The 134,047-nt window shown below is 45.4% G+C and overlaps 11 protein-coding genes and 3 non-coding genes across 23 annotated transcripts in view; 9 read left to right on the top strand and 5 right to left on the bottom strand.

The window, feature by feature from the left end:
- Nucleotides 1–29,629: 29,629 nt before the first annotated feature.
- On the bottom strand, nt 29,630–38,478 carry armc1 (armadillo repeat containing 1). Of its 3 annotated transcripts, XM_062479654.1 has the most exons (9): nt 38,077–38,295; nt 37,253–37,464; nt 36,461–36,552; nt 34,144–34,336; nt 33,569–33,685; nt 33,237–33,311; nt 31,097–32,129; nt 30,553–31,056; nt 29,630–30,297 (listed from the first exon to the last, which is right to left on the bottom strand). In XM_062479654.1, the coding sequence occupies exons 2-7, from the start codon at nt 37,412–37,414 to the stop codon at nt 31,938–31,940; spliced, it is 831 nt and encodes a 276-aa protein (XP_062335638.1). In that variant the 5' UTR covers nt 37,415–37,464; nt 38,077–38,295; the 3' UTR covers nt 29,630–30,297; nt 30,553–31,056; nt 31,097–31,937. The 3 variants fall into 3 exon arrangements, with proteins under 3 accessions (XP_062335638.1, XP_062335637.1, XP_062335636.1); XM_062479653.1 differs by lacking the exon at nt 38,077–38,295 and adding an exon at nt 38,309–38,478 and having other exon boundaries at nt 30,553–32,129; XM_062479652.1 differs by having other exon boundaries at nt 30,553–32,129.
- A 157-nt stretch (nt 38,479–38,635) lies between these two features.
- mtfr1 (mitochondrial fission regulator 1) lies at nt 38,636–44,067 on the top strand. The gene is made up of 8 exons (XM_062479920.1): nt 38,636–38,830; nt 39,379–39,487; nt 39,611–39,709; nt 40,959–41,092; nt 41,503–41,741; nt 41,914–42,163; nt 42,288–42,459; nt 42,585–44,067. The coding sequence occupies exons 2-8, from the start codon at nt 39,452–39,454 to the stop codon at nt 42,630–42,632; spliced, it is 978 nt and encodes a 325-aa protein (XP_062335904.1). The 5' UTR covers nt 38,636–38,830; nt 39,379–39,451; the 3' UTR covers nt 42,633–44,067.
- A 217-nt stretch (nt 44,068–44,284) lies between these two features.
- On the bottom strand, nt 44,285–60,194 carry pde7a (phosphodiesterase 7A). Of its 4 annotated transcripts, none has more exons than XM_062479297.1 (12): nt 59,124–60,194; nt 50,938–50,998; nt 49,790–49,876; nt 48,489–48,646; nt 48,247–48,310; nt 47,747–47,943; nt 47,226–47,357; nt 46,996–47,087; nt 46,716–46,860; nt 46,531–46,627; nt 46,355–46,435; nt 44,285–46,246 (listed from the first exon to the last, which is right to left on the bottom strand). In XM_062479297.1, the coding sequence occupies exons 1-12, from the start codon at nt 59,259–59,261 to the stop codon at nt 45,969–45,971; spliced, it is 1,530 nt and encodes a 509-aa protein (XP_062335281.1). In that variant the 5' UTR covers nt 59,262–60,194; the 3' UTR covers nt 44,285–45,968. The 4 variants fall into 4 exon arrangements, with proteins under 4 accessions (XP_062335281.1, XP_062335280.1, XP_062335283.1 ...); XM_062479296.1 differs by having other exon boundaries at nt 49,790–49,879; nt 59,124–60,193; XM_062479299.1 differs by lacking the exon at nt 59,124–60,194 and adding an exon at nt 55,675–55,968.
- dnajc5b (DnaJ (Hsp40) homolog, subfamily C, member 5 beta) lies at nt 54,477–67,809 on the top strand. Its single transcript, XM_062479300.1, has 8 exons — nt 54,477–54,527; nt 59,656–59,787; nt 62,923–63,088; nt 63,191–63,241; nt 63,642–63,764; nt 65,675–65,888; nt 66,456–66,630; nt 67,496–67,809. Exons 5-8 carry the CDS (start codon nt 63,658–63,660, stop codon nt 67,579–67,581), a joined length of 582 nt encoding a protein of 193 aa, XP_062335284.1. The 5' UTR covers nt 54,477–54,527; nt 59,656–59,787; nt 62,923–63,088; nt 63,191–63,241; nt 63,642–63,657; the 3' UTR covers nt 67,582–67,809.
- A 125-nt stretch (nt 67,810–67,934) lies between these two features.
- Nucleotides 67,935–68,022, bottom strand: trnay-gua (transfer RNA tyrosine (anticodon GUA)). The gene is given in 2 exon segments: nt 67,935–67,970; nt 67,986–68,022. It is a non-coding gene; the product is annotated as a tRNA-Tyr (tRNA).
- Nucleotides 68,023–68,227: 205 nt separating this feature from the next.
- trnaa-agc (transfer RNA alanine (anticodon AGC)) lies at nt 68,228–68,300 on the top strand. The gene has a single exon. It is a non-coding gene; the product is annotated as a tRNA-Ala (tRNA).
- A 283-nt stretch (nt 68,301–68,583) lies between these two features.
- trnaa-agc (transfer RNA alanine (anticodon AGC)) lies at nt 68,584–68,656 on the top strand. Its single transcript has one exon. It is a non-coding gene; the product is annotated as a tRNA-Ala (tRNA).
- An 885-nt stretch (nt 68,657–69,541) lies between these two features.
- trim55b (tripartite motif containing 55b) lies at nt 69,542–74,251 on the top strand. Of its 2 annotated transcripts, none has more exons than XM_062479845.1 (7): nt 69,542–69,991; nt 70,287–70,456; nt 71,764–71,947; nt 72,168–72,263; nt 72,898–73,151; nt 73,991–74,013; nt 74,121–74,251. In XM_062479845.1, the coding sequence occupies exons 1-7, from the start codon at nt 69,872–69,874 to the stop codon at nt 74,240–74,242; spliced, it is 969 nt and encodes a 322-aa protein (XP_062335829.1). In that variant the 5' UTR covers nt 69,542–69,871; the 3' UTR covers nt 74,243–74,251. The 2 variants fall into 2 exon arrangements, with proteins under 2 accessions (XP_062335829.1, XP_062335828.1); XM_062479844.1 differs by having other exon boundaries at nt 69,543–69,991; nt 71,761–71,947.
- A 2,878-nt stretch (nt 74,252–77,129) lies between these two features.
- Nucleotides 77,130–78,733, bottom strand: crhb (corticotropin releasing hormone b). Its single transcript, XM_062479846.1, has 2 exons — nt 78,576–78,733; nt 77,130–78,098 (listed from the first exon to the last, which is right to left on the bottom strand). Exon 2 carries the CDS (start codon nt 78,076–78,078, stop codon nt 77,578–77,580), a length of 501 nt encoding a protein of 166 aa, XP_062335830.1. The 5' UTR covers nt 78,079–78,098; nt 78,576–78,733; the 3' UTR covers nt 77,130–77,577.
- Nucleotides 78,734–95,397: 16,664 nt separating this feature from the next.
- On the top strand, nt 95,398–96,843 carry rrs1 (ribosome biogenesis regulator 1 homolog). Its single transcript, XM_062480077.1, has one exon. The coding sequence runs from the start codon at nt 95,448–95,450 to the stop codon at nt 96,522–96,524; it is 1,077 nt and encodes a 358-aa protein (XP_062336061.1). The 5' UTR covers nt 95,398–95,447; the 3' UTR covers nt 96,525–96,843.
- A 2,267-nt stretch (nt 96,844–99,110) lies between these two features.
- On the top strand, nt 99,111–101,901 carry LOC134035370 (uncharacterized). Its single transcript, XM_062480365.1, has 5 exons — nt 99,111–99,177; nt 99,685–99,713; nt 99,972–100,273; nt 100,439–100,463; nt 101,228–101,901. The coding sequence occupies exons 1-5, from the start codon at nt 99,111–99,113 to the stop codon at nt 101,513–101,515; spliced, it is 711 nt and encodes a 236-aa protein (XP_062336349.1). The 3' UTR covers nt 101,516–101,901.
- Nucleotides 101,902–104,902: 3,001 nt separating this feature from the next.
- On the bottom strand, nt 104,903–116,982 carry mybl1 (v-myb avian myeloblastosis viral oncogene homolog-like 1). 3 transcript variants are annotated; one of them, XM_062480144.1, is made up of 16 exons: nt 116,483–116,982; nt 113,801–113,900; nt 113,227–113,298; nt 113,006–113,098; nt 112,046–112,266; nt 111,717–111,915; nt 111,495–111,569; nt 110,814–110,924; nt 110,119–110,349; nt 109,555–109,938; nt 109,204–109,340; nt 108,698–108,812; nt 108,489–108,605; nt 108,196–108,300; nt 107,910–108,089; nt 104,903–107,635 (listed from the first exon to the last, which is right to left on the bottom strand). In XM_062480144.1, exons 1-16 carry the CDS (start codon nt 116,503–116,505, stop codon nt 107,504–107,506), a joined length of 2,295 nt encoding a protein of 764 aa, XP_062336128.1. In that variant the 5' UTR covers nt 116,506–116,982; the 3' UTR covers nt 104,903–107,503. The 3 variants fall into 3 exon arrangements, with proteins under 3 accessions (XP_062336128.1, XP_062336129.1, XP_062336130.1); XM_062480145.1 differs by having other exon boundaries at nt 109,555–109,920; XM_062480146.1 differs by lacking the exon at nt 110,814–110,924.
- Nucleotides 116,983–117,965: 983 nt separating this feature from the next.
- Nucleotides 117,966–128,519, top strand: sgk3 (serum/glucocorticoid regulated kinase family member 3). Of its 2 annotated transcripts, none has more exons than XM_062479658.1 (17): nt 117,966–118,165; nt 121,463–121,697; nt 121,867–121,950; nt 122,174–122,246; nt 122,335–122,410; nt 122,716–122,791; nt 122,899–122,948; nt 123,071–123,128; nt 123,718–123,801; nt 123,908–124,039; nt 124,904–125,016; nt 125,525–125,561; nt 126,062–126,148; nt 126,429–126,524; nt 126,887–127,042; nt 127,239–127,328; nt 127,515–128,519. In XM_062479658.1, exons 2-17 carry the CDS (start codon nt 121,620–121,622, stop codon nt 127,683–127,685), a joined length of 1,461 nt encoding a protein of 486 aa, XP_062335642.1. In that variant the 5' UTR covers nt 117,966–118,165; nt 121,463–121,619; the 3' UTR covers nt 127,686–128,519. The 2 variants fall into 2 exon arrangements, with proteins under 2 accessions (XP_062335642.1, XP_062335644.1); XM_062479660.1 differs by having other exon boundaries at nt 117,967–118,165; nt 121,619–121,697.
- Nucleotides 128,520–128,722: 203 nt separating this feature from the next.
- Nucleotides 128,723–134,047, top strand: part of mcmdc2 (minichromosome maintenance domain containing 2) — a 5,922-nt gene continuing 597 nt past the window's right edge. Inside the window, exons 1-13 of the mRNA XM_062479913.1 lie at nt 128,723–128,863; nt 129,062–129,192; nt 129,287–129,346; nt 129,441–129,636; nt 129,840–129,962; nt 130,313–130,414; nt 131,132–131,260; nt 131,693–131,930; nt 132,065–132,270; nt 132,640–132,809; nt 132,903–133,082; nt 133,181–133,323; nt 133,919–134,028. Coding sequence (XP_062335897.1) covers nt 128,767–128,863; nt 129,062–129,192; nt 129,287–129,346; nt 129,441–129,636; nt 129,840–129,962; nt 130,313–130,414; nt 131,132–131,260; nt 131,693–131,930; nt 132,065–132,270; nt 132,640–132,809; nt 132,903–133,082; nt 133,181–133,323; nt 133,919–134,028 — 1,885 coding nt within the window. The 5' untranslated portion in view covers nt 128,723–128,766. The remainder of the gene's footprint in view (nt 128,864–129,061; nt 129,193–129,286; nt 129,347–129,440; nt 129,637–129,839; nt 129,963–130,312; nt 130,415–131,131; nt 131,261–131,692; nt 131,931–132,064; nt 132,271–132,639; nt 132,810–132,902; nt 133,083–133,180; nt 133,324–133,918; nt 134,029–134,047) is intronic.

Below are 134,047 nucleotides of genomic sequence, written 5' to 3'. Positions count from 1 at the left end.
GCATGGGCACACAATGAATTATTTAAACAGAGATGCTAATGTTTTAGAACTCACAAAGTCCTACGTGGGAATGAAACATTCACCTTATCAGATGTGACAAGGGGAAGTTTAGATAACTTCACAGGACACACAGAACGATTATGCACACTACATTTGTTTAGCCAGCAGTGTTTAGCATGAGACTATGATGCATATTTCATGTTGTGATTTAACTCCGGTGCGAGATGTCGAAAACAGGACCTGAATCGGACATGAATTATACAGGCGCATTCCTGGCTTCCCTCTGGAGTGTCGCTAACACAGCTCAGGACTGCACTGAAGCTTTACATCTGAATTTCAAAGAAACGGATTCACGCATTTAACAATACATTGTTAAATGCGTGAATCCGTATTTAAACAAGTCATCACATGACATCTCATAGAGGACACCCAGTAGACTATGTGAAGTTAACATCACATAGTGTGGTCCTGAACGTTGCAGACCAGCGGTACTTGCAGCCCACACTCCTCGACTCTCTCTTTCTCCTGTCAAACGGTTCCCACTTCACTTCCTCTGTTTAGCAGCTAACATGAAAGGGGTTTCAAAACCAGAGAGAGTGTCTGTGTGTGTGTGTGTGTGGGGGGGGGCATCACAACAGGTACCCATAATGCATCTCTCTTGAAGGCAGAGTGACAGCAGGTAAATTACTTGTCAGTAAGGTCTGCATTTCAATTCTTGCATATTTAGAATGAGCTTTGATGAAACGTCCCTCTTCCCCCCCCCCTCTCTCTCTCTCTCTCTCTCTCTCTCTCGCTCCACTCTGAACAGACCGATTCACTGCTAACTGTTTTTGATTAAAACGTCAATAAGGCTGTTGGCTCCTTTCATTTCTGGAGCCCCAAGCTGTCTGTCTCCCCTCCGGAGCGAGGTCCGGCCCGCGACACACACGCCCGTTTATCTACTCTGAGGAGCATGTCATGTAATAAGTCCTCGTCTCCAGAGAGCGTTTAGACTGATAGGGGGATGCTGATTAGGACAAAAGGCCTTTGAATCCCATTTTGGCTTCCGCTGTGGCAGGTGACTACTGAGGTAAACACGTCTCTCTAGGGGATGGGAGCAAGAGAAAGAGAGAGGGAGGATAGTGAGAGAAGAGAGAGACAGAGAGAGAGAGAGAGAGAGAGAGAGAGAGAGAGAGAGAGAGAGAGAGAGAGAGAGAGAGAGAGAGAAAGAGAGAAAACATTTTCATCATCCTGACAGCTGCTGCCCGGGTTGGGTTTTTATTTGGAAAGAGGAGAGGGATATCCAGAGGTGCTGTTCACTGCTATCATAACCTGTAGTTGAGCTACCTCCACCATGCCACTAGTGGTGCTGGAGATTCACTGTTTCCACATTCTACTTCACCCCAGGGTGAGACCCTCACAAAATAAACAACCAGAGATGTCTACCAGAATCAGAAGAGGCTAGTGAAGACTGTCTTTTCCACGTAAAACATTTATGAACATATTATAAAGTATTTTACGTGACGTTGAACCGTCAGTTCGACAGCTCTTAACAGAGTTACAAAATATGAGACAAACTGTTTTGTTTGTCAGTTTGAAGAGAAGCAGGAAGGACGAAGCAGGATGGTCAGAAAGAGCGGCAGCTGTACCCACAGATGCTCTTGGAAAAACACCCTTACTCACTTGTTTCCCTCCACTTGTTTGTTTCTTGCTAATTTAGCCCTTCAGCGTTCAGGGAAGAAAATGCCGCTTTGTTTTCATACTAACAAGGCAATTAGCAATCATTACACATTTTATTCCTGTTGCCTACAGGCGGCGATTGGTGTTTACTTAACCCACTGACAGGCTCATCTGTGTTTGTGTGGTCTGTGTGTATATATGGTATGCTGATGCTGCTGCAAATGCCTAATCCGGGAGATTTACATGATTGCAATTAAAACCATCATTTGCGAAAACATTGATTTTGACACTCACTGTTGCTTCTGTGTACAGTACGGTGTCCTCTCCTCCTCCGGAGGGGGGCGTCGGGCAGGCGGGCAGGCAGGCCAGAGAGGGAGCTGGTGGTGAGGGAAAGATATAGGAGGAGACAGGAGGCATTAACACCAAAAGAGCTGTAAACGTTGCTCAGGGCTCCCCAAGGACGGCCTCTCACAATGTGATCACCGGTAACACACCGCCAGGGCAGACCAGCACTAGGGGGAGGGGGGGGGGGAAGGGAAGTTGGGGGGGAGAGAAAGGGAGTGGGCAGGGATAGGAGGGAGTCGTGGAGGGAGAAGGAAAGTGAGGGAGGGTAGGAGGGAGTCGGGGGGGCATGGAGAGGGGGGCGTCCCACACTGGAGAAGAGCTAAGAACACTACCCCCAAATAAGCAAATCAGAGTAACACAAGGGGAGATAATGATTTGAAGCCACGCTAGAGATGACACAATTGCCAGATTGCCAGTTCAGTGCAATAAACCTTGGACACAAAAATACATACCAGCTTACAACAGTCAACTACGCACTAAGACCCAGACAAAGGAAGCTGCCTCTCCTCTCTCGTCTTTCCTTTCCTTTCTATTCCCCCTCCTCTCCCTCCTCTCCCTCCCTCCCTCCCTCTCTCCCTCTCTCCCTCTCTCCCTCTCTCCCTCTCTCCCTCCCTCCCTCCCTCCCCCCTCCCTCCCTCCCTCCCTCCCTCCCTCCCCCCTCCCTCCCCCCTCCTCTCCCTCCCTCCCTCCCTCCCTCCTTCCTTCCCTCCCTCCCTCCCTCCCTCCCTCCCTCCTCTCCCTCCCTCCCTCCCTCCCTCCCTCCCTCCTCTCCCTCCTCTCCCTCCTCTCCCTCCCCTGCTCCTCTCCTCTCCTGGCTCTATGGGCCCTGTGCCCTCATTTCATATGCGGGTTCATCTGGCAAGGAACGGCCTGGCCCTCAGAGCAGAGTGGCCCAGCACAGTCCCCGGGGCAGGGCCCTCTGTTCGGGGGCCCCTGGGGGCTGACCCCCCCTGCCCCCTTACCTGCCTCGGCTCGTCTGAGCAGCCATGGTCGCCATATGTGGAGCTGTGGGAAAGCAGATGCTGTTTTTCCATTTGTGAAATCAAATTGTTGGAAAACAGTCAGTTTGATGTTTTTTTTTTTTTTTTTACGGCCAGCATCTCGACTGCCAGGAAGCGTCAAAAAGTGGAGTCTGGTGAAGAGGCAGAATGAAGGGAACGTGTTTGTGAGGAATTGTGGATGGCATTCTTGACCCTGTGTGAACTCCTGAAAGGATGTGAACGAGTCGGTTTGGATGATGGGGCTGGTTGTTTACACTGACAGGAAAGAACGGTACATTTCCTGCACACACACACATACACACACAGACACACACTGTCCTGCCACGTTCCTGTCTGTAGCTGAGCAGTTCCTTTGTCAGTCATCTGTTGATTCTGACAGACAATACGGGGGTGAGGATGTGTGTCAGAAAGATGAAAGCCAGAATGGGGTGACACTCTCTCCCCCCGCCTCTCCCTCCCTCCCCCCACCCCTTCCTCCCTCCCCCCGCCACATCCCTCCATCCCTCCCTCCCCCCGCCTGTCCCTCCCCCCATCCCTCCTCCCTCCCTCCCTCCCCCCGCCCCATCCCTCCTCCCTCCCCCCGCCTGTCCCTCCCCCCATCCCTCCTCCCTCCCTCCCTCCCCCCGCCCCATCCCTCCATCCTTCTCTGTCCCACCACTTCTCAGCAGGAGGAGTGAGGGCAGGCATGGCGTGCCTGACACCTGTCACTCACACACAGCCAGGCAGTGGACAGTTCCAGGTCCACATGTAGCCTTGCACCCACACACACACTGTACACACACTCACCCACACACACACTGTACACACACACACTGTACACACACTCACCCATACACACACTGTACACACACTCACCCACACACACACTGTACACACACACACTGTACACACACACACTGTACACACACTCACCCATACACACACTGTACACACACTCACCCACACACACACTGTACACACACACACTGTACACACACACACACACTGTACACACACACACTGTACACACACTGTACACACACACACTGTACACTCACACACCCATACACACACTGTACACACACTCACCCATACACACACTGTACACACACTCACCCATACACACACTGTACACACACTGTACACACACTCACCCATACACACACTGTACACACACTCACCCATACATACACTGTACACACACACACACTGTACACACACACACTGTACACACACACACTGTACACACACTGTACGCACACACACTGTACACACACACACTGTACACACACTCACCCATACACACACTGTACACACACACTCACCCATACACACACTGTACACACACACACTGTACACTCACACACCCATACACACACTGTACACACACACACTGTACACACACACACTGTACACTCACACACCCATACACACACTGTACACACACTCACACACACACACGCACACACACACACACACACACTGTACTGTAGACTCACACATGCAAGCACAGGCATGCAAGAAAACATGCGGCACACATGCACACCCACATTGCACGCCAGCACACGCACACACAATATGCATGGTAACAATACTTTTTTATACGCTCATGAATCTTTGACAAATGAGTGACACCAGTCTAGAGTACTGTCAGTTGTACCATGTCTGGTGTAGTGGGATTATGATGTGCTTTAGAGTGACGCAAACATTAAACCAATCTTAAAGTGAAGTTGATGGTTCGTCCAAAGCATACAATTAAGCATCAGAGCTGCAAGGCGACCTCAGGGACTGACTTCCTCCTGGCGACAAATTTCATTAACAAACCTGATGTATGCAGCATCTCACATTGCCACAGTTCAAATGGCCCACATAAATTTCAGCCCATGGGGGGGGTTGTGGTCACATTACAACTAATCTAGCTTCCTTCCTACATCCTAATGGAGAAGCTCCTCTGTTCAGATGAGGGGGATAAAGGAAAATATGATGCTTTATTTCTAATCAGCATAAATTACCAGCATCCATCAGGGGAGTCTCAAATTAAAATCCTACTTTGACAAAGCATTGCGAACAGTGCGAGTTTAGCCCGTAAATCACTGTGATTTAACCCAATCATAGAGGATCCCCAAAGCCACCCTTACACACCAGTCAAGATCTCATCTGATCACCTCGCCTCTGTTTAATATTCTCAGACGTTGGAGAAAAGAAATCTACATTTTCTTCCCATAAAGTCTCGCAGGGAACATGCACTTCTGTAGTGTGCTTGTGGGGATTTGAAAGTATCTCTCTAACAATTTCAGTATGCCACCATTACAAGAAATGTCATTAAATGCATATTTAACAGGACCAACTTCATTATACCAGTTCTTCAACATTTTCATATTTCTTACTGAAAAGGTGAAAACATGACTGGTTGGGCGTCCACAACAATAGTCCCATGTCAACTACTCGTAGAATCTCCCTCACAGAGTGGTTGAATACTACATGACAGCTATGAGGGGAGAATGTCAAGTTCAGGCTATTGTGACACGTGTCTAGTCTATTTGTGAGAGCAAACTCATTCAAGGCTAACATGCCTAACACATGTAATTTACATAATTAATTAAACTGATGTTTCACGCCTTCGTCAACCAGGACTGAGGGCCGAGACGGTGCTGAACTTTATGTCAGCTTCTGTATTCACTGTTGAGGTTCGCTAAGCAAGAGGTCAGTGTCACTATTTGCATGAGTTCTGCCATGAAAAACAAGCGGAGCTGGTTCATGCAGGGGACGCGAGACCTAGCGCGCCACTAGCAATCGTCGGCACGCGTCAAGGCACACCTTCCTAATAGGGCGGGGTATATAGCAGGGATCCCGGCACTTGCATTGCTAGTGCGACACAGACGCTCTCGGTCTCCTGCGGCCTCCGCCTCCCCGGCCTCCTCCCTTTGTCTGGTTCTTCTTTTTCTTCTTCCTCAGGGGGAATGCGTTCGCTGCTCTCTGCCCGGATGTCGGCGTCTCAGGAGACGGCGTCTCCTGAGACCGCCGTCTCCTCAGACCGCCGTCTCCTGAGACCGCGTCTCCTGAGACCGCCGTCTCCTCAGACCGCCGTCTCCTCAGACCGCCGTCTCCTGAGACCGCGTCTCCTGAGACCGCGTCTCCTGAGACCGCCGTCTCCTCAGACCGCCGTCTCCTGAGACCGCGTCTCCTGAGACCGCGTCTCCTGAGACCGCCGTCTCCTCAGACCGCCGTCTCCTGAGACGCCGTCTCCTGAGACGCCGTCTCCTGAGACCGCCGTCTCCTGAGACCGCCGTCTCCTGAGACCGCGTCTCCTGAGACCGCCGTCTCCAATGCGTCTCCAATGCGAGCACAACCATATGCCAAATCAAATATTACCATAATGTATTGTATCGTGTGGAATAAAGTATCAAGTAACAACATTACTGAGACCTCCTGCCTGAACCCTTCCAAGTCCAACAGGTTATCAGTGAGTGTCTCTTCCTGGCCTTAAACATGATGTGAAAACTAATCCTGGCTAGAATCAATATCTGTGCAATTTAAGCACAAATAATAAAGTCCCAAACACAGCACGGTCCTCAGTCTATCCATGCCAAATCCAAAAGCCAGTTTAGTGCTTCGGAGTCTGCGAAGAATCCTAATTAGTGTAATTGATCTAATTATTAGCTGAAGTGCACATATTTAACATTTTTAAAAATGTTTAAAAGTGGATGATTAAGAGTACTCTAGGACACCTCGATAAAACACAGAGGTAGGGAGACTACAATGGAATTTGTCCAATTAATCAAATAAGTGTTGCAATTAACTAAGTGAGTGCTTCAAGGGTGGAACAGAGGGCTGGAGGAGGCAAGAGAAAGGACAAAGGATTTCCTCTGGAAGTACTTGTGGCCACTCATTAGATTAGAACTAGAAGAATCCACTTCTGGTCAAGAGAGGTTGGGAGTGTTGAAAGAATGATGTCCACACTCAAAGGCTTTTAAATCCAGATATACTATGCGCCATAAAAGTGATTCAAACTAGCCTAATCGAATGCTGAAGATGAACTATTCTCTATAAAACGAGGTGATTGTTGGATTAAAGGCCATAGGTATATAATTCATGTCACAGCAGACCTGTTATGGAGTTCAGAGCGGTCCCAAACAGTGCACAGACACGGGAGATGTAGTGAGCTTTGATGTATTTTGTAGAAGATGGCTGGGAGCTGAGGAGCGATGGTGAATGGCGTGGGCAGGCTGGATTGGCGGGAAGATTGGCAGGCAAACAGACGAGGAATGATCCTGAGCGCAGGGAAAAACAGAACAGACTTGGAAGCGAAACACGAAGAATGAATGTGGAGCGTTTGCGGAGGCCTGAAGCATGACACTACCTGCTGAAACAACGACCTGACGAGGAGTGGAGTGAGAACCAGAGAGGATATACTGCTGAGGTGATCAGTTGATTGAAGGCAGGTGTGCAGGATCCTGGTGAGTGAACGGCAGGACACAAACACACACACACACACAGACAGAGAGAGAGAGACCAACAGGGTGCCCAGAGGGAGAGGGAAACCCACAGAAACACAAGTGGCATGGCCGTGACCGTGACAAGACATTTACATTTACATTTAGTCATTTAGCAGACGCTCTTATCCAGAGCGACTTACAGTAAGTACAGGGACATTCCCCCCGAGGCAAGTAGGGTGAAGTGCCTTGCCCAAGGACACAACATCATTTGGCACAGCCGGGAATCGAACTGGCAACCTTCAGATTACTAGCCCGCTTCCCTAACCGCTCAGTCACCTGACTCCCGATACAGATGTGCGATACAGACGAGCCTTTACTTTGCAAAGATATGAAAATAAACCCTCAGATGACAATTCAAGACCTTGTTTATATTTGTTGTTTAAACTTGTAAACAAAAACTAACTGAAGTGCTCATTGAGTATCACGACTCTCTACCCAGCGGCATCCTTGTTTTCATGTCCAACCTTGTGGCGAGCAGTTCAAAGACGAGAGAGACTTCCCAATCAGGGAGAGGATTGGAAGCCGTTCCCTCTGCCTGAGATGAGTTTCATTGAACAGATGGCATTTCAATTTTGAACTTTTGCACTGGGTGCAAAAAAAAAAAAAAAGCTTGGAGAGTCAGTGTGTTTTCCTCACAGTGCAGACAGGAGCTGAGCTTCAGACGAAGGGGATGTGTGACATCGCTTTTCCTCGCCATTTCTGTCTCCACGCTCGGTTCGCAGGCAGCCAGACTTAGACACGCAGCATGGGAGGCTGGGACCCTACCGGCTCCCTCCGTCGACACTTCCGAACGAAAGGTTACGGTGATACGACTATGGTTCCTTTAAAGTTCACGTGACGCGTTCTTTCTGCTTCGTGTCTCTCTGCTGCGTATCTACTTCCGCGCGTGAAAATAGATAGAACCGTGTCGAGCCTTGCCCTAGTCAAGTCACCGAGCGCTCTGAAGGTCCCCTGCCCGTCCCACAGCATGCGTGTCCTCGCTGGCACCGCCCGCTCCCCTTGCCCCATATTAGCAACATCATGTTCTCAATTTCCCCCCCAATAACACTGTGAGGTCTGGCAGCCAGCTCACCCAGGCTACCACGAGCTGGGAGGACAACTGGAGAAGGATCACAGTTCAGGCCCAGTCAGACGGAAAAAATGGAAATCAGTCTGCGGACGGTCCGCTGTGTGTCCCCCCTCTGTTTCAGCAAGCTGCCACAGTTTGACTGACAAACTGACTTTTTTTTTTGAGGCAGGCGCGTGGCCATTCCAGTCAGAGTTTATTGAAGGTGATTTTGATCTCCTCCATGAGGCCGCAGCAGTGACGCCGCCATCTGTCACCTTGATTGCATGGCGGCCTCTCCAGGGGGAGCGCTATGGCTCCTGATCGTTTACAGATTGCACTGCTTTCGCCTCCATAAGGACCACATGCACAGAGCCAGATGGTGAGCATACACGCTTATTATGAGTCTTTATCTCTGTGCAGGAAGGAGTGGAACCATTAGGCCTCCCTCAGGATCTCCACTCCTCTCTGCATCCATGCTGTTCCTCCACAAATACAGTTCTCTTCTTCAGCTGTCACTGGCCTCGCTGTACACACACACACACACGCACACACTGCTCGTCAAAGAAACAAACACTGATCCACTAAGGGAGCAGCATGGTGGATGTGTAAACACACACACACACGCACACATTTGCTCACACCTGGTTCTGATCTTGAATGATGGTAAAATATGGCGGGTGAAAAACTGGGTGGGGATGGGTGTTGGGGATGGGCGTTGTCATGGAAACGCCTGGTGATGGCACAGAGGGTTGTCATGGGGATGTCAGCGATCAGATCAGTCTTCCTGCACGTGCCCCTGTCATTTCAAATACAGACCGGGCCGTGATATTGTGATATCCATTTATATCAAATTGAATGAACCACAATTATAAGGTCAATTATACAAGGTTCTTTACCTACATGACTCTTAAATAACTATGAAAAAAAACAGTAAAATAGCCATGGCAGAAATTGTGCACCAGAGACTGTGTGCTACACTGTCAAGTGTATACACACATCCACTCATGCGTGAATCTGCATCAAACAGATTCAGCCTGGTATGAAACATTGGCAGGAGGCTGTTGTCCCTGTCCCAGACATATGCACTGGATGACCAGGAGGGTGAAAGTATGTTCAGCATGAAAAACAGCATGCTGTCCACAGCCTCAGTGTGTTCGCTGTGTTTTTTCTACCGCGCCAAAGTTCATCTGCAACGCTGTCCGTTAGAGAGCAAAACGGGAATTTTCACGAGGAATAAATCCACTCCTTAAAAAACGAAGAGACACAAACATTATAATTCAAGCGTTTAGGGTGTAATGAGCATTTAGTAAGCTCTTCATAAGGGGTAATATCCAAGATGATCGCAGATTAACAAAGAGCAACTCGGAGCACGATTTCATGCAAGAGGCTTAACTGCCTGAAGCATGGCTTCATTTCTTTTAATTACATCTAATCTAATGTTTGGATTCACTCGGCAGAGATGCACTACTCAAGCGCACGGTCGAACCAATGAATGAACCGACACTCTCCTGCATAAACAAACAGCTATGACTCCTCAAATGCAACATTGAAAATTAACGTTTTAAATATTGACTTCGGTGCTTAGAAAGCCTGTCTCTTGGCAATTGCCCTATGCTGACATTTGTGCTGGAACGAGCTGGACGAAACAAGTCATGAGTTCCCTGTGCATGTCATTGTCCTCTGCTGTCCCCTATTCTCTGTCCTGGGGCCGCTGTGGCAATGTGCTGCATTTTTAGGACAACAGCCGGATGGCTCTCTGCGAGCTCAAGGCCCTCATCAGGCTTCAGCATGGGGTACAAACAGGCATACTGTACGCCAGCCTGTGGTCACAATCCGGCTCAGGGCATGATGGAAACACGTTGTGGTCACACCAGGGCAGGGCTACGGTCAACCATGCCTGGACAACCAGTGCTACTATATGTCTGTGGTCATTTGAAGTCACAAGTATATGTATTTTTTGATTGTTTCTATGTTAAGATACGTTTATCTAAGCGAGATGATTCCATGAGCCACTGGACATTCGAGATGTTTTGATCATTTTCGTATTGATGCACGACACTATAACACACGTCTGTGTTCTACACCAATACAAAAAGGATCTAATCTAAACTGCTTAAATTCATGTGATATCATAGAAAGATTTACCTTTGAGTCGGCAAATAACAACTCCATAATTTACATTGCTGGGGCACATTCTGACTGTCTCACTAACTGAATGACCACAGACTGCTGAAATGTCTGTACACTCAACCTGAATATAATCAGTCATGAAAGAAGGTCAATGAGGCCTTCGGGGTGTGTACTGTACTGAGCGGCACCTGAGCCAGGCCCAAGTGCAGAACAGTGGGGTATCATGGACTGAAGTATGAGTGGCCAACCCTAGCGGCCCTGTCACAGACTGAAGGTGTCACCCAGGAAACAGCAGTTAAATTAACCTCACTGGGCTCCCAGCAAACACAGCCTCCAGCCTGCCAGCCCGGCCATCTCTGTTTTGGACACGACTGAAGAAATTCTGGCCTGCTTCAGTTACAGTATGTTCTGGTGGAGCTGTGTTCACATCACAAAAAGCTCCATTAAACATTTTCCATTAGATTTGAAGCACATTGTCCATTAGAATTATTGTGTCGGCTCTAAAGTACTTTCTTGAGAATGAACAATTCTGCAGTTTTCAACCTACGGTGGTTTTTGAAGTCTTACAGTCTTGCAGGACCTGGTGAAAAAACGCCACGTAGACCAAAGCAATTGGACTCAGAGAAAACTAATCATTGTGACAATGTTTGCTTTTGTTTATATTCCCCGTGATCCATTGAGCATGTGTGATTGAGAGGATTTGGTGACCAAACCTTCACCTAATTGAAGAGGGTCTGTGCTGGCCATGCAGAGGCCCACTGGAGAGACACCATGAGGGCTTGCAGAGCACAGCAGAGCCGAGTTACTTAGGGGGAAAGCTTCCCCCTGTTTGCTGTGGAATTAGCTTGTAGAGCACATACACAAAGACACACTCGCAGCAACACACACACACTCACTCACAGCCTTTTTCACCCTCATGCATCAATCTGTTCCCAAGCTGTTGCCACATTTTGGTGCATTTCCCAGGCTAATTCTCTGGCACGAGGTGAGCGCGAGGTCTGTCCAAGGCTCCACAAAGTGTTCATGTAGAGAAACAGGCGACCATCTTCTCTTTGTCTCTGGTTTCTGACAAGAAATGTGATCATGCAATACCTTTCTAAAGTTAAGGAGCTGAATGAAATGAAATTAGTTCTATTAATTAATCACTTTAGTTCTATCTGTGGTAGAGAATTGTTTTCTGTAGTAGTGCTACCACTCAGATACTTAGTTAAATCCTTATTCAATTCTTCTTCATGGTAAGTGTAATTTTCCTACACAGCTTAGACTCAAAAATAAACAATAAACACTTGCTCACAAACTGAGCAAGTGAAGAGCGCATGTTCTGTAGGTGAGGTATCAATGCACCCTCACTTGGATTTGATGTAAGGAGACAACAGCAAAAAAATGAATTCAAACCTCATTACAATATTTGAATTCTAAATCTTTTCTGGCACTCTACATCCACTGCAGATTTTTCCTCTCTTTTTCGCTGTCATAAATTACAGGTCTGGTGCACTGTGCAAATATTACCAAGCAGTGAGACAGCTGTGCCCCATTAAAATGTGTTATGGTTGCTGATTTCCTACAGCACATGGTCATCGGGCCAAATCTACCGCCAGTAATTAGCGGAGATGAAATGTTTAATTGTGCTTTAATTTTGATAAAATTTATCTGTCACCCATCCTATAATCAGGCATTATGCTCACAAATCACTGTCAGCACTTTGAGGCTGGGAGACATTCACCATGCTGACAGACAGGCACACATGTCACAGGCCTGCCCTGGCTGGCTACAAGGCTGTGGCTCTGGAGGAGGGGGACAGGGCAGGGCATGAGAGGAGGAAACAGGGCAAGAGGTGGGAGGGCAGGGCATGAGGGGGGAGGGTGGGCAGGGCATGAGGGGGGAGGGTGGGCAGGGCATGAGGGGGGAGGGTGGGCAGGGCATGAGGGGGGAGGGTGGGCAGGGCATGAGGGGGGAGGGTGGGCAGGGCATGAGGGGGGAGGGTGGGCAGGGCATGAGGGGGGAGGGTGGGCAGGGCACGGCCAGTGCAGGGGAAGGCAAGGGAGGGCAGAGCATGGCTATAAAAGGGCAACACAGAGCACAGTTTCATACGTGTACAACAAGGTGTCAGGTGTTGGATGTAGATTTTCTTTTACACATCAGATACGGGATATTACACATTACGCACATAATATATTGAGATACAAGTTAGCTGGATACATGATTTACTCTCTAATGGAAGTGTGTTTTGAGCAAATCAAAACGGCGGCTGCATCCAGACTGTGTTTAGTTATGTGCATCTGTGATCTGACAGAAGGATGCGGGAGATGTTGACAAATCATGTGTTGGATTTTTTGAAGGAGGGAAGGACAGGAAGAATCCGTCCACCAACAGATGGAGGACAGGAGCGAAGGAGGAGTGGGAGAAGGTCAAGAGGAGAGAGACAAAGCCAGACAGAGTGTGTGTGATATCTCAGAGCGCTGAAACACACAGGCCTGCCAAAGCCTGGAGCAGCCAGGCAGAGAGGAGACGCTGGTTCTTAGAAGAGATATCACGCTCCAGGGGGGCATTAGGACCCAGGGGAGGAGAGGAGATGAGTGGAAAGGCGGAAGAAACGAGCACTCGATATAAAGCCGTCTATCCACTATAAGGCTATTTTTTTACTGCTACTGTGACTACTGTCTGGCTATAAAGTATAGAGAATGAGTAAAAACAGACAGTCGTAGTGACTATTTGAAAGCTTGGTAATGCAAGTCTATTGCAGAATGAATGTTATGTATTTCGACCAAATAAATATTCTGTTAAATGAACTATGCTGTGCTTGTTTGCAATTGATATTTCATCATCCAACTAAGTGGCAGAAATGTACCCAGGTCTAATACCAGACATAATCTCTTCTGTTCAAGTTCTGTTTACATTTTTCCCTTTCATTCATTGAACAGACGCTTTTAGTTAGTAAAGCAAATAATCAAGGTCTATATTAGTACAGAAATTCAGTGGTTATTGCCAGGGAACTGTATCTGTATATTTACCAGATGCTGTGCAACATTAAAACCTTCTCAGCAACAATATTACATAACTCTGACGATAGGACGATGTACCAATAACATCTCATCTCAAGTGCAACATCCTTGTAGGCACAGTCTGTGTTTATGTGACAGTGCTATAACAGGATCTCACGTATGTAGACCTACATGCACATCAATTTACAAACATGAAGGTCAGTTTTTCAGGCACCAAAGGAAGAACACACGATAGAGAAGATTGTCTGTTCGAAATCTGTTTATCCTTTAAAAAAAATAGAGTTGAAAGCTTTGAAGAACAAGCTAGAGATAATCTCCGTTAGGCTCCACCAAAATAATATGTGCTCTCCAAAACAATAAGTGTTTGGGAGAACAGCCGACATTTTGCATATTTATGACTCATGTTATCCCCAGGAGTAACTGCCCTATCCCCCGGGGCACGATGGGTGATTATTGTCATCTTAGTGCTGCCAGTTTTTCAGAAACATGCACAGCATAAAACACATCATTACAAAGGACCGCGACATGATTTCAAATGTGGGGCAGGGCTCCAAAAAAACAGGCCTCTTTAATCACAACGGCCAACTGTCACCCTCAGCAAACTGCCCGTCCGCATGTAAGGCGCGTTGGCCAGTTACGGCGGAGGGATATCGCTTATCAAACTTTTAAGTGAATCCGCGGTGGTAGGACACCCTGCTTTACATGTGGCACCCATAATAATTAAGGCAGAATTAACACAGACGGCTTTTACGGCCCTTCTGGCAGGAGGCGAGCGGTGCCAGAGAGACACAGGCCGCATGTATGAGCAGCAGCCTGGTCTCCAGACGCGCACCCGTCTCCAACACTTCTCACCACAACAACTGTTCTGGAGCCGCAGACCACTTTCAGCTGAGCTGTCACATCGGAGCACGTCCGCCCTGTAGAACAAGGGATAAATGGACCCGAAAAGGATAGGCTCATTTACTAATCCGCCACTGGAGACAATGAGTGCAACAACGATTTTTCCAAGGTTTAGGTTTGCTAAAATACATTTCATTCTTTTTAATCACTGCTATGACAAGATTATGAATGTTTTCAACGCTGCCGTACCTGATTCCAAATATCGAGTGGATGTAGAGAAGAGAACTGGATATTCCTGAAACATTTTCAACGAGGTGCCTTAATTTTGTTTTGAAAACACACGAAAACAAAATTGGCATCCAGACAACAATCCCCAGTGAGTTGCTATTGATCTGATGAACCGCAGCACACAGAACAGCGTGTTGTCTATTCTCCAGATCACAGAGAACACGGCGTTATCAATTTCAGGTGTTTGGGGTGACTGAGCATGGACAGGCAGGCCTGTCAAACCCTTTGTGTGTCCCACACTGAGACTTCATCACTGGCCGCCACTACAAGGGAGGACACATCAATAAAATAGACTGAGTCACCCTCCGGCCTTGATTTCCGTTCCTTTTGTTTTGTCCTTTGATTAAAGGACCGCACTTGTGATTTGCATTTTAAAATGTAATGATCAAAAACAATTATCCTCCCCCTTCTGTATGTTTCTCACAATAATTGAATCAGATTACAGGCCTTGGTGCGCACTGGCTTCTCCTGGCCTTGTCGCTCTGACAATATTTGAAGTTTCCTGCCGTAACTTCATTAAGCGTATTTTGTCCAGAATTAGTGGAGCGTGCTGAAAATTGCTAATGACAGATGTTTCTCCACACTGTCACACTCCTTGTATCATTTGATTTGGAAAGCAACATACGGTGTTCTGCTCCATCAGTATGTCGCAGACTGTCTGCAAACAGCTGGTCATAACTCAGTTCAGTGAAAACCATTACTTTCCAATGAAGTGCTGGACACGATCCAAATTGGGTTTTGGCATGGCCTCAGCTGCACCCATGATGCACTGCTGCCCGATGCTGCAGGTAAAGGAAGGGCGGACAGGAGGGAGGGTGGACAGGATGGGGAGGGGGGGGGGAGGGAGGGAGGGAGAGAGAGAAAAATTGGAGGAGCAGCCGAGGGAGGGGTGGGTGGTCCTAGACACCTCTTCTTCTGCATGATAAAGCTCTCCGCTGTAGAAATGAAATCTAGGTTAAAGAGGAAGCTGTCTGACGACATCTAGGCGCGAGAGGCACAGGACCGGTCAATGCCTGTAGAAGCTGAATGATCTAGCTACCCGGGCACAAGGGCAAACACGAGGTGCCTACATGATAAAGGTTCTATGAAGAAGACAAAGACACTTGGAAAGCTAAAAGTATGAAAGTTGGAGACTTATAACAACGACAGTGTATGTAGGAAGGGCAAGACATCCAAAAGTCGTCATACCTTATTTACTCCAATCAGCAGTTTCTCAACAGCTTCAGCTGAAGTGTCAGATGAACCTGAAGCATGCCAGATCCAGTCATGAATGACTCTTAGAGAGAGGTGGGGTGCAGCAGGGGTAGAGCGCTGGTCATGACTAAGTGGCCCAGCAGCATGTGTGACAGCACATTCAAATCCTCTGCTGACGACACATGCAACAGAGGTGTCAACCACACCTTCACCAGTCCAAAGATAGGCCAGTCGAACATGTATTCACGTTTTTGTCTCACCCCCACATTTCCTGGTCCTGAGTTTTGTCACACTTGGCTCACGGTGACTGAGTTGAAAGCTCAACCACAGCAGGCTACACAGAATCCTGACACGCCATGCTATTTCTGTCATTGGAGAATTACAACTAAAAATGTCCCCCACATCACAGTTCACGATCGGCCATTTTGTTTTCTAATGCATCGTTCTACTGGGATGGTAAATTGACAGCAACAGTGTCTACTAAATGTCAGTTTATGTTTCAGTCAGATGCTTAAAAAAAAAAAAAGGTTAAAAGGGTTCAGAAACACCAGTGCTTAAGGGACCTTTATAATTAACTATGAATCATATACAGCTTTAATTCAGTATTCCCTGGGTGTTTGGGAATAGATTGTTCACCCCACAGTAATTTGTAATCATATTTTTTCCTAGTTGGATAGCACTGTAGGTTACAAAGCTGACAGAACAGAAGTGAATTGTATTAACGAAGGGCTGGCCTCGCTAAATGTGTCAACTCAGTTGTATGAATGTGTTTTCTTTTTTGTATTTTTTAGTTTTTGGTTGTCATTTTAGCCAGAGAGGCCTGTCCTTTCATTCATCATTTTAATATGCATTATACCACTCAGAGTTTGACAGCTCACACTCTGCCTACAAACACGGCCTACATACCCAAGGCTTAGTGTAGGCTGGATGCGGATGGCAGATTTTATGGAGCGATCCATCCTTTCTGTAGGCTCCTTGGGATCTAAAGCTCCCATAAGAATGGAAAGAACAGAAAAGTAATTATGGCCGGTAAATAATCTTCTCTTTTTAGTTGATCCAACACTCCACCATTCTTTTGGACCATATTTATGGTAGATAAATATTTAATTATGGCGTGATATATTTAGGTGTTATCTAGTTATCTCAGGCCCCACTGTCATGTGACCATAAACGGTCACATCTTAGTCATCGCCTTCTGTGGTGACTAAACATAGCACAGCATCAGAGCACAACACTCCTGATTAGGGTCAGGCTGCTCTGCTGTCCTGTGTCGACTCACAGTCCTTATTATCTACTACATTAGCCTGAAGTTTGTGATTCTGTAGACTTCTTTACTGTAAATTTGTGAGCCATGAAGAAGTGGAAAACATGGATGGTTGTGTTTTCCTGGATGGTTAAGCATCTAGCACAGTACTCATGGAGAACATCTCATTATGGCTATAGTAATGGACAATTGTTTATCCAGAACAATGTATAGAGTCATGAAAACTGTCTCGGAATAAAAAAATAATGATATATACTATTGTAAATAAATGCCAGTTTGAAGAGGTGCATTTTTAGGATGCAGATCTGTCAAAGAAGTGCAATCTTCACATAAACGTGATTATGATGTCTTCGCCGTCTGAAATGATGATGTCTTCGCTGTCTTAGTATGTTACGCAGGTCTTAGTTTGTTCGACTAGGCTGCACCCTGACCCAAAACTGCCAATTGGGTTAATTAGATTTGATGAGGTTAGTTGGCACAAATTTCCAGTTAACTACATTAAAGCGCAGGGAGATGCCCAGGACCTGTGATATATCAGCTCAATCAACACTAATGACTCTTTAACTGGGTTTCATATTTAACACTGAGCATAACTGAGAGACACTTTATTGAAATCCTGCACACACACACTCACAGGCACACAGACACACATATACAGACACACACACACATACAAACGTACGAGACAATCAGGAATCAGGAATTTCTTTAATTTTTTATTCTGTGTCTCAGTCTTAGTTTTTCTCTGTAACACTCTCCCCCTTTCTTTCTCTCTCTCGCTCCCTCTCTCTCCCTCTCTCTCCCTCTCTCTCCCTGTCCCTCTCTCTCCCTCTCTCTCTCTCCCTCTCTCCCTCTCTCTCTCTCTCCCTCCCTCTCTCCCTCTCTCTCTCCCTCTCTCTCTCTCTGTCCCTTGACCTTCACACACTCCCTGTCTCTTTCTGCACATGTGCAGTGAAGCTCCAAACAGAGAGAGATCCCATCTCCATGCAGAGCAGCAGCATCTCCCCTCACTACGGCACGCAGGGAGGATCTCCTCCAGTTCCGCCACAAGGATCCTCCACAAAAACAAAAGTCACATTTATCTCTGTAATTGCCCGCTGCACTTAAGTGGATAATGCGGTTATTACTGCATTTTCTACATTTTTCACACTGCTTCCTCATGTACACACACACACATGCACACACAATCTCACAACTCCCTTCCTGCTGTTTTTTCAGAAACTGTTGAGCTGATAAGTTCAATGCAGAGGCACGTTTGCTCTCTGGAAAGGTAATCTAGAAGCCAGTTGAGCCATGACAAATAGGGACAGCTGGCCTAATTGAATCATTTGAGCTAAGACAGCTAAACTTGGTTATCCCCCCACTGCAACCCACACTGATATTAGTGCGGGAATCATTAGCCATGAAATCATGTCTGCTTTCTCTGACTGCATCCTTTATGACATGACAGCCAAGCCCGGTCTGTCTCCCACACTCTCACACCAAAAACAGCCCTCTGTCACAAACAGGCTGAGCGGGAACTCAGGCTGGCTGATTGCTCCTCACAGAGATGGACCTTTTAGGGTGTTCAAGCTGCATTAAACGGATGTGTTTTTTTGCGGCAACACGGTTGAATCCCTTTTGCCGAAACATCTTTAATAGCGTCATGTAGAAACAACAAAGTAATGTGTTTTCGTCACATTACTTTGTTGTTTATTGACATTTATTTTTCACTTTTGTTTATGGTAGAAGAGGATGGGAAATTGGGATTTTGCTGCTCATTGGTGTAATGCATCGAATTGACGAACAGTCCCAGTTGGGCAACAGACATTTTCTATTGTCTAGCCAAGACGTGATAGTCAATGGTCTGTTTTGACAAAAGCCAAGCTCTGTTTTAGGGGCTCGCCTGTCACACTTCAGAGGATGTAATGAGACACAATTACACTCATTCCTGAAGACCATTTGCCAGTAATGCAATCAGGTGCACATGATAGGGTCCTCCATAGCGTGTGTGTGTGTGTGTGGGGGGGGGCTCTCCTCGGAGGGGAGCAGGAGGGGGGGCCACATGTTCAGAGACCCCTCCTGTCTCCCAGCCTGTTTTCCCTGGTTCCTCGCCGCAGGATGCTCCGCTGTGCCAGACTGTGGCACGGCCAGCCAGAGAGCACATGACAGACCCACACAGCAGACACGGAGACGGACTAACTGTGCCAGGGAGATACACTGTTATTCCTGGTGTCCTGGTATTATCTGTTTGTTTGTTTCTTTGAGCGAAAGACAATGATGTTCCATTGTGCGTTTTACTTTATTTGCTTCCCGATGTGTCACGGACACCTAAAACGACCAAAGTACAAGAGAACAGTTGTTAAAATTCTGTTGTTTTGTTGTCTATGGGGACAGCCTCTTTCACTACATAGAGAGTTCTGCTCTTAATGGAGGAGAGGAGTGTGTGGGATGGGATGGGGGCGGGGTGGGGGGTAGCAAGGGAAGGGAAGTCTGGGGGGGTAAAGGACACAGAGTCTGGGTGCTGGGAGGATGGATAGTCCTGGCCCCTGGTGTAATAATCTACATCCATCCCCTGGTGGGGATGGCTGGTTTAATGGAGCTCAGTCTGGGGATACTGTGCAACGTTCGGGCCCATTTCCTTTTCGCTCACATTGTGCCGGGGCGCTGTGACCCCAATGAGACGCCTGCTTTCCCCGCGTGGCAGTGAGCGATGCTCCCCTACCAGTCCCCAGGCAGGGGTGCGAGGAGACCCCTTCTTAGCAAACGGGTCAGGCTGGAAAAACACTCCACTGACATGAGACACATACAGTCGCACACACTCACACACACACACTCACATCTCACAGACTCTTAGCCAGTCATGCCCCCTTACGCCCTCAGGGCTCCAGCCCACTTTCAAGGAAAATTTGACACGAGCAATTATTTGGGGGTCGGGAATGACAGGTCTATTCCAGGTTCCAACAGGAGCGTGGAGGAGAGGCGTGATGACAGTCGTCTGGAACGATGGAATTACTACCCAGGCTAAGCGCGCTGGCCTGACTAGGTCTCTCTCTCTCTACATCTCTATCTCCCTCCCTCTCTCTCTCTCCCCCTCAGGGCTTTGTAGAGGAGCGCATAGCCTTCACATGGATGTTTACACATCTTTAATGGCCCTCCGTCTATCCTCACGTCTTTGCTTCAGAAACGGGGAATGTGAGTGTAAGGCGGAAGAATAGACAGGTTCTGGCCAAGCGTGGCGCCGAGGGGAGTCGCTGTAGCCTCGGATCACGAAGGAGAGGATGGAGTCTGGAGGATGGACGCCGAGACAACGGGACAGTTCATGCCGCGAAGATGAGAGACGGCCATTTTCAGCTCGAGTTGAATTCACCCCGTTATCTGAGTTACGCAAGATTGTAAGCATTGTTGGTTTCATAGACTTTTGAAAAGAAGATTCACTGTTGTTAGAACAGGGACCATTCGAGTGCTAATTCTTTTTCTTGATTCGGTTTTATCATCTGAATGTAAAAACTGCTCAGAAATCAAAGAAGATTTTGTGTGATTAGATTATTGTTGTGAGTCTAAATTAACTTGAGTCTACATTAACCAAAATATCTCAATCAAAACATCATTTGGGGCACTTGCAGCAGCACTTTCAAACAATAAGAAATCTTTCACTTCTGAAAGGAAGAAAAGAACTGGAAGAAGAAAAAAAAAAGGGCCAGAAGGAAAGGCTGGTGAGAGGCAGACACGTTAGACAACACTGGTAATGAAGCATTGGCAGAAAGTGATAATTATTTTAATTAATGATAATGGTTTTAATGATTCAACATTTTGGCTAATTGATTATGATTGATTGCACATTACCAAACAAGGAAAGTGAATCAGGGAGGTAATCAGGGAGATGACAGCACAGGTCAACACTACAGCGTGACGGAACATACACTACACATGCTAATCAGGACCCAGGGAGATGGAGAGGGAGAAAAAGGAGGAAGGGGAGGAAGAGAAGAAGGAGAGACAGAAAGATGGAAAGCCAAGAGATGGTGGAGGAAGGATTTGAGATAACAACCGGGAGACAAAAAAGAGAGATGGAAAAGGATGGAAACTGATTGACAGAGAAAGATATGGAGAATAGGAAAGAAAGGAAGAAAGAACAAGATGGAGGTATGAGGAGAACGAGGGAGGGAAAGAGTAAAATATTGGTTTAGTGTATAGCAAGTTTGGGACAGGAGGATAGGAAAATGGAGCGGAGAGGAAGAGATAGGCAGACAACGTCCTGGGAAACAGAGAGAGACTACAGTTTGTAACTACCGATGTTCTTCACTGAATGTTGAATTTAGTGAAGTGCAAATCATGCCCCTCAAAATTACAGAACTGTGCACCAGGGTGGAGACTGAATGAGGATCACAACAGAAACACAGTTTTAACAATCATCCCAGAGAGGTATCCGTGACAACACGTCTCTACCCTGCCTCTCCATGTTTGTTTGTGTCAAGGAGGGAGGCGAGCACCAAGCCAGCCCCCCTGGTGCCACCTCACCCCCTGACCCAGACCGTAATGGCTTACATGTTTGGGGGATGGGGAAGGGGGGAGGGGGGTGGTTGTATGGGTGAGTGAATCGGTCCTACCCTCCTTTTCATCTCCCATCTCTCTCTTCCTCTCTCTCTCTCTCTCTCTCTCTCTCTCTCTCTCTCTCTCTCTCTCTCTCTCTCTCTCTCTCTCTCGTTGGTTCTCTCTACAAAAGAGGACACTTGTCAGGAGGATTTTACCTCCAAGAACCCCCCCTTCCTCCCTCCACTTCCCCCATCCTCTCTCACTCCCCCACCCACCCACCCCCTCACATCAGAAGCCATTCTCCAACCCACCACCCATAGAAGCCCCTCACATGCAAATCCGGCCCTTTTATTTCACTTTGAGAGATTGTGAGTGGAATAGTGGAGTGTGCCCCTGCCCTCTGGCACCTAACTCCCCCGCCACCCTCACCCACCTCCCCTCCCTCCCCCAGCTCTTACCCTCTGGATGGGGCCACTCCTCTGAGTCGATTGACTGGGTTAGGATTTAATTAATGAAATGTATGATAATGTGATTTCTTTAATAGAATGACATAGTCTAATGGTGTTGTGTGATTATGATTAATATAGTACGTTAACACAGAGAGGACCTCGGCCAAGGGCTAAACGAGGCCCTCTCCTCACTGTGTTCCAACCCTGGATGTGTTTTTGGGCAGTCCTGGATCCACCCGCAGGTCTGGTGACTCAGTCCCTCTATGCTGCGGACTAAAGAATACAGGCACAAAGGTATATTCTCCTCTTTTGTTTCTCTAAAACATCAGAAGATATCAAACTAGTTGTGAACTCCTACAGTCCTACAGTACATGTTCTGCTGTATATCATCATGCTAGAGCTCTCAAGCCTACTTCTGCTCTCTGCGAAACAACTTTGCGTGTCCTAAAGCCCTGATGAACTGATGAATTAAGCCCTGTGATGCATTTCTTCAACAAATGAGATGGGATGTATGTCTCAAACGTCATATCCTGTGATCTGGATGTAATGAATGTTTAACTCTCTGAACACCCTCGTCCCGTGTCTGCCCCCAGTGGGTGATTGCCAGCAGGTCAAAGGTGCCTTAGTCCTCTTTGAAGCACTCAAGCATGATTTCACATTCTCTTTTCGTGAGGGTAATGATGCGAATCTTTCAATAGCTACTGTAAGTGACAATAACATTCACAGGCTATTTGATGACCCTTGCATAGAGACTTTGATGAGATGAGACCTAAAAATGTGCTTTTAATGTTGCGGGGGGGGACTTTTTTTTATTATTATAAAAAAAGAAAAGAAAATTGGTGGGCAAATCAGGATTGATGTTCATTTGGATGGATTGCATTTCAGCAACTTCCCCGACCAACACTGTCCATCATGTCCAACTGTTTGAAGGTCGGCAGAAGGACGCAGAAAGCTGTCGTCTGAAGAAGCAGGAGGTTTCCGAGAGGAGAGTTCCTCGAGAACAGTTTGTCACTATGATACCTGGTAAATGTGATAATTAATACTTTAATTTAACTAAACCCACTCTCCGAGCTCTGTAATTAGAACTGATGTACCTACTTAGCACACCAAGCATCACAGGTGGGACCAAATTAATCTGCAAATAGAGCTAAATTGCCTCCGCTTAGCGTTTTTCGTCAACGTCACTCAGTTTGGGGGGAAATATCTGTAATTAATTCTGATATAACAAAGTCATAAATTTGAGGTTAAATACTGCCTTGCCAACAGATGCAGTGACAGAGAGAGACCTCATCTGACGATCCCAGATGGGACCCAAAACTGCAGTCTCTTGGCAGAGACTTACAAAACTGTGGTTTACTATTTTAAGAGACGGATATCTTACATTTAACATGTCTTGTATCTATCTTTTCACAGGCTTCATTCAAATCAGTTTGTCCTTTTTTACAGGGCACACATAATGTATTGCAATGGATTAATGTGTGAGGTAAAAAGTGAACTAGATCTAACAGTACATTACTCATCTATAGACTTTAATCTATATGTCGTAAGACTTTTAGGCAAACCATTGTTTCAGCAGTTTACTGACAGGTCATGTGAGACTGATAAATGAAACATTTAAGTATGGAACTCTCACAGTCGTCATGCCGATGTGCGTTTGATGTTTTTCAGCATGGGGTGTTCTTGCATATCATGAAATAATTTTGTTTTGTTTGGCGTACACAACACTGTTACGGTTTACCCCCCAAATTTAGATTATTCGTAATCACCATCAAATCAAGAAATAATCGCACATTTATGAATATTTAACATGGTCATGGCAAATAAGGGGAGTAATTAGGAGTTTCCGGAAAAATTTGCAATTGTTATTTTATGTTAATGAGAAATCTTCCGATTTTCTTATGAATAATTTATGAATTAACAAGAAGTTTAACTGGGGAAAAAATTAAGTCTTGAATGGTATGTCCAGACACACATTCACAAACACATACAATGAAATGTTGCAGGTTTCAGTGGCAACAAACCAACTCATTCGTACACACTGAACTTCCAGTCCTTGAACATGCCTCTCTTGTCATTTCCAACTAAATTACACCAAATAAAAGAGAAGCGTAAACATCTTGCAAAGGCCTGGGCCTGCAAGTGGCTGTGAGTTGTGGTTGTTGAGTCGGGTTCAGTCCTTGAGCAGAGAGAATGTGCGGAGCGATGCAGGAGGGAGGCTGTGAGAGGTGGCAGCTTTGGGGCAAGGCGAGGTCAGACAGGAGACCCAGTGGGGTGTGGGGGGGGTGGGGCACGGGAGGAGAGCTTCAGTCACACAGGGATGATGGGAGGGGAGGGGAGGAGAGGGGAGGGGGGGAGAAAGGGGACGGTTGTAGATTGGGGAGGGAAGACCGGCAGGCGGTTTGGTGAGGGGTGATTGTGAGGGTGGAGTGGATGGGAGGTGGAGAGGGGAGGGGGGGGGGGGGTCAGTGAGTCAGAAAACAAGAGCAAAACAAATCTGTGATCTGGAACTTCCCAAGCAGCCACTCAGGGGGGATTAATGAGGAGTAGGAGGCTGTGAAATTACGTGGCCTTTGAGTGGGGAGAATGGCCCTAGCAGAGCATGGCCCTGAAATGAGGTGAGACAAACTTCACCTGATCCACAATTAACGGCGTCACGCAGCCCGGGGGGTGGAGGGGCTGAGCTGGATGTGTGGGGGGGAGGGGGGGTCACAGCAGGCAATAGGGTGGGGAAAAAATCACAATTCACAGTGTGGCAAATCATCACCCTCCAAACAGGGGCAACCATCAGAAACTGAGACTCGATCAAGGGAGGAGAACGAGAATTTACACATCCGTTTTATTACAGTGATGGAAAGACAGGAAAGGGAACGGGGAGGGGCAGAGATGAAGACAACTGAAAAGTGAGAGCGAGGAAGAAAAAAGACAAAAAAGTAAAGATGGAATAAGACAAGTTGGACAGCAAAGACAGACACAGAAATGTGTGAAGGAAAAGAGGAGAGACAGAGATGGTGGGGGGGGGGGGGGGGCAGGGGGGGGGGGTGGGGGGGGGCGGGTGGGGGGTGGGGGGGGGCGGGTGGGGGGTAAGAGAGGCAGACATCATGGGAGGGGGGAGGGGTGGTGAGCGTCTATTCCGCGGACATGGGAGGACTGAGGAGCCACAACAGGAGCACACATGATTAAATGGTGTTAGGGACCAGGAACACTTGTTTGCCAGGACGATCTTTGTGTGCCTTTGTTGTCTGGCGGCCGCCTTTATCTTTGTGTAATTCTCCGTCTGATGAAATGTGTTTGAAGAGATGAATTGGGATCGGAGGAGCCGTCCTGACGTGATTATGAGGGATTCATCTGCAGCCATCTGCCACCGTTATGAAATGGGTGGGGGGTGGGTAGCAGAGACAGAGACAGAGACAGAGAGAGAGAGAGAGAGAGAGAGAGAGAGAGAGAGAGAGAGAGAGAGAGAGAGAGAGAGAGAGCAGAGTACAGACCTTCTGTTCAGCAGCTCTGCCATCACACAGGCCCCTGGCTCACGCTTCAACATTCGAGCCTCCTTCAGTGTGGAGTCTGGAGGTTAGCGTGGTGATCACTTGGAACATGACCAGTTGGAGCACGTACCAACTGGAATTCATTTAGAAACCTGTGAAAAAGTAAGTAAAGACAGAGGCTATAGTATTTTCTATTGAATTGTATCTGTCTGTATCTACATTTCTCTCTCTCTCTGAATGTATATATACCTACATGGATATATCTATACTGTACAGTTCATACACACACACACATATACATGTTTATATGGGAACTATGTGAAACTTTCATGATCTCAACAGATTAGTACTGTAAATACAACATTTTCACACTGGAATCCAAGGTGTGATGAGTGCGTCTCTGGGCATTTAAAAGATATGATATCAAAAGCCAGATTGTCCATAAGTCTCTGTCAAGAGTCACAACGCCCATGTTTGAAAACTCTACTCCAGGTACCACTGCTACCCTCTATGGTGGATGGGAAATCTAAACGCCACTTTCACACACCAGTTGGAGGAGAGACCACACCAGATGGGTCCTATGCTCAGCTCACCACCACGTCCACTAGCTGTTCTGCGGAAGGCGGAGGGCTCAGCCAACAGCCAGGAGTTGTGTAACAGGCCTCCATGTCACATGTTAAAATAACTAGCTTTCTTTCTCTTCGTCTTCGTGTTTAAAAATGGAAGACTAAAAAAGGCAACAATCCGGGCGCAGGAAATACGCTTGAAGTACATGAAAAGATTTGGGCTTGCAAACATAAATCAAATGGATATGACTGTGAGGTGATTTTGGTTCGCAGAAGGTAGCGCAGTGAAGACGTCCACTTGGGATCTTTGAAGCAGGTATCTTCCTCAGGTTTCCTGTATTCTAACAAACTGCCGGTCGCACCTCACACCCCCCAACCCCCCACCTCAATACCCCTAACCCCCCCCCCCCCCCCCCCCCCATTACGACTCTGCCATCACTTCACATTACAGGTCAACGTTATGGAGCTTAATTATGTGCCGGCTGCTTGGGGCTCCTAATAACCTGTCATTGAGGGGAATTTGAATGTCACACCATATTGTTGAGCCCTAATGGTGGCCGGCAGATCCACTGATGAGCCATTTTGGGACAATTACAGAAAATATTCAAATCACAGGTGGGGCATAGAGTGACCCACCCCACACATGCAAAGACATCTACACGCGTGTGTGGCCCCACATCAACCCACATGCAGAAAGAGAGACACTGACACACATTGGCCTGCACATGCCTTATTTACAGTACCACGAAATGCTGTCACACGCGCAAACTCTCTTAACCTTTCCTAAATGCGCACACACACACACAAAGACACATCCATAAAATTTGCACACACACACTTGACATCTCTTGACCTCATAATCCACTGTTCTTGACACTGATAAAACGAATACCTCCCTCCTGGCAGCGGAAATAGTTTAACTGTAGACCTGATCGCTTTTATTATCCTCCTAATCCAGATATCAGCCATTTCATCAGGGCAGCAAGATATGCATATCATGAATTATTTTGACACTGGGACCTTTTAATTTTCGCCGGCAATATTTCATCCCACCAATCAGTGCCTGGAGTCGTTGTCGCCGGGCGGACGTGGTGGTGTCAGAGGACGAGGCTCCCCCTGCGGCAACAAATCATCCAGGGGCTATAATGAGCTACAGACACAATTATGAGCAGTCTGTGTGCATGCATCTCATCAGGGTTTCAGTCACAGGAGGGGGGGATTGCTTCAAATACACACACACACACACACTTACACAGGTAGTAGAAGCACAATTACAAGCCCACACACAGCAGGCAAGTCATAAACACACACACCCACAGATATTATTCTGTACATAGTACGAAGATCCACACATTTAGCGACCACTTAGCATGGCAATGACATGAACCTAAGCCATCTCTTCCTTCTGTGTCTCTGCCACCCATGGAGACTGAAAGCTCCGTGGGCAGATTGGATCCCTTCAGATTCAGCCTGCGACCTTCCCTCATCCTGCATCTTGACCCCCGTCTGAAGAGAGACATTACATCTCGTTACACAACAACACGCGGCTCGCTCTCCGCTCCAGATAAAGAAAAATGTCTCAATTAAATTTCCACCGGGGCCCCCTCTGCCAAAGAGTTATCGCACCCCAGTAACGCTGATCGCTCCACTCTCACATCCTCAGAAGTTATTTGACATAAATTGCGGCAGTCACATCATTTCCTGCCAGACTCTGAGTGGGATTTACGGCTGATCCCATTGACTAGGAGCTGAACCACCAATAAAATCCTCAAAGAGCCCAATGCAGCCTGGGATATTCTCATATCAGCTCTCCATCAGGCCCTCGTCCCTGCTTCCCGATTAAGCATGCAAATATGCAGGTGGGCTGGTGATATGGACTACGCAGTCACACCAATAAGCAACTGGGATGATATCATCCAGGAACAAGGAGTGTGTGTGTGCATGTCTTATTTTAGACTATGTGAGAGGAGAGCTTATCTGAAGTTTTGTTTTTTGTGGAATCGACTTTGCTTAAAATAAGAATGGAGAACGGCAGACATTATTGGGGAACTTGACATAATCTAGATCTGTAGAAAGGTTTCTCCAGATTAAGTATTAACTCAGCCTTGAGTCAGTTGGTGCATGTGTTAGTGATGCCGCTTCACGTACCTTAATTTGAGGGACTTTGAGGGATCATTTGTTGGTTTAACTTAGCACCTGTTTAGTCAAGGTCATAGGTCATCCTGCAGACGTTCTGTATATGTATTCCACAAGCTATCCGACAGTAAGGAGACAGTAAAGACTGGTATATAAGGAGTTACGATGAGAAACTAGATCCCCCAATGCATGTACCCTAGAAGGAAAGAATTCTGTGGAAACTATATTTGTACAACTCCATTGTATATAAGTGACTCTGTAAACCTATCCATGTTAATCATTCGACCACCTAGCATTAGGCCTTTATGGACTAATGATCCAGGCCTGTCCTGATAAAACCTCTGTAATCAATTCTTTAAATAGGCATCTCGGTTCTTCCTCGACTACCGACATTTACTTCCTGTCAGAAATCATCATAACAGACTACAATAAGGCACACTCGCACCGTCAGAATTTTATCGAATGAGGTTATAAAAACTGGTCACTGATTATAAAGCTAACACATCGTCTAACACAGCAACAGCGTTGCAAAGCTTTTTACTAAGCTAACTGGCTCCCTCTAGTGTCGAGTTCTTGAAGGACTTAGATCCAATCTCACAAGTCTGAAGTTTCGCACGACCAAAACAATTACACACATCGTTCACTCTGATCTGCATAAAACCCCACAGATTCATTCAGTCTGATTGTACTCTCTCTCACACACGCACACGCACACACACACACTGCATCCAGGTGGCTCCTGAAAGCAGAGCTGCAGACTCCATCCACGCCTGTGGGGGCCCCTGCGCCCTGCTAGACCTCCTCAGAGGTGCCGAGTGATGTGGACCAACATGCCCCCCCTGGGGTGCAACAGCTGGGTCTAACTGCCTCAGCCTGGTTGTCTGGATGTCTGGTTGACTGGCTGTCTGGCTGACTGGCTGTCTGCCTGCTACACCACCAGGGCTGAGGGAGGTGGTGTTGAGCTGGATATTGATGCCCTCTGGCACATCCACTTGCAAGGAAAACAGATTTCTTCATCTGTCTCTCTCTCTCGCCCCTCTCCATTCCAAGTGTGGCTGCTGCCCTCAGCGTTTTGAGCTCTGTAACAGGGTGAGGCAGGTTCACAGCTGTTCTGTACCAGGGCAGCCATGACAGCTGCCTAGGTCTTAGGTGGTGGATGTGGCAACTTAGGCAAGAAACAATAACAAGTCAGCTTTCCTATTCCTCATTCAATAACAATGACCCACACAAATATATTTAATTTGAAGTTCTTTAATTGCCATTACAGTAAATTGGAATGAACCGTTTCTTGACCTGTATTGTATAATACATTAGAGCAGATACACACTCTACACGAGAAGCTTCCATTCTGAGGATGCTACATGGGTCTCTGCCAATCATCCTGATGTAGTGACTACCAAAACTAATTTAGTAAAATTAAAAGCTCTAACTTGCACACAAGAAAGAGGATTTACAGGTTCCTGAAAAAAAAAAACATGTTCAAGTGTTTATGATATACAGTATAATGTATATCAAATACCAAAATATGTTTCACATGGCAGAAATAAAGACATTGATTCGGTGCACATTAGACAAAAACAAAGGAAGACGAAGGGTTAGATATTAATACTGATGATCTCAATTTCATCCTGTGACTTGTTTAGGATCGTTCTAAAGTGAGGGCTCGAGGGCCAGGTAAGGAGCCTTGTTCAATGTGGCAGCCATGCTATTTTTCCTGCCCCCAAAATTGGTTAAGATTTTACCTCCAGTGATTGTGACATCACAGGACCATGACAACAACGAACTGTCAAGTTAGCATTTTACTCAATGCAAATAATAATAAGCTATGGTTCAGTATGAGTCAAGAGGACTATAAGCATGATGTGAAAATGTTACTTAAGATAACCTTCCGCCATCCTTAACCCTTGTGTTATCTTCGGGTCATTCTGACCCATCAGTCATTGTGACCCACCGTCGTATTGCGACAGATTTACCGCATACAAAGACAAAGTGAAGCATTTTCTTTTAACCGTTGGGCTGTCTCAGACCCCCCACATTGCAAAGGTTAAAAGAAAATTATTTTAATTTGTTTTTGTATTGGGTAAAATTGGGTAAACACAACGATGGTTCGTTATGAACCTTTGGGTCATGTGACCCGAAGGCAGCACGAGGGTTAAACAGACTTTGTAATCGGCTGGTTTATGGATCAGGAACCTGCACTGTCTGGGTATCATTAGAAAACAAAGTAAAATGGCGTGACCACTTCCAATGTATCTGAACAAAAAAGTATTCTCTTCAAATAAGAACTAGGATCCCGGGGCATGAGGCACCCTATACAAACATGTACATATCCACAGCCCTGAACACACCATGACTAACTCTGTTGACAGCTGCAGGGATATGTTGGCATACACGTGTATCTAAATGGATTGAAGGACACTACGGGCTGATGGGGAGGACTCAAATAAAAGAGACAACAGTGTGTAGTGCGTCAAACTACCATGCAGCGACAAAGGATTTAAAGAAAATGAATCACTACATATACTATAAAATAATCATAGAGTTTCCCAAGTCCAGAAGAAAATACATGAATCAATCATTTCCCTTTTCTTGATGTATTAACAGTCAGTGATGGCCTGGCCTGTGTCTATGCTGGTGTCTGAATTACCGTTATTTGACAGACCTGTACCCGGTCTCAGAGAGACCAGAGCTGGAGAACAGACCTGTGTCCCGTCTCAGAGAGACCACAGCTGGAGAGACCCTCTGCTGTCTGGAGAGCCGAGCACCCACCTCGATGAAGCACGAACAGAAGGCTCCGAATCAGAGAACTTTAAATTAAGTTCAAGTAAATTACTAAATAAATAACAATTCAAAAAAGGCACACACACACACACACCAAAACGACAAGGACGTAAACAAGATGAGGAGAGCAAGGCAGCCAGCTATATCGGCACACAGGAGAGGTTCAGTGTGCATTCAAAAGCGAGGGACAGGAAATTAGGGATGATCAAATAATTGGCAAGAAGAGAAAAGATTATCAAAAGAAGGATGAAAGGTAGAAGTCAAAGACCGAAACAGCACCCACACTCATGCACAAAAAAAAAAAGAAAAAAGGCCAGACTCAGGCATTCCAGCACCATGCACCCCCACACCGTCATTTGGTTTAGACGAGAACAAATGGACCCACTGGGCGGACCAAAAAAAAAACAAGCTACTTATTGTTAACATGAATCTGTAGTCCTCTTGTCTATGGCTTGTGAGGTGCATAATGTGCAGCGATAGTGTATAAGTAGTGCAGCCTGTGAGAGGGTTTCTAGCTTGTTTCATCTTACGGATATATAATATATACAAGTTATGGTTATTGCAGGTTGCGCTTGGCAGTCCAGCACTCGCAGAGCACACAGCACCAGGCCCTGTGTGGCTGGCAGCAGAGGATAGTCTACTGTAGAGCAGGGACCGGTTGACCAGGGGTTTGGGACTCGGGTGGTGTTGGTGGTTTGGCCGGGCTATGGCGTCTGACAGGAACGGGACGGGTGAAGCCGAGAGCGCTGGCACAGGAAGTGGTCACCAGTAGAAAGAGCGTGTCAGGAAGTTGGCGGCGGTGCTGAGCCAGCCCGCGCCGTCGGTGATGGAGCCTACACGCGTCACGGCCTTGTCCGGTTCCTGGGACGGGCTCTCCTCCTCGGGAAGGTAGTCTGGGATGTATGTGTTCTCCTCCACGACCACCTCAGAGCCCTCCTGGAACGGCAAGATCAGCTGGATGGACAGGAGAAAGATAGAGAGATAGAGAGAGAGGGGTATGAATAAAGTACAAACAGCGGGAGGATTTGAGAACAACTAGAGAATGGACCCTTTTAGAATTTTCTAGCACCCACTGAAACACGATTAAGACTACCCTGCCCTCTGCTGGTCTTACAGTGTGTATGCTCAGAGCTTATTAAAGAACTCAATCATTCATTTGGGGTGGAACTGCTACAGAATAGCAATATAGAATCTAAAAGGTTCAGGTTTTACTAGATTTTAGTCTGTTTTGATTGAGGATGGGGGTCTGTAGCTAGTGGCCCACAGATGTAAAGGGCATGCTGGGATTTTTTATGTGAGAGGGGAAGCACAGGAGTGTAACTGCCCCCCTTGCCTGGGGGCAGAGATATGACCAGCTAATCACGTCACTAGAGATAACTCAACACACACCACAGGGTCAGGGCTGCAACATCCCTGGTCTGCACACACACACACCAAACAGACAGGCATCTTCTCAAATGCTGAAAATGCCCCCAGAGTAGGGATGCTCATAATTAATCGTTAACTGACAATATACTAATGTTTACCGGTTACTACTATCGGTTAAACAGTGTTGTCATATAGCGACAATGTCGCTACTTTTCACCTTCCCTAATGACACAAAGTCATTAGCGACTAGCGACAAATCTAGCGACTTCCTGCTTTGAAAATCTCTGTTTTTGTTGTTGAGCAGCAGCAAAATAACTGTACACTTTCGTGTTATTAGCTATAGGTAGGCCTACCGCCAGCGCTCTCGGATTCAATGCGTTTTCGTTAATCTGTTTTTTCTGTTGTCGTTTACGCCGCTATTTAAAAATCAACTTCTTATGGGGGGGGGGGGGGGGGGGACAGACATTTGTTGTATCGGCATTTTGTTAAATGGGTCACAAACACTCATCCATTCTACATATTTAATCTTGTCGGTTAACGATTAATGGTCGTTAACATGCGCCGGTTATCAGCCAATCTTTCTTTCCCCAAATGAGCATCACTACCCCAGAGTTAAGCTGCACAACAGCACAGATGTACGTAGCACAATCTCTACTCCTGTTACTCTTTTTGTCTTCCCTCCACTCCACTGACCTCTCCTCCATCCTCCCCCTTCACCACCTGCTGAGCCTTCATCACCTTGGTGGAGTTGATGGCTGTGCCCAGGGCCTGGGGGGGGGAAGGCAGATGTTTAGCATGCTGTTTATGAACATAGTAACTGTCCTGAGCAACTGTTGACGGTTTGTTCCAAGGGCAGGGAGAACATCTCAGATCTGTTGGCAATGAGGATGAAGCATTGACGTGTAGGGCTGTAACATGAAGGCTGTAAGATGGAGGCTGTGAGGGATGTAACATGGAGGCTGTGAGGGATGTAAGATGGAGGCTGTGAGGGATGTAAGATGGAGGCGGTGAGGGATGTAACTGACTTCGGCCTTGAGGTCGGAGCGGATCCTGACCACACATCTCTTCACTGCCATTTGGAAGGTGAAGCTGATGACCCCTCTGATCTTCAGCAGGGCCTCCTCACACAGACTCCTCCGAGTCTGAGGGAGGGAGGGAGGGATAAAGACATTAAATTATTGTGACAGCAGAACCAAATATTTAATCTTGATCTATAATCACATCCCAGTCTTTATCACTGCAAACTGGGTCCTTCTCAAACATAAGATAGAAGCTTTTATGAAGCCAGAGATTTCACAGCTACAGAGCTATCTAGAGTCTTCTCCTGTGTCTGACTGCTGTAATATTGGTGTGGTGTGTCTGCAGCAATGTCATAAAAGCCGTTTGTGTGCTGTAATGTGATCTGTCCAGGTGCTGCACCCCCCACGGTGCAGGTTCAGGTCTCATCTCAACATCACGCTGTTCGACGGCTGACATTTACAACACCGCCCCCCCCCCTGCCCCCCGTCCTCCCTACACCTGACAGCCTGCGTTACAACGTCTGGTCACCGTGGAGGCGGTGAGCGGATCCGTCTGTGGTGTGTCCGTTCGTTGTGCTTACAGAGTCGTCCAGGCCGTCGATGTGCAGAACCACGGTCTTGGCCCGCTTGTTGGTGGCGCCCAGGAAGAAATGGGCCTTGCGTCTGCAGGACGTGGCCGCAGCCTCGGCCTGCTCCGCCTCCTCGTTCCCCGCAGCCTGGAGGATCTCATATATCTCAGAGGCCAGCAGCTTGGTCTCCCCAGGAGACGTGCTCCTGGAGGGGGGGAGGAGGAGGGTGAAGAGAGGGGAGGGGGGGAGGAGGAGGGGAGAGGTGAAGAGAGGAGGAGTGGACAGGAGAGGTGTTGATGACAAAGACATGCATTAGACACAAGGCTGACGACTACTGAGAACTGTCATGTTTCAACGGGTGGATCGGGCTGCTATCCCTAAACAAAATATAAAAAGAATAAATAAATACATAACAAGAGAAGGGTGACTGAATAGAAAGACACTGTCGTCCTGCCTGTCGTCCACGGCTGTGTGAGAACTGACTACATGATATTTCTAAAGGTCGTCGTCTGTCGACCAGTGGTAGGAGAACTGTCCAACTGCATAGGAGGGCTCGCCTCGACAGCCCCCCTGTTGAAGGGGGGCCGCACAGAGCCAGGGTGACAGCCATGCTGCCAACTAACCTTTTCACTGCAAAAATAGACACCCTCTTTAACGACAGCCATACATTCACCAAGGTCCTGGAACCCCCTTCAGTCTCTGAACGAGGTCTAAAAGGCGGCACTATCTACGGACACATTCTCAGCATTCCATTGTCTCTCAACCGGCTGATGATTTGAGGTTCCAGGATTCCACAGGAGAAATTGTCCAGGTCACACAGTGGTGTTAGAGGACAGCAGTTAGCCGTCCCCCAGCCAGCCACATGCGGTCAGCAGGAGCCTCATACTACAGGGATCCTGGGCTGCCCCGGCCCCTGGGCTATAATGCTGCACATGTCAACGAGCCGTCAGTCAGAAGACTGTAACAGTGCAGGACATGTGCTGTCTGGCATGGTTGAGCTGAGTGACTCTCATATCTATGGGCACAATCCGGAACAGCCTTCCTGCCCTGGGCCTATGGAATGGAATACTATGGTTATGCTGTCGACATTATGCGTGTGTGTGTGAGTGAATGAGTGAATGGACAAAGCTTCTACTTATAAAACAGTTACTGATGCCTACTCATCGACGTCAATCAAATCTTTAGAAAGGTAAATACTTAGACCAGAACAAAGGCTGGGGAGGCAGTATAATTGCTATGCAGAGACTGATCCAGGCCTTTCCTTTCAGCCTCATGTTTAGAACCATGAATGACCTCTGTCCAAAGTCACCGGCACAGGACTGGGGGCCGGAACAGCTACCTCGCCTGTAGGCCCCTTCTTGACCAGACCACACTAACCAAAGTGACTGGCTAACTCCTAACTCGTAGCCGTGCCGGAAGAAAGGGGTGGGGGGAGTGGCATAGATTCCTGACAACTGTTAGCACCTTTATATCTTGGTGCCAGTGATAAATAGCAGTCACTTTGCTGGCGTGCCACACGCCATCTAGTAGCACTAGCTGATACTGTAGAACACCTATATCAGACCAGTAAACACACATTAACCATGGCCTGGGTGCCCACAATGTGTTGGGATTAATGGGTAAGCAAAGCATTCATGGCCATTCTAAGAGTACAAGTGAAACGTGACATAAATAACTATCAAAAAGACTGCTGAGCTCTGTTGAGACTTCTTCTGGCATGTCCATTAAAAACAAACTGCCAACCCAAGCATAATACAATAACACTTAGGTAGATATATTCAAATATGCAAAATAAGAATTAAAACTCGGTAAACAATTAATTTGCTGTTTGCGCATGTTTCAGATGCTAATAGAACCTGCCATTTCATTAAAATCTTCAACAAGCAGAAGCAGCAATTTCATTGTTCGGCTTCTGCTTTTAATTCAACATGAATCACGTTAAGCCAGACATGGCAACCTCAGACAACTTACTGTCGAGAAAATTTGCAGACAGATATACATTGGCTCCTCAAAACAAAAGAAATCCTAGGATCAGGTTTTCTGTGAAAAGTGCACAGCGTGTGTGTGTGCCTGTGTGGATGTGTGTGTGCGTGGGCGTGTGTGCACGCGCATGTGTGTGCCTGTGTGGATGTGTGTGTGCGTGGGCGTGTGTGTGTGTGCACGCGCATGTGTGTGTGTGTGCCTGTGTGGATGTGTGTGTGCGTGGGCGTGTGTGTGTGTGCACGCGCGTGTGTGTGTGTGCCTGTGTGGATGTGTGTGTGCGTGGGCGTGTGTGCACGCGCGTGTGTGTCAATTACAATGCACTCCAGCGGCGGTGACCGGAACTTACTTCTGCATGACATTCTGCAGACTCAGTATCATACCCAGCTCCCCCTTCATCTTCTCCCTGTTCGCTCGACATTCGGCCAGGTAGCGCACCGCCTGGACAGACAAGGGCAGCCATTACAGCAAACAGCCAGTCGCTCAGGCACAGCAAGAGCCAGCATGGTGTGTGCAAGTGCTCTTTACGTTACATAACCAGTACAAATACACAAGGCCCAGTGTGTGCTCTTCACAGGTCGCCACTAAAGAACTATTATATAAGACACTCAGATGTTTTCATTCTTGGTTAAGTTCTATAGGGGAGCCCTGCTCTTCTAAGAGCCCTGATAAGTGACTGCATACAAGGCTAGGGAAGCTGTAAGCAGCTGTAATAAAGGCCAGTGTCACCACTCAGACCAGACAGCAGATGTCCCCGGTCCTTCACTGCTGACACTGGCCACAACGTTGCTGGGTAAATACGGCTGTGTTTCTGCCTGGGCCTGGGACACAGTGGGAGGGTCTGCCCTTCGCACAGTCACTGTAACCTGTTCTGACATCACTGAACAGCAGGAGGGGCACATGACAGGAACATAAACCCAGCGACTCTCGAGAGGTCAACTACATTAGCTGAGTCCTATGAGACTATAGGCTAGACATTCTATGTATTGTAGGAAATAATGACAGTGCAGATTACTGTGACAATCCTCCTTGACAGACACTTTCAAAAGGGTTTGATAACAATTACTGCTGTATAACAATGAAACATCTGTACAACAAACCCTCTCCTGTCAATACAAATGTAAAGGGAGTATGTGCTTACCAACAGTGCAGAGTAGACAACCTGGGGGTTTGGGTGGTCCAGAAAGAGGATAAGACCGGGTAGACAGCCATTGTCCTGTACTATGGCTCTTCTGTTGAGGGGGTCAGCTGCAAGATCTCGCAGCTGGTTAACCACAGTCAGCGCATCCAGCTCCCCACTCATGGTGTCTCCACTCCTGGTGCCATGCACATCCAACAGCCCTCGTTACCCTACTGAGGACAGAAAGATACAAGGCATATCCGTTAATTATAAATTATTACAATAGATTGGTGTAATGTAGTCAATCTTTATCCAACTGACTGTTTGTTTATATATATATATATAAATAATTCATGAATAGTGACATGACAAAGCTCAAGGCTGATATAATTCCATAGTCCATAGTCAACTATCTCAATCAAGTGGACACAGACAGCTAAAAACAAAGTATAATGTTGGCTGGCTGTGTTCTGATCCATTTCCAGAGCACAAAAGACTACATTTTTCTAGAAAGTGCATAACGCCCGTCTTAATGCTAGCTAGAAAGGGCAGCTATAGTGGTTAGTAGGTCACTTTAAATGATAAAAGATTAGCAATGCTTTGTCACTGACAGCAGATCATGATCAGCCACAACGAGTTTGTTCGCTACTGCTAGCTGACTGAGAACACATGAGAGTCCGCTGGCGTGGAAAGCCATCTGCACCGACAAAATGATGAAGGTTGGGGGCATTGTTGTCAATGCTCGAAAGCTAAAGCTAGCTCGACAGCAAGCTATAGCCAACCTCCGAAAACACGCTCAAGTCTACGAATTCTAGCAGCAACCCGGCTAGTTAGCAATAGCATACCTTTTCAGCAAGTAGTCTTCTTTCTACTCGATCATAAAATTTATTTGAACCCTGCTCACACTAAAATAATGAAGGCTATGTTATAAGAGCCGTAATTAGGTTTCAGTGACACTATGACAAACCCTAGATACAATGTATGGAAGACTTCATCAAACGTTGGCAGATTAATCGTCCCCTGCTAGCTAACAAGCTACCTAGCTAACTGGTCAGTGTTTGGGTCGGTGTTTAGCACCTCTTCCGATGGTGATATATGATTGGACGTTGCATGTTGATTGACAAAAGGTATATCCATTTAGAATGAATGATACTGTGGGGAAGGACTGTACATTAACTCGAGTCATAGTTGAAATGAACAACAATAAACTCAATATAATTTCATTGATACAATCGCCACCTAAAATAGTAGTCTACTTCAATGTCAAAAACTCTGGTTTGCCCTCCACCTCGTTGAATAAATAAAACGTAATTTGATTGGTTATTGGATTGAATAACTCAATTTCCTATTGGTTAAGAAATGTTCCACATCGGTGGAGGTTCTTTCGGTTCTTTCACTAAAAAGAGAAGAGTCGTTTACGTTTTTCCCTGAACACTTTTGATTCATCAATCCATAGGATCCCATCAAATAACTCAGTATATTCGGTTCACTGTAAAGATTTGAAGTGTTTAGCTGTTTCAACGCAGTTCTCAACCAGCAGCACCGGGTGAATTGGAAAACAGAAAATATATCCTAGGTTGTCGACTAAAATTTTATTCGGTAAGTGTTTTTCTTATAACCGGTGTGGATTCAGCTGTTTTTCTTAGTAAAAGAACAGCGAGGTGACTTGACTCTAAACGTTACTTTAACTTTCCTTAGTTTACCAAAGTTAGCTAGCTAACTAGCTTGCTAGCTCAGTACTACTAGCACTAGCTAGTTGTCAACGGGATACTGTATGCCTGGGAATTCCTTCCCCACCAACGTTGTTATGTTAGCTACAGTACAGGACTTGTTGCGCTAGCGGATGTCGTTGACGTTGGCTTAGCTAGTTTGTTAGCTAGCTACCACCAGTCATGCTTACCCAATCAAATTTACACTTTCCCAATATTCACCTGCTTGACTTGAATGTATTAGCTCTATAAACATGGACGAAAGATTGGAGCTTACTATACACTTTGATAATGTATATTTGTAGTATGCTGGGAGTATGTAGGCTGGGTAGCTCACGCTACAAATTGTCTGTGACAGTATGGGTCATCAGAAAACGTTTTACTCCGAATTTTCCCCCATGAACCCATCACCAACTTGCTTTTGATTTGTTTCTTCAGACCTCTGCTACTTAAGAAACAATGCTGTTATCTGGAGTTTTGTTCCACTACCTCGGTAGTACAGTTCGTTAACATGACTAAAGAGTATGCAACCATAGAAATGGACCTGGTATGTGCTCTATTCATTTATATATCATATATCTAGTTGAATCATTGACAATTAGAGCTATGTTGTTGGAGTATGTATAGTTATAAAATGTAATGTCACCAAATTAATCTTTTGTTTCTACAGGCCTTTGGTTCTGCCAAGCCGTATGGATCCACAAGAAGTATTGTCAGAAGAATAGCCTCCAGTCTTCCTTTTAAACCCTGCCCCAGGGTCCATTTTCAGGTAGGGCAATGTTTTAAAAAGAGACAAGTGTTAGATTGTTAATTACTGTATATCCGGACTCTTAACTAAGTGTGGTGTATGGTCATGATTCCCATGGTCATTAGAAAACCTGGAAAAGTCAGGGATACAAAATGTAAAACATTGTGGGCTGGTCCTGGAAAAGTAATGGTCATGAGGCAAACAGTGCAAAATAGTTAAACATGGGCCCAACCACATGCGCACAGAGCAACACCTGTTTGAACGCCAGTATGGTTTTGAAACACACTTTTAGAAAGCACAAACAGAACATGTATAGAAATGTGCATTTGTGGTTGCAGATGAGCATCCTAGACTGTCAATGTCCTTTAGCAGACCTGATATTCTGTCTGCTCTTTTGTGATGTTAATGGAAAGGCAACTTCATCAACATGGTTTACCTGTTTGAGCTGTGGCCTAAACAAATCTTAGAATATCACATGACTAGTGATGTGTGCTTGAGTTCTTATGTATATATGATGCTCTTATGTATATATGAACTAGTTGTTATACCAATGAAGCCAATTGTTGTGTGTAGTTATTAATAAGTAAACACCATAATTCTGGATGGTTTAAAGTTCATGAAGGTAGTTTGGTAACTACCTAACTGTATTGTAACTTTGCCCTGCTGTCAGAATTCTGCCTCTCATATACTGTCTCTGTCACCTATGTTTTCTCTTTTTCTCTTCTCTTGTCTCCAGCTGCGCATTCTAGCTTAGAGGAATGCAGTAGGTCTGCTTTAGGTCAGTTTACCTGAAACCTGCAATAATAACCTTGTGCTGACAGGCGGGCAGTGTAATCAGTCTCGCACCTTTTCTTTTGGAAAATGCAGTCTTCATGTTTATCTCTCATTCTTTTCTTTCCTTTGTTTCCTGTCCTAACTATATAATAAAAACAGGGAAGTCAGGTGGCTGAGCGGTTAGGGAATTGGGCTAGTAATCCGAAGGTTGCTGGTTCGATTCCCGGCTGTGCAAAATGACGTTGTGTCCTTGGGCAAGGCACTTCACCCTACTTGTCTCAGGGAGAATGTCCCTGTACTTACTGTAAGTCGCTCTGGATAAGAGCGTCTGCTAAATGACTAAATGTAAATGTAAGTTTAGACTCAAAATGAAAGTTAATTCAAAACGAAAGCTCAAATGTCAATGTCATATCAAACGATGACCTGTGTGTTATATTATGTGCTATCTGATGTGTTGTTTCCATCTAATTATTAACTCTGCCCTGCCTCCCCCCAGTTGCACCCTTACACTGAGGAAGCTGGCTTGTTAGCCGGCTCCCAGAGTCAGAGGGGGCTGGTGGCCTCTCTGGCCGATGTGGGCTGGATCGACGGGGAGGACGAACAGGATGGTGGCCTCAACGGAATGCCCAGGTGAGTAGGGGGAAGAGGAGCCTCGGGTTTAGACCGTGACATGTTTTGTCACCTGATAACAACCCCATAAATGGGCAAACTAGTTAGTTCCCAATTAGGGATGCTCATTTTGAGAGGAAAAATGGACCGATAACTGACACTCGTTAACGACCATTAACCGTTAACCGACAAGATTCCTTTTTTTGGACGAGTGTCGGTCGAATTTTTGGGGATCAGAATAGCATTTTTCTGGCTCAAATGACAAATGTTTTCAGGCAAAAATCTGAATATAAATTTCACTATTCTTTTCGTTTCAAATTTTTCATCTCAAATTGATTGAGAAAGCGGTTGTTTACTAGCAGCTTGTGGCATTCATTGTCATTTTCCTCAGTAACATTAGGCTTGTTTGTTGTCTTGTCCTGTTCTGACAGGTCAGGGGCTCCTTCAGGACTTGTGTTCCGCTCCCAGCAGTCTCAGCCCATCAGACGTCCTCTGACTAGGCAGAGGTCATTACCCAGCCTGGGCCTGGGTGACCTGGACCCCCAGGGCCAGACAACCGTCAACAATGAGGCCATCCAGAAGATCAGTGCTCTGGAGACTGAGCTGGCTAAACTTAGGACCCAGATAGCACAGATCGTTCTGGCCCAGGAACAGAACACACGGCCAGCCGGTACGAGACAGAACAGTCACACAAACACACAGAGGGAGTAGGAAAACCTCTAAACGCATCATCTCAAGAGGATGACTCTTACTTTTCCACTGTAATGACCTGTACCCGCCTGGAGGTGGCAGCATTTTTAGATTAATCTCATAGATGTTTCTCTTTCTCCCCTCTTGCTCAGCTCCTTCCGCAGGTGTACCTCCGCCTCCCCCTCCCTGTGGTCCTCCTCCTCCTCCCCCCCCGCCCCCTCCCCCTCCCCCCGTTGGTCTCCAGAGGAGCTTCTCAGCTATTGACCTCATCAAAGAGCGCCGGGGGAAGAGGCCTGATGGTCTGCTCACGGTTGTGGATGAGGGGCCTAGGCAGGCAGAGGTCCCAAGCATGCTGGATGTTCTGAAAGACATTGGAAAAGTCAAACTGCGTTCAGTGAAGAGGTGAGGACCGCCGCCACCATAGACGTGCATGTGATGGTCAGCCTTAGGAAGGCTTGACAGTTGTGGTATTTTCATGGTTGATGAGACTCCATAACCAGATTGTCGTCTATGTCTGTTGTTGCAGTCGGTCTGAGGAGGGCAAGGCCAAGGTCTGTGACCCCACAGACGCCGCCTCGCTCATCGCCGAGGCCCTGAAACGCAAGTTTGCCCACCGCTATCGCCACGACAGCCAGGAGGAAGACCAGGAATTCAACCTCCCGGTCCCAGAGGTCAAACCTTGCCCAGAGGCTCCGCTGGTGAGACAGCCACTGGCGCTCCCTGACTGCCTATTCTCTCAATGTCCCATCGCTGAAAGACAGATGGTGCATGGAGGGTTTGTGTGGTATAGTAACACAGTTCTATCCTTGTCTTGTCTGTGTAGTTTGGCCAGCACATGCTGAAGTCCACAGGGAAGAGACGGGTGCTTTAAGGAGCTGTTGAAGACGAGCAAGGAGAGGTCTGGGAGGTCCAGACGAGCGGGGACACTCGAGGGCTTCATCTCAGCCTTTGTCAGCTGTATCTGTAGGAATACATTCATCTCTGCCACAGCCGTCGTCAGCCTGCCCACCTGTCCTGTTCACCCTCAGTGCTGCATCTCAAGACAGCCTCATCGTTTTTGCACTTTTGATAACATACAGTATCACTGCCCAGTTGGACCAAAATGTTTTTATTTGTACTCAGTTGCTTGGTGTGAAATTTCCTGAAATTGGAAAAATTACTGTTCCGATAGGCCCTCTGTTCAAAATCTTTGATGAACATTTTCTGTGTGAGGTGCATAAGCCATACTGTATACATTATGAGGATGTTGTGGGCCCACACTATTCACTTTAGTTCACTACAGAATCCTAATAGCCTTCCTGGTCTATCTGTTAATATGCTGTATATGTGGGATTAGTGCACATTATCTTCTTTGTTGTCCCTTTTGTTAGGAAGGTGTGCTTTTCCTCGGAGCAAGTGTCGGCTCTAAGCTTTGATCTAACACAGAGGAAAGGAATCCTTTTCTGACTTTTGGTCCCTAGTGGAGTAATGTGTATTTTTGTCTTTGTAGTGTAATTTATAATTTGGGATACTTATTTATGTTTTGGTTTTAGCAAATCATTTATTTTTTAACTGAACGCAGAAAATGTGATTGCTCTAACCCATTGCTGAGTGCATTAAGAAAATAGATGGCAAAATGTATTTATATTGGAATTTAGCCTGTTTCTATTTTAGCTGTGAGATTTGTATTGAGAGAACATAAGACCAGTTTCCAAGCTGAAACCTGCCAGTCTCAATACCTCAGACCTGATCGCCGCCTGATTCCAGGAAACGACCTTGACCTTAATCTGTAGCAGGTATACACTGCTTCTTGTCTAACCTTGCCAGTGGTAGAAGTTGTGTTGTCGTTCAACAGTAGAAGCTTTCACCTGTTGTTTGGGGCCTTAACTCTGTCCCACAGTTCATAGACAAAAACATTCCATGAGGGATGTCACTTAAGTGATGACCTACGTGTATTTCTATCATTCTGTTGTAATGAGATGGTACCTTGGTGCAAAGGGAAAGCTGTTTCAAACAACTCTAACCATAGTTCCAATATCATAGTTATGCCAGTAATACTTGATGTTTTGAAAACAAAACTGATATCCTTGACTAAAAGCAAATAGCAAATGTTGAGAACAACCTCAGTGTTTTGTATCAGTATGACACTAATCATAAGGATTCCAGCTTGACAGAAGAGGTCAGTGTTTTATATATCATGGTTAGTTTCCATTGTTCTGTCAATGGTGATTCAAGTGTGCCTTCAAACTACACTGGGACACTACATTGTTTCTTATGTTAAAAGTTCTGTACCTGAACTGGAATCAAATTCATTAATAAAAGAAAAACAAAAGATAACTGTGCACTGTTCTTACTCACGCCAAGATTAGGGGGAGATGTAATACTAGATTGACACAGGGCATAGAAACTAGCAACTGATTACATTTGTGGGGTTATTACTAATCACAGATGAGATTCTTTTTGCTTAGATTCAGATATAATATCGGGTTGTGACTTACCAAGGTCAAAGAACATGTCAGGCCTATAATTAAGGATTTGGGCACATTATGTCAACTGGTTTTATTAATCAAAAGGCAACTGCAACAGGCATGTATCAAAAGGTGAATATGGCTAAGCCTTCACAAAGTCTGGCTTGAAGCTGAAGTCTTCATCCCAAAATGGCTGTTGCGACAAATTGTAAACAGTTATCAACAGTCTTACAGCACTTTCAACAAAAATACAAGTCAGCTAAAATCAGAAAAGCACCTGTTATCGTTCAGAATGTCAAAATACAAACACCTGTTTTTGTGCCACTGTACAAAATCAAAGTAGACGAACTAAAAACATCAGGAAATGGAATGTTCAAAAGTCACCTTTTTTTCCATATAAAAAAGGAACTGGGAGGGGAGGGGGGGTTCAGTATTTTCTCCTTACAACAAAAGGCAAAAGGACTGGACAGTGCATTAAAAGGGACAAGCCACACCATGCACTTCATGGGAGGAGTGGGGGCTGGTTTGGTCACTTAGCGTAGTCTGTGCATAGGTATAAGGCATCAGTCGAGCAGGTCTTCTTGGTTGCATGTGGTTAAGAGACATTCTGTAGAGGGAGGGAGTCGCCTTCAGTAGTTGTAAACAAAACCAGGCTGATCCTCTGGAGAGGGCCCCCGCGCGTCTTGCAGTCCCATCCCTCCCCCTCCGGGTGGTGATTGGCGTACCCTGAGCCAGTGGAGTTGTGGTGAGATGCGTGTGTGATGACTGAGGGGAGTGATCCAGGGTTCAACGTCAGGTTTGGGAGGCACAGGTCCTGCTCCCAGCTCTTACACCACTGACTGACTGTCGCTTCATCTTCAAAACAGCTGAACTCCTTTCAGAAGAGCAAAGAGGAAGTGGAGTTGTGAAACACCTTTGTTGACTGTTCATCACGCCTCTCCTGGTGAGAGCTGCGTGTCCGATACGGTCCCTGTGAGGGACTGAAAGGGGGGCTAGGAACACGAGGGAGCCGAGGTGGAGCGATTTATGGCATCTGGTGTGTTTTTCTGTCTGTCTGACTGACTTAGGCGTTACTCATGGCTTCGACGGTGACAGTTTAAACCTAAGTGGTTTCTTTCAAATCTGTGCTTACAAGGCAAATCTGGACATTATTTGTTAGAGGGACAGATACAACAAACAAACAGGACACCTGTAAACAGTCTTCATAGAGGCAGCAAAAGGACAGGGCTTATCACATTATTTTTCTCACACAAGGAAGAATATTCGTTACGAATGCATTAACACACACTGCATTTTTGTCAAGTCTTAAAGCGAGGCTTGTCTCTGAATACTCAAGGTGTTTTCAAATCAATTTCTTCAAAGTCATTCAATACGTTTGCAAATGGCACTTCCCATCCAGGTGTTCATCCGGTTCTTGTTATTCCCTTAAATTCGCCATCCAAATAGTGGTGTGTCAAATCAGTAATGCCTACAAACTACAGAGGAAAAATAAATAAAATAAGCAAATTAAAGGAAATACAGCAGTAGCCAAATGAGGTATCTATGTATTGCTCTATGTCAAAGAAAGAAAGGAATTAAAATTAAATAAATAAAAATCAGTGGTTTGTCAAAATGAGATGGGGGGGAGGAAGCAACAAAAGGTTTCAGGTTTTGGTGGGGCAGTGACTGGTACACTCACTCCTTCCCCACCCTCTTCCCAGTGTGACAAGGACCCAAGGCCATGGATCAGGGGTCAAAGGTCAAAGGGCAAACATGGAGTGTCAGGACTCTCTGCTTCCCTGAGGTATTTCTTTGGAGTTGGTTTTGTCCGCTGCTGTTGTGACATTCGACTCCGTGGTGGCGGCTGTGGGTTGGGATGGGGTCGCCGTGGCAGCAGGGCCTGGCTCCGCCTCCTCGCTGCTGGTGGACGGCTCCTGTACAAGCCCCCCCCAGCTGGCTTTGTTCAGCCCCAGGTGGCCCAGCATGGTCTGGGAGAGGCGTGTGTCGGAGAAACGGGCCCACTCTGCAAACAGAGGCTCCACTACGTATGACATGAACCCTGAAACAGAGACAGACACACCCACACAGATTCATTGATTTAGGGAGGGCCTTGATGTGGTGGACAGGTGTTCATCCTAACCGGACAGGACAAAGTCCCAATTCTTACCAATCTGGATGTTGCCAGTGGAGTTGGCCTCGTTGTCACACAGTGGGCTGACTTCAAGTTTGTGCTTCTTCTCAATGTCCCCTATAGAGGGCGAGAGAGACCGTAAGAAGGGATGGAAGAGGAAGGAGAGGAGAGCAAGATGAGAACAGCAGTGATGGAAGAGAAGGAGGGTGTACCTTGACGGAAGAACTCTGCTGTAACCTTCTCGCTCCACTGTTTGCTGAGCGCCCAGGGTCGGCAGGGGTTGCAGATGTCTGCACACTTCAGAGCCATCTGCATGGGGTTAGAGCCACAATGGATGGTTAGAGCCCGCAGTTTCCCCAGAGTCAGCTGTATGGCTGGTGGCCAACTGGAAACTGACCTGTAGGAGGAAGTGACGGTGGCTGGCTTGGCTCAGACACAGGTCTCCCTGGTCCAGGTGCGTGCGGAATTTGGACAGGTACTCGTTCTGTCTGCTGATGTCTGTGGCCAAGATCAGGGAGCCCAGCTGCCTCTCCATGTTAAGGCTGACGAGTCGAACACAGAGCGGATGGATTATAACCACATTAACGCCAGTTAAAAGCTAACGTGAATGGTAAAAAAAAGAAAAGAAAGCTCTGAATGCTGATTGGCCAGTGCGGAAGGACAGCTGAGTAGCAGACCTGTCTTCTGCAGGCAGATGGGAGAAGAGCCCAGTCTCTCGGATCAGGCCCACTGCAGACCTCCAGTGGTGGTTCTCCAGAACGGAGGTATTCTGCTCCTCAGAGAAGAAAGCACAAACAGACACACACACACACACACGCACACACACAGTCTCCTAGTTAGCCGGTGATCCGGGAGGTTTTTGTGCCTGCATGTGTCGGTGTGTGTGTGTTCTACAGTGTGTTCCTACCCTGTAGAGAGTAGCCAGGTAATGGTTGGTCTTGATGAGGAAAGGCTGGTTGACCCCGGGGTGGTCCAGGTCGTGAGTGGCGGCCGCCAGCAGACCCAGCAGGATGTCACAGGAAGTGAGAGACTTGGCCAGCTGCATCACAGGAAGCACAGATCACCACGTGACCACAGGTTCCAAGCCACAGCAACACCATGGAACAAAACCACCTTGCAGGTCGCCCTGGCAACCCTATCAGATATACTCGTCCCTTCGCACCACACTGTGCGTGTTCACAGTGCTAACAAGGAGGTCAGATGGCTGAGCGGTTAGGGAATCAGGCTAGTAATCAGAAGGTTGCCAGTTCGATTCCCGGCCGTGCAAAATGACGTTGTGTCCTTGGGCAAGGCACTTCACCCTACTTGCCTCGGGGGGAATGATGTCCCTGTACTTACTGTAAGTCGCTCTGGATAAGAGCGTCTGCTAAATGACTAAATGTAAATGTAACAAGGTGGTGTTCCCTGGGGCTGGGCTCCCCGGCTCACCTTGGGCTCCCGGAGGTAGCAGTACATGGCCTGTGTAACGTCGGCTGCGTGGACAGCGTTGTGGTAGGGGTTCTGGTGGTGGTAGTCCTCCTGGACCATGACCAGGAACCTCCACAGCTTCACCATGTCCAGCTGAAAGAGCTCCAACAGGCCGTACTGGTTGAGCAGGTGGAAGGTCAGTGTGACCAGACTGTTTCCTGGGGAGAGAGAGGAGCAAGGACGAGAGACATACACAGTCAACACAAATACGCCGCATGATATTCACACACGTCTCAGGAGGCAGACATGTGATATAAATATCACAGTGTAGTCTGCGGATCTGTTTTCTGATCTATTGCAAATGTCACAAAGCAAAACCTCTTGCCAATATTAGCTGTTGGAAGCCGCCAGCAGATGGCACTGTTGTCTGTATGTCTGGTTTGATGGTGATATGATTGACAGGGACGCTGTCACAAACAGTATCACAAGTGAAGGTGTTGGGGGGGGAAATGAAGTCTCACCATTGGTTAATCTGTTGAAGAGGAAAATGTCAAAATTCCAGCTCCCGACCTTCTGCAGCATGCACTGCAGGGACACAGGAAAACCATGGTTACAGTGAACTTCTGGGACAAGTGGGGCAGCGGCCTCCACACTTTCCTTCTCCAAAACATATTTATTCATTTCCAATTTGCTCAGAACTTTGAACAGGAGAAGAAGCGGTGCTGTCTGGGGTGTGTCCGTGAGCGCGGGAGGGAGTGCGTACCCTGGCCTGTCCTAGGTAGTCCTCGTCCAGGAGGGGGAGGCGGTTGTGTTGGGGTGTTCCCCGGAGCAGGCGAGAGGAGCGGAGGTTCCTCTGGAAGCTCAGAAGTCTGTGGATCCTCCTGTCAGACACAGGACCTGCCGAGCTAGACCCGAGCCGGGCTGCACACACACACACACACACACACACACACACACACACACACAGCTCTTAGTAGCTGCAATTAAAAATGTTGCAGCTAGATATGAAACTCAATTAAGTGGAATGAGTGGATGTAGAAAAACGTCATACACAGACACACATTGCTGATACAGCCACCCACTCTAAAAGGCAACTGTCTGGACACACACAAGTCGTGCAGTCTATGGCCACCCTGACACACAGACTGTGGCTGTTTGGGAAAGCCATGGTCCCATTCCGGAAGCACGTCAGCATTCTAAGGAAGGCCATTATGTTTGAACCAGGAAGTGAGCACACACACTTCAAGTGTCTGAGGTGAAAACAGCCGGGCTGGCAGGGACAACATGAAGCAAGGCTCACATTCAGACTGGGCACTTAGTAAGCCGCTCACATGAGGTCGTTTTGTGAGGTATTTTAATCCGAACTCTGGAAAATCTACTCAACTCTGGGGAGAAAGGAAGAAATCAAGAGGATGCAACTGTGAAAAGAAATGGTTGTTGCGAGGCCTGTCTGTTCATGACGTAGAAGTCACATATTTCTGCCCAACACGCACATGCTGTGCTTTATCAGTGTGTGAAAGAACTGGGCTATGTGACAACATCTGTCAGTGAGTCTGGTGACATCAGAGGAGGGTTGAGGAGGCAGGTTTGAACTCTAGACAGTGTACAGGTGGGGGATATCTCTTCATCTCACTCAGGTTATCAGTGAGCATGCCTGGTAGGCAGGCAGACAGGTTCAGCTAGGCAGGGTTGGATGGGTCCATCTAGCCAATCTTTTCTCGGCTAGGTAGGGCTGGGCTAGGCACGGCAAGTTTTTTTCTGGGCTGGGCTAGGCAGGTCTGGGCTAGGCTGAACAAGTCTGAGATGGGCTAGGCAGGTCTGGGCTAGGCTAGGCAGGTCTGGGCTAGGCTGGGCAGGTCTGGGCTAGGCTAGGCAGGTCTGGGCAGGTCTGGGCTGGGCTAGGCAGGTCTGGGCTGGGCTGGGCTAGGCAGGTCTGGGCTAGACTGGTCTGGGCTAGGCAGGTCTGAGATGGGCTAGGCAGGTCTGAGATGGGCTAGGCAGGTCTGAGATGGGCTAGGCAGGTCTGGGCTGGGCCAGCAGCAGTGTGGGGCTCTTCATACTCACAGTGGAGCGTTCGGAAGTCGATGCAGAGGTATGGGTGGGATCCTCTTCGTTCCGGTTCGAACCCGACTTGGCTTCTTACTCTCACATCTCCTAGAGGGAACCAACACACACGTCCTCAAGAGACACGCTGTACGCCGAGCACGGAAGCAGACACGTGTGTGTGTGTGTGTGTGTGAGCTGGATGACATTGTGTTGTGATGAGAAACAGACAGGCCCATTTTTCCTGTGTGTGTGCGTGACCATGGCCCTGCTAGAGGAATACGGTTCAACTCTTTACCCAGAAGCCCTGAGCTCTGCCTCTGCTAAGCTTTCAGGCCTCGCTACATGAAAACACCCAAATCGACTTCTACAAACAACCATGACCTCAGCAATACCCCTCCTATAACCTCAACCAGGCTGGACTGCTGCCCATTTCATACCAACACAGATATGACATTCACAGAAAAGTAGCTGACTGCATTGCCAGAAGCACTTTAGGCAGCTGAAGGTCATGTAGCGGCTGAAGGTCGTTGACAGGAGGCCCAGTGTTTTGGCCGAGGGAACGATCCTGGTTTGAGTCTGTCAGGGTCGCTGCCTTGTTGACTGGCTGTGTGTTCCCACAGCAGGTTCTATTCTATGGTTAGATCTATGAGCCCCCCCCACACGCACGCACGCACGCACGCATGCACACACGCACACACACACACAGGCCAGGGCATTCCACTAGCTTCAGTACCCAGTAGCACTTCACATCAAATCTCCACCGGGGTAAATCTGATAAATTCAAAAAGCCGTGTGGCTGGAGGCTTAAGCCCTTTGTGATTGAGAGATTATCAACGGGCCAGGGATTGACCATCCACTCTGGGTCCTTGTCTCGGTTTTATCCTCTTTACCCCTCTCCCTTTGTCTCAATCTATTCATCTGTCCCCTAGCTCTGTATCATGTTGTTTAGGTCATTGTGTTATCGGGTGAGCACAATAACATCGATAAAAGATACAGAGGCCATTTCCCTCAACTCTGCTTGAGATTGCAAGTGGTGTTGACGTGGAATGTGTTGCGTGTGTGTGTGTGTGTGTGTGCCAGTGGGAGCCGACACACTGTGGAAAACAGACACAGTTTCTCCACTGTGCTGGTGTGGGAGTGTGTTTGAGGAGGTGGGCAGTACTTACCTAGCATACGAATGTACAGGGCCGTCTGGTCAGAGCTGTCGTAGGAGATGGCTCCTCGTCTCTGGGGAGAACAGGGAGGAAGAAGAACAAGCTAAAAGACCAGAGACGTCATCTACTTGTGGTTGAGAATGCAAAACAAAAAGGTACAGAACTACAGCGTTAACGGCATCACAAACAAGACGCTTATCGTATGTGTGTGGACTTGGGGGTGAAGCGTTACTGATAAACAGTGTTCCCATGCCGTATCTCAAGGTGCCTGTTGAGTGCGTTTCTGTGTCTCCCATCCAGCTATCTGGGAGTGTGAGAACATGGCACATGCTGCACCCCCCACTCCCCCTCTATGTACTGCTCACACACACACACACACACACACCCACGTGGTGTAGAGTTTCATGGGGATTATCGGTAAACGACCCTGTACTTACGATATTTGAAAATAGAACTGGCCAAATAGGTTACACACTGCAGGTTCTGTGTTAGTCACTAGTAAGTATACTGTTTATAGCTACAGAACAACTCGTAGTCCCACCTACTCACTGTAAGCTAGGCCGGCTCCCTGTGTGAAGGCCCATGTAGCCTGTCACTTAACAGGAAGTGAGGCCTGAGGTCTGAAGCTGGAGGAGAAGGGAGCCTTATAGAGTTAATCACACCTCACTTCCTGCAGTAATAGGCTCCCCATGTAACGATTAAATTGAAGCAAAGCAGCTTGACGATCACTAAGGAAACAGACACTCACACCAGCTCTCCCTGAGCTTACTGAGCACGCGAAACCAGAGAGGGGGAGGGAGAGAGACAGAGACAGAGAGAGAGACAGAGACAGAGAGAGACAGAGACAGAGAGAGAGAGAGACAGAGACAGAGAGAGACAGAGACAGAGAGAGACAGAGACAGAGAGAGAGAGAGAGAGAAGGAGATGTAAAGAGAGCAGGAAAAAGGACGGCGTGAAGACAAAGAGAGAACGCAGGTTCATCTGTTCTGAGCAGAGTTGATGGGTTTAATGTAGTCTTACAGTCTTGCATCCGTTGTGGTACTGCATCAGCAGGAGAGGATCCGATCATCTCCTGTGAGCATACATGTAGGGTGGGGGTTTGTAGTAGCTGAAGTAGTAGTAGCATTAAGAAGGCATGACCTGTAAGGATTTCCCTTGGGGATACCCGAGACAGTTGATAGAGGAGCCAGAGCATGACCTACAGATAGATGGACTGACACTCCTATTAGGGTTTTGGCTCAGCAAACTCACCACACACACTGGCCCCCACCCAGAGCAGGTCTAGTTTCCACATGCAGCACATTACCTCTCTCCCTCTCCCTCTCTCTCCCTCTCCTCCCTCTCCTTCTCCCTCTCCCTCTCTCCCTCCCTCTCCTCCTCTCTCCCTCTCCCTCTCCCTCTCCCTCTCCCTCTCCCTCTCCCTCTCCCTCTCCCTCCCTCTCCCTCCCTCTCCCTCCCTCTCTCTCCCTCTCTATCCCTCTCTATCCCTCTCCCTTCCTCTCTCTCCCTACCTGTAGTTGGGCTAGCAGTCTGTTGGCCTAAATCCTTCTCTGGGTCAGGCTGGGTGTGTGTCTGACTGTCCCCAGCTCTGGGCTCCATGCTCTGGGCTGTCTGGACCACAGCTATGGAGGGTCAGACTGGGTCTGTGTGCTTTTTCCTCTGCCCATGCTCTTTTGTACAGTGGGCCCTGGTAGGAGAGGCTCTGGCTGGGCTGGCTGGTTTTCAGGCTGGCTGGCTGGTTTGCTGGCTGGCTAGGGTGTCCCCAGATGGCACAGCACTCTGGCTGTGACGTCAATGGGCTCAGACGATTTGCATACATGATTTTTATCCATTATCATTCCCTCGCTCTCGCCCTCTCTCCCCCTCTGCCTCTCATCCCCTCAGGCGCTCCTCGCTTCTCTCCTCTCGACTGAAAAAAAAACGCTTTGAAGCCATGTTCTCCCACTAACCATTGTGAAAGGCTGTAAAAACATCGACATGCACAGAGAGGGTTTGAGAGGGTTCGGTGGGGCGAAAATCCGCCTGCGTTAAAAACCGTTTTGATGGGAGGGCGATAATCCTGCCGTGATAACCATAAAGAAGCTGCTTCCAGGCTGGAGGGGCAGTTTTACAGTATGTGTGTGGTAACTTAATGACCCCTTGTTACTGATACACACTCCTTAACCACTCGTCAGCCATGATAAGGATCAGGGTGTGTCCTACAGGCGCACAAGGGTACGTGTATACACACACACAAACAGAGAGGGTCTGGAGAGGGCCTGTGTCTCTGACCCTGTATGTCCTTTAAGCCCACATGACAGTGGCCAATCCAAAGCTAATATTTTACTGGCTAGCAAACAGCTTGACTCATAGTTGGTAATCTGCCAAACTGTATTTTACTGTCAACAGGCCACTGTGTTTACACACACCACCGGTGGTTAACATGTGAGTAATACAGCGCGTGTGAGGGTGTGTGTGTGCGCGCGTGTGTAGGCTCAGTGTGCAGCGATGCACAGTTCAGTCCCAAGAGAAAACAGCACAGGCAAGGTGGAAGGATGGGGAGGGGACACAGGCTGTCACAGGTAAACCTAGGATCCATATCTGACACATTCAACCCTGAGGTAAACAACCCTGAGGTAAACAACCCTGAGGTAAACAACCCTGAGGTAAACAAGGATGTGATGTTGTGGGCAGCCACTCTGTCACCAAGGTAACAGTGGGTATTGTGTCGAGTAGGGAAGGCTAAGCCACCTGCATGCCCGTTTAGCCATACCTGCCACACCTAGCTGCTTCGTGCCAACAATCTCATCCACACACACACACACGGACCTCAGACATTTTGGGGTCTTGCACACTCATCTCTGACCGTCAGTCTGTGAGCATTTCTTCATCATTCTCCTTGAGTTGAATGTGGAAGAAATACTGCAGGATTCCCTAACCCTAATCCTAAACCTAAGCCTAACCCTTCCATCTGTTCCCAGGAGGGAGGTAGGTCACAAGAGCGGGCAGTTTAGTTAGTGGTTGTCAGCAGCTGACCCCAGCTGGCCTTTACTCCTCCCAACCACTGTCCATTAGCAACCTACTAGCAGGATAACCCTATTTACTACAGGGGTCATGACCCTGGCACATGCTATGACGTCTGGGGGAGCCGATCTGAGACGGGCCTTATCCATCAGATCACTGCCCTCAAGTTTAGTACCATGTGCCGGGGTCAAAGAACAGCAGCTACCGAGTTAGCACCTTGATGATGTCACAGGCAAGGCTTGTTCCAGCCTGCCGTCGGTCTGTAAATGTTTGATTAAATCACAAAGCTGAGAACAAGCTGAAGGTTTGGTGTTACTGCCATGGGTTTGCACAGGTATGGTTGAATCAACTTTGACTTTGAACATTATGGTTTTGGTTGTTAAACTGTTTACGGATAAGACAGTAAATGACTGCTTCCTTGGGTAAACACGTCTGTCCCTGAAGACAGACTGCTGTAAAACTGAGGTGTGTCTTCATGCTTTTGTCTGCAATAACATGTTTCTTTTTCATCTGTTTTCGTGTGTGTGTGTCACTGTGTGTGTGTTTAAAGCAGACAGGTTGAATAGGCTCCTTGGTGCACGTCATCCTAACTCTCACACGTGAGTAATCATCACAGATCGAGATCTGGGACATTCGCATGACGAGCACAATCGGTTAAACCCTCCAAAACTGATAGAAATAGCCAAGGCTGCCTATGTGTTATTTATACTGTTGTGTTGGAGGACAGTACGCTGGTGTTGGCAGTTGGCAGTCAATCCCACACTTCCCTATTTTAGCCACAGTGATAAAATCAAACTTCCCCATGTAGCTAGTCATAAAGACTGAGGACAACCAGTTTACAGACAGGGGTCATGCCAAGTAGGAAGCCAACAGTATTCGCATAAACTCATACATCATGTCACACACACACAGGGTTTGTAAACTCACAGAGATAAAAGAAGCTGGACTTCATAAACGGAATGTTTCCTCCTGAGTAATGGCTACTGGCTGTGCAATGCTGTGTAGCGGAATAGCACATTCCAGAAACTGAGTGAGTGCTAGGCCATAACCCTGGACTTCACTAGGAAGGGTGTGTGTGCATGTGTGTGTGTGTATATGTGTGCGTGTGTGTGTGTACAGTAGCTGCTGCTCATAGAAAGTCTGACCGCCAACAAACTCTAGAGAGAAGATGCAGGGTGTGTGTGGAGGGTACCAGTCTGTCAGAACACGTTCCCTTTGCAGACCGCCCCCCTAATCACACATTTGAAATTGCTTCTTTTTTTTTTTTTTCTTTTACCGTCAGGAGAAGTGTCATAAACTAATTTAAGGCTTCTTTAAACAAGGCACTTTAAAAGGGGCTTGTATAAATGTGTTTTTAATGGCCGCTCTCTCTAACCAAAACAAGGAATGTTTGAGTTTGTACGTGTGTGTGTGTTGATATGTTGAAACATTCTCACAGCCTGATGCACTCAAAACGGCAGCTTGGAAACAACGATGGTCATGTGACCGAGGGCCCCCCGAGAGAGAGAGCGAGAGAGCGAGAGCGAGAGAGAGAGAAGCATGCCTGTATCTGAGGAAACAAAGCTTTGCGTCCTGTTCACAAAGAACCCAAATCCTGAATGAGCTTCAGAGCTGCAGCTAGCCACCACCCTCCTCCCCTGTAAGTCACACGGACCCAGTCTGGTTCAGCGCAGGCTCTGGTTTCTGGCAGCGGAGAGGTTAAAGCAGGGCAGATTGTGAAACGGCAAGCTCCTTCAGCATTCTTACCACATCCTGAGACTACGTCAATCCAACGCCACTGGCCCAAAACCTTATCGTCACAGTTAAGATCAACAAACTGACTCCCTTCCAATAAAAGCGTGCCGTTTTAACACTTGCTGTTCCTACGGTACCCAGAAAAACGAACCTGTGCGGACAGGAAGACTAGCCGCCCCATGTCTTCTTCTGTGTATTTAAGAGTTTCACATTATCTACAAATATCTCTCTGGGTCGTAAAACATGTGACCAACTGCTCCCATCAATACTGGGCATCTGTTTACAAACTGATTATGATATCTCAGTTACACGCAACATGACAGATGTCAATAACATGGCTTTTATCAGAGGAGTGGTGACAGGCAGACAGACAGACAGACAGGCAGACGCACAGACAGGCAGACAGGCAGGAAAATGGCAATGTGAATTGCCCTGCTGGGTAGGATTCTGCATGTAAGGGTTCAGTGTGTGTACGTAATGTAAACCACATGATTCAGAGGCTGTGTCCTACTCCATGCTCTATACACCAAGACCTATACATAGTGTGTGCCAATCTAAGCTGCCGAATTTCTCTCCCTGGGTGTAAAAAGCACCCTGTTTAAAGTTCACTTTGGCAATCCGAGAGTAAACAGCAGCTTGCATGTTCTAAACCTGTGTCACGATGTGAAGCCATTCACTTATCAGGCAGCTTCTGATATCAGAACCCTAACAGCAGTATAATACACTTCTAGAAACTAGCAACACAACCAATGTGTAAATGAGGCCTTTCATTTGACGCCACGGACACTACCCCTCTCCAACAGCATATTTGACACCCATTCACATCCATACCGAGCACAAAAAACACATTCTTCGGTGACTTCATCTTTTCTTGAACCCTACTCTTTTCGCCCTCTGTTTACAAGAGGAAATGTCTTCATCTGAAAGAGGGGGGTGAGAGAACGCCAGCATGTGTGAGAGTCAGAGAAAGAGAGAGAAAGAGAGAGAAAGAGAGAGAAAGAGAGAGAGAGAGAGAGAGAAAGTGCCAAAAGAGAACTGTGTCTGTGTGTGAACGCCTGAGCCAAAGAGAAAGGGGGATTGAACCTGAGCCAAAGAGAAAGGGGGATTGAAACTCCGACCATCTGGGAGTTTGGCACAGGGCCAAACCACTGCCCCCAGAGCCCGGGCACATGTCTAACGGCCTCTCTGTAACGGTAGCCCGTCCTCGCTACCACAAACAGTGCTGTGGAACCACAGGGAAAAACACCCAGTGGACACTGAGGACCCCCCTTGGCCCTCTGGTCCCACACAGCACAGGGAACACAAACACAATGTTTAAAGAGTAAAGTAATTGCTCCTTGGCAAAGGACTACTTGTGACTGTCAAGAGCTGGGCCCAGCCTGTACAGTACAGAACACTCAGTCACTGCAATGGTGTTTACTTCATGTGTCAAGTGTGTGTGTGTGTGTCATTGCTCATCCCCATACTAACCAATGAAAAAAATCGTTCCAGGGGGGAAAAGTAGGAGAGGGGGTCTGGCAATGTGACTTCCAGCTTGTCTGGGAGGAAAACAACCAATGAAAAGTTTCCTCTCCATAGCCTTGTCTTCGTTTCCCCTGGCCCTGCAGTAGGCCTTCATCTCAACTTCAATATTCAGTATCACCTTTACAAAAATGATACGCAAGTGATCCTCGTTTCCCGGGGAACCCCACTTAACACTACAAAGCCTGTTGCTCATTGCGAGCGCTTTTTTCTCACAACAAAAGGAGCACAATGAGAGCACACCCCACAGATTAGAGATGAACTCTAGCCCACTCAGGGGGGACAACAGACAAACATGACCCAGAAACACAATGGACCCCAGTGTGTGTTTGTAAACACACAGTGTGTGATCCAGCCTTCATCTGGTATGAGTCTCATCCTGGGAGATGGGGGTTTGACTGTGTGTGTGTGTGTGTGTGTGTGTGTGTGTGTGTGGTGTGTGTGTGTGTGTGTGTGTGTGTGTGTATGATAGCTGTTCATGTGTGTGTGTGTTTGTGAGAGCTGTTCATGTGTGTGTGTGTGTGTGAGAGCTGTTCGTGTGTGTGTGTGTGAGAGAGCTGTTCATGTGTGTGTGTGTGTGTGTGTGTGTGTGAGAGCTGTTCATGTGTGTGTGTGTGTGAGAGAGCTGTTCATGTGTGTGTGTGTGTGTGTGTGAGAGCTGTTCGTGTGTGTGTGTGTGTGTGTGTGTGTGTGTGTGTGTGTGTGTGTGTGGTGTGTGTGGGGGCAATGTGGAGGTTGTGGTGGCAGGTGGGGGTGGGGCCAGCTTCGTCACACTGTGCTGGCCCAGAACAGTCCTCCTAATGTGTAGCCAAATACCAGAGCCCCATCGCTATCCCACAATTCCCTTCTGGCGCATATTGCTTGAAATGAAGTGGAACGCCGAGTTGAAAAGGATGGAGTGGGAGATGGCAGACGGATGGACAGACAAGTGAAGCCCTTCTGTCATTCAATCCATCCACTCCACAGTTCCCTGACCGATGGCTGTTTCTCTCTCCTGAGAGCCAACATCAGCCCCCCAGGCCCCTGGAGACCAGGATGCAGGTCTCTCTAACAAGGATTCCTGCCCACAACTATGTTGTGTCAGACACACATGGGTGGTTATGTGGAGCAGAGTGCTTGACAAAGGCCTAATGGATGGTCGTACACTCAACACTACCGTCTCAATGTCTGGTAAGACATTTGAGATAGGGTTCAATGATTACGGTTGGAGCGGAAAGCCTACAGTCCAGATCGAATGTGCAAGTCAATGTTTGAAACCATCCAGTGTTGACTCCACATTCCCTTTTTCATATTTTAAATGGACAAAGATATGGACAACATTGGGGAGCGGTTTTGAGATCTACATTTGAGACATGAGTCAACTGTTGCAGAGTTGGATTATTGGAACTTCCTATTCAGTGACCAACCAATAGAAACACTATTAACAAAAGGAAAGCTTTCAAACGAACTTTCCAACGAAGTGCAAAGTAGGGTTCTAATTTGGTTAAATCATTAAACGTCGTGCTACCTGTGGAGGCAGAGCACCAAAAGGGCACACAGTAATCGTGCTTCCAGTTCCTCATGGCCACATGTTGCAGTCGAACAAGAAAACTGTAAGCTAAGCAGTTCAACGCAAGTGTCTACAACAGCCGTTGTGGTGGCTTAAAGGGAAGGTGACACTTTCGTCTGTTGCTAATCGCCAGGCGAGTCCACTGTCTGCATTGAACAGAGACTAGGAGTTTAAACTGACGTTGATATTTCAGATTCACACAAAGTGACGTGTGCATGGTGGGTAAACGGAAAAGAACCACTTGCAATATTTTCTGATGAGAATTTGTAAAACACTCCACAGCCAAGGCCTAAAGAACTAGCACTTGTGTCAACGCCGGCATTTACCTAATAGGCGATGCGAAATCATTGAATATATACCGATACCGGTGCAATAGTGAGGTTAGTTATACCTGTGACAGCTGTCTGGGATCAGGGGCGCCGAAGAGAGACGAGCTGGAGCTGAAACTGATGGCTCCCCTCCGGCTGAGAACATGTTTGGGAACCGGCCTGTCTAGAGGCAAGACCGGCAGCTGATAACATACTTCCATTGAACTAAAACAGAGCTCAATCCAGATCAAAACTCAAAATGGAAAGAAAAAAAAACCAAATGAGTTAAGAGAGTTAAAATGTGCAGAATTAAATGGAAAGCCAGGCAATGGGGAATTGTTGCAGAGTATTTGTCCTTTTGCGTGTTAGGAAATCCTCAATGCTTGCCCTGTAAAGTTATTTTGTTCTCATTGACTTTAAACTTGACAAAATCCTCGTCATTAATATAGTCTCTGTATTTCTCTTCTCGCGCGTCTCCTTTGGTCTCATTCTATTCGAATTGCAACCATGCTGCTTTTTTTCTTCCTTTTTTCACACAAATCTGGGCCTTCAAAGGACAAGGCCTGTTTATTCTCTGTATGTTTATAAAATCGCTTCCTCATTTTTCTTTTCCAGGAAAAAAATCCTCTCATCAGACGTTCTTCATCGTGGCATGGCTCCCCGGTGTGTCTCCAAATCAAAACAAAAGGCACGACCAGCGACCACTTCAAATGGGATATCTACTGATGCACGACACCGGTGAATGAGGTGAAAGAAATCCTAGAAAAAAATATATTCGACTTGCCTTTACAGTGGTTCGGTGGTTTTCATTCAGTGTTTTAAAACTAGTAGAGTCACTGGTAGCATGTATTCTTTCTTTTTTGTGTGTAAATTAAAGGATTATTAGCACGAGTACTTCACCACGCATCGGACTCACTCAATGCAGCGCTGTCATTAAAACAAAGTGTCTCAGAGGGAAACCCGACGTTCATCAATCAGAAGCACTAGTCCGACGTAAATTGTCACATGGTGGAAATAACTGAAAAATAAAACAACTGAACGTGAAACAAAAGACACGTAAATTGCTCTACCACTACCTAATCTTTCTAAACAGTCTAGTTTCAGCATACACCATAACCTCCTTGGCATACACACCACCTGCCAAAGATGGAGCTGTTGAAGCTTTCACAAAAAACGCCCTTGTGAGGCTTATCCAATCGCAGCAAGGCAACGTATACAACGCCAATAGAGATTAGACTGTTGTATGTCATTCGTTTGTAAAAGGATACGCTATTGGCTACACGTTCAGGGTGATCCCGAGACCGATTTGAGCAGTCATTTGCCGACGGCACGGACCTCCACAAGGGTATTCCACCACAACGGGGTTTGCCCTACAGCGGTCCACATCATTGCCTGTGATTACCTTCCTTGCATGAGTCATCCAGTTGTAGACTACTTCAGTGGGACTCTCTACAAACAGTTCTATAACGCGAGACAAAGTTGGAAAGCAACAGTTTCTTGATGTCGTTTTTTTTCTTTCTTAAGAACCACAGGCTGGACCTAATATTGTCTGGAAATGGCTGCTTGTGGCTATTTGGCAGCTACCCACAATGAATCAACTAGCTATTGTTTTGCTATTGTTATGCTATTTATTCTGGAATTGCCTATCGTTGACTATTGTAGATGTGAGGACAAAGGAGAGAGGGAATATTATCACTTAAGCAAACAGGACACGAAACAGCTCAGTAAAAAATACACTTTAATATACCTACTTTCTTAAGGCTTAGCTAATTCATCAATCCTATACAACCTGGGAGTCAGAGGCTAGTCATTTTCCATCTTAAATGCTTTTCCAAGAACCAAGAATGTAATTTCTTGCAATTTTCCCAAAACCATCTTCAACCTTTTTTTTATTAGAAGTTTTTTTTTGTCTCGTGCCGGGGATCTGGTGGACAATGGTGAGCCGCGCCATGGCAACAGTCAGGCTCACTGCCAGTTGAGGTCATAATGAGAGTACCACCCCCTTCCTTTCTACCCCCCCCCCCCCCTTCCCTCCATGGCTCACAATGCAATTCCACACAATCACACCCCCTGCCACAAGGTCCTGTGTCTTTTCCAGGCAACCAAGGCAACATTGTGGAAAATTGCAGCCGAAAACTATAGTCAGTCGTCCTCAGCAAAGACAACACCGATGACAGGGGAGAACAAAATCACCCTGACAGTCTTGGAAATAACGTTGAAGCGTTATATTTGGTTAGTAGTGTACTGTAAATTTACATTGCAGAAATGAATAAAGGGAAATGTCTCTCAATATCAATGTGAAATATAATACAGTGCTGTTGTTGCTGTTATTTAGTCTATTTGTTCCAAGTCCTTTCCTCTAAGCCACCATGAAACACGACTCTCTGGTATGTATCCCAAAGTGTAGATTAGTGAACACGTGCACTCCTACTGATGCCTGTGTGTGTGTGTGTGTTTGTGTATTGTTTGCATATGTGCATGTTTGTGTATAAAACATATTAAGGAAGCCATTTTGTAAGCACATATTTTCCATAATCAGTAAACATCACACACACACACACACATGTCCCTTGACAGACATAGTTAGCTGCCACAGTCACAGCTGGGGCCCAGGGGGGTTTTAGGGAAGGGGATGAACAGGTGAGTGGCATACCTGCTGAAACCCTCGGGGGCTACAGGTATCTGCTTGCAGTCCTGGCCCCCATCTCGGCCCCTGTGAGACTTTCCATGAGGTCTGAGGATCTCCCAGGGTCTTAATTGATTTACCTGTTATAAAACCGAAGTTATTTGAGATTAAAGATAATAGTGCTGTCAGCCTAACTGTTTGCAAACCAGCACACTGTTATCAATGCACACATTGTAAGGCGACTGTTTATTTACTATAAAACAATCACCCAATAGTTTAATTTGTACTGTTTGTATACACAATAATAAGAATAACATTACTGAATTACAATTTAGTAGATGTTTGCAGTACTCAGCCAGACCTGAGATGCCAAAAAATCTGTAATTTAATGAAAAGGTGCAACCCTCACAGTTCATAACTTGATTTGTAGTGTTGTTGGAATCCATCAGATGTGAGCTGGATCACGAGTCTTGTTGATTGTAAACGTTACCAAGTGTGCAGAGCCATCTAGCGGTGAAAGACCGCTATTACAGGAAACACCCTCAAGGTGGCCCCCTATAGAGGGCAGCAGAGGCATCAAATTGGTTGTTTGGCGTTTTATGGGTAAACAGTACAATACTACAGTACAATTTTAGCTATAGATGTTTAGCTGTGACTGAATAAATAGTAATAACAAAAATTATAATAACTACAGTAACCAAGTTAAACATCATCACTAACATATAGATTTGAATTAACACATTATCAATATCCCACCTGATCCTGCACCGTACACATTTCCGTTCATCTTTACAGAAAAGCTTACCCTTGTCTGCCACCAGAGGATACTCTTGTGCTGTCTGTTTCTATTCTCTTTTATGTGTTTTGATAGCTGAACAAAAACATATAGAACCTTATCAAAGACCAAGGACAACTTGAAAATCATACTTTCACTGAAGCACATCACTGTGCAGAATGAAACCTTTTCATGCTCAGTGAATGATTCAGAATCAGAATGATTCATTCAATGATTGAGGCCACAGAGGCTTCCCTTAGATTCAACAGGACATGAACAGCCCTGAATAGTCTGGCATTGTAGAACTGAATCATATTGGAGAACTCAATCATGTTGGAGACCCAGTAAGAATATCAGTGGCAAATTAACACTCATTAGCTAGCCCTGTCATCGCTAAGTTCTCCCAGTTCACCATCTACCATTACCATGGGCCAGGGAAACTTGAGGTCATGACAAGCATAATGTTTTATTCATCCCTCAGCCTTCCACTGATCCAGAGGGCCTGAGAGTAGATACCCGACTCCATTGACCTGACAGCCTCACCGGGTAAAGGACTGGAGCTCTGGACCCGAGGGAAAGGAACAGGTAGGATCAGAAGACGGCGAGGAGATCTGCAGAGCACCTGCTTTGAACCGTCAGTTAGGTGTGTTTGTTTGTTTGTTTGTTTGTTTGTTCTTGTGTTGTTTGTTCAATGAGAACGTCAAATTAATCACCGAATGACAGATTCATACTTCTGGTCTCAATATGAGACATTGTTTTAACAGATATTGACAAAGCACAGGACTTGTAGTGGAAATAGAGTAAGTGGGTGAAATGTGTGTACAAGTGGTAGCTTCTTTGTGCTGAGAAAACAACGTGGTTATTTATAACATCTCTGTAAATAATGAATAGGCATGATGCTCTAACAGTAGACCGGCAGATCAGTGGAGCTTAACAACCACATATCATGGAACTGTATGGCGTCATGTGTTCGGAGCACACTCTGAGTGGTGCTCGTACAGGTGCAATAGTGGCATTTGGTCACTAATGGGGTCCCTGATACAAGTGTGACAGATGTGTACCAATCCGATGTTGCTGTGGAACATTAGACCAACTGATGTTTAGGCATCATGCTGTTATGAGTGGTTGAGCTTTCAAAAAGGATGGCTGCGGTCCGAAGGGAAGTCCTTGTGGTGATGTCTCCCCACCTGTGCTGAACAGGTGCTGGTGAAGTGAGATGTCAGAGCAGAGGCAACGCACTCTCTCCACCTCAGGAGAAGCTCTCTATCTGGTTCTGGGTCTGGACAAGACCTGCTCACAGGATGACATCAAAAAGTCTTACAGGTAGTAAACACATCTACAAATGGACAATACGACACAGCAGCATAACATTGACTGTGTCATGAGAGGTGTAACCGCCGATGTCGACACAAGGAATTAACAGCCATACGAGCATCTCTATTGGTTGACGGATTACTAACATTTAGACAATTAGGGCTGGAGTGACCTTTTCTATGACATTTGCGATGCACTTGAGCTCATGTGTTGCAGGTGCAATGTCATTACTGAGACGAGGAGCCGCACAGACTATTTAATGGGGAGATGAAGTGACTGTCCGTGTTTGTTGATTGAAAGAGGTTACCTTGTTTCTGTTGACTGTTGAATGAGGTTACCGAGGTCTGTTGTCTGTTGAAAGAGGTTGAAAGAGAACAGAGCAGACACTGAAAGGTAGCAACATCAACAGAATCTTGTGTAATGACTTGTGTTTGGAGGTAATGGGAGAAAAAAACCGAAGAAGAAAAAATACTTTTGGAGAAAGACTAACTGATACAAGTCCTTTTATAATCACAGCCAATGATTGTCTGACAGCTGCATGAATACAATATGACTTCCACGAAACTGAAATATTAATACTGCAGAGCAGATGGCAGCCCTTGTTCTGCGTAGGTCAGGCGTTATAAAAGACTCCCTCGTTTGCTCTGTGTGCCTGTTGCTGCGCTTTTTACCTTTATTTCCTTTCAACAGACCCTGAAGTACCTAACTGTGTGTGTGTGTGTGTGTGTGTGTGTGTGTGTGTGTGTGTGTGTGTGTGTGTGTGTGTGTGTGTGTGTGTGTGTGTGTGTGTGTGTGTGTGTGTGCGTGCGTGTACATGTGTCTGTTTGCCAACCTACGAGTGCTTGAAAACAAATCACACCCCCCCATTGGGAATTGCATGGCCCTGTCTGCATGGCTGAAGCCCTACTTTCTATGCACACACTACCACTTCCTGTACTACACAATGCAGCCGCAGGAAGCATCAGCTTTACCTGGGAGATCAGCTATAATGGAGGCTCACAGGGCCTGATGGTAGGAGTAGAATAGTGCTGCTTTTATATGGCTGCCATGCTGTGTATTGTTACTTGGTGACAGGTAATATATTTAGGAATATATTGTTGTCACACTGAGTTCTTAAGCCGTAAATGCTGTTAGTGCGATTATCTTTTCTCATAATCTATATCTGAAGAGTTGTTTAGGGCATGAACCTAATTCCCTGCTGTATGGATGTTTTGAATCCTTGACATTCATATTTTCAGTAATCTTGAGTTTTTCAGCAATCAATTCTCATCGCAGGTTCTTAAAACAAGTCACATCCTTATGGCTTAAAAAAATGAATTCCTTTTCTAACTCATACACATGCCTCTGCATAAGTACTCTTTAATTGATGTAATTTAAATTCACTTTTGGGACAATTCAGATGGTTAGAGTTGGAGCAGCACTTGTTTGTTGTTAATGAATATGTAATCATAGCAGCAGTTTGCGAGCCGGTTGCCTTGATTAAAAATGAACGAGCATGCATGCTCGTGGCATCATAAAATGTTTATGCAAACATTAGAAGTTGGGGTGGAACTTAAGATGTAAAAAGATATTGCTAGAATTTGTTTTTTAAACAACCTACAAATATATGTTTATTAAATACTACAGTATCCGTGAACTGTTGGTTTGATCCATGACAAGCAGATTTATGTCTGGAGATCCCCTTACCACTGACATATGTATGAGCATCACTATAATACACACTCACAGTGGATGGCTGTTGACAGGAATTTGGGCCCTAGGAAAAACATGAATCAGCCGTGGTCAAGTTACCCATATCTATTCACTCTTCCAGGCCTCACTTAAACCCCTATCCCCCTTTTTGCCTCTTTGTGACACCTCTACAGTTAAGTTAAACTTCTTCATAAACGAATTCCCGTTAATATCATTTTTTTCTTCAGAAAACTTGCGTTAAGATATCACCCGGATAAGAACCCTGAGAATCCTGATGCCACAGATAAGTTCAAGGAGCTGAATAACGCCCACTGTGTCCTGTCTGATGCCACCAAGAGAAACATCTACGACAAATATGGTTCACTGGGGCTGTACGTGGCCCAGCAGTTTGGAGAGGAAAACGTCAACACGTACTTCCTGCTGTCCAGTTGGTGGGCAAAGGTCTGTAGATCTCTCTTTCTAGATCATTCACATTTTACATTTAGTCATTCATCAGACGCTCTTATCCAGAGCGAATTACAGTAATTACAGGGACATTCCCCCTGAAGCAAGTAGGGTGAAGTGCTTTGCCCAAGGACACGCCATTTTGCACGGCCGGGAATCAAACCGGCAACCTTCAGATTGCTAGCCCGATTCCCTAACCGCTCAGCCACCTGACTCCCGGTCATGAAGATCATTAACATGTTTCCCATTACATTTCTTGGCTTCAATTTGAGCAGTTTTAGCTTATCATAGATGTAATCTATGTTCTTAGTACTTGTTATATGTTATGTTATGCCAGGTTGCTTACGTTGTCTTGTCCCAAGAATTTCAGTGCCAAGTCTGACCTTGTGTTGTTCTGTGCACCTGACAACAAAAACTTTAAGATTTCACATTCATACAGCATGTATCGGACTCCCATAACATACATGTTTGCTCGTACACTACACTCCCTCCCTGTGCATCCAGTTATAGAGGGTTGTTTTTGGCGTGAATTTTTAACTGTGTTTTTGATCTGGTCGTCCTCAGGGGTTGTTTGCAGTGTGTGGTGTCCTGACAGGCTGCTACTTCTGCTGCTGTCTGTGTTGTTGCTTCAACTGTTGCTGTGGGAAGTGTAAACCGCACACGCCGGGAGATGACGACCCTGACAGCTACGCGTCTCCAGAAGACTTGGAGGAGCAGATACGCACAGACATGGAAACGGGTGAGTCTCACGCACACACGCAGAAGCTTGAGTCTGGAACCACATCACGCTTGTGTGGTGAACAAGCCTGCTTGAAACATTCCAGATTCCCAGCTTCATAGTCTCAGTAACTCTTTAATAAACTCATAATCTCAATAAGTCAGCTTGCAAACACCATTGAATAACACAATTTAATTTTGAATATGTGGAGTTGATACTTGAGCCAGATGTTTTGCATGTGATCCATTGTTCTAGTGCCAGTTAACAGTGGGAGGGTCTTTTCATGTTTCTGCAGTCATCAACATAACTAATAATTACAGTCTCTGCGTCACCTCGCTAAATGTGTTTCCATGGCAGTCATTTTGAGCCATATCTTGATAAAAGGGAAACAATGGCTTTTGTTTCCGGCAATCACTGCAAACTAATTTGACACTAAGTAAGCATTCGACTTCCTTTCCAAACACTTAGCTTGTGACAAATTTGTTGTTTGTGATCACTTATTTAATCTAAACCAAGAAGAATCAAGACATTGCAAAGCAAAAAAGTGTTCTACTCAAATGGTGCAATGTTTTAAGATTTAACACATAATAACCAGGCACATCTTCGCACCTGTGTCATATTTGTAAGAGCACACTGTAGACTTAAAAAGGCAACACCTGTATAAGAAGCTAATAGATCCATACATTTGACAAGAGATAAAGACATTACTAGACATTGTATTGGCATCCGAAGGGTACTGAGATCTAACACCAACCAGGATATATGCTGGTCATCTCCTCCTGACAAAGAAATAGAGTTAAGTTAAATTCCAAAGGTACATGTATGAATGAGGTGGACTGACAAACCCCCCAAACAACACTTCATAAAAAGCTTGTCTCCTCTCCAGATGTTGACACCCCCATTATAACTCAGCCAGTCAATGCAAGTGAGAAGACCCAGCTGATTGGTGATGGACGACGAGCCTACACCTGAGCAAACATCATGAAGAATACAGGAATATGGATGTGCTCCAGCTTATAAGCCCTGATAACATTTACAACTCCAGGATATTTGTAAATACGTTATTTAAGTGTGTCAATCGTTACTGGACAGTTATTTAGTTTTCTGGACATACTCAAATTCAATATTGTTAAAGTCGCTTAACTGGAGGTTATTATGTCTAGAAAGTCATATATTTTTTCTGCAATAAAGACATTCAGTCATGTACATATATCTATTTTTTGTATTTTCACTTGTAATTGACCAAATTGTCTCTGAACTTTTCTTCCACATATTCTTGAGCAATAAAAACAGGACGTTCTAAGGGGAGTAAAAAAAAAAAACCCTCCTTCGAGCCGGATTTGAACCAGCGACCTAAGGATTACAGTTAAGAGACTCTACAGTCCTCCGCTCTACCAACTGAGCTATCGAAGGGGCCACATTCCTGTGGCAAAAACATGGCTATTTAAACTATTAGATAGTGACTAAATGATATATTTCTTAGAAATATCTTATATATATATAAATATATCTTGTTTTAAGATTTTAATATATAATAGGCCTATATGTTTTCGATTAATCGTGAGCATTTTTCTTTTGAGCTCGTTTGTTCTGTGTTACCATGGTTACAGTTTCACACGGGGAATTAGCTCAAATGGTAGAGCGCTCGCTTAGCATGCGAGAGGTAGCGGGATCGATGCCCGCATTCTCCAATAATTATTTTTAAAATAACTCATGTGTATCCATATGCACCCATTAGGCTACGTTAACAAAATCATTATCTATTGGCGTAGAGGCAAAGTAGCCTATGTTACTGTATTTCAACTATTAGATAGTGACTAAATGATATATTTCTTAGAAATATCGTATATATATATATAAATATATCTTGTTTTAAGATTTTAATATATAATAGGCCTATATGTTTTCGATTAATCGTGAGCATTTTTCTTTTGAGCTCGTTTGTTCTGTGTTACCATGGTTACAGTTTCACACGGGGAATTAGCTCAAATGGTAGAGCGCTCGCTTAGCATGCGAGAGGTAGCGGGATCGATGCCCGCATTCTCCAATAATTATTTTTAAAATAACTCATGTGTATCCATATGCACCCATTAGGCTACGTTAACAAAATCATTATCTATTGGCGTAGAGGCAAAGTAGCCTATTTTACTGTATTTCAACTATTAGATAGTGACCAACTGATAGGCCTATATGTTTCTTATACATATATTTTATATATATATCTTGTTTTAAGATGTTAATATCGACCTTTTTTTATTAATTGAGAGCTAGTTTCTTTTAGCGCGCTTTTTCTGTTGCCATGGTGACGGTCTTACATGGGGAATTAGCTCAAATGGTAGAGCGCTCGCTTAGCATGCGAGAAGTAGCGGGATCGATGCCCGCATTCTCCAATGATCTTTTTAAAAATAAGTCATGTGTATCCATATGCACCCATTTGGCTACGATAAAAAAAAATCTTCATCTATTGGCGTAGTGGCAAAGTAGCCTATTTTACCCGTGTCAAAATTAGAGACGTTAACCAACTTTCAGAGTTTCCTGTCAGGCCTAAGCTACAGTACTGTAGGCTACAACAGGCCGAAAGGATAGTTTGGATAGTTATTCAACATCTTTTTTTCCTTACCTGGCTAGCTGAACATAGCGTAGAAGGCTTCCAGTAGCCTAGAGCAGGCTCTACCAGCATCTAGTAGACTTACCAGGAGTAAAAACGGAAGCTTTACAAATGTTGATAATGCGTCTATTGAAACCGATGCAGAAGCGTAGGCTAACTACATTTCTCACAATGGCGTGCAATTCACTTCAGTGAGAGAAGCCGACAAATTAATTACCTCCCCCTATTTGTTTATATTTATCAGCGGTATTGTAGGCAATTTATTTGATAAATACGTTGTAAACTGTGTCATCTATGGTTTCATGGCCTAGTCATGGCGTCGACGTGCAGGGAGTCATCAGCTGCTCAAACTCTTGCCCCAAGTTACTAGTAGTATCAGTTTCATATATGGGCATGTAAACATGGCAACCTTTCACGTGACAGGTTCTAAAAACAGCTCTGACACCAGCTCGCTGTGAGATTGGGGCCACGCGATATCGAGTTTGAGGCACAATTTGCACCGAAGCGAATGTGTTGGGGGCTTTGTCGTGTAGCATGCGTTACGTAAAGCAAGAAATTGTGATTTGACAATGCGGAATTGATTAAGTCAATTTGACTGTTATTTCAAGCTCACTGTTACAGTCAAATTAGATTCGATTCATCAGAAGATTTATCATGGACAACTTGGAAAAGCAACTGATCTGTCCAATATGCCTGGAAATGTTTACGAAGCCTGTGGTCATTCTACCATGTCAGCACAACCTATGTCGGAAGTGTGCCAATGATATATTCCAGGTACATTTCTTTAATCACATGCCCAGCTCTTAAGATGTCTAGAGCTAGTATGCTGATTTCAGGTTTGGAATTGAGAACCCACTTCACTTGATATACTGGCTTGGCCTACATAGGCTATCTATTTAGAGTTGTTATGATGATTGAGCAAGCATTTCAGTCTATCAGTAACTGTATGTCTAAATTTTACCATGTTGCCATACTGTTGCCTAGCTACCATCAAAAGCATGTACATTTATACTTTTATATGTATATAAAAGATATATTTTTGATTACTTTTCATTCTGCTGATGTCAAGGCCTCCAACCCCTATCTTCCAACCAGAGGAGGGTCGGTAACTTCCGGTGGCCGCTTCCGATGCCCCTCCTGTAGGCATGAGGTAGTGCTTGATCGGCATGGTGTTTATGGGCTCCAGAGAAACCTGCTGGTGGAAAATATCATTGACATGTTCAAGCAAGAGTCCACCAGGTGAGGCTTACTGAAAGGAACCTCACCTTTCAGTACTGGTGTGCTCTACCTAGAACTAGGACCGAGGCTCCAAGGTCAAAGGTAGCCTCACAGTGATATCAAACAACTCATGAAAACTGTTCAGAGATTTCTTCCGGTGTCCTCCGCCCTTCATGACAGGTTTAAATACTCCAATATGAAAAAGACTATATAAAGAACATGCAGGTCTTCAAATAGGCTTGTATAAGACTTGACAAGTGACACGGTATGTGACGTCTTTTAACCATATGGTCTCTGTCCCGTAGCAGAAACACTAACAACTGTCAGTATTTGGTGAAGGAGAGCACATCACTCTATTGAAAGAAACCCTCCCTGAAAATAATTTTAGTATTCTTTGGGAGTGCCATCTTGTTTTTGGTCTGTGGATTTGCAAGCAATTTTCACTCATGAAAATGCAGGAGTTGAACACGGTGCTTTTAAGAATAGTGAACTCCCCTTAGGCCATGTAATCTAGCTCTGCACTGTCCTGTCACCCGACATCACGCTCTGAGCTTCAGACTTAATTTATGAGTCAAAGCTCTCTTCCGCTTGGAAGGAAGATGAGAGAGATAGGGGAAGGGGGGGGTGTGGACCGGCCGTGTTTGTGCGGGCACTTACTTACTTTCATGTCTCATGTCGTGTAGACAGGGAGCAGTGAAACCGTGGTGCCCAAGTGAACATAGAGGGGTTATGTAGCTGGAGCTGGCAGGAGATGATGATACAAGTAATACTCTGCGCACAGATGTAGCTACACTTCTAAACGACTCGGAGCTCGTCTCTGGAGCGGGTGGACAGCCACAGGGCAGCACTGTATGGCACTACTACACTACACTTCCACCCATGCGCTACATTCCGGATGTGACATAGTTTAACCTTATGACGTCATGATGGGGCCTGCTTGCTTGTCCATTAAGATCAGGTTTGTCACTTCTTCCTCGTCTGCAGTAAGCACCATCCTCAAAACTAAAACAGTGACAAAACTTTTGCTCAAGCCAAAGCATTGATATCTGCATCCCTTTGGAAGGATTAGGTCATTTACAACATTGGTTGACGTTTTTCCCAGTTCTTCATTGTAAGTATTTCATCATATTTGTCTCCTTACCAGTTTTGCTGAACAAATCTGAGACACAATCAAGCATGCTCCTGTGAATAATTTACAAAAATGCCACAAGTATTGTCAATCTCCACCTATCCAGCTCAATGTAGGATTTAACAAACAGAAAACAGAGGCAATGTACTTCTAAACAAGACCCGTTAAAAAGCATTTTCTGTTTCCCCTGGTCCAGCAGCAGCAGCAGCAAGCCCACCACGGAAAGACAGGAGGACCAGCCCATGTGTGAGGTCCACGGGGAGGAGAAGATCAACATCTACTGTGTGAGCCACGGCGTCCCCACCTGCTCCATGTGCAAGGTGTTCGGGGCTCACAAGGACTGCGAGGTGGCTCCTCTCACCAGCATCTACCAGACCCAGAAGGTGAGTCCCACTGTTACTGTGGACGGAGCTGATTGAGCGATCAGGGAGAGGACGTTGGGTGCTGTCCTGTCACTTCCTGTATGGATGTACTGGCTAATGGCCAGTGACTTCCTGCCAGTTTTTTAGTTGGTGTGTCTGTTACTGTAGAAGTTTTGTGTGTTCCCAAGTGCATCTGTGCATCCCTGTCCATTATCAAACAGTGTGTGTGTGTGGCCCCCAGACAGAGCTGTCAGACGGCGTAGCGATGATGGTGGGGAACAATGACAGGATCCAGGGAATCATCAGTCAGTTAGAGGAGACCTGCCGGACCATAGAGGTGAGAATCCCAGTGGTGGAGAGAGCCTGGCCCCTCACTCACACAGCAAGCAGTCACACACACACACACACACACAACTGAAACGCATTGCATGATTCATTCTCTTCCTCTCCCCTTTTCCTGTGTTTTTCTTTGAACTTTTTCTATGCTCTTAAGTTCCTCTGTCTGCGCCACACACACATAAATGATGGCTTCAGAAGCAAAGTGGGGTTCATTCCTTCAAAGAGGATTCATTAACTCCCACACGCAATCGCACGCACACTTTTACAGTGAGATTGAGAGTCACATTTTCTCCTCGCTCAATAGGAACCAAGGAGCTAATTGATGGGAAGAGAGCAGACACTCATCCCGTGGTGCACACACTAGAGGTGATGAGGCTCCTTCAGCACTGTGCAGCACAGGATGCTGGAGCAGGTCCAGCCCTCTCTCCCTCTGTCCCCTACCGTGGTGTCACTTCTGACTGCCATGCTGCTTGAACTGCACTGCCCTCTCTGCATACCAGCCTGAAGTGCTTAATACCCTGGACCCCCACCAATATCCTGAACTTCTTATCTTGCTTTAGATTGTGAATTGGGAGAAGGCTGAATAGTGGTTTTGAGTGTATATGTGTGTGTGTGTGTGTGTGTGTGTCTAGGAGAATGGTAGGAGGCAGAAGTCCCAGGTGTGTGAGACGTTCGACCAGCTGTACACCCTCCTGGAGGAGAAGAAGAGAGAGATGAGTGGGAAGGTCACGGGCGAGCAGGAGGAGAAGCTCAACTACATCCGCAGTCTGACCAGGAAGTATGGCGACCACCTGGAGGAGTGCTGTAAGGTTGTGGAGACAGGCATCCAGACCATGGAAGAGCCTGAGATGGCAGTGTTTCTACAGGTGACACAGTGTTTCTACAGGTGACACAGACAGTGTTTCTACAGGTGACACAGGCAGTGTTTCTACAGGTGACACAGGCAGTGTTTCTACAGGTGACACAGACAGTGTTTCTACAGGTGACAGGCAGTGTTTCTACAGGTGACACAGGCAGTGTTTCTACAGGTGACACACAGTGTTTCTACAGGTGACACACAGTGTTTCTACAGGTGACACAGACAGTGTTTCTACAGGTGACACACAGTGTTTCTACAGGTGACACAGACAGTGTTTCTACAGGTGACACAGGCAGTGTTTCTACAGGTGACACAGGCAGTGTTTCTACAGGTGACACAGACAGTGTTTCTACAGGTGACAGGCAGTGTTTCTACAGGTGACACAGGCAGTGTTTCTACAGGTGACACAGGCAGTGTTTCTACAGGTGACACACAGTGTTTCTACAGGTGACACACAGTGTTTCTACAGGTGACACAGACAGTGTTTCTACAGGTGACACAGGCAGTGTTTCTACAGGTGACACACAGTGTTTCTACAGGTGACACAGACAGTGTTTCTACAGGTGACACACAGTGTTTCTACAGGTGACACAGACAGTGTTTCTACAGGTGACACAGGCAGTGTTTCTACAGGTGACACAGACAGTGTTTCTACAGGTGACACAGGCAGTGTTTCTACAGGTGACACAGACAGATGATCTGAGAGCTGTGTTGGAATTAGGTGGGGGGCTAGGGGGGTTCCGAAACTCCCATAAGATTTAGGTGACCCCTTAGAGGATACATGTTCCACCATTTTCTTTATTTTATATATATTTTTTGCAGTGAATTCATGGTTAATAAATCCCCCTCTTTTTGCTGTTTTACAGACAGCCAAACCTCTTCTCAAAAAGTGAGTCCTGGATGCTTGTGATAAGCAAAGATGGATTCAAATATACACTGTAAAAGTACAACATAATGTATTTCCAAGGAATAATTTTCCTCTTGTCCTTTTGTGAGGATTGGGGAAGTGTCAAGTACATCTCACCTGGACAAGGTGGAGCGTGGCTATGAAAACATGGATCATTACAGAGTCAACTTCAAGAAGGAGGGACTGGCTATACAAAATATCGACTTCATAGAAGGTAAGGATTGGACCGGATAAGTTGTAGATGCTGATGATGTCATCAGAACATTGTGTTCCTGAGGAAGTTCACCGAATCACACAACATTCAGCAACCAATGATAGTGTTATGTTAACTGATGTGTTATGTGATTTGCTAATATTGCAAACCCGACATTGTGAGATATTCAATCCAGTTAGCATCAAACTCTCAGAAAATAACTTGCTTTGTAGAACCATTTGTGCCAATCTCCATTGCAGAATGTTTATAAACAAAGTATAGCCCATGGCAAACAATTGAAATATTACATTACATTCCAAATAAAAGCCTCAGAATTATGTTGGCCTGCTATTAATTTGTCCTCTGTAAAGAGTAAAAATAGTAACCTTTTCAAAGAACTTCAAAATTGTTCCAATTAACCATTTTTATGAGAGTTCTCCTAGACAATAGCACTCTTTTTGCACAATATAGCCATTTATTACACTAGTTGTTATTGTTTAGCTCTCTCACTGCCCACCTTTTTCTGCAGATGATGATGATGATGAAGAGGTGGTGGATGAAGGAGAGGAAGGTGTCGATGCTGGATTGGGGACCCAGGGAGGTGGGCTCACAGCACCCCCTCTGGTCACCTCACCACAGAGTGCTTCCAGGAGCGCTGCCCCGCCCTAGCCACCTGCCATGGACCCAGGCGGAGCTAGACCCACCTAGGAGGACGCGACCTGTACACTCTGATCTGAGTTCAGTTCTGAGGCGATTTTCTTTGGGGGATCAACACAGGTGAATCTCTCTGGTTTCCCTCCTCAGCGCTGCGGGAGGGTGATACGCGCCTGCGGACATCTTCTACCTGGATCTGAGAGTGAACTCGGGGACAGATGGAAATGTCTGGACAGAAGTTTTCCAGTTTTCCAGGGATGGACTAGATTGTTTACCCAATTAATTGCAACCATTAACCTGGTCAACGTCACGAATGGAGTATTTATTTGGGGTAATTAAAGCATGTGTGAATCATTCATTACCCACTTTTGTTTTTCTTTAGATGCTTTATAGAGAACTATAATTTTTTCTCTGCTTAAATGTTTTTCTTTGAACCAAACACAGCTAATTTGGGTATTTCTTCCTAGATTTTTATTTCAGGGCTTCACTTACGCAGGCAGTACTGTTGTGTGTCTTTCCATCTGTCTTTTTATGAAGTAGGCATGCCACCGTCTTTGGATCCACATCGTTAGAGAAGGATTGAACTGGAGCTTTTCAACTTTCTCCACGTCCTCTGCTGTTGATTTTTTTTGTGATTTTTTTTAAATGAAAGCTGATCAAATCATACAAGTCATTAGGATAGAACAAATAATTATTCTAACGTGTGAAGACAGATAGTTGACGTTACCCCCACCGTTCTAATTAACGCGGGAAGCAGGAATGTGTCTCTTAATACAGAAATGTACCATACATTTTATGTTTCCAAATTGAAACAATAATCCTTCCTCCATTGACACCCCTTTACCTTCAGGTCTTGTACTTGTAATCCAAACTATTTTTGAGGTCATTAGGCTGACATAAAGTCATTTCCTGTGGGCTCCAGTCCCCTTTATCCATGACTTAATCCTTCCCTTCCGTCTCTTCTTCTTGGCTGACAGTGGACAGGCCTATTTCACATGTCTCAGTGCCTAAGCTGAGATAACAATGTGAGTGGGACTGTGTAATAATCCTCTTCACCTTCTCCTTCCAGACCAGCGGAGTGTGTGTGCGTTTGTGCGTGTGTGCGTGCGTGCGTGTGTGAGGTGGACCCTGCTCATGGGGCCTCATTATACTTCACACACACTGGACACACACACACAAAGAATCAGACGATTAAAGATTGTTTAGATGCCCAGGCTATTCTGTGTCATGATACATGATGTGAGAACGCATTGTCCCACCCTTCTCACGCACTGCGATGTATGCCTGCTCATCTCCTCCAAAGCTGTTTCTAATTCATTTGACACCAGTTTCACAAGAAACAAAACCGTGGTGTATGAAATGTGTGTTTAATAATCTGCTCTCTGGGCTGGATGGCAGTCTACCTCTTACCATAGGTTATACTTCAGCTACCCTGCTGAGCTTACACCCTGCAGTCTTCTTGATGTCTCACTGAAGGTGACTTGGCTGGCAACAACTGGATGCAAAATCTGCCATTGACTCCTATCCAATCACTGGAGAGCATCTTTCAATGCCTGCACAATGTTGTGTCCAGGCTATAATAAGCTCTCTGTGGCTGTCAGGTTGAACAGTATGTGATGACTCACACCCCCCCCCCCCCCACACACACACACACACACACACAGACTGTGCACTTGTTTTGTTTGGTTTATCCTGACTGTGAGGGTCAAGGATCGAGACACACACTTCATCTCTGTTCTTTTTGGCAGATTGTCTCATTCAGTGAATGCCAGTGTAATTAGGTCTACTCTCATGGATCTAGTTCTTTGAAACGTAATGGCTGATGTTTATTTGAATAACTATTTAAGGATTGTAAGTGACTTTTATTCCCCAGGTCACATCATGCCTTATTGTTTTACTACATTTACACTGCTTTTAGAATATGTTACGAAGTGTTCTGGTAATAATGACTTGCAGGATTAATCAAATAACAATTATATTCAATTATATAGTCCGACATACTTAAAATTGAAGTTGGGTAATGGTTGATTTGACCATATTCCTGTGGTGGAGCAGTTGCATTTTAAATAATCAATTAACAAAAGACAGACCAGTAATTCTATGTTTTTGCAAAAGCTATATTTCAGAGATTCGATAAGAAATTAGATCCCTTTGTCAAATCCTTACAGTTTAGCTCAACATTATAAAATGAAATGTATGGCTATGCTTTGTGTTCGACCTGTGAGTTTAATAATATCCACAAAGAAGTGTAAAACTTGCTTTTCATATTTTATTGAAAAATATAAATATAAGACATTCTCTTGCACAACAAAAAATTACTGGTTGCTCATAAGTTTATTAACAAACTTAAATAACATATAGTACAATGGAACTCAATTTCAGATAAAGTATCAATTTCTAAATGCGTTACTAAGAATATCATTCCTATAGCCTATAATCAACCCAAAATATTTCCTTTTAAGAGTGAAAGAATGGTGTATGCTACAGTTTTGAACACTTACACAAGAATAGAAATTGATAGTTTTTCTTTGCATGATACAATCTGATTAGACTACAAGCCCATTTACTCTCCGTCAATTTAAGTTAAAGCTATAAAATAAATACTTTTAGAACAATGATGTAAAAGCAGCACTATGGTACAGAATATCATGTTTGTGCTAAATGTAAAAAAAATCTTTGGTGGATGAAATGGTGATTATTTATTTTCCGAAGATCTCCATCATTTTTCTGTTGTTATGCGCTTGTTGGGCTAACTGTTCGGCTCTGGACATCTCCATCATCTCTCGGAGCAGGTGGAACGTCAGATCCAGCGATATCGGCGGGTCCTCGGATCTCCTCTCCCTCTCCATCGAGTCGTCGAGTTGGTTTGCTAAATCGCTGATGGGCCGGTTGATGTTCCCAACTTTGCCTTGTAGAAGACGCTGCGTCAGTTGGAGTTGTAAGGCTCTGTTGTAGATTGCCGGTGATCCCTCGGAGAACATTTTCGATGCGGTCCCTGCTGAGTTTGGGTTCCTGTTTCCCATCCGGATGAAGTATTCCTCTCCTACACGCGCTAGGATGGGAAGAGATTGATGCTGAGGGTCGGTCTGCGGCGCCAAGGCGCGCTGGATAGCGCCAGGGCTTTCAACAGCCCTACATTCATAGCGCGGTAAGAAGGCAACGAGCAGAACCACGGTGGTGACAAATAAATTGAGCTTCATGTCAGGGGATCAACAGGAATCTGAGAAAGAAAAAAGTGAATTAACTTCACCTTTTGTCGCCATTACTATAATTACTGTAAAGTTATCTATTTTCAAAATGCGCACCCAGGCATTTTCACATGGATTTTGACCATTCCATGCATAGAAGCATTGCATGAAACAATGTATTACATTTCATCCAAAGTTTCAATGAGAACTAATAGTTCCTGTCTTTTGTCCATGGTCAGACAAGAAATGTAGCCTACTAGAATAACAGACTAAATCTTAGGTCTATGTAAAGTAATCCATTTAAGGGTCCATAAATCCAGGGTTTGGTGAAACGTCCACAAAAGCAAATCGACATAATGGCCACTTATGCTCTATTGCCAGGAGAGAATATATCCATCAAGTTATTGTAATGCAAAAAGGTATGAACATCTCTTATGACACCTGTCCGCACAATATATATGAGTACAATAGAAGCGCGAGGGGACTGAAGGAAGTAAAACTAGTCTCACCTTAAACCGTTATTCTTTTGCCAATAGAAGGTTTCAGTTGAGATGTCTCCCTCTTCCAGTGTAGTATCAAGAAATTAGTCTAAGCTGTTCTTGAAAGAATGGACTTATATAGCCAAGACCTGCTACAAGTGTCACGCTCTGAGCTCAGAGATTGCGTCTGCGCAAAGTTGCATGGGTGTAACTTGAATGAACGAATCTGAGAAAGTCTAGAGTAGTTTGGATGGGATGAGTCATAAAAGTGGCGGTGTGTGTGATTGCACGCGCGCTTGCCTGCGTGCGTGCGTGCGTGTGTGCATATGTATTCTGAATATAGCCTCTTGCAAAGACACTTTTGACAGGGAGTTTGGCCTTGTAGCACATTTCAATTGCATTCCTGTTTGAAAGTGAGGAGACTAGTTATGATTATCATCACTACCATACACCAGTTCATTGATCGAATGCTTGTCAGATATTCGTCCAGAAAAGACACAGTTTGCAGTCAAATTCACTCACTTATAAAAATTATAAAGAGTCGATATTGTTGCTCCTGAATTAAGATGTACATGTACAAAATATTATCTCTCAGAATACATCCTACATTAACATAATTCTCAAGTTTAATCAGCACAGATGGTTCCCCCTCACACCCATTTTTCTGTCTCAAACCTAAATATGGCAGATGCGAGCCAAAATACTGGTGTTTCTGTATATTGAACATGATTAGAGTCAGAGTTTGGGAAACCTTCTCTCTGGTCTTTCTAGTACAACTCCGGGGATGCACTTCAGAACAGTCGAAGCAAGATATATTCATTTAGTCATTTTAGTCATTTAGCAGACGCTCTTATCCAGAGCGACTTACAGTAAGTACAGAGACATACCCCCCGAGGCAAGTAGGGTGAAGTGCCTTGTGCCTTGAAGTGCCAAGGACACAACGTCATTTTTGCAAAGCCGGGAATCGAACTGGCAACCTTCTGATTACTAGCCCGCTTCCCTAACCGCTCAGCCACCTGACTCCCTACATTCACCTGTATCTTGCATCTGCTTGTGGCTTCCAGTGATTCATTATTGCTGGCTGAGTTTCTGCGCAGACGTACGTCACTAACCCTGTCATTGACGTCCTCCCCCTGCCCCTGTAGACAGACAGGCCTGGGCCACGCCACCATGATGGAGCCCTTGATTCCAGCAAAACACCACCATCAGAATCCCAAACAGTCTAGCTGTGAGTCTGTTTCTTTTGATTCAGGTCTCTCACTCTTTGTTTCAGTCTTTCTCTCTCTGTGTCGATGTGTGAAAAGTTATCCCAATTTTCTCTCTCTGTTTCTGTTCATCTTTCCAGTTATCTCACTCTTTTTAAAATCCATTCAGAATTTTTTTTTTCTGTTTCACTGTTTGATCCCAGAAGTCGATGAGTCAAGTCAACTTTGTCTCGTTTTTCAAAAAACTGCGATGGTTCTTTCCCCTGACTGAAACTGATTGTGGTATAAAAAGGCAGTGGAAATCAGATTTCAAACTCCTGTACTCTTGGAGAACCTAAAGAGATCATGTTGTCAGGTGATTCAAAAAGGGGGATCCTTCCCAAGAATAGCCTAATGCTATTAAATGTAATAACAACATCCATCTTTTGGATGAGGCGATTTGACAGTGTACCTATAGAGTGGGAGAGTGTGGGGTTAGGGGATTTTAAATAGCCTGTGTTATTATCCTCCTGATTTTGTTGTCGTTGCGGTCCCTAAAATATGGTGTTACAGTCAGGTTTTAATTCGTTTTATCAGCACATCCGTTTACAATCTGTCACACGTGGTCCTGCCCTGCCAGTGCTGCGCATGTAGAAGTCCTTCCATCTGGTCTCCCCTTCCTCTCCCATCTCCTCCAGGGGAGGTGTCAGGTCCCATCATGAGAAGCACATGCTCTCCGCCACGAATAGAACACACCAGCAGATGAAGGAACCACAGCTCCTGGTCATCAATGTCACCTCATTTTCAAATCACTGTCCCTAAACTGATCACTCAAAGAGGAGCTGGCCTGCAGTGTGATGCAACAGCGGAACAGCTCCAGGCCCATATTATAGAATTCCAGCTTCTTTTTTTAGAGTAATTAGAAGTTTACGCCACATAATGGACTGTGATTGTGAGATAGACACTGACCAGGAATAGTTATCTCAGACAGCATCAGCTGCAGCCTTACGACAAAGACAGAATGTTGTCTTACCCTTTCAAGTGAAAAGAAGTCAGGTGGCTGAGCGGTTAGGGAATTGGGATGGTAATCTGAAGGTTGCCTGTTCGATTCCCGGCCGTGCAAAATGACGTTGTGTCCTTGGGCAAGGCACTTCACCCTACTTGCCTCGGGGGAATGTCCCTGTACTTACTGTAAGTCGCTCTGGATAAGAGCGTCTGCTAAATGACTAAATGTAAATGTAAATGTAAAAGAAGGAAAGCAGAGGAAAAGCAATTTACAGGACTTCAAAAAATGAAAACGATCCATGCCAACAGATGACACCTCTTATTTAACCCTTGTGTTATCTTCGGGTCATTCTGACCCATCAGTCATTGTGACCCACCGTCGTATTGCGACAACGTTACCGCATACAAAAACAAAGAGAAGCCTTTTCTTTTAACCGTTGGGCTGTCTCAGACCCCCCACATCCACATATGAACCTTTGGGTCATGTGACTCGAAGGCAGCACAAGGGTTAATTGCTCTCTCTCCTAATTGCAACATATCACTTTGAGGTGGTATAAGCTCATGCTCTCTCTGTACACTCTGTGAAGAGTTTCCACGTTCTTCATTGGGTTGACCCCTGTTGGCCCTGTGTATCCTGCCACACACACAGAGAGTTCCCCCAATAACTCTTCAGGGGTTGTTTTCAGCTTTGACTACCCCATCTCCATATACAAGGTGTCTGTGGCCTTATGAACGAGTGTTAACAGGGACTGGTCGACTCCACAGCACATTGGATGGGTCCAGCGACGAAACCCTGACCTTAGAAGCATAACCTCGTATCTCCCTGCATGACGGTAGGACCAGACGAAGGACCTGGTATAATGAGGGCTGTTATTGGGTTTAGAGTGCATTTGAATACATTGTTCCATGTTAACAAGCTGTTACAAGCAGGGACACAGCAGAGGATGATTGTGACATCACCCACTTTGAGATAACCGTTCAAACACATTTAGTTTGACAACTTGTTGGAATGACGTTTACCCCTAATTCTATATCATGTTTAAATAAATGTAGCAGATGATTTTAACCAGTCAAACAGTGCATGTACAGCAGATAATATAAGACCAGAAGTGCACTACTTGGGATCTACTGAACAAACACCTTATCCACAGCCCAAAATAAACATTATTTATCAAACATGTGACCATAGATTTGAGAGAATACCAGTTTTTGATTAACCATACATAGAACTTCCATTCTGTATTCCACTGATGAAGTTCTGTCCCTAGACACACATCTATTCTGCTATGTTTTAGAAATAGAATGTATTTCCAGTTTGTTTATATTGTTATGATGGGAGAATATAAAGGAATCTTAGATCTACTTTTGGAAACCAGGATCAGCATGGATCAGATGTCTTCTCAGTTCTGCTTTCCTCCGTCTAGGGACTTCTGGAGGTCTCCAGTGATTTGAACAATGACATAACCATAATGTAATGAGAGGGATAAAAGTGAAACACAAGTTCAGTGGCAGAAATGATGAACAATTTATATGTGTCTTTAAATGTATGGATTTCTGTTTGTGTGGTGTTTGTGGTACTTCAAATGAATTTAACCCCTAGTGATAGATGTGGGTATACATACCTCTGACTTTAGTCCCCTTTTTATTTTCTACAAAACAAAAAAAAACTAGGTCACAATCATTGTAGAGAAATTGTTGCCAGCCAAAACCTTTTACATTATAAAAAGTGACAACAATGATTTATAGGGCTCCATCACCTTCTCTACCGGCACACAAAGTCAATCTGAGATATTTTGATCTTATTCTGCTCATGATGTCATATTACTGGAAACCAAAACTGATCAAGATGTTTTAGATCCAATGTCTTCCGACAGATATAAATGTTTTTAATGTTAATGTTTGTTTTTCATCAAATCTGACTTGTTTATTTCTATGCAACAGTATTTTTTTTTATAAAGGAATAGACATAGCCACCTCATTCAGCTGAGCTGTTTCCACTGTAAGTATGTTGGCTGGGTCCTTACTAGTGACTTACAGCTGGTCTTCACGATGTTGACATGTACTGGAACGATAATGCTGATCGTTCTCCTCCCTCGCCTGCTCCCCCATCACTTCTCAGCGAGGGTTTCCAGCATGAGGTTAATCTCTCTTCACCCAAAAACTTTTTACTAACCAACCAAATGTTGCAGAGAATCTGAAACACCTTGAAGTTGTGAACATATAAAAACGTCACTGTTGCATTAAGAACATGCTCACGTCGAGCGTTGTTCATGTGTGTAGATGGGAGGCAAGGCTGTATGACAGTTCATTGTAGAGTTTCACATGCTGTCAATGACTTATCTTCACCCAGCTGGGGCCTTTATGTTCGCTATATATGTCACAGTAGCTATGTTAGTATACCCATCAATGAATAGGCTGATTCAATGGAGTGTAAAGCTACTTCAACAACACTGGCATGGAGGTGGCCATTATCATAGGGATGCCCATCTACAGATGCAGGATCAGCATCCTGCTTCCCTGTTCCTCTAAACTACCAGTACCTAAATAGACAAAGCTGATGCCAGATCAGTGAGGTTCATATGCCGCAAATAGTTTTTCATCATGGGTCAGTGATGGTTACGTAAGTATCAGGATTGGAGCAGCTCAGGGCTCATCAAAGTGACGTGAGGTCCAAGTCCAGGAACACAAGACTAACAGGAATACTTCCTGTCCCCTTCGCTTACACACCATTTGAATAATCCCCATCATGCTTTGCAGAAGATTGCTGTGAATATTTGTCTCACGGTGCGTGTAATCTCCCTCACCACATTACACTAGATTCTGGCCAATGAAGATGCATTGAGATGGACTATTTTTTGTTTCTTGGTATTAGGGCCGTGTGCTTTGCTGTTGACCTGACTCTGGAATAGGTGCCTGTCAAATACGAATACACTTAACACGAATGTCTGTTTGTGTGGAGTTTGAAACTCTACTGTGACTTGTCGTTAATTTTGTCCTTATACTTTGGTGAATAATATTCTGAGTCAGTTGTATGTGACTGTCAAATACGTTTGAGTATATGTCAAACATAATCACACTCAAAAACAAAGTCAATTCACGGTCAGTGTTAAAAGTTTTCATCTTTGATGTTACACAAGACTACACAGTGTTACTTATATTGTATTCTTAGACTTATGACTCTGATACATGGTGCTGCAGACATTCCTTTGCTTTCTTCTTGTAAATTAAACAGAATTGATGGCACATTGTTGTTCTTCCTTTTTCAGGCAGATAAAATGTACCCTGGGGAGAATGTGAGATTATCTCGCATTTAAATCTAAAAATTTTAGATGGTCAGACAAAAAGAAAATATCTTGCCTCGTAAATGAAATGAGGTTTGTACCAAGAAGAGAACTATGTTATCTAAAAAAAATCTATAAATATGACTGCCTAGTTACAAATTCCTGAGATAAATTTAAGTTCAACCGTGTCTCAAAAGATCTCCGTAACGGTCTTGATTGAAGCAGCTGATATTTAATTTGATTGAACCTCTGTGATCTAAAGGGTGTCAGAGCTCGACATCAATCACTTAAATGAGCAAAATAAAACTAATGTAATCACTTGCAGGCACAGATATGAATCTCAATGTGAAAGCCTTGTGTCAGCGCTCCCCTCTGCACTGGACCTGACATCTGAGACAGGAAGGAGATGAGAGGGAGGATAACATGACGCAAAAGAGATAGAAAGAGAGAGATAGAGAGAGATAGAGAAAGAGGGACACTCATCAAGCGTCAGCTGCAGTCAATTGTAGATGTCTGGAACAAGTGGTGGCTACGCCTGCCCTGTCGATCCAATTACATGATTCCAACGGACCTATTCAGGAGCACAATGATTGACAACAAATGATCAAATTACTCACAAAGAAAGACATGTAGTTCTGTACATGAAGAACCCCACATGCAATTTAACTTGGTGTAAAGTAAAAGATAAAACGAGTCAACAATCATCTTGATTGTTTATTTGCTATTAAAACAGTATGGTAACAACCAAGCATATTGGTCATAAAAATAACCTGCATGTACCTTCTTACTAACCAATTACTTTAATTAAAATGAATTGTTATCAATTAACTTTTTTTATATTAAAAAACACTCAAATTAGTGATACCAACCACACACTAATTGGCCACAGCATAAAAGTAATGTGTGAAGGTAAGTAATAATGAACACTTTTCCAAAATTAGCATTTTGTTTTGGTTACAATGACTGTCAGTATATTTTGTTAAGAGCCAGCATAATTTTGTCAGTCAAGTCAAATTGATATGGTGATTAATATGGGATTCACTGTAGTTGCAGATCTCTGTTTTGACTGAGGAACTGGCGAATGGGCTTGATAAATAATTGCAGCGACTTTTTAATTGTGCCTAGAAGATTCTCAGATGGACAGGCGGCACAGAACAACTTTTAATGGGATTAGACTGCAACTATAACTTTAAGCAACACAACAGCCTGAAAGTGGAGAGCCATTGTATTGTAATTAAAGTATAGTTTTTCAATCCCTCCTGATTGTGTTCAGTTCACTGGGCTGTGTACAGAACGCCCACACAAGGAACACCACCAGGTGATTGGTCAACACAGGAGGGCTTCCCCTACCCTTCTTGACCTTCCTCCCCTGATGCTGGCATGGATTACATTAGCTACACTTAGGCACACATTCATTGGATCAGAGCACCGAACACCTCCTGTCATATTGTGGGTGTGCATGCGCGTGCGTGACAGTACTCTCAACTGCCCAACTACCATGCATTCATGCCATTTTGTGAGAGTATTGTGATATAACAGCAACAGGAGCCCCAGGGGTAGCATTTTTTTATTTGACTGGGGTAAGCAATAACTGTCTGCTTTCAAACAGATGAACCATTTCACCATGGGTACATAGCCTTCAGCCAACCTAACGACAACAGGGATCAAGATGCTGCCTCGTCACACTCCTGTAATTGTTTCTATAAAGCCAAAAAGGGAACTGGCATCAACTGTCTGTTCCCACTCGTCTGTACGAATGAATCATCAGCTTTTATTTGGGGCAAAATATGTAAATGAGGCCCTGTGGCCATTCTCCCCCCTGCAACTCTTTATTCAGGCGATGAGGAAATTAATCACGTCACTCACAGATAGTGTGAACTACCATAAATGCTGCGGCTCGTGGATTGACAGTTGGACAGAGCATAAATAGACCAGTGAATTAGCACCAACAACAGCCACAGCTTGAATGGTGAAGGGTGTGTTTCCACAACAGAGAAAAGGAGAGGGTATGGCTCTTGTACTTGTGACCAAAATTGGGAAAAATGCACAAAAAGAAATCTGTGTTTAGCGTCTCTGAATATCCTGCCGTTGCCACCAAACTGTTACTGTGTGTGTGTATGTGTGTGTGTTTGGAATCCAATTAAAGTGAAGGTAAAGCAGAGGCTCTGTGAAGATGACTTCTTTCCTCTTGCCCCAGTTCACCATCACTGCTCCCAACCACACAAAATCCAATTGGGCATCCACTGAGCACTGCCACTGACCCAGCTCTTTATAATTGCAATCTTCTCACAGGGAACCCCTCTCTTACTTTGCTTTCTCTGACTTCCTCTCTCCCTCTTTTGACGTGAGTGAAGGCTCATTCCGTCCCCATGGTGTGTAGCCCACAATGGATGGTTTTGAGTGTGTGGACTGTTACACTGCACATCAGAGAGAACCGCCTTTAGATGGTCCTCCTATAGGTGAGTCAGGTGGCTGAGCGGTGAGGGAATCGGGCTAGTAATCCGAAGGTTGCCAGTTCGATTCCCGGTCATGCCAACTGACGTTGTGTCCTTGGGCAAGGCACTTCACCCTACTTGCCTCGGGGGAATGTCCCTGTACTTACTGTAAGTCGCTCTGGATAAGAGCGTCTGCTAAATGACTAAATGTAAATAAATGTAAATGTAGAAAGCATAGGCCTTGATACACAGAGATGAAATTACAGTCTGGAAAACAGGTTGTAATTAAAACATATGACTAAAAATACATGTCTTAAACAAGCCTGCCTAAACCAACCAAGCACAAGCTGTAAAGCTTGTATATGTATTGTAAAGGTCCATATTGTTCCATTCAACCGAATTGTTACATCTTGTACTTCAAGGGTATATAATCTAAAATTAGCACAACAAAGCTAACTTCCTATTGCTAGAGGATCCTCAAAGATGCCTATGTACGGTAGCCAGTGTTATTTATAGTGACCAAGAGTGTCTCTGGGTCTCATAGCAGTTGGGCATCTTTCATGCTTCTGGAATAGACAGTTTGGTAAGTGCAGCCAGCAATTAGTAAATGAGGCGCCAAGTCACACCCGAGGGTTGTGTCGGGTGCGTGCCGAGCATTAATCACAGAGTAGTATTGATCGCACCACAGTCAGACTTGTCAACTCTGGGAATCAACCGTCCCAGACAGGGGTTAGGGGGTGTGTGGGGGATGCAGGAACCAGTGAGGGAGCACCAGACACAGTCATTAGGGCAGGAAAAGTGTGTTTGTCACTGAAACCAACCATGTGAGGTGTCCTTCCCCCCCCCCACCCCCCCACCCCCCCCCCCAAGGAGGACAGAGACTGTTTGTTCTCCGCTTGCAGCTCAGCTCTGACCACAACACAGACGCATTTAGCATTACGCTGCATGCCGTGCCGCAGTGCCCAGCTCAATAGTGACACCCAGTTAGGACGGGAGTGACAGAGATGCTGGCGTGATGCTTGATGATGGTCGGAGCAAGGTGACTTCTGCCCTTTGGCTAACAAGCCTCTCAGCTCTGACACGCCAAACAACACACTGACGGACTTGCCATGTGTCGTTAGATGTGTCACAAACTTTGATCCCAGGTGTGGGGTCTCCTTCCACACTAAGCGCCAATGCTCAAACAGCTATCTAATGACAACATATCTAACACAAACCCACACACAAATAATGGAAAGACCAAGACCCCCCCCCCCCCCCCCAAATAGCCTAGCTCTGACAAATAGGGAGGACTCAGGAGGATAACAAGTGTTGGGAGGGGACCTTTTTAAAATGTGTGGCCAAAGAGACAAGGTAGACAAGACCCGTGTAGCCAAGAGCCTTGATCATCCAGAGCAACGAATTCTTTCATTAATAGACATAGCCTGGAAGAGATCTCCAGTTCTCTCCTCTTTAAACCCCAATAGTTGTTAACTTGCCTGAGTCTTTCTCTTATTTCATTAATAATTACAAAACCACTCACATTAAATTCGCGTTTCACTTGGTATTAAAGACAGACTGGACGTTTTAAAGTGAAATTACTTTGATGAAAAGTCTGAAAATGCTGTGAGTTTTTAATCCTCAAAAGTAAATCCCACAGGCATTTATTGTTCCAGTTTATTATGAATGATTGAGTGTTTCAGCGTCCGCCTCGTCTTCACGCGAACATCAAAACGGTCGCCAACGGCTTCCAGAACGCCAGATAGACGGAGAGCCGTCGCCCAGGGGAGAGCAAGAACCTTCGTCGTGTCTGTAGTTCATCTCTCAAAAGACTCATTTGTCACTTGTCAGAATGTAAATTTAGTGTGAACCAGGTTTCCTCTGTGCGTTTGTTTTTTCTTTTTGTTCGTTGATTCCCCAATGGTCCAAATCAAAAGGCGTCAAATTGAGCTGCGTTTGATGCTAAAAGCCCTCCTGTCTTTGAACGACCATGTGAAGGTTATGTAAACCAGGTTTTTTGTGATGCCTTTTTTTACGCACACTCTATTAAAAGGGTTAATTGGTTCTATTAATCGCAAGGCCTCCGTCCGGTTTACTGCATTTATGCTGAACCCAACACGTTTCCTTGGCTCTATCTGTCACATAGGCCTATATTTCTACTTAACAAACATGTTTGCAGTGCAATCAACCTTCAAAGTAGCTTTTGAATTTTGGAACCATTTCCCCGGTGGCTCTAGAGGTCGTTTCCCCTCATCACATTATAGCCCAGAATCACTCTGATTATGCGCCGAAGTGCACCTATGAGCTAATTAAGCGACGATCAATAAAAGACCTGGATGCTCCTCGCGTTTGGACGTATCCCAGGCTCTCCTATTATTGGCCTTCTGCTCAGGCTTCAAAAGGGATTTCTGCAGGCTATTCCCGGCAGAGCTCCGATGACAAACTGAAGGTTTCGGCAAAGTTTGCATTTCCTTCTCTCGCTTTCTTTTTGTGTTCTGAATCTGATTATGAGTGTGTGAAAAGGAGCAGCACCTCCGGGCCCACTTGGGAGAATGGTATATTTACGGACTCCTCAAAAGCACACAGATTTGTCATGCTGTCAGATTTACCAGGTTTATGAAGTGAAACCCTGGAGGGATTTGTGACGAACAAGAACCGTACTGAAGGATGGTCGGCTGTGTGTCGCACACAAGGAGTGTAATTATGAATTGAAAGGGTGTGGTTTTGCTGTACGTGAGAAATACTGTTGAACCATGTCATGCAAACTCAGAATAGAGATAAGATTTGCAGGGTGCGTCTTCTAAATATGAGGTTGTGAAAGGTGTTTTGTGGTGATGAGGACAGCAGTGGATGCTTTGACTCAGGTCGCCTTGGCTGCCCTATGATGTCACTGAGATGTGCCCACACAGAGTTGATGACCTCTGCAAGCAAAGGTGAAACAGTCAGTGACCAACTCTCTCTCTTAGCATCCAAACCCCAGCATGGAGTCAGTGGATGATATCATCCGGACACATAACCCCCCCACTCCCCCTCCCCATCACACACATACACACACATACACACACATAAACAAACACACAGAAAACACAAAAACTTGGAATGATATCTCAAGGACTCTCCATCACATGCTGTGTGGTTTCTAGGACCGAGGCCAGGATCGTGAGAAACTGGGCTGCTTCTTTTGTGGTTCTGGCCAGCACGGTGCTTAAGGGAGACCCAAGCTGTGTCTCCCAGTACTCCCCACACATCCTGGAACAGCAGAATCACAACACATTCACAGGGATCTAGCTCTGGATATGGTTCATCCCTGCTGTGAGGAAAGAAAGAGTGCACGAGTGCACGACAAACAAACCCGCCTTTTCATTTTGTATCGTGTCATGTATAGGGGTTAGAATTTGTCAGTACAGTTCCATAAAGGCTCTGACCTCAACTGTCAGCCAGCAAATGGTCTTCTGCTTCACAATTGACAGGCCTCATACAGTACACAAGAACAATACACTCTATTGGTAAAATAGTTGTGTATATAACGCAGCCACGCGGACAATCCACCGCAAAAAGGTTGTATGTGTTATTCCCGGACAAGTAAAACGGTCCAGGAGTTGACTAATCAACCGAAAGGTTCTGTTGACTCTTTGCTGTGTAAAATCTTGTCACGTGTGTGGTGGTTCAGGGTGTAAGATGCAGAGCGTTGCTGGATCAATAGCTCAGCATGCTTACCCTTGCATGCCTTGGGAATTGGCTTAATCCCCTCATCAGTGTTCAACTGTTATGAACTCTCACATTGTGTCGACCTCCACCTAGAGTATCTGTTTTCCCATCAACTATCTACACCTTTAGTCTGGGTCAAGGGGCTGGTTCTGAATGGTACAGGCGGGAAAAAACAGACCAGAATCAGTAAGAGACAGGAATAGAGGTTCCCATCAAACACAACTCATGCACAGCAAGGAAAGCCAACGAGTCCGGTGACTATCCTGACAAAACCTGGACCTGCATGCTCTGTTTGAGTTCTATCAAGATCTCCCAGCTAAGTGGGTCACGGACGTTTATGTAAGATCCACCAAAACTATAAATATGTGCGCTTACACATAAACAACTTTTGTGCGGTTCCGTCAACAGCTGGTCATTTCGATTTAGTGAGGAAGGTGATGATGAGGTGATTTCAACTTTCATTCCATGTTTTCCTCCCTTCGCTATCTTTCTCTCCTCCTCCCTCTCTCTCCCTCTCTCTTTCTCTCTCTCTCCCTCTCCTCCTTCTCCCTCTCTCTCCCTCTCTCTCTCCCTCTCTCTTTCTCTCCCTCTCTCTCTCTCCCTCTCTTTCTCTCCCTCTCTCTCTCTCTCCCTCTCTCTTTCTCTCCCTCTCTCTCCCCCTCCTCCTTCTCCCTCTCCCTTTCTCTCCCTCTCTCTTTCTCTCCCCCTCCTCTCTCTCCCTCTCTCCCTCTCTCTCTCTCTCTCTCTCTCCTCATCACCCCCTCAGGTGATAGTAGGTCAAACGCAGCAATAAGGAGGAGGGTGAAGCTGGGGGCTCATTTCAGCACAGTCCGGCATGCCTCACGTGCTTTGCAATGACTCAGGGATCTGAGGGGCTGATGCTCATGCAAGGTGCCACCAGTCAGAATATGTTTGGGTAAGAGATTGAAGAGGGCATGCATCCTTGCTATGAGCTACCCATGTCAGTGTGACCTCATAGGTTGTATCAAACACACTCAGCACTGCACCTTCCCTGCAGTACATAACTATCTGGTGGGCCAGGCTCACAATTGTGCTCCCTGTCCTAATTGTCAAAGGCTAACACTGTTGAAATTTGAACCAGAAGATCTCACTCATGACTTCTAAATGAACCAGTTGTCTATTATTACTTTTATAGAATATACTTTGCATGAAATTACCAGGGTACATACACAGAAAAATATGATGGGACTAGGTACTGTATTAGATGACTTGTGTTTGTTTGTGTGTGTTTGTGTCACATAAACATCTAATTAAGACATTCATCCTGACATTACCTGCTGTAGTCTACATATAGCAACGTCACCACTGGGTTCATCTGCATAGCTGTCAAGACACCTAGTTTTAAGGGTGTCTGACAAGGTATATAATTAGTAAGGACCAAAATAACCACGGCATTTACAAGGCAACAACATAATTGTCACTGCAGGGTTACTCACTTATAGCATGGCACTCTACCATCTCAACATCGCAACAGTATTGCCCTCCTGTTAACATAAATATTCATCAAATTAGTTTGTATCCTCATGATGTATCACTTACAGTTTGAGTGGCAATTAAGGCAAGTTGTTCATTTTTGGCTGGACTCTTCAAGTACGGCACTGGCGAAACTACACTTTAACCCTATACTGCCTAAGCCAACATTCCAAACATTCCATATGCTGTTGAAATATGATATTCATATTAATATGCAAATTTTATGAATTTTCATATTAAATCATACACCTTAACTGTTGACGCCATATTGAAGAACAGAACTAGGGGATTTTTATGATGTGAATAAATATATGATTACTTAAGGCAAATCATATTTTATCAAGGTGATTTTAGGCAGCCATTTTTTACAAAAACTTCTCCATCCCCCATACCTCATCAGACAACTTCATTTTTAACCACTTTAATTACAAGATGGAGGAAAACTTTGAGCAGGTGGAATATCCACAAATCTGTGGGCAATGTAGAACAGAAGACAGATTAGAAATATCATATTTTGATTAAAAGTTATGACCATTCTAGTGACTACATGGAAACACGTGGAAACATGGGGGAAATCGAAATTTCTCTGCCCCAAAAGTAGCTAGCGCTATGGCTGGATACTCCTCTCGATAACTAAAAAACGTTGGAGTTTCTTCCACAATCGACCGAATTGGCCAAACAAGGCATGTACATTTAGCTTACAGTGTATATAATCTAGCTAGTTAATGTTGTTTTTCTAAGTTTTTTAGAAATCTGCTCAAATCGAGGCTAAACAGTGCTACTAACGTCATTTCTGCCTGTCCTGCCGGAGGACGCGAGTCACTCCCACAAACAAATTCTTCGTAAGTAAAAAGTTTAGACTTTTAATTGACAATATTGACAACACATATTAAGAAAATTGTCTTTACTCAGAATATCGTCTCAGATTTCAATTCGAAACTGTAAATCTAACACTGTAGGCAATCTCCCATGGTCTCCGCTCTGGCTCCGCCTCGAAAAACAATGGCTGCCGTTGCAGACGATACATTTATTTTCCCCTCCCAGTAACCCCTTAACCAATGATATGTACTTTGAGCTTAACTTGTCATGAGTATCTGGCAGTTTTCAGAAATAAAATCGGTGATTGGACGGCAAAGATATTAAGGCGGATAGGGCAGCATGTGTATATTACACATCTAGTGATAGCCCCAAAAGTTTGAAGACTGTCTCTCTACATACGGTAACTTTGGTACAAATAGGCATTAATCTTTGGGTGGACATTAACGACATGCCCATTGATGTAACTGTAATAATTACATAACAAGTGTGGGATTTCACCACACTTTGAACACTCAGGCGAACCACTGAAGTCAGCGAAGTGTTTTAACTTGAATGAGATGCAACTCTCTGGTTATACTTTTGATGAAACCCTAAAATCCCACTGTGATTTTAGACTGCTGGATAGTTTTTTTCAAAATACACAGCTTTGCTAATATTAGTGAACTATCCCTAGAGGCTATTCCAGTTTATGTGAAGGTCAGTGTAAGGGCTGGTAGGGTAATCAGTGTTAAGAGTTCGTAGGATGTTAAAAAAAAATATAACCATACCTAGACCCATATGTACACACACTCAAGTTCAACCATGAAACCAGGCAGTAGCAGCTAGCGTCACATTGATCTGTAGGCTATGAACATGTGCTCTGCAGTGTTTCATAACTCTGCTCTCTTTGCGTTCTATCTCCTGACATTTACTTTAGTGTTATTGGATGTCCATGCTCAATATCCCAGATATGATCTGCAAAGAGGCCTTGTCCTGGTGTGCATTGGCTGCACTGCCCACACCCCGACTGAGCAAAGACAGAGACACAAGACAAGACAAAGAGACTGTCCTTTAAGGATATCTGGTAAACTGCTGTTCCTTAACCCTTGTGTTATCTTCGGGTCATTCTGACCCATCAGTCATTGTGACCCACCGTCGTATTGCGACAGATTTACCGCATACAAAGACAAAGTGAAGCCTTTTCTTTTAACCGTTGGGCTGTCTCAGACCCCCCACATTGCGAAGGTTAAAAGAAAATTATTTTAATTTGTTTTTGTATTGGGTAAAATTGGGTAAACACAACGATGGTTCGTTATGAACCTTTGGGTCATGTGACCCGAAGGCAGCACGAGGGTTAAGCTAACCAAGTACATCACTGTGGTGACATTCCTGTCCGACCGGGTTGAAAAGGTCTTTCATAAGTGGTATAAACCCATGCAGTTGGTCAATCAAGATTTGGAAGCGAACCAGTTGGCGATTTGTTAGTCACTCCACTTCATGGTTTGACGTAGCCACCTGAAAGAAGAGTTCTTAACCCTCGTGCTGCCTTCGGGTCACATGACCCAAAGGTTCATAACGAACCATCGTTGTGTTTACCCAATTTTACCCAATACAAAAACAAATTAAAATAATTTTCTTTTAACCTTTGCAATGTGGGGGGTCTGAGACAGCCTAGCTGTTAAAAGAAAATGCTTCACTTTGTCTTTGTATGCGGTAAATTTGTCGCAATACGACGGTGGGTCACAATGACTGATGGGTCAGAATGACCCGAAGATAACACAAGGGTTAATACTGTGACATCGGTTTTAAGTAAAGATGTTACTGGCTATGACATGGAACAACCAATGACCCCCATTAGGCCTATCCCACAGTTTTGTGGATAAAAACAGACAATAACCTTGGTAAACTGGTGGCTGTTGTGCAGAATGCTAATGTGCCTGCTGAGTGGGTTTTGATGCAAACGGAAATTCATAGATGACGCAGTGAGAGGCTCTTGTCCTTCTAAAAAGCCCCTAAACTACCCTGCATGATGATTGTCATCATCTTTCAGACACTGATTATGGCCGTCATTTCTCCAAATTTCAGAAGAACGTACTTGACAAGAGAACAAAGGGAGAACATTACATTGCATTGATGGGAGGTGACCAGGCATCCACAACCTAAAACAGAGAAAATTAAGAATATCGAGAGAAAATACAATACTGATTGATAGTGGAACCTCATGAAAAGAGCAACCTTCACCATCTATCCCTCTGCTCTCTCTCTCTCTCTCTCTCTCTCTCTCTCTCTCTCTCTCTCTCTCTCTCTCTCTCTCTCTCTCTCTCTCTCTCTCTCTCTCTCTCTCTCTCTCTCTCTCTCTCTCTCTCTCTCTCTCTCTCTCTCTCACACACACACACACACACACACACACACACACACACACACACACACACACACACACACACACACACACACACATACACTCAAGGCAAGCACATTGTCACTCTTCAATGCACCTTGGATCTCCATTCGAGGTTGAAGTCATTATATGCACTGTAAGAGTAGTCTTAATAGATTGTGTTGTCTGACTGAAAGCGTAGACTATTCTAGAATCTGTACAAGGTGGTGGTTACTTAAGACTTCTGTGCCATTTTCTGCATGTTGTACGTTCGTCTTAGAGGTAAAAACGTTTATTTATTGTAAAAAAAAATATTTATAAAGGAGCCATGATTTGCACCCACGTGGTTTTGCTTGGGCATAGTTAAGTTTAGACAAATATTTACTGACTGGGAAAACAACGCCCATATGTCACATAATACTTTCTGCATTAACATTCAAATGCAATTCTTTGTCACCATTGAGTTGCGATTTTTTATTTTGATCGTTTCTTTATGTAGCCAGTGGAACAACAACGCCATCGCTCGGACATTTTAGAAAGTGTTTGAGGCGCGTGAGAGGAGTAACCCGGAAACAGTATTATGAACTGGAACGTCACCAAAAGCACGAGGCGGAAGTACGGAAACACTCTGGGAATTCAGCATGGCAGCGTGCAACATAGAAGATGTACTGGCGAAAGCCGAAAGAGATGAAGCTGAAAAAATAAAAAGTATCTCTGTTCAGAAAGAACTGGATCTCGATTTCGACATAGGCAATCTGCTGGCATACGACAAGAACCGTATTGAAGTCCAAGTGTTTCGTACGCAGAAGAAAGAGGAGTTCCTATGTTCTCTAGCTCGTGACAACACACAGCTTCTTGTAAATGAGATATGGAAGCAACCAACTGAGAGGGTTCAGGAGGTGATCGTGGTCAAACTACCTGAACCGACTACTCGACTTCCCAGAGAAAAACCTGCTCCCAAGCCCAAAGCCCCTACCAAATGGGAAGAATTTGCAAAGCTGAAAGGAATTCAGAAGAAAAAGAAAACAAATCTGGTATGGGATGATGTTGCGAAGGAATGGAAGCGGCGTTGGGGCTACAAGAGGGCCAACGACGACACCAAGGAATGGATGATTGAGGTTCCCGTGACTGCCGACCCGAATGAGGACCAATTTGCCAAACGCAACAAAGCCAAGAAAGAGAGAGTGGCAAAGAACGAGTTGCACCGACTGAGGAACATAGCCAGGGCACAGAAAATTAAAGTGCCCGGCGTTGGACTCACACCAACACTTCAGCAGTCTCAAACTGACTTGACAAGAGCTGTCAATGTGGCCAAGGCGTCCACCGCATCAGTTGGGAAGTTTCAAGACCGCCTACCCAAGGAGAAAGCTCCTAAAAACACAGGCAAGAAGAGGAAATTCCAACCGAACATTGGCGACTTTAAAAATGAAAAGGAAAGACAACTGGAACTTCTAAGAGTAATGGACACTAAGAAACCACGACTTGACGTCAACAAAGCTGCCAATAAGCAAATGCGCGAGGAGGACAGAGAGGCAGCGTCCAAGTTTAGAAAGGGCTCTGGAAAGAAGGGACGGGGAAGCTTTTCTGGGAAGGGGAAAGGTGGAGGAGGTGGGAAAGGTGGAGGCGGCAAGGGTGGGAAAGGTAGAGGCAAAGGAGGCAAACCTACTGGGGGTAAAGGAGCTGGGGGAAACAATCGGGCTAGGCCTGGGAAGCATTGAGCAGTAAAGCCTTTAATGTGACTTGGAGGAACTTCTAAGTGCCACTATTGCCTTGATCATAAGAAGACAAATGCAACCTGGCCCAGACAACAACCATAAGTGTCAGTGTCTAATGTTATTATCCCTCTGTCTCCCCCTGTAGTCTGGTGGGTTGCATTGTACATGGTGAATTGTCAGTGAATATTGTAAATATATTACACATTTCTGTGCAAGTTGTTTTTGACCTGAGTCAGTCGGGGATTAATATCTTATATATTTCTCAATGTGCAAGACATGGATATACGTTTGGACATTCATATTAAAAGTGTAACTTCCTAAATTGCTGTGCTCATTCTTGTCTCATAGTAGAATAAGTGTTCAGCAGCATCTCCAGAGGTAAGGCTAGCTTGTGTCTGAAGACATAAATGAGAAGAAAACATCTAAAACATTTTCCTCCACGGTCAACACACTGTAGGCCTATGCTTATGGTACATCTCTGTATAATAGAGTATTCAGGAAGTTTGATAGGAAATATCTGTGGACGGTGCAAGAGACGGTACAAGACTGATGTGAGGGTGAGTGGCACATGCCTTAGGAAATACCAGTGTTTCCCCTACCATTATATTAGGGGGCTGCCCTGCAACGGCACCCCCCATGGAAGGTCAAGTTAATAATTATTTATTTTTTTATATCGCCAGATCACAAAAGAAGTCCTTTAACCCTCGTGCTGCCTTCGGGTCACATGACCCAAAGGTTCATAACGAACCATCGTTGTGTTTACCCAATTTTACCCAATACAAAACCAAATAAAAATAATTTTCTTTTAACCTTCGCAATGTGGGGGGTCTGAGACAGCCCAACGGTTAAAAGAAAATGCTTCACTTTGTTTTTGTATGCGGTAAAGTTGTCGCAATACGACGGTGGGTCACAATGACTGATGGGTCAGAATGACCCGAAGATAACACAAGGGTTAAGGTTACCTTTCCTATAACACAGGTCTATAGCTTGCTCTTTTATTTGACAACTAAATGGCCTTATGTTATTTCTTATTTACACGATGGCATGTCATTACTCTGTCTACGTGGTCGGGCGACCCCCCCCCCCCCCCCCAATATTTCAAGGATTACCGTCATGTCCTCGTAAGTAAGGCACTTTGGATATTCCCGTACCTGAGTAGCAGAGACCTTTCTCAGAACTTGTTACATTAACCCTTGTGTTATCTTCGGGTCATTCTGACCCATCAGTCATTGTGACCCACCGTCGTATTGCGACAAATTTACCTCATACAAAAACAAAGTGAAGCATTTTCTTTTAACTGTCGGGCTGTCTCAGACCCCCCACATTGGAATGGTTAAAAGAAAATTATTTGTATTTGTTTTTGTATTGGGTAAAATTGGGTAAACACAACGATGGTTCGTTATGAACCTTTGGGTCATGTGACCCGAAGGCAGCACGAGGGTTAACTACCAGTCTAATGAGCTTAGTTCTGCATGGTTATGTAAAGACTTGGTTTAGACACTGAACCACGTTTACATGTTTATGTTTATGATTGTAACTTTCTGGTCACTTGTTGATCCAGTCACCTTAAAAAAACTGGGTCATCATACAAATACAACCAAGACAGTTTGGTCTCAATTATATAATCATATTTTAAACATGTTAATAAGGAAGACAAAGGGGAAAATAATATTACAACACAAATAATATTTAATACATTTGATGTGTTGTGTTTGAATTCTATCCATCAAGAAGACTGATCTTTGATTTGCTTGATATAGTGTTACAAATATTTTTTTTAACATTTAATCCACCTGACTGCATAATCTCCCACATTCTTGATGGATGATGTTTGACTACAGCCCAAGCCCCACCCCAGCAAAGCCCAGTTGCACTCAGTCAGACCACCATCTGTTGACTGGTTCAGTCCCAGTCAAAAACTATTCATCTCTGTCTAATCCCCTCCACTGACACTGATGAATGGGACACTGTCAATAGCCCACATTAATCAAGCACTCTTGACGTGAGGTTTATGAATTCTGGTCCGTGTTTGGCGGGCGAAGGTTGCGGTCTCCCTCACTCCACCTCATGCGTTGGTCTGACCAGATGGAGACAAAGGCATTACAGGCTGGCAGGTTGAGATGGTTGAACATGATGATACACATGACACTTGTATTCTCTCAGAGCACAGGAAGGGCATGGGAGGGGGGGGGGGTAATGAGTTCACCATTCATGCAGGTTTTTTTTTACTTCATAATTAAAAAAAAGTTCCAAATGTATTACTCAAAAAGTAGTACTCTTAGTCTGCAGAAGTCCAATGACCACCCACCATAAATCAATGTAGTGATACAGTAGTGCGTGTGTGTGTACGTATTGAGCCTGAACAAGTGTGTGTATGTATTCAGCTTGAACAAGTGTGTGTGTGTGCACGTATTCAGCCTGAACAAGTGTATGTGTTGCGAGCTTCCAGTAGGTCTGCAGTGGATTAGTCACCTGGATGTTTATTTCAGGCAGGCAGAGAGGCTGGAGGGAAGCCTCAGAGAGGCTGGAGAAAGCCTCAGAGAGGCTGGAGGGAAGCCTCAGAGAGGCTGTGGAAGCCAGGCTGTAAGGATGCAGCACATCTACATGCAGAGCGATGAGCACCTTCAGGTCTTCACCACTGTCCTCTCCTCTCAAGGTGAGTGACCATGTCGGCAGCATATTAGACTGCAACTGCCATCAGAAAGATGATGCATCGTGTCTAATCCAATAGACTAGCTGCTATCTCTTGTTTTGTCCTGCTATGATGGTGCAATGTGAGTTCAAGTTTCAAGTTTTTATTTTCAGGGGGTAACAGATAAGATATAGTTATCATAAACAGTTATGCATTCTGCTTGTTATGAAATTAATTTTTTAAACTGTATATAGTGTATTTGTACCCACATGGCTGATTTATCTGTTGCTGGTTTGCAGTCAACAGGGGGAGACCTTGGTACTAACATGAAGAAGCTGAGAGGGTAGGTTGATCTTGTGTTTAAACAAAAAGAAACTATTCAGCTTTGGATAAAAGGGTCTGCTAAATTAATACATGAAAAAAACTAACAAATACTAATAGTCATAAAAAAGTATATATAGCGATTTTCCTCTTTTGTGCTACATTTTGCTTCATTTTTTTATGAGTGTCCTTGGTTTTCAACAAGTCTAGATTTTTGCAAAGCCCTCTACATGGCACAAGTAATCAGTAATGAAAACGAACAAAAAGAACAGCTCAATTAGGGCAGAAGATTCAGAAGTTTCTTTTTAACTTCAAAGGAAATAATCTACGCTGCTTCTTAACACACTTAATCCTCTCTATTCACTCAGTCAGTAAGACTGAGTGAATGACACTTCAAAACGATAGCATAGCATATGTGACGTCTGGCACCACACGTTTGCCATATTACTCCAGATCTTGATGTTGTTTGACGATGCATTTCCTGTTTTGTCCTGCAGATGGTGGTATCGCACAGTTACAAGCCCCACTGGCCGGACGAGCTTGAGCTCTTGCAGGGTGATGTCATCCAAGTCGTGTCCAAACGTGAGGAGGCGAGGTGGTTTGGGGGCCTGCAGAGTGGCCAGCAGGGATACTTTCCCAAGTCCTGTGTGATGGAGCTTAGCCAGGTTGGTGGCTGTGTGCATCATCATGACTCAGTTCACAGCAGTTTAGACAGTGGCTTTAGATTATTCTGTTTCTATTTCTTATTCTTGACTTTAAAGGCTTTTGGGCCAAAACAAATCCACACACCAGCAACACTGTGATTTTGTGCAGCTTGTAATGGTAACGGTAATAGCTCAGTAGAGTGTCAGTACAGCACGTCAGGTAAGACTATCTTACAGGGTCAGCCTGTGGTATTGTGAGGACAGCAGGGTAACAGGACTGAGGTAATCCCCCCCTGGCACACTGTTGCTCGTGTTCCCAGGGGGATGAGCCGGCCAGAGATCTCCGTAGATCACTTTCAGGACCACACTCAGCGCCAGACCTTGTTTCGTGGGTGCGGGCTGGCTTTGCTAGGTGAGTGCAGGCATTGCAGCACAAACACATTATGCACACTCACACACACACACACACACACACACTCCACACCCTTCTCAACAGGTTTGTGCACACACACGCACACACATCACCACCCAGCAGCTGCTCCATCATCATTCACCCCCACCCCCAACACCATCCCATTCCTCTCCGCCCAGCGCCCCTGAACAGGTGGCCTGTCTCGTCCCTCATTAGTTGACAAAGCACACAGATTACCCCCGCCCCTCCCTGATCAATTCCCTCTCAGTGCACTGCTGCTCCCTAAGGCTCACACCAGAGGCACAGTCTCCGGGCCAGCTCTCACACACTCTCACACGTTAACTGTAATTATTCATCAGTGTTCAAGACCATGGGTAGGGCAACGAGGTCTGTTGATTTTAGAGAGAAATGAAAATGTGCTTTGAAATTTCTAAACAGATCATATGAGGTGTGTGGAAAAACGACAGTATGTTCCTTGAGTTTTTATGTACTTAAAAAAAAAAAAATCTCTCTATGCAGCATAGACAGTGGTTATATTTCAAGGTGAATCCTGAGATGTGACACTGACACACACACACACACACACACACACACACACAGCCCCAGAACAGCGCTTGTCTTGTCTGTGAGAGGTGGAATTTGGGTCACAGGGAATAAACAGGGCCTTTGTGATTGTTGTTTCCCCTCTGTCCCCCAGTGGACACAGGCTGCAGGCCCCAAGAGGGGGCAGCAGGGGCCGCTGGAGGGGGCTAGGGGCCGCTGGAGGGGGCTAGGGGGAAGCAGGGGAGAGGGGCCGCTGGAGGGGGCTAGGGGGCAGAGGCAGGGTCCCATACTAGTGCTGAGGCCTCAGAACCAGACCCAACTCCCACAGGCCCCTAAGCCTCCAGCACCCAGTGCCCCAGGCCTGCTCCAAAGGATCCTGTCTAAGCCCCGGAGAAGGAGTGAGAACCAGGGGGCCACCAACGGAGCCTTCGAAGCTGACTGAGAGGGCCTCTTCTCCGGGCAGCTCGGCCTGTTCCATCCAGTAGTCTGAGACGTGGTTGTGGGGGGAGCACAATGTGGAGGAGAAGGTGTCCACATGTTAGAAAGAGGAAATCACTTTAAAACTGGTTATCAATGGGGGAAGGTGTTACCCTGTCACTCATGCTGTAGGTACGGGTGGTTCTCTCTGACTGTGTATCCTGGAGCCACCCACACAGGAGTTCACTAGAGTCTGGACTGTTAAGCAGGTCTATCAGGAATGTGCTTTTGTGTCCAATGTGTGAAAATGCAAGCCAGTGGGAATAAAAATGGGGGTAAATATATAAAGCCACAGTTCAATAATAATCATAGAGAGATGTACATAACAATTTGCAAAGGTAACTATAATGTACTAGCTTACTATAGCCAACTCATGTCCTGCCATGTTCCACGAATCTGCATTATATTGATGATGTTTTGTTACAAGATGTGTTTATGATATAAAAACAAATAAACATCAAAGCTATGACTGTTGTCCTCTGATGATCAACATTATCTTAGTCTTCAGTCCCTATGGAATGTCCATGGAGTTTGCAGAACCTTTCGTTCTACATTGGGGAAAGAAAAAATAGCTTTTTCAAGCGAAAGGAAGTGTGATTGAGGCATGCTGAAAGCCCTGCCAAAGGAAATGGCATCATTATTGTGAGGGTTGCCACAGCAACGCTGAGGCAGCTCTCAGTAGTTCCGTCCCGTCCTCCTTGGTGCCTCCCAGCAGGGACGCAGCAGGCCTGAGCTCTAGAATGTGTCCTTTCTAAGGACACAGGCGCCACCCCATAATACTCAGCCCAACCTTGACCTCCGGGGGGACTGAGAACCCGTCATACTGCCACCCACCACTGCTATGATCTGTCCTTTAAAAGGATCTGTCTGTGAGGCCGTCAAATGGGGGCCATCTCTGCTGGGAGGCCACTCTGGTATGGGGGCCGGGGGCTGAGGGGCTGGGGGCCTGCAGAGACCCAGACTGACGTGCCTCTGTCAACAGGGAACTTACAGGGCGAGGTTTTCTGTCTTCTGTATTTTAGCAGGACGAGCCTATCCAGCTGGCCACATAACACTATACTATACCTTCTCCACAGCTACTTCCATATTTCTGTTATCTTAGAGTGCATCTGAGGCTGAAATGGGGATAGGATGTTATAAAACAATACTTTAGAAACTCCGCCACCGCCACCTGCTCAGACCTGAGAGAGCAGCAGCTTTCTCCCTCTGAACTCCCTCTCATTCACCAGCTTCATTTAGATCAGTAATCATCCATGATTCATGAGACAAATACCCTGCGACTACCACACTCTGTAAATAAGGATTTGCAATGTTGTTTATTATAAGGTCTAGAGAGGAGAATGCTGAGGCAGTCTTGTGAGGCTGTACTGTAGGTGGCTTTTAGGGTTAGGTTGTGTATCTGTGTGTCAGTTTGGGGGTGTGGGGGTTGATGTGTACCTGACACCTCAGACCGCCCTCTCACCTGTAGAGCGACAGATGCTAGACTGGGGTGAGATGAGCCTGGCCCCCCTGGGGAAGCACACTCGGTCCCCCTGTAGAATTCTGTCTTCATTGACTATTCAACCAGGGCCCCTCGACACCCTTAGATCTATTCACAAGCAAGCAAGCATGCACACACACACACTTACAAATGCATGCGCACACACAGACACACACGTACAAATGGTTTGTGTGGGCTTCAGTAACAGCTTAGATACCGTTCATGGGAAAACATTTCCAGTAGAGAATGTGGATGACAGAATAACTGAACACAAACATCACACCTTTCATTTAATCTGTGATCCGACACATAATCCCTGACATCCTTCTTCTATTTGAAGATCTGAAATAAAGCGTTCAAGTGAAAGTTTACAGTTTATTCCACAGCACTAACAAACAGGGCTATATATATTGTGACCTATTTCGACCTACTTCCAGCAACAACAAAAAAAAGGGTTTGTCAGCCCTTTCTAAACACACTTCTATGATCACACACACAAACACACACGCTCAAGACTGCTTTCCCGCCTAAAGTGTCCTGTCAGGGCTCCTCCGTGGGCTGGCTGATCAGGGGGAGCCTAACAGGGTGCCTGCCAGATGACTCTGCCCTGTCAGCCTTATAATGGGCTGCCATCTGCTGTCTGGCATACACAAAGGCAGACAGTGAGTGTGTGTGTGTGTGTGTGTGTGTGTGTGCAGGCATGGAAAAGGGGGGGGGGGGGCAAAAGGGAGCCTTGTGTCGTGAACACAGGGCAATCAAACAACCCTCTCCAAATACACACTCATCAAAACTACAGCTTTGGGAAATAGCACACTTTCCGGTGTGATTCAGGGGGTATCCATTAACATCCGTTAGGTCCATTAACTCAACAAAATGAATCAAGTTGATTTATAACTACACCACCAGAAAAGCTCAACAGTGCACATACTGCTGCATATAACAGTTCTCTTGCACACAAACAGCTGTGTGACCCGAAGATAACTTAAGTCAATAATTACTGTTCACTGCCAGACCAAAACAAACCCAACAGAACCCTTAAGGCTGCAGGCCCACTGCCAATACACAATTAAGAGGCAGTGGGCCTTTGACATCTTTCAAGCCTGAGTGCGGTCCACTCCACAACAATAGCTAAAGCACAGTCCAAGAGTGAGAGGGAATGGAAACAGATTGATGTAGTGCATATGTGTGTGTGTGTTCGTACTGCTGTTTCCCCAGCAGAAGGCAAGTCACTGGGACATTGCACCCCTCCTTTCAGGGGCAATTGAGTGAATGGGCCTATAAAACCAACAGCCCCTGGGGACAATAGGGCCTGGGGGCATTAAGTCATGGGTGAGTGGGTCCCTTTAGGGGCAGCAGCTGACCCTGTGGAGAGCCACTTGTTCTGGAGCAGGGGGCTCGTGTCCGCAGAGCCCAGGCCAAGCTGACAGGACCCAACTAAACACACACACACACACACATGCGTCTCACACACACACATGCGTCTCTCTCTCACACACACACACACACACACACACACACACACACGCGTCTCACACAGTGTGACAAGCAATGGGGGTCAGGTCTGCCCTCTGCATTCAACCCCAGATTGTCAGTCTCCATCCCCACCCTACAGAACCACCTGCCTCACAGCCACATCCACCTGGTTGGCTTCACACGTCTGAAGAGACATGCAGGATCTGCAGGCAGGACGTTTACACTTTAGTAGGTACCGGAGGACCTGAATTGAGTGGGGACCCAAGATCTCATGTTAAAGGCTCCATATGCTAAGACAGCAGTTGGGGACTGGGGTGGGTGTGTATCACTCTGAAAGCATAGTAAAGATTGGGTATTGTTTAAATCAATACAGAAAAAACACACAAAAGGCTTCAGAAATTCAATGCGATAGCATTTTATTATTCCATATTAAGTAAATGGCTACAAAACCAGTAGGTAGGAGTTCTATGGTACCTTAGTTATGACATCAGCAGAGAAATATTGTAAAATAAAACATTGTGATACACCAGTGAATTATGCTATGAGTTTTGCTTGAACATGACAGCACATCATATTGTGTCGTGTAAAGATGAAAACACCTGCTCCTACGCTTGTACTTAATTCCCTCAAAACCTATGGGTTAGATGGCAAAGTGTTAACATGCATGTGTTACATATCACAACCTACAAACAGAACATACACTCCAAAGATTCTAAAAAAAACAAACGGAACACGGAACAAACATATTTACAGATTTAGCTGTTGGATAAGAACAGGTGGTTTTACACTGTATGCAGTGAACCATGGCATGATCTGTGGAGCTCTGGGACTGAGCGACACCAACATGTCTGATCTTTTCACTTGATCTCCTGACAAGAATCCCTTCTTAGTCTCACATACATGCTTAATGCTGGATAATCCAGATTATGGAAAACCCATGAGTGACACCACTGACACACCACTGTTGTTCTATACAATAGTATTAATATTTAAGGGTTTGCAGAGAGTTAAAATACCAAAGCAATTAAGGGAATTACAAATGATGATCACACATTCAGTTCAAATTCCTTCATTACAAATGTAGTATTCATAAACCTGGTCACTCAAACATGGATTGTTTAGAAATGGGGCACAGTTAATATTTACAGTTCAATAGAACAACAGTCCTTTGGCTTCCAAAACCTGGTGTAGATTGTTATTGCAGTGCTCTTGTGTCTGGCTTCACTTCTATGCTTCTGTCTGGTACAAGTAGCAGCTAGAACACTCTGCCATCACCAGCACTCAACATCATCAGAGGCCAAGAAACCAAACGTAGAGCCTTCTTCTTCTTCTCTCAGCGTGTTCTGTTGTCACATGTAGTGACACATTCATTAAACGGCACTGAAGCTTTCAAAATAAAGATAAACGAAATCTACATCTTCATCAGGACACACAAAACAAACGAACCAACACTTACACAATGAGAAAAGTGCAATTTGTCTATGATTAGAGGTTGGATGGAATCCAGCTACCTAATGAACAAACTCTCATTCCGAGGAAGATTGGCCTAACATTATCAACAATGCTACACAATTGGACAGTTCTCATCTGATCCAAAAAAACGATGATGAATGAATGACATTTCTGGCAGTGTGTGTTTACTTCTGATCTGTAGACATGAATGTGAAAGGTAGCCAAATCCTTGTTGATGGAAAGAAAAATATAATTGTTCAATAATGTAATTAAATTGTTTTTAGAAATAAATAAATTAGTAGATATTTAATAAATAGAACCTACAGCTTTCACACAAACAGCACATCCTTCTCAACTACACGCTTGTTCTAGAACACTGGAGAAATTGGAATTGTAGTCAGCTCAAGAGCCTGAATTTATATTGTATATTTTGATACCGTTTATTGCCAGAGCTGTATGTTATAAATCAATGATGATAGTCATTTGTCATGTGTTGTTTTCTTGACTACGTTCCACTCGAAAAGAGAAAACAGTTGAACTGACTGTAGATCAAAGCTTAAGTGTCGAGAAACAGCTGTACAGTAGACAGTCTTACTGAACCTTTCATGCTGTGCGATTGACATTTATATTAATATCTAAGTTTTAGAGCAAAAAATAAATACGAAAAAAATAATAAATGAACAAAAAGGTACCTTCCGTTTTTCAGTTTCTTTGCAGTTTTACGCTACAAAATACATTCAATAATTGTTTCAACTTGAGACTGTTAATGGTAAAGTATGGCCTAGGAACTGAAACTTTATGCCGTCATGATGCCGCAAGTGCTATCCAGTGACCCCATAACACTACATTTTCCCCTGTAGCAAACCAAACTCAGTAGTGCAATACTGACAGCTTCCTCTCCCATACTCCTAAAACTTATCATCAAAAGGTTATGCTTTGTCAATGATAAGAGGGCAGGTCTACAAACAAGATGGAGATTATACATACTGTATATGAGTAAAGTTACAATACTTCATAAAACATATTTTTTGTTTCCTTTTGTTTAAGCAATATATATTAACAATATGAAACTCAGAAGCAGCCACTGCCTGTAATAATAAACATTCTATTTGTACAGTGTCCTGTATGTGCAGGCTGTTCCAACATTATTATCTAGTGCAGAATCTAGCATTTCTCATCGGTACAAAACTGTCAGCTACATGGCTAGTACAACGTCTCGTGAATTCAAAAAGACAAACCAAGCCAATGGTTAAAAAGAAAACGTAGTGTGAATATAAAGTAAGAACTGAGGCAGTGTCCAAGAAATACCATGACAACCAGAACAGCAGTCACGTCTTACAAGTACTCTTTAGGCAGAGTTCAATAATTATTTTTAAGTCACACAGCTTTTTTGTTGTGGTCGCGTACGCCAGACGGTCTAATTAAAAACATCAATTGAGTCTCAGGCAGTCTTGGTTACCTTGGTGACCCCCTTGAACAGGACGGGTGTAGTGCGTCTCTGGGAGGGAGTGATGGATGGAGGGATGGATGGAGGAGTGAGGGGGCCATTCAGAGGACGAGAGCCCTGGAGGAGGAGCTGGAGGAGGGGTAGGTGGTGCCAAGGTACTGGCGCGCCTGCTCTGTCAGGAGCAGCTGGTCCTCCGTCTTCCCATAAACCACTGCTTCCCACTCGTTCTTCACCTGAAGGGTACAGGAGAGGGGGTTAGCCTCCCTTCAGGTACAGGAGAGGGGGTTAGCCTCCCTTCAGGTACAGGAGAGGGGGTTAGCCTCCGAGCCCTTCTGATAATACTAAGCAAGGTTCCCAGTTTAGGTCCTCTAGAGTGCTGGGTTCTGAGGAGGCCAGGTTTAGGTGAAACCATCCCTCTTCAAATTGGGTTAACTATCCATTTCATCGGAGGCTACTGAAATAGCCACAAACGGCGTGTGGTTGTGTGAAGGAGAGGTTTACGTGTACCTGACCAGGTGCGGGGTGAGGTAGTGTCCTCAGAGGGGGGTGAGGCTTTTTCTTGCGGGGGCTGGGGAGGTGTCGGTGGGGGGGGCAGGAGGGCTCTGGTGACAGGCGGCGGTCACGCTCCTCGCGTTCGGGGATGGGGGTCATCAGCAGGGAGCTGGTCAGGAGGCTGTCATCTTGGACCTACGGGGCCAGAGGGGAGGAGAAGGGGGGGGGAACCGATTACTGGCATGTTCATGTGAGCAGTGTTCCTTCATATTAGGATAGTAGTGTTCCCAGACCAACCCACCTGTGCGTTGTTGAGCTGAGCCTGGAAGAGCTGGACATTGAGGCAGTCTTTCTCCCAGGAGTCCAGGACCAGAGACTTGCGCACCTTCCTGGCAGGGCCATCCTGCTGTGGGCCACCAACGAACATGATCAACACAAATTCTACTTGATTTACGTTTTCGAGGGAGATTTTGTTTGTTACTTTTGCCTGCTGAAAAGTATACAAGTCGTTTTTGAAGCCAAAAGGCGATATGGTTGTGGATAAAAACAGAGGTTGCCAAGAGAATTTGGGATCATGTTCTCAAGCAGACGTACGTCATGTTTCCAGGTCCTGAAGTCTGGTTGGTGGTCTGCTCTGGTGAAGATGTCAGCTCCTGTCTCCTCCTTCAACACCTCCCTGATGTCCTCCTCTAGAAAAGCCAGGGGCTGGGGCTGGAACAGACAACACACTTGTTAGCTTCCAAACACAACCTTACACACACGCACACAATGTAAAAGCAGGTAAAGCCTGAAAACACACTGACCACCATCTTTAGAGGGCCATGCATCTTCTCCTGGAAGGCGAGAGCGTTTTTAAAAGGTGTTGGAGTCCTTGGCGTTGGGCCCAAGATGGACTTGCGGATCTTAGGAGTCCTGAAACTGCGGAAGGGAAAAACAGCCGGACAGAAAGAGAGCATAAGAGAGGAGGTTTAAAATAAAATTACAACAAAACATTTATAAATTATACTTATCTTACAAACAATCCAAACAGACATGAATATGACCTGAGCAGAAGTAGCAGCACTAGCAGTGCTAGTAGCGGTGAGTAAACCATGGAGTCAGGTGGCTGAGCGGTTAGGGAATTGGGCTAGTAATCCGAAGGTTGCTGGTTCGATTCCCCGGCTGTGCAAAATGACGTTGTGTCCTTGGGCAAGGCACTTTGCCCTACTTGCCTCGGGGGGAATGTCCCTGTACTTACTGTAAGTCGCTCTGGATAAGAGCGTCTGCTAAATGACTATGTCAATTTTAACTGTAGCCGTGGTAACCTTACCCAGCGTTCTCCTTCTGGTGCTTGGGTGTGGTCTCCTTCTGCAGAGGCGTGTTGAAGAACTTGTGTCCACACACAGGGGTGGAGGTGAGGGCTGGGGTGTCCAGGCTCAGGTGTTCACCCCCTGACACGTTGAAGAACTAAAACAGAAGAAGAACCATCAGAGGGGATCAGGCTCCACACAACATCTGGAGGGCTGATTTTGAGCAAAATTAGAACCGAAAAAATCTCAAATTTCTTTTGAAATTCTGATCCCGAAAATGTGAAATGGTGAAGTTATTTGAGGTGATAAAATGTGAAGGAAAGTTTTTTGGGGGAAACTTTCGCTTCCATAGGGATGGTTGTGTGATGTACCCGAGATGGTGAGAAGGGCAGCGTTTTCGAGGGGGTCTTCTTGGGAGAGTCGGTGCTGGTGTCTAGGAAGGAGTGTCCGGTCCTGTCGCACACATGAGACGCCTCCACCCTGTCTCTCCTCTTCCTCCTCCCCACGGACGGAAGGCTGGGTCTGGGCGCGCTGGTCTGATGAGGAGGGCTGGGCTTGCCCTGACCAAACGGGGCGCAGTGTTTACCCAGGCCAGGGATGGCGTTGGGCGGGTTCGCGTGGTAACCCAGGCCCTCCATCGTCCTCTCCGGTGGGGCGTAGCCCCCCTGGGTGTGCTTCTGGGGGGTCCCTACTTCGGACAGGTCGAAGCTGGCCATCTCGCTCCATGCCACAGGGTCCTGCAAAGCCAGACACATCTACAGTAGATTTTCAATACATCCATGTTCTAGGTCTGGTACTACCACCAGTTTGTGGAGTGCGCACACGCACGCCAGTGAATCCCTCTCTTCGTCACACGCTACAGCAACAAAAATGAACTCAGGCAAAACAACAAACAGCTACATGCGCACGGACTGCAGTTTCACACCCCCACTCACCGAATCGATGAGTTCCATCGTCTCAGCAAACTCGGGGATGGTCTGCAGGGTGGAGAGCACCGTGCTGGCCTCCACAGCCAGGAACTTACTGGGGGAGACGTCAAGCTGGCCCTGGGGCCCGTCGCCCTCCTCGGGCCCCCTCCAGCCCTCCTGCTCCTCCAGGCTGCTGCTGCTGGTGGTCAGGGTGTCGTCGGACACGCTGTCGGACCAGCTGGCGTAGCGGTCGGCGCTCTGCGGGGACAGGAGGCGGGGCGTTAGGTGGAGCAGGTCCAGCGGGAGACCGGGAGGGTACACCAGAGAGGTGGAGCAACGGGATGAATACAGAGAAGTGAGGAAGACATGTGGCACCGTACGAGGTAGAAAAACAGGGCGGGCGGGCGGGAGGGGAGGGGGCAAAGGTTGTTCCACACCAAACATTTGAATGAGGTGAGGTGCTATGGGGCAGGAGTAGGGGGGGGGGTCAATGAAGCACAGCGGATGGGCAGTGAGGCGATGAGAGGAACTAGAGGAGGGGGGATGAGATGGAAGCTACTGCAGCATTTCAAACTGTAAAGCATGCTCACGCACATTCCTATACGTGGCCTACGCTCACGAAAACACAAATCACACATGTATGTGGGATGGCCCTCGCACATACATGTGGGGCTATGCTACGGGCTAACACAAAACACACTCCTACGGTGTGTTCTCCTTACGCATGGGCCTCTGCACTGCGCCTGTCTTCGGACTTCGCTCTCTGCTGACATAAGCAGCAATTCAAGCTCCTTAATTCTCTGCTCTTTGTCTGGGTCGTCAAGGCCGGAGGGCTGGAAGAGACGCACATCGGGGAGGAAGAGAGGACGAGAGGAGGAGAGGAAGAGAGGAAGAGAGGAAGAGAGGAGGGGAGGAAGAGAGGAGGGGAGGAAGAGAGGAGGAGAGGAAGAGAGGAAAAGAGGAGGACGAGAGGAAGAGAGGAGAGGACGAGAGGAGGAGAGGAGGAGAGGAGGGGAGGAAGAGAGGAGGAGAGGAGGAGAGGAAGAGAGGAGGAGAGGAAGAGAGGAGGAGAGGAGGGGAGGAAGAGAGGAGGAGAGGAAGAGAGGAAAAGAGGAGGAGGAGAGGAAGAGAGGAGGAGAGGACGAGAGGAGGAGAGGAAGAGAGGAAGAGACGAGGAGAGGAAGAGAGGAGGAGAGGACGGAGGGAGTGTGGAAAGGAAGGTAGGGAAAGAAGGAGAGACAAATGTTTAACTCACAAATTACTGAAGGTGGACCCTTTGCCCTGGCCCAGAAAACACCTCATTCAGACCCACGTTAGTTAATATAAAAGAAAGTGATTAACAGGAGACCAGAGAGAAGTTTAGGAAGAGGACGAAACAGAAGGCGGGGAGGAGAATCACTCACTGATAAGAAGCTGGAGTCATGAAGGCTGTCCATGAGGTGTCCACTGGAAAGGCCGTAATGCCCATAGCCACCAAGCTGCAAACACACAGGAAAGTACCAAGAAAAATATATATATTACAGCAAAGTCTCACCAGAACCAAAAAAAGCATGACCTAATAGTTTTGGTCCCTGAAATAATACCCTCCAAAAAGGTCTGTTTGTGTGTTATCAAATCTCACTGACCTGCGCCGGTCCGGTCAGGGCCAGGGGGCTGTGGTTGGGGTGGGGGGGGTCTGGAGGGGGAGCACAGGTCCTAAGGTGCCGTCTCCTCACCCCGCCGGAGGCAGAGCCGAAGCCCCTGCAGCTGTCCTGGAGGTAGCCCTCGTGCTCCACTTTCCTCCTCATGGTGGAGTTCCAGTGGTTCTTGATGGAGTTGTCTGTCCTGTTGTGGGGGAGGGAGAGGGGAATGACAATCCGAAACAGCTGGTTGGGTCAGTGAGCAGTCACAGCAGTTGTTGACGTTCCGTCTCCTCTCTAGAAAGCTCCCAGAATGCCGTGCGTGTGGGTCTTACCTTCCCGGCAGCAGTTTGGAGATCTCGGCCCAGCGGTTCCCCAGACGCTTGTGTGCGTCGTAGATGATGCGGTCTTCTTCCTGCGTCCAGGACGACTTCTTGACCTCGGGGTTCAGGTGATTGTGCCAGCGTTCTCGGCACTGCTTACCGATCCGGCCCTGCAGGTGCTTGGCGATCACCGACCATCGCTTGGGGCCGTACTTGTGTACGAGGTCGATAACCTACATTACACACACACACACAGCCACACACATAAGGGGCATTAGAGCCAAGACTCTGTTTTGACCATGCAAGTTGCAAAGACACACACACTTCTAAAGGTCCTGACTGTTCAGAATGCAGCTTTATGAGTAAAGCTGTTCGGCTGTTTCAGGCAGAAGGCTGGAATCTAGTGATGTCATCTTTGTTATGTCTCCGTGGGTAACCAGAACAATCCGACTCTAGATAGGAGTTGGAAAAGCAATATTTTGGAAGGCTGGGGCCACATTCCTGCCATCCCTGCAGTCAAGACATCATGTAAGTTGTATGTGAGGAATGCATTGTTCGTGTTTAGGCTAGGAGAAAGATTAGCAGTCTTTGCAGGAGGTCTGAGGAGACGCTGGGCGCAGAGCCAGGGAGGTGGGGAAAGTTCATCCTATTTTAGGGAGAAGTTTGCAGTCGAAAGCACGACCAGCGATAGTCAATATATTTGTTCTCCTTCTGCGCTGTAGGCGTAATCATCAAAGCATTAACACTGGAGTTAATATCAGATGTAATGACGGGGTTTAATAAGGATTAGGGTGTTTTTGCAGGTTTGCACTCAAACCATCCCTCTAGTCTGCACACACACTTGGACAATCCCTGGTTCTGAACACCCCCACATGTCCATTCTTTCTCTCTCTCCGTTCCCCCTTCCATCTTTATTTCACGCTCCCGCCCTCCACCCTCCCTCCAGGACGAGGGACGCCCGTCTCTTCTTACCTTCTGATCCTCCTCTTTTGTCCAGGGTCCTTTCACCAGCTCCGGGTTGAGCACCTTCTGCCAGCGGTGCTGACACTGGCCATCTGTCCTCCCCTGCGACACACACACACACCTCATTACAACGCCACACCTTTACACACCCATCACACTCACACACGTTCACTACTAGGACGGGTGTTGCTGTGCAGCATGTTTAGCGAGTGGGTGCATGTTGTACTTACAGGGAAGTAATTGGCAACTAACTTCCAGGAGTCTGTTCCATGCTGCTCAACTAACTTTTTCAGCCTCTCGTCCTAAAAAAAGAGAAGAAGAAAGAGAGAGAGAAAGAAAGAGAGAGAGACAGAGAGAAAGACAGTGAGGAGGCAATAAAAAAAGAGAAGAAGAAAGAGAGAGAGAAAGAGACAGAGAGAAAGACAGTGAGGAGGCAATAAAAAAAGAGAAGAAGAAAGAGAGAGAGAAAGAGAGACAGAGAGAAAGACAGTGAGGAGGCAACTTTCTTGACAAGCTTTCTTTATCTAAGGAGGTTGCGTCATTAAGCACTTCCCTTTCACAAGTGACATGTCAGACCTTTCCAGCTTTTAAAATAACTAACCCTATAACTGTACACAGCAAAGGTTACAGTAGTTCCAAATGATAATGTTTTACGACAATGTGATAATAGGAGTTATATGGGGGTAACAAACTCTTTGAAGCATACAAGAAGCATACAAAAATCCATGTGTTAAAGAGCCATGCGTTAAAGACAAGACTTTTACTTTAAAAAATGACTCAATCACGTGCCAATTATTAACTTACCTCATCTCGAGACCACTTGACCTTGAACAGAGTCTTCTTGTCTTTGCTTCTATCCTTATTCTCTGGGTCTGTAGAATGTAGTTCTTCATCCTCGTCCTCACTGAACATAGGAGAGAGGGAGGGAGAAAATTCGATTTTTGACAAATAAGACTAAAGTGAGGCCTATTGCAAATTAGACTAAATAGCTTCTATTCGGGTATTAAAAGCTTACTGTAGGCTGAATGTTGACATTATGAGCAAATAGTAATTCAGAGTTGACTCATGGAATCATGATGAGATCATTGCGCAAAAAAAAAAAAAAAGAGAGAGAGAGAGAGCCATTCAGACCTAAAAAGGACTACACCAGAATCCCTCACAGCCCACAGTAAATATCTTGACTGGCATGATACTATAATTACTGTAATGAATGAATGGTGGATAGATTGTCAGACAGCACTGGCACAAGATGAAGCCACCATCAGTGATTTCAGAGGGAAGTCTTGGTACTAAACAGGACATTCCTGACCATAATTAGACTAGCTTTTCCTTCAAATCTTGCTTTGCTGGTCAGTCTCTGGGCCTTCATGCACAAAGGGTGGGCTAGGTTGTAATGGCCTTCCTGGGTCCACTTCCACATTCCACAAAAAGTCGTCCTGTGTAAGTAAATCAAGACTCACTGGTCTGGTCTGAATTCCCTTCTACACAAACTCACAGTTAGCCTTCCCCTGTCTGTGCTATGCATGGAAAAGTGTGGTTGTGCGATTCTCTGTCCATAGAAATGTCTTGTTGCTGGGCAACACTTCCTCCATGGGGTCACGCTGTGCCAGGATAGAACATTTAATAAACAGGGTGGAGGATTGAAGATCGCTGTTGCCAAGGGTTACCGTAGAGCAAACCTGAGGGTCTATGTCTACACTGCAAAAACCCATGAACAGACCCATTCTAGGGAGTTTCAATAAAAGCTAAAAGCTAACCTAACACACACACACACACAAACACACACATGCAGGGAAAACAGGGCCTCCCTGGGCTCTTCTGTACATCTAACCTGTGATGAAAGAGGCTCTTCAGCAGTGACTGGGACATACCAATTGAATTTCAGTGCAGCTAAATCCCTGAGTCCAGTAAGGGAGAGAGGTAGAGGAAGGCTGTGGGCCTTCAGCCGGGAGAGAGAGAGTGTGTGTGGGGGTGGGGTGAGGAGGGGGTGAGAGGTACACTCTCATCAACAAGCTCTTTCTCTTCAGGAGCAGTGAAGGTGTGTGTGTGTGTGTGTCGCTGGGCAGGAGTAGGAAGTGCACCAGGGTGTGGCCAAGCTAATGACAAGACCCTAACGGTCAACCGCTGAACATTCAAATACAGGCAAACTTTATGAAGCGTAGGACAACTTCAACTTTATGTAGGTTATAAAGGCCAAATCAAAGGTACTCAAAAACGGCCAAAATAGCCCCAGACCCCGAAGGGTTAATGAATAACAGAACCACTGATGTTTTATGGATCACTGGTTAAAAACAAATACATACTAGAAAAGCTAAAGTAAACATAGCTCTCATCATCCCAAGATTTCTCACTCATAAAAAAGAGTACGGCGGATCTGAACATCGATAACCTAGTCAGGCGTTCTCCTGCTCCACATTTCCACAAGTTCACTTTTGCATGTGGGAAGTGAAAATAACCAAGGACCCCCTCTTCTCCCGCTCTGCCCCCCTGTCGCGCCCCCCCATCCCCCTCCAGCTCAACACAGATGGGCCACACAGAGGGGGAGTGGGTGGGTGCGGAGCAGGGGACACACGCCACTGAGCTGTTCATCTCACTGAAGTTACATCACTGTCATGTTTGTGGGCAATGATCTGCCACCAGTCAGCCCACCAGACAATACTTAATTTGCGCTTTCACACGGAGAATTTATGAATGCTAAACCATTCGGATGAATTCTAAATTAAGGCAATTCAGTTGGTTTGTCTATGCATCGCTCACTTGCGAAATACAGAACAAAATCTACTGTTATTTTACAAAAGTGACACATAGACCCATATATCACGTCTATTTTCCATGCATAGGACTTGGATGAGATCACACTAGGGTATTGCTCACATAATCGGAAAGGAGCCTGTACAGTTCAGGTCCACTGTCAAAGGATACAAATTGACATCACTGACCGAGGAGTTTGTAAGCATAATGTCCCGCGCGGTGATCATAAGAGCATATCCTTACATTATTATTGCCAAATATCATATACAATTTGACACAGAATGCCATAGCCCCCTCCGTCATCAGTTCAGAGTACGGAAGAAGGCAAATCGAATTTGATACTTTCAATAATGTGAGACGCTAAGCGCTTAGATTATTTTGTTATTAGCAAACCGATATAGTTATATTCTTATTCATTCCAAATTCAAGTGCTTCTCTTTTTTTTCTTTCCTTCAAATAAAACTATATAGCTTCATACTCTACTGTTCAAATTATTGTATTCATTCACCGAGTAATCCAGTGTGTGACAGTGAGCAGGTGCACATGTTGTGTCAAAGATCAAGCAGCCTAGATATCTTGCTATCTTAACAGTACTGTCTGGTTACTTTAAGTTTAGTAAAATAGCATAAATATGTTTTCTATATTTAAGAAAGCTAGCTAGCTAGTCATTAGCCATTCTTACTGTAGTGTAATTTTAGCAAGTAGCTAGCTTGCTACAATGGAACCATCACCCACCTGCGGGACTTCATGTTGTCCATAATGACAGCTGGCAAGTTGATCAATGCTTCACAAAATAATATGTTGCTCTAGAATCCATTCAATTTGGTCAGCTGTAAACAGTTATTTATGCAAGCCGCTTCCAGCCATAGTCCAGTATTTAGCGCAAAATACAGGCAGTCTTGTCTTGAAGTTCCCAAGGTATGGTTTCACGTCATGCTCCGCTGTGTTGTAAATTCAACAACGTAATCATCCAACTGGTACAATACCGGCGATTTCTTTTGCTGGTTGCGTAGTTAAATACAATGTCAATGCCTTATCCTGCAGGAAAAGAACATAATATTGGTGTGTCTCTAATTGTCCGTTACGTCCCACACTCCCCAGCACCTCTATTTTATTATTTTGGCAGTCCGATTTTTGTCCATCCCGCCGAATCTCGCGCCCAGCCTCCTTCCAGAAGGGTGTTTGAATCTGCGCAGGCGGCCTCGCGCCTGATAGGTCAGAAATGTGGAAGCACAGTCCCTCATACAGATAAAGCGCATGTACAGTCTGAGCGCCCGTGCACACTGCTGATGCAGTATGGGGTAGGGTGGTGGAGTCATCATGGCCAACCACTAGTTCACACTGTTCCAAAACAGAATATTATTAGATATTAGAATAATGTTATATTATGGTTATGAATGATAACCAATGATAACCAATAAATAACATGGATTTAAAGCTAGTTAATTTGAATTGAGGTGTTTTTATTTTCTTAAAGGGTGGGAAGGCTAACACAAATCATTGTTTTTCAAGTATGCTTCATAACAACAAAACATACCCAATGTACCTTAGTAGTGTTATGCTGACATCTGGTGGACAAATATTTTTACAAACGATTGAATGGACATATTTAGTGGGTGAGCAGCACTTGCGGACCACCATCCACATTCACAATGATAATTCATTAATAATCCTTTTAAATCGTGTTTGTATCAAGGATAAAATGCACTAATATTTATATCAGGAACTGGAATTGAACGTTTATAAATAGACACTGCAAGCCTAAATATGCATGAGTGGGGAGTTTAAGGAAAAAGTATTGTATCGTCAACATTGTTCAGGAAGTGTCTGAGGATTTGAGGATGTCATTCATCCTGTTAACCTGGTTCCGTCAAGATCGGTCGCTGACATTGAAGAAACGTATGCGTTTTGTGATACTGAAAGTACAACCAGATGACATTTGGTCTGCAAAATAAAAAAAATATATAAAGCGAAACAAACCCTAAAAATACAATATGTGAAGCCTTAGGTTATTTTTCTTGGTTTTGTATCGTCTACCTCTGCGTACAAAGTTTGTAATGAAACAAATGTTTTACTTGTGGAAGTTTCCAGTTGCCATTTTGGGCTAATCGTCTGTCTACCGCTAGGTGGTAGTGTTGTCTGTTTTTTTCCATGTCAGTCATGCTTCCTGAAAGTGTGGTGTAGTCCCGTGATATTTCATTTGAACTTGCAGGACTACGTCTCGGTTTTTCCTGCTTTGCACTGCCACTTGTCAGAAGACCGTGGTGGTAGAAAGTACAGACTGTGACTTTTGAAAACATAGCACATTACTCTAGTTAGAAGGCTGGATTTGTTTCATTTTTGCAACCAACGTTAATTATTCTTTCATACCGACACCTTATTGGATCTAATTGGATGAGAAACCCAACAACATTCAAGGTAAATTCGCACATTCTGTGGAAGTTCTGGATGAATTGCTACTGCTAGTTAATATAGTTGCTAACTGCGTTCGTAAACATAATGTTACATCCGCGAGTTCTGTAGCCTAGTCATTTGATTATGTATTTTAAAAGTAATTCATTTCTCAACGTTTAAAGAATCGTGAAATTACGTAACCAACTTTTGTTTGGCTTAGAGCTCTGAATGTATACATTCATATACATTTTGTTCAGTGAATTTGTTTGACTGAAGGAAAAGCAAAGCCCCTGTATTAGGCTACACACGTGATCCTCGACCAAGACATCAGTTTCTCAAAGGATTTTAGGGTTAGGGTGCTACCTACTGCCACAGTACAATTCAGGGGACTGTATCCACTTTCTGTTCTGGAATGTGCAGAGAAAGCAATTGCTCTGATACATTTTTTTCACACTGTAAGTTATGATTATTAAACCTGTTGCTGAAACTGGTTATTTTACCGTTAAGGATGATGATCACCAGCAACTGTGAGAAGAGCAAAAATTAGCTCTACAATAACACCGTCTGTGTCACAGACTTATGTCAAGATAAGTCTGAATGACCCCATTATGGCTCATTGAGGATTCATTATACAGCTGTCAAAACTTGACATTATATCCTGTGGTCTGATCTCACCAATATTAGGACCAGGAGATTCAGAAAATATATGTACTAGTTGGTACCTGACCAGTAGTCAGGTACTAATAGTACACATAGACTCTCCAGACAACTTTGGCCCAGACTAGGTGTCCTGTGCATGAGAAGCAGCGTAGCAAGAAACAGCGTAGCAAGAAACAGCGGTCGGTACTTCAGCTTTGCTCCAGCTCCTGTTGTGTGTACAAACCGGGGAGGTCGCAGTCATCTCATTATTCCAGATGCACTTTTCATCGTACACGTTGGGGTGACTGAGTTAATTACAAACCCTATCTTTTTCCCCATTGTTTGGGGAAAAAATGCTTATCTTCGTATAGCTATCTAACCTATTGATATAAAGTTGACCTCGTTTTTATTTTTAGATTGGGCGTAGTGGAAGCTCATTCATAAATAAGTAAGATAGCCTACGGGAGGTGATCTCAGCTCATGGTCTGTTTGGTGTAGCCGTTTTGCGATTCTTCCTGTGTTTACCAGTGCGTGGCAATTTGCCAGTGTGAGATTTCACTTCTGTTTTTCGCCAGCACCATCGTCAAAAGCAGACACAGCTCTGCTACAAGTGCTACCTTGAAGAAAAACTGGAATATCCTCAGAGGAAGTTCAGTCTGCCGGCGAGGATGTAGATGTGTTTGAACAAACCAGGAAGAGCTGCTATTTTTGATTCTGTGTAGTAGAATTTTTGTGCCTGTCGACACAAGCCCTGTGCCATACAGTATGTTGGGATCTACTGTGATCTGTTTGTCTTTTCAACATGTTGTTACATGATCCTCCTGGTTTGAATTAGTTCATTTAATACTCTCTCACTCTGAAAATGCTACTTTTATTTTCATTTTTTTAGTTTAGTAGATTTGGTCAACATTTAGGATGTTCAACATTCCATATGAAGGAGTAGCCTAGTTTAAAAGTGTCAGTTGCTGTAGTACCATCGTTTATTTCTCTTTTGACCAAAGTATTTCTGGAATGTTAACAAGTGAGTTCTACTAATGACTCAGTCAGTTATTTATCCATGTGTGAAACAAGCATATGGATAATGTGGTAAACTGTGTTTTTATAAGGTTTAGTGTCCGGTAAAGCGTATGTATGTGTGTGCACAGGAGGTGAAGTGTGTTTGGGTGAAAGGGGTGGGCATTGGGGATTGAAAGTCCCTCAGATTGCACTCCTGCATTTTAAAAAGGCTCTGTCTCTCTTGATGTTTCCTTTACCATGACGTGAGTTGAATGAAAGATGGCTGTCAGGACATTCAGGTCTACACTGTTAACTGAGTGCGCTGAGCAGAGAGCCATGGCACGGTCTGAAAGAAATGACTTAACATGCTGGCTGACCTCACAATCAAACACAAAGGACAAGCTTTTGCAGTGGACAAAGAGCTTTGTTGTAGCAAACAAAACAAAACAGACATGACATAACCACTGGATAAATGTTCAGTCATTAGCATGAGGAAAGGATAGGTCTGCTAGTTTGGATGCTTGCTCAAGAGGGTTCAGTGACTTTTCATTGGCCTAACTGTGTAAAACACTAGCTGAGCACTTGTCAACAAGCATCAGAAAGAACTCTACGGGCGTGTGTGTGTGTTGCTGCTACTTCAAAGACCTACGGAAGGTTATCTAAAAATACCCCCACATTGACAGAAGCCAGGCAGAATGTCAGAGGCCCAGCGTGTGGGTGAGAGAGTGTTCTGGATGCGTGAGATGGAGGAAGAGGAGATGGTTGGAGACTGCCCTCCTGTTGGGAATGTCGCGAGAGGGGTGAGGGTTGAGGCGAGAGGGGTGAGGGTTGAGGCGAGAGGGGTGAGGGGTGGACAGGAAAGACTAATTTGTAAGGACAGTGGCGTGACGTATAAAAAGGAAAGGATAGCATAAACAGAAATTGTTTCGTTGGGAGATGTTAGATGCCATGGAGTGAGAGGGGAAGAAAGGAGAGGATGTTCAGTCAAGGTTGTGGTTTGAATAGAGATGCGTAGTGAAAAGGTACTGTACGGAAAAATAAAAGAGAGATAGATGTTATGTATGGAAAGATCACAGGGAGTGGGTGTTGGAGCACTGTGGGCAAAATGGATGGACACACCAGAGGGAGGGGGCAAAGGAGTAGGGAGGGCTTGGATGGAGAGACGAGAGGGAGTGGGTGGTGGAGGAGTGCGGGTGGTTTGGATGGAGATGAGAAGGGTGGGTGAGAAGCTAATAGAGACCGGGGGGTGGGGGGGTGTAGGAGTGAGCTTGGACTTCCAGGTTCTAGAGAGCTTGGACTTCCAGGTTCTAGAGAGCTTGGACTTCCAGGTTCTAGAGAGCTTGGACTTCCAGGTTCTAGTGAGCTTGGACTTCCAGGTTCTAGAGAGACTGCCAGGCTCTGTTGGCCTGTGCTGGCCTGTGCTGTTGATGTTGCAGCTCACTGACCCCTGTGTGGGGTTTCTGCTGTTGCAGCACAACCCCCCACTCCAAAAACAAAATCTCTACAAAGGGTGGGAAGCAACTCTAAGATGGCTACACCTTAACCGTTAGCTCAGAGAAAATGTGCACTCTCACCGGAATCTACTACACTATTTTTTTAAGAACCAGAACTTCTATTCCTGAGAGTTTGGTCATATTTAGGAACTTTCTTTTTTTAAACGTACATCTGTTTGTTTCTCCTCCACAGCAGTGAATCAGGATGGGGAAGGGTCAGCTGTTGACCTGAAGTGTTTCTTGCTCGCTCTGAAGGTTGCGCTTCAAAACTTGATCTCTGACCAACATCTCTGTGACCTTTCACCTCCAACCCCCCCCCCCCCCCCCCCCACACCCGTCGTGGCCTCAGGATGGAGGAGCAGTCCAGCTGCCCCAACGTCAGCATCCCCTGCTACAACGAGCAGAGGGACAAGAAGAAACGCTACACCGTGAGTAAACCGTCGCCTTGGTGACAGCTGGTCAACAGGAAGTGACTGGGGCTAGCAATCCTTGGAGACAGTTTTGTGTGCAGTGTCATGGTTGCGGTGCGAAATGCATTGTTACATTAGCAGCATTAGCTGTGTGGATCTCAAACTGAACTAGATCGCGTTCTTCCAGGTATACAAAGTGATGGTCAGTGTTGGAAGACATGAGTGGTTTGTCTTTAGACGGTATGCCGAGTTTGACAAGCTCTACAATACGGTAAGTGTGTGCCACAATGAGATACGCATGCTGAATCACCTTATTCAATATGCAGTCTAGTCTATATTTAGGCTGGACATTTATGTAAAGCAACGTTGACATTTCCAAATTCAGATGATTCAGCTCTTGTGACTGTCCTTCTGAGTAATAAGTACATAAGTAAATGAACTCCCGGCCTACATTAAATATCAATGCTTATATCATATCTTCTCTTTTAATACAGTTGCGGAAACAGTTTCCAACATTAAACTTGAAAATCCCTGCTAAGAGAATATTCGGAGATAATTTTGATCCAGGTAAGGTATTGTGCTGGGCATGCTATATTACATCACGAGTCTCCAGAGTCCACTAATTTAACTAAGATTATTTTCATTCCTTCTCTAGAGTTTATTAAGCAACGAAGAACAGGGTTGCATGAGTTCATCCAGAGACTGGTCTCCCACACTCAGCTCAGCAACCAGTGAGTAGCACTAATATTACAGTATGTGTTTAAGTTACTGTGTTGCTAATGAATTAAATTAATATTTTAACTGATTGATGCTTGTTGCACGTGCCACATATCTTTATCTTCATAATTACAAGTTCAGGAGGGAAATGGATATCAGCCTTTTGTGATTTGTCATGGTTTCCGTTTTCTCACCCTGTTTTGTCATGGTGACATCTCCTGACCCATGGTTTGTAAGATGGAGGAAGTAGATTTCCCCTAACAACAGTGTCATTGTGTGTTTATTTAACCCTTCGATGCCCTGGCCCTCTGTCACACAGCCCTGATGTCAGAGCGTTCCTGCAGATGGACAAATCACAGAACTTCTCAGATGCCTCTGAGGATGAGGATGACAAGGTTGGCCCCTGGTGATGGTCTTTAGCAGACAGGCCGTTGTATGAGACCATGGCTTAATTTAAACGTTCACCCCAGTTGAGATGACATGTTTTCTCATTGGTTTACAGAACAGCTCTGGCTCCAGAAACATTAACCTGGGACCGTCTGGAAATCCACAGTGCGTTCCACAAATTATTTACATATAGGACTTGCCTGAAATGATTTTTTTAACACTTGTAGTGAAAATGTGCATGTGTCATTTGTGTAAATGTCATTTACTTGTTTTGTTTTTTTTCCCAGGGCAAAACCCACAGACTTTGACTTTCTGAAAGTTATAGGCAAAGGGAGCTTTGGAAAGGTATGTCATCAGAAGAAAAAAAAAACAACATTTACAATAGTCATATGCTTTGCCAGTTGAGGTGGCTCGGGCATCTGATCAGGATGCCTCCTGGACGCCTCCCTGGTGAGGTGTTCTGGGCACGTCCCACTGGGAAGAGGCCCCGGGGAAGACCCAGGACACGCTGGAGGGACTATGTCTCTCGGCTGGCCTGGGAACGCCTTGGGGTCCCCCAGGAAGAGCTGGTGGAAGTGGCCGGGGAGAGGGAAGTCTGGGCCTCCCTGCTTAGGTTGCTGCCCCCGCGACCCGACCCCCGGACAAGCGGCAGATAATGAACGAACTATATGCTTTGTATCTTTAAGACACATTGTATGTTTTGTGTTTAGTCCTTCAAAAATGAAAAACTGGGCACCACATCATCTTTTGAAACAGTTACTCCCTGTAGTAAAGGATACAGTTTTACTTCTGCATGGAACACCCAGTGGCCTTTACACATAGGAAGTGAGAGTTCCTCAGTTCCACTGGAATTTCACTGCCTCATTGTGTTGGTTACTATTGTCTAAGCAATGGAGCCTGAGGCTAGCTAACATACTTTCTCTCCCTCGTGAAGGTTCTTCTGGCTAAACGGACCCTGGAAGGGAAGTATTACGCAATCAAGGTTCTGCAGAAAAGAGTCATTCTCAACAGGAGAGAGGTAGTTCTGGCTGCGATTTTATCACATCAGACCCCTTCGGTCTTTAAAGAAGCACTGTAAGTTTAAGGGTGTGCTGCACTGAAACACCTCTTGTGTCTGTTACCAGCAAAAACACATCATGGCAGAGCGCAACGTGCTGCTGAAGAACGTCAGACACCCCTTCCTGGTCGGGCTTCATTATTCCTTTCAGACGACAGACAAGCTGTACTTTGTCTTGGATTTTGTCAATGGTGGAGAAGTGAGTAGAATCACTGTTATGAATATAGTTCCCAGTGTTGAGTCAGTGGGCCAAGGGGAACCCAGGATAGTATTGGCACAGCAAGTGTGCTCCACTGTATACTCTCTCTCTCGTATCTCTGTTGACCTTGGAAACACAATGAAGCCACTTAAGGCTGTGTCCATGAATGAACAACCATTATACCACGGTCACGGTGAAAGCCTGATTTCAGGTTTTAAATATATGGTTTGAAACATGTTTTTGAAAGCATGTACTGTATACTTCTAAACATTTATACAAGCTGCTTATACTGATTCTCCCCAACACCAATCCCAGTGTTTGACGGTCTGGGTCAGCTCTATCTGGACACAGTGTGACCTCACTCTCACCAATCTTTTGTGAGACAGATTTCTGTTCCTGGTAAAGAAGTTTAGGTTTTTCCCCGTTTGTGTAGATGAGCTGTCGCTGTGATGTTTAAATGAGAAACTCATAAAGAGCTATATCAAAAGGCTTTTGTGGGGTATAATGGTGGTGGCAAAGTTCACTACTAGATCTATTTAAAACGTCACGTTGTTTCCATGGTGAAAACGATGGCTCAGGGCTGGATTCCTGTTTTGTAGAATGAATGCATCCTGACCACTTGTCCAGCATAAGCCAAGGGTACTATGAAAATATCAAGACCTTATTTCCTAACCTGGTTTTCTCTTATCTCTTAAGGTCGTTCTGATACCACTGCTGGAATTGTGTGTTTAGTCTCTTCAGCATGCATGAATGAATTTAAATCGGGAAATGGGAATTTGCAGTTTTTAGCTGTAACAGTTTGAAGTGTTGGCCCCTTCAACAATATCCAGTAACTGTCGTACTCTGTGTTCTGTTCAATCTTAGCTTTTCTTTCATCTTCAAAAAGAGCGGACTTTCACGGAACCCAGGGCGAAATTCTACATTGCTGAAATGGCCAGTGCACTGGGATACCTGCATTCACTTGACATTGTTTACAGGTAATGTATGTAGAGGATTCCAGATTGGTGGTGGTCTGGGTTGGTGGTAGAGTTTGGATGCCTGTTTTTATGCACGTTCATTAGGCATTTCTTATTTGTTGAGCGCATCTCAATCGGTTGGAAAGTCCCACTAAACATGGGATTTCTGTGACGGTCCAAGAATGTTCAAAGCTTGGTGTATAATAAAGACTTTCTATTTGCAGCTCTCAAGTTACGTTTTTAGTGCGGTCATGCTTGCTTGTGTATAATTGTAGATTAACTGACATGTGAGGGCAATTTTCTTTAGTAGACTGTGCTGCTTCATATGATGTTACCTAAAACCTTAGTGTGTCAAATGGACTTGGGGTAATAGATCCCAATTAAATATAGATTGAGACATGAGACAATCTTAACTCAGTAGCTCATTGTTTCACCACATTCTACTACTGACTGTGACGAACTAACTAGTTTTTAGGACAATTACATTTACCAATTAGCAACTTTATAATGATATTATTGTTTCTTGCAGGGATTTGAAGCCAGAAAATATCCTTCTTGACTTTGAAGTAAGTATGACCAATTCATAAAATGTACTTTTAAGTTCTAAATTTGGTTTCCTGGAACTGTCCACAAATTAACCAGACCTTATTCATACATTGTAATGTTTTGTGTTGCCCCAAATGTTTTTCCATTTTATTTTACTCAAAATATATTTTGAAACAAGCCCCATCTACATGCTGTAGGTTTTCTGTATCAACATAACATATTGCCAAAAAGTACAGTAGTTTGCTTCTTAGGTAGCATAAACTTCCTACTTTTCCAATATCCCGTAGACTGTGCAATCCTAACCAAAGAGACTGCCAGTTATTGAGTTATGTTTTACACATGCATTTCCTGTCTGGCCTTATTGAGAAAGTGAGGAAATTGTGAGTTTACTGAATCGGGGTGGTGGACACTACTAGACATTCCAGAGCAACAATAGATTCCTCAGTCCTGATAGAGGATAATGAGCTGCTTGTGTGTAGTGCACACCGTCTAAACATGTCTCTGTCTCCACTCTTTAAAGGGACACATTGTGTTGACAGACTTCGGTCTGTGCAAGGAGGGCATCTCCCAAGCTGAGACAACATCCACCTTCTGCGGGACACCTGAGGTAACGTGTGAGCAGCAGTTAAGCATTACGTCGTTCTGTTCCGCTGCACCCATGCGGTGACTCCTGAGGGATATCCTGTGTCCGGCTACTAATCATTAACTACGGGAGGATTGCAGTGTGAAAGCGTCTAAATGAGGTGGTTAATCATTTGGCAAGTCTAGGCTCAGGGTCAGGTTTTCAAGGCGAGTGTGAAGTACTGTAGTCCTTCTAGTCACTGTCTTCTTGAAGTTGGAAATGAACTTGTTTGCTGAAGATTTACCCCGTCGCTTTGTGTGTCCAGTATCTCGCTCCAGAGGTCCTGAGGAAACAGCCGTATGACAACACTGTGGACTGGTGGTGCCTGGGCTCGGTGCTCTATGAGATGCTTTTTGGCCTGGTGAGTTTAGCACTTACATTTAGTCATTTAGCAGAAGCTCTTATCCAGAGCGACTTACAGTAGGTACAGGGACATTCCCCTCGAGGCAAGTAGGGTGAAGTGCCTTGCCCAAGGACACAATGTCATTTGACACGGCCGGGAATCGAACTGGCAACCTTCAGATTACTAGCCCGACTCCTTCACCGCTCAGCCACCTGACTCTTGCTGTACAGCAGTTGCCAGATTGTTATTGATCTTTTTACAGGATAAAGCATACAGCGCCTACAAGTGTCTATTTACGGACGATAATTACGGACAGACTTTTCTCTTCTTGCGCAAATATTAAGATCGGAAGAGCTAACTTACCGCCCTCTCTGTCACAGCCGCCATTCTACAGCCGAGATACTCATGAGATGTACGACAACATCCTCCACAAGCCTCTGTCGATGCGCCCCGGGGCTTCCAGCACTGCCTGGTCTCTGCTGCAGGCCCTGCTAGAGAAGGACAGTACCAGGAGACTGGGCTCAAGAGATGACTTTGTAAGTGGCTGTTGCAGCTTGTCAACATTTAGACTCCCTCTGGTGGACAAACAGTGTTTCTCAGGCTCCGATGATTCAATGCGAAAGGTTCAAGTCATAAGTTGTCTCTTCTTCGCAAGCAGTAAACCCCCTTTAAACAAAACTAACTACCTAAATATATTTTCATTTTGAGCAAACTATATTTTCATTTTTGCAGATTGAGATCAAAGCGCATGACTTCTTTTTTTCCATCAACTGGGACGACCTGGAACAGAGAAAAGTTCCACCTCCCTTCACACCCAACGTGGTAAATATATTTTGGGGATTCTGGTCGTTGAAGCTGGTAGACACGTTTTATCCATTGTGTTGTATTTCACAATATCATACAAACCCCTGGTAGAGGAACATAGTCATGTAATTGTACTGTTTGCTATGGCGTTGCTATGGCGTTTGGTTGTCATGTTGAATATCCGTTTGTTTCCTTGTCTTGCAGAATTCTCCTTATGACATTACAAACTTTGATCCAGAGTTCACGGATGAAACCGTTCCAAACTCAGTCTGCCACTCTACTGACTATTCCATAGTCAATGCCAGCGTCATGGAAGCTGACGATGCATTCCTGGGATTCTCTTATGCTCCGCCTTCAGATGACTCATTCTTGTAAAAGTCAAGGTTCCAGCGATCCATCACGTTGCCTTATCCTGTCTTGATTCGTTTGAATAAAAGGGAAGAATTCATAATGTGGATGAACCCATTTTGAGAAGCCAAAGCAAGAATTTAAGATGAGTTAGCATTTGATGGATGATTTTGAGTGACAGTGTCCAGTAACCTTTATTTTTACCTAATTCTATTTATATAACAGATTCTATTTTTAAGAAATGTGTGCCATCATTCGTGATATGCATTTTGGTTTTCGCTCCCTTGTTTATCCTGGAAAAACTGACCCAAAATGTATTTATTGATAACAGAAAAATGATCTAATGCTTATAAAAGAACATTCCTCTTCGCAGTAGACAAGGTTTACAAAGTTGTGTGCTTCAAAAGTTGAACTAAAAACACTGAAACGTTATTATTTTCTCACTTGCCCAGAATTATAATATGTGGACAAGTTGTTTTCCCCACTACGATCGTTATATTGATTCAACTTTCAGTAGTGAATTGTGTGTCTTTTGCTGGGGAGTTGAAATTGGAAATACTTGAGGTCACTTAGAAACGCAATGTGTCGACAGGTGATTTTAATGCGTCTATACTTTGTGATACGGATTTTCTGTATGGTTATGTAAGAAAAAAATATTTGGATTTGTTGTTTTCCTGCCTGTATATTTGCTTACATTCTCTATCGTGCCTTAATTAACACAAATATAGTTATAACAGAAAAGCCTAAAGAAATGAAATGTATCTTTTACAGACTCCACTCAACTGTATAATGCCCTGGCTCAACATTGTATCAGTACTGTACTGTAAAATAAAAGCTAAAATATAAATTCGTTGAACTTTGAACAAACCCATGTGTCTTTTTAAACCATATAATAATTACATCATTTATCGACGTTGCCGGCTACGAGGCAACATATACAGTAATATCGTACTTTAAGGGTGAAAAAAGGGATTCTGTGTAGCACAAAACAACTTTGGTGGTCTTTTGCAGAGGCAGCTGGCGCGAACGCACTCAGATGTTTGGCGCGCGGTCAATGTTGCTAAATTGGCGCGCTTCTCTTTGGTTCCTTTAAACTAACGTTCTCAAAATGGACGATGTTTTATCGCTAAAAGAATCAGTATTATATTATTTAGACAGAAGTGGTGGTCTTCTCAAACTCGCCGAAGACTGCGAGACTTTCAATGGTAAGTTTTTAGAGTGATGAAACTTAACAAGTGAAAGAGGTAGGCTAGTGAGTTGAACCTGCCTACAGGTGAGGACGTATAGGCCTACAGTAGCCTACAGGGTTGACAAGTATGAATTTCTTTCATTTTGACAACACTAGTTGCTAACACTTTTGCGGAAGCCTTGCTAACTTGGATAGTGACTGATTGTATCTCCAGACCCCCAGCAGAGTGAGGCAGTGTACAGGTTTTGCATTAGTGTGAATCCTTCTGACCTGGTAGAACTGGACCCCGTGTTGGGCGACTGTGTCCTACACAGCCCCCTGAAAGCGACCGCCCTCTTTCAATCTGTGAGTCCAAATAATCATCAGGTCTCCAGTTCCAGTTTCCCAAGGTGTCTGAATGAAATAAGATAATATGTTTGTTTTGTTATTCCTATATCAGGTTTGTTTTCTATCAATAAAGACCCTTTCCCTGATAGAGAAGATACACACAGAGAACCAGGTATGAATATCACTTGTGGTTTGTTCATGTGTCCTCTTACTCACCCTTGGGGAAATATCGTTTGTTTTAGATTGTTATCTCTGGTCTCCTTGAGGTTAATGTGATCCTGAAGCTGACTCACCTGCCTCCATTTCCTGAATACTGTCTGGACCTCTGTGAGTTCCCCCGTGGGTACGGCCCCATGAGGCCCGTTGCCATGGAGGGCCTCGTCATTGCCATGACGAGGGTCACCAAGTACACCCAGGGGGCCAGATTCCTCTGTACGGAGGATGGCTGCCCCTGCTCAACAGGTACTGTTACCACGTCAACAACAAGGTTAACTTTTCCTCCTCTCTGTTAGTTTTGCCTTCCCTTCGTTTTCAAAGCATCCAGTGTGCTGGTTCGTTACGGCTTTTAACAGGATTCTAGAATCCCCTACACCCAATCTCGTCACTCAGAACTCCATCTAGTTCTATGATCAGAACTCCATCTAGTTCTATGATGTGTCCCTCAGGGTTCCATCATATCAGAGTACATGCCCCTGGGGCCACTGAGTCTGCCACGGTGAGGAGAGACTTCACCTGCCCTCTCTGTTCCTCTCCCCTGAAAGAGGATGTCAAGTTCAGAGTGCTTGGAGGTGAGTGAAGCCTGCCTGGGCCGTCGCTGATGACAACGCATTGCTCGGCTCAGCCAAGACCACTTACAGTTAAAGGTCCTTTTGACACCAAGTGGTTTTGTGCATTTGTGTGTGTTTATGTGTGTGTGTCGTAACTGTATGGGGGTCAGATGGCTGAGCGGTTAGGGAGTCGGGCTATTAATCAGAAGGTTGTTGGTTCGATTCCCGGCCGTGCAAAATAACATTGTGTCCCTGGGCAAGGCACTTCACCCTACTTGCCTCGGGGAGAATGTCCCTGTACTTACTGTAAGTCGCTCTGGATAAGAGCGTCTGCTAAATGACTAAATGTAAATGTAACTTGACTGAAACAGACAAGCAGCTGGTGGAGCTGATTCACGTCAGAGCTCTCGCTGTGCTGAGTGTTCATCCACACAGCTCCCTCAGGTACCAGTCTGTCAGCCTGTTTCTGAGAGGTAAGCTCACATCTGTGCTTCGCAAATACGATTATAACTTTAACATTCAAGCTCTAAGAGGAGATAGGCCCCAGTAACCGTTTAACCAAAAAGCTTGAACTGGCATACGGAACTGTAGTTCAAATGGGATCCTTTGGAAATATTCCAGTCTTACACACTAGTTACTTGGGATAATTTAATAAAGTAGGCTAAGGCCCTTAATACAAATACCCCCCAATGTGATCTATGTTTAGAAAATGTCCAATCACACAGGTATTCAAAGTTTGACATTTTCTCCTTACTTTTGTAATGAAACATTTTTGAGAACCAAGTCAATGGGGGAGAGTTCAAATAAACAGAGCTTCTAGTAGTCTGCCATGCACTGTTCCCCTAGGTGAGATATTAGATGTTCCTGTCCCCTTCAATAACATTGTCCACCCATTACCCCTGAGACACCAGTGATTCTCAGTGCCAGCATTAGCATATTCTGTTGACCCAGTCTTACAGAGGAATTCCATACACTGGGCTCTGGTTACTAAACATATATGTTAATATGTGTAAGGAACACTCATTAGCTGGTCGCACGGTACACACACACTAGGATCTTTGTTCTGCAGGTCTTGCTCTGTGTTGCTCTTGGCAGTACCGTGTAGGTGGCGTGCATGTTTCTTCAGTAATCAGCAGACAGGAGAGAACAACCTTTCTTAAGTGTTATTGTTTTATTTCCCGAGCGTTTAGATGAACTGTGTAACTCGATGAGGATCGGCCGGCTGTACAGGGTTCTGGGCATACCTGCGCATGTGCACCAGTGGCCTAAAGTCACCTGGAGCGTGGAAGCCAACAGTGTTCAACCATGGAAGCCAGTGTGTAAGGACGCTGTCAATCCTCCCTCTGATCTAACTTGCCTATCGGCTTTTTTTACAGCAGTTTTCTGGAATCACACAGAACAGGATGTTCAACCATAGACTGTGTACACAATCTTTTGTTCTTCTTTTGAGTCTAGCTTGAATACGGACTGTGTGCCACTCTAGCTGCCTAGCGATTCAGGTGGCTGAGCGGTTAGGGAATCGGGCTAGTAATCTGAAGGTTGCCAGTTCGATTCCCGACCGCGCAAAATGACATTGTGTCCTTTGGCACTTCACCCTACTTGCCTCGGGGGGAATGTCCCTGTACTTACTGTAAGTCGCTCTGGATAAGAGCGTCTGCTAAATGACTAAATGTAAATTTGCACTCCTACATGGGGAAGAGTTAATATATCACTTGATTATCAGCACAAAGGCCTACTCTCCACTTCCACAGATACACATAAAATCAGCACTAACTTCCAGGCCCTGCTGACGGCCACAGCCTGCTCTCCCTGGAGGTTCTCGGCCGTTGTTGCTAACTCGTTTGGGTCGGCCGTGGTTCCCCCAGGCCTGTACAGCACCCTGAAGCTGGGCCTGCTCCTCAGCTTGGTCCAGACCAGGTCAGAGGAACCAGACTCCCTGCAGTGTCTAGACCTGATGGCCCTAACCACGGACACGCTCATTATCGAAAGGTACATCGTCAGCTTCGCAATGGAGCATTAGTATGGATTGTTTGGGTTATTCAAAGTCCTCACTAAATCCCTAGTGAACACAGTTTATCTTGAGTACACCCACATGGTCTGGGTTATATGTGTGTGTGTGTTAGGTTGATGACCTACAGCCTGGGCCTGGCTGGACGTGGTGTCAGACACCAGGCCACAGGGGAGATGTTTGCATCTCTGTCCCGGGACGAGCACGGGGCAGGCACCGCCAACGTCCACGCTGGCTCCGCCCTGCTGGCCACAGGGGGCATCTGCATGCTGGGAGACCTGGGGGGCTACAGGAGAGACAAGATGGACGCCGTTCAGTCAGGTGAGCAGAAAGGATCCTAGTCTTGTCATCGGATAACCACCTGCTTCCTCTAGTTGCCTGACCTCACTGATATCCATACTAGAATAATAGGAGACAGAATTGTTCATGTCTTGGCCGTAGCTTGGGTTTCTCAGTGCTTATATAAGCTGCTTCGCTCTACTTACATTTACATTACATTTAGTCATTTAGCAGATGCTCTTCTCCAGAGCGACTTACAGTAAGTACAGGGACATTCCCCCAGAGGCAAGTAGGGTGAAATGCCTTTCCCAAGGACACAACGTCATTTGTCACGGCCATGAATCGAACCGGAAACCTTCTGAGTAATAGCCCGATTCCCTAACCGCTCAGCCATCTGACATTCTTCCTCAGCCCTGGAGAGCCGCGTGGCGTCTGTGTTCGTACCAGGGAAGAAGTACGGGGAGGACGCCGCCCAGACACTCTCCTTCCCGCTTCAGTGCAGCTTCTGGGCCCTGGCTGACTCCACGGCCCCCTCCAGGAGGCCCACCAGGGGGGACAGTTCTGTGCTGTTGGGGACAGTGGTGGGTTCATATACGGATCCTGTTTTCATCTCTCTGGAGAAGCACCTTTTGCCCCATAATGTCAGCTGCTGTGTGTGTTTATCACAAGGGTAGGAGATGGGCCCAGTCCCCATGCAGCTAGCGGAGGCCTTTGGCCTGGTGATCCAGTGTAGGGAGGCAGGGGGGGAACAAGCCTTGCTGGCCCAGACGGTGCACACCCTGAGGCAGGCAGTGCAGCCTGGAGAGCCCCTCTACCCTTCCTGCATGCAGTTCACCACACAGGACTACCAAGAGGTAGACAACGCAAAATTGTTTACATCGTTTAGGAAATGCTTATATGGACGTGAGAATGTTTGCCGTAGCCATGGCGATGATTCTCCCCCCCCCCCCAGCTCCTGGCCCTTGCGCAGACCTTGCAGGTGGAGATGAGCCCTGGAGCTGAGAAGATGATTCATGGGTACTACATGGCCAGCCGAAGGGTCCGCTCAGACACTGCCCTCGGGGCCAAGGTGTCTGTGGCCTCCATAAAACTCCTGTAAGAGCTCCAGCACACACATGAAAAGACCAGTTTTTCAGAACGCAAATTACCTTGAAACCACTCATAAAAACGGATGTCATGCAACTGGGCTTTCAACAATTTATCCTCGGGAAGTAATGTTATTTTGACCACAAGGTGGCGCACACTTCCTGATTTATCACGGTAACTGCAAACCTGACCCCAGAAGACAATTAGTCATGTAGTTTGTCCAAATGTTTAAAAAACCCTTTCAGTGTAGTGTCAAATTTGGTGTCACAATGAACTGTTAAAATAAACATTAGGCCACAACATATAAAAGGCAAATTGACTCTATACTGCGGTGTAACAGAGACAGATGCAGGAGCTGTGGCAGTCCTATATGCAGTCAACTCTGCAGCCTCAATTAAATGTGCTTTTTAAACACTTATGTTCCTTGTACTGTAATAAAAATGTTACAAATTAGACTTTTTCTTAATTCATTGAACATATTACATGTAAACATGTGAGACACATTTGGAGGACATTCAGTAAAATAATTACAATTCGGTGCCTTTATTTTTCATCCAGTGCCTTCGCTGTCCGTTATCAATAACCTTCTACATTTCTGCACCAGGATCTCTCTGGCTGAGGCCCACAGTAAGCTGTCTCTGAGAAGCAGGGTGTTGGAGGAGGATGCTGTGATCGCTGTCCTGCTCTGTGAAAACGCCATCACCCTTCGGCATGGTATAGTAAATATAGCAAA

The sequence above is a fragment of the Osmerus eperlanus genome, chromosome 15 (assembly GCF_963692335.1).
Source record: "Osmerus eperlanus chromosome 15, fOsmEpe2.1, whole genome shotgun sequence".
NCBI lineage: Eukaryota > Metazoa > Chordata > Actinopteri > Osmeriformes > Osmeridae > Osmerus > Osmerus eperlanus.
This window is presented reverse-complemented; position numbering and strand designations above follow the sequence as displayed.

Coding starts and splice junctions, on each gene's coding strand:
- armc1 (XM_062479653.1), bottom strand. CDS start 37,414: ATGAGTGGGGAGCTGGATGCGCTGACTGTGGTTAACCAGCTGCGAGAT. Junction 33,686..34,143: donor TCGACGGCCTGGACGACTCT/GTAAGCACAACG, acceptor TCCCTCCCTCAG/ACTCGGAGGAGTCTGTGTGA. Junction 32,130..33,236: donor AGGGGGAGGATGGAGGAGAG/GTCAGTGGAGTG, acceptor CTGTCCATCCAG/CTGATCTTGCCGTTCCAGGA.
- mtfr1 (XM_062479920.1), top strand. CDS start 39,452: ATGACTAAAGAGTATGCAACCATAGAAATGGACCTG. Junction 39,710..40,958: donor GCCCCAGGGTCCATTTTCAG/GTAGGGCAATGT, acceptor GCCTCCCCCCAG/TTGCACCCTTACACTGAGGA. Junction 41,742..41,913: donor ACAGAACACACGGCCAGCCG/GTACGAGACAGA, acceptor CCTCTTGCTCAG/CTCCTTCCGCAGGTGTACCT.
- pde7a (XM_062479296.1), bottom strand. CDS start 59,261: ATGGAAGTATGTTATCAGCTGCCGGTCTTGCCTCTAGACAGGCCGGTT. Junction 47,088..47,225: donor ACCTGGCTACTCTCTACAGG/GTAGGAACACAC, acceptor TCTGAGGAGCAG/AATACCTCCGTTCTGGAGAA. Junction 46,861..46,995: donor CATCTGCCTGCAGAAGACAG/GTCTGCTACTCA, acceptor TCGACTCGTCAG/CCTTAACATGGAGAGGCAGC.
- dnajc5b (XM_062479300.1), top strand. CDS start 63,658: ATGTCAGAGCAGAGGCAACGCACTCTCTCCACCTCAGGAGAAGCTCTC. Junction 65,889..66,455: donor TGTCCAGTTGGTGGGCAAAG/GTCTGTAGATCT, acceptor GGTCGTCCTCAG/GGGTTGTTTGCAGTGTGTGG. Junction 66,631..67,495: donor ACGCACAGACATGGAAACGG/GTGAGTCTCACG, acceptor TCTCCTCTCCAG/ATGTTGACACCCCCATTATA.
- trim55b (XM_062479844.1), top strand. CDS start 69,872: ATGGACAACTTGGAAAAGCAACTGATCTGTCCAATATGCCTGGAAATG. Junction 71,948..72,167: donor GCATCTACCAGACCCAGAAG/GTGAGTCCCACT, acceptor TGTGGCCCCCAG/ACAGAGCTGTCAGACGGCGT. Junction 74,014..74,120: donor GCCAAACCTCTTCTCAAAAA/GTGAGTCCTGGA, acceptor TCCTTTTGTGAG/GATTGGGGAAGTGTCAAGTA.
- crhb (XM_062479846.1), bottom strand. CDS start 78,078: ATGAAGCTCAATTTATTTGTCACCACCGTGGTTCTGCTCGTTGCCTTC.
- rrs1 (XM_062480077.1), top strand. CDS start 95,448: ATGGCAGCGTGCAACATAGAAGATGTACTGGCGAAAGCCGAAAGAGAT.
- LOC134035370 (XM_062480365.1), top strand. CDS start 99,111: ATGCAGCACATCTACATGCAGAGCGATGAGCACCTTCAGGTCTTCACC. Junction 99,714..99,971: donor AAGCCCTCTACATGGCACAA/GTAATCAGTAAT, acceptor TTTGTCCTGCAG/ATGGTGGTATCGCACAGTTA. Junction 100,274..100,438: donor ATCCACACACCAGCAACACT/GTGATTTTGTGC, acceptor TCGTGTTCCCAG/GGGGATGAGCCGGCCAGAGA.
- mybl1 (XM_062480144.1), bottom strand. CDS start 116,505: ATGGACAACATGAAGTCCCGCAG. Junction 109,939..110,118: donor CGATGGAACTCATCGATTCG/GTGAGTGGGGGT, acceptor AATCTACTGTAG/ATGTGTCTGGCTTTGCAGGA. Junction 108,090..108,195: donor CTCAGCTCAACAACGCACAG/GTGGGTTGGTCT, acceptor CTGGCCCCGTAG/GTCCAAGATGACAGCCTCCT.
- sgk3 (XM_062479658.1), top strand. CDS start 121,620: ATGGAGGAGCAGTCCAGCTGCCCCAACGTCAGCATCCCCTGCTACAAC. Junction 122,247..122,334: donor CGGAGATAATTTTGATCCAG/GTAAGGTATTGT, acceptor TTCCTTCTCTAG/AGTTTATTAAGCAACGAAGA. Junction 127,329..127,514: donor CTCCCTTCACACCCAACGTG/GTAAATATATTT, acceptor CTTGTCTTGCAG/AATTCTCCTTATGACATTAC.